Consider the following 123,114-nt stretch of genomic DNA (forward strand, 5'->3'; position numbering starts at 1 on the left):
CGAATTGAATCAAGAAGAAAAATTTTAATTGAAATAGTATCGCTCTATATTTGGTTTGACCAATGATTCTATATTCCATGTCTCTAATTGACATATTAATTGTAGCTGTGAGTAATCTGTATTTCCTCCAGGCTTTCTTCTAAATCCCCTGACTGACAATTCAGTTTGTATTTTTAATCTATCAAAGATCTCAGTAATTGACACGTGATTAGTGGTCAGAGAAATCCAGTCTTGTCCAACATGTCTTCAAGGATCTTACAAGTTTCATGTTATTTAATTAGACGATGGACGCGAATCTGTTGGCTTATTGCTAATTTCTGTAACGATCGTCTCATCTTACATGCTGAAATCCAAGGGCTTAACAATTTAACATATTTGAGCATATTGGAAGGCGTTTAATAAGCATTGGAACTTTTACCATGAATGTATGTCGAGAGCAACTTTCAAGATTGGAAGTTTCTAGCTACCTATCCCATTGCACAATGAATCAAGTTTCATATTACTCCACTCCTACATTATAAAATGGTCAGCATGTGGTCATTATAAGTTATATAACAGTATTACTTTCTTGTTTATATGATATCGATCGACAAGGAGACTTTTAATGAATGTAAATGTTCTTTAATTAAGACCAGCAAGATGCCCGACAGCATGGTTCATCAGATAGCTAAAGGTACACAAATTGCGAGCCTAAAGCGTTTAGACGAGATTCTTCACGAGATCTGAAATATCTTTCGGCTTGAAATATGTAGCAGGTATCAAGAAAGAGTAATCACTAATGTAAATGCAATTGTAGATTGTAAATCCTCACACCATAATTTTCTTGCATATATTAGCCTGTTTTCTTGCGAACTTTTTCAATATCTATCAATATTAAAATTAATCCATTTTTCTTCTTAACACAACACCATTACGTTAATTCTACGTCAATAACTATGTACTGCGGTGAAGGTTGAAGAGCAAGTTGTTTACTGCTTGTACTAATTACGTCATCAGTTTTTGTGCTCTTACGTTAATGCATGAATTCGAGGTTGTACGTATGTTTATATTGATTTATTTGTACTTACCACGCCGTCCATGTTTGCGTTATATTACTGCCTTATAAGGTATGGTTTTACTACGATAAAAGTTCGTCAGAAGGTGAATGGCCAAAGACTGTTTGTATTGTGCAGACAAGGATGACGTAAAATTTAATTCCTTCCAGGTAGGAACTGACCGAATTGGTTGCCGAATAACTTTGGCCTTGAATATGGGTGTGAACAATGAGGTCGGTTGTTTATAATGAAGAGTACAAGATATCAAACTTTCACAATGTGTCTGATGGTATCAGCGATACCACAACAAATTGTTGAAGGTATTTATGATGTGTTCTGCAGTCTGAAAACATTTCTTATTATTGACATCCTGTTATCTCTGGTATTTTGATATGAAATCAAAAATGGTTTTCGCACACGTGCAAGTTAGTTCAGATTGCACGCACCGATAACCTCATTAAAAGGTCATGAACTATTGTGAGTGACAGCATTTTAATTAAAGGAGGAAGTAGAATTACTGGATGCCTTTAGGTTCTAATTAACAGTTTCTGGAAGTTTCCCCTGGTCGTCTGCTCTGGACACTGTCTTCAGATACACGTGTAATTCAATTGATACCAGGACAGTCATTTCATTGTTTTGTCTTTGCACGTGTGTGTCTCACCATCGAGTCAACACTTTGGTTTAATAGGGGTTATTTAAGGACTTTCCGAGTAAGGACGTTTTCTCACAATATATGATGATCTTATCGTCTAAGTTGATAAGAAAGTAATTACTTGATAAAAATCAAAGATTTTCTATTAATTGTGGGCTTCAGAGGGGCAAATCACTTGTTTGAAAATAACTTAAGGTTCAATTCCGTGGTAAAAAAGTATCACAATTTTGGCCAATACATCTTGTTATTGCAACAGAAAATAAGAACAGAGAAATTAATGGCGCATACACGTATTGTACATTAAATGCACTTTAATTGCATAAAACCGAAAGTACGTTAAACTTTTAAATAAATTTTTACCATAAAGTTTATCATAGGGCACTTACGGTTATTATGGTATTTTTGTGTATTTTATTTAAAAACATTGTTGAATTTAGCCTTATTATTATTAGACCTATAAAATGAGAAATCATTTGTAGCGAACATATTGGTAAATAAGTGATATATTTACACAGAAAACAAGTTATTTTATTATCTCCCGTTAACAGATGACTTTCAATATGACAAGAGAATCCAATGTTTTCTTAGTTTGAACTGTATTGTATGGTGCAGATAGGGCTTGAAACACTTAACAATGGTTGATATTCTACTAACCAAGTGGTCATTGTCGAATGTCAACAAGGCTTGAGCTTGATATGTTTGTCCACAATGACAATGGAAGCCATATTTGTTTATTTTCTCTCCTATTTTCTGCTAATATTATCTATTTACAGTGATATGCTTCAGGTTATTTGTAAATGTTATTAAGTGCCTATGTAGTGTACTGTTGATAAGAATTCAAGTTTAATTTTCATCATCTCACCAACTGGTTTTCAGTGCAGTATATTTTATCATCATGCCAAATCCAGTTAATGTCTATAAAGTCATTATAGATGTATGAATATTGTCACTAAATCGATAGGCCAATGTTCACTAATTGTAATCAAATTGTAAATAGTGCTGGTCGATGGATTGGTAGTATCGCAATCGCCATGGAGGTACAGAATCTATATAGCTTTCAGCTTGCACAAGACCATGATCCTTGTTAATTCCAAGACCCCTGTACATTGAAAGCAATTCACCGATACAATTTAAGTAGTTACATCCTTCGGAAGCACATTTAACTGCATGCCAGTAGTGTAACCTACATACAAGTATACCTGTAGCTATACAGAACATAATACCGATGTCATTTGCATGCATAAGGGAGACAATGGTCGTGTTTTTGCTGTAGAATGGCTAGCGCTATCCTACCTATACATGTCATAGAAGTGTCATCAAAGCTGAATGAACGATAAAAGATTAAGAAATGGGTTTATTGATTATTCTGTTCTTATTTCTGGTCGAGACAGTCGTTAACCTTATAGTAATTTACTAGTATTCCTCAGACAATTCCACATGCATGATGGCTCAAATTAACATATATAGGTTAAACTATAAGCTCTTATAACATGGACACATAAGACAGAAATGCAACTGGAAAATTCATCAATTATACTCTAACCACCGAGGAAGTGTTCTTCAAAGGCTTTTCCGTATTAAAAATGACCTTCACAGATAAGGTCAACAACCTCGAAAGTCAATGACAAAAACACATTCTTTGTCACCGACTGACCATGGCGATTGTTTGAAGTGGTCACGGATAAAAAATAGAAAACAATTGTCGAGGTGGACGACAGGTGGCAGTGTGCAGTTATTGTCCCATTATTCACAATTGACAAATTATACATAAACTGGCTTAACTTTTATTGTATTTAATGAACGGACCCGAGGCTCGCTCAAATTATTTTAATCCTCTTTATTTTATTGATGAGTTTGTAAGATAACAAACATGATAATTATGACATCCTCAATGACTTGTAAAAAGTGAAGGATAAACTTTTTTGTTTGATCTCCACATTCTGTCATATTATTAGAAAATATAAGATCTCTTTCCGATAAAATAATTCAAAATATGCTGGATTCTCTTTGTTCTCGAGAGTGTGACTTATAAAATACTATCCAAGGACATGGCTTTTGTATTTTATATGCATGAATAATATGAGTGGAGAAGAAAATGAAATTTGGCAAGATTAAATAGAGAGCAATATTTGACTGATATTAGTCGAGTATTCCCTACAGTCATATTATTTTATATTGGCCACTGAACACATTAATATGAACAATAGTAGCAATAGGAAGTTAATCTGATGATTTGTATGCATGAGTTGACCTCCTCCTCACCACTATAAATCATATACTATAATCATATAGCACACCAGGATACAGTATTTTCTTATTCATCATTCTACTGCAGAATCAATATCATGATGATTTTTACCTTTGACCTAAATCCCCAAACAAATGAAATGGGTGTGATTAAAGTTAGATATAATAAGGATGCTGGATATTCTAATAGACTCCATAATTCTTTAAAGTCAAAAAACGTGTTAATTTTTAATCATGGTGCAAATACAACCGATAGAAGGCTTTCATGTCAACGCCACATTTGCAGGAAGCCTGCATTTGCCCTGCTAATCTGACAGCAATATCCGATCCTTGAAGATTGCAATGAACAACTATGTCTGATCATAGAGATCTGTATCTGACCAGAACAGTTGTACATACTGTTGTGTCCACCAGTCATAAGCTTAACACGTTTTAGATCAAACAACTCGTAAGGGATAATTGTTGAATTTGTTACAGAGCGAGTCGATATTTTATCTTGACCTCTTGTCCAGACGTTGATAAATGAAAAAAAAATGTACTTATTGACCAGAGAGTAAAATAGTAATTATTAAAACAGGTAAAGACAAGATCAATAAATTAATTAACTTCACACAATACTCAGGATGGATTATTGACGACCTTGCATGTGGGTATGGCCAAATGCCTATCCGTATACAGTAAAGCATGCTTTCTAGTACACGACTTGGTCACAACATAATATGGAAAAAGCAATCTGGAACTATGTTTCTAGTACCCTTGTTATCGTTTAATGTTCTTTAATAGCTACACATGCATACAGATTATTGTTCTTATGTCGCCTTTAGTTACAACATTGAAGAACAATGAATGTACAACTTTCAGCACGAACAATTAAAATAATTGGTTTTCGTAAAGAAAATTATTTTAATGCTAATATTCAATCTTGAAGGCTTGTCTAACTGTTGACGAAATTCCCTGTGTGTGTCCCTAATTAAACTCTGTATAACCCTACAAAGGGTCAGGATATAATATAATATTCCAATCGGATTAATATAATGCACAAAGAGTCATGTGAGGACAGGTTTGATTTAGTCCGTGTAACAAAAGAAATAAAATGAAAGGACTCTTTACCACCTGATAGAAATTCATCACATACCAATCAATATCATGATTCAAATAACTAACCTTGACAGAGCAAGGGTTAAGGGGTTAAAGTGAGAAAAGTGGAAAGGATGGGTCGAAATGAGGGGTTTTATCATCTTTAAATAACTTAGATAACAGGATATGCATGCTTCATGCCATATACCTTTCACATACCTAGCTTAACAAGTCTATGATTGTTTGATTCAGAAATTCTGAAAATAAGAGTATTGTGCAATTACAATCACAAATTAATTCAAGGCGATCCGAATCTCTTTCTAGATATTTGATTGTAATAAGCATGTTACTTTACGTCACAATAATATGACCTCTTTATAATCATTCTGTTACTTATTAAAGATAAACAAACAGCACTTTTGAATGTAGGCTACCATATATTTCTGTGCCTTATTATTACATGTAATGCCTTTCTCATGAAAATATTCCAAAAAAACATGTGTTGCATGGTTGTTGATGTTAAAGTTGACATAGGGTTCATAGAAAAATTAATTTCACTCAAATTGTATGTGGTCAATTGAAAATATTCTCTTCTTAGAGGAAGTAAAGGAAATAAGTAGCCTAAAGCTGGTCAAAGAGGAAGAATATAATCATTGGACTAATCACTAATCCAAATTTTACATTTTAAGACCCTTAAAGAAATCTTTCTTGATTTAACAAGATGTTGAGGATTATGTTAGCTATAGCTTGGACCAGATAGGGGTCAGACCCTCATTAAATTGATGTCCAGATGGTGAGTGACCGGTCAAATTTAACCCAAGAGACGCTCAAATTAACATGGCGTCATTTTTTCGCGCCAAAATTATATTACTGACCCAGTTATAAGTTGATGGTAAACAGACAAGAGATAAAAGCCTCGATGAACATTTCGATTATTCTACTTTATAACATCGGTGTGATTTTTGTTAATATTACATGGAAAAAGTCTTGAAAATACAATATTTCTTTTTTGAAAGAGCGATAGTTTGATATTTTTCTAAATATATTCCGATTCATATTAAAGTGTATTTTATTTGAAAGATAATTGAACAAGCCTACATTTGCTAAAAAGATGAGGAAATGAGAATTTTTATGACAAATAAAAGAAGAAGATTTTTCAGATTCTTTATTTAGAAACAATCTTTCGTCAAATTCGAATTAATTATAGGATAGGCCCTAGTTGTATTATGTATTATGGAGATAGGTTAAAGGGAGGTAATAACTTAATAATGCTACAAACCGAAACTACGTAAAAGGTCCACTACTTGCAACGGTTATTAACATCAATAGAACATTTCATTTTCACGCTTTCAAAGGTAAATAAATACAACGCGAAAAATACCACTCCCTTTAAGTTGCCACGATAAGCTTTAAATAATACAGTTAATCAAATATTGTCTGTAACCTTCATTCAATTTATCGGTTATGTGCCTTCCAATAACCACGATAATTAACATAAAAAACATGGATTATCTGGGATGGTTACATGTTCCCACTCACTGACATGGCAAATCATTACATGTAAAAAACAAAACAAAAACAAAACAATACATACTAATAAATAATTCGACCAAACTACCGGAACATTATGTCGAATGACAAGATCTAAGTTCCCAGGTGTCTCTAACTTTCATGGTGCTTAAGGCAAAGGGGCGATTTAAAGCATAGATATGAAAAATGCGCTTGTCATATGGTGCCTTCAGAGACAAGAATAATCTGAAATCTACCTTTACAAAGTTTTGATGTAACGGAAAATCAGCCTCAAGTTTCACAAATTTACCACAAATTCAAGTTGGATGTTTCTTATTTTGCATATAACTTTTCTCAACTTTTAAAAATTTGTATCTTGTAAGTTAATAAATATATTTACAATGATATTAGACAGCAATCCACCTCCTAGGGAAGGCCAACAATTGCTCAAGTAGATTAATAAAGACTTATCAAAAGGTAATGACCCTTGCCGTGAGTTCTTAACTGGTTTGGAGTATAGCTCAGGTTTACCTCTTAGTTCCACATGTTGACAGCAGTTACCTTTGCAAACATTTCATGTTCGAACTCAATGTTAGTTCCAAGTGGCTTACAAGAATACAATATAAGGTGGAGTCTTCAACAGAATCATTTGATACACTCCTTACTAACAGAACCAACAGGTAGTTTGTATATTCGATACCATTGATGGCAACTTTTAACCTTTTATTATAAAGAAAACACAATAGACCTATACATCAATCAAATTCTATGTAACTATTCTAGATGGAATGCTAAGTTGATATATCATAGAATTTTCTTCTTTTAAGCGAGGGATTTTCAACCTTTTACTTTCTATTACCATTTTCAGGATTCTTAATTGCATTTCCCCCTAAAAATTCTCACTATTTCGTGATGTTTTCTTAGGTTTTCCCTCCAATTGTTTCATGGTTACAGCCTGACTGAAAAGACCGACTTTAATTATGATTGTCCAAAACCTTTATGAAAGACGAAAAGGGGCCTCATTACCCCCCAAATATTTCAAAATTACCCCCTTGGGTATAATCAACACCTAGGTTGAAAACCCTATTTTAAGCAAATTATGCTTGATTCCTATTGTTTTCTTATTCTTGAACTAAAAAGTGTAATAAAATTTCAAATAAGTAGTTACTATAACTGCCAAACAAATCTTTAATGTATCTTCTACCGCCAGTTTGCTCTTTCGACAGTACTATAAATATACCGACTATACGACTGATCTGACATCTGACCTTCCGTACATTCATCCGGTTCCGACAGAAACCAACCTCTATAGTTCATTTAATTGGTGATAGGTTCCATGCTTGTAAATATTTGGAACAAAAACCCCATGTATATACATATATCACATACTTTTCAGGATTACTTTGTATTTGTATGAGAAAAATCTTCTACAGAAGACTGTCGGATCACACCGAATACTACCCGTCGTTCTTTGGAGGACGGCCCAGTATTTGCAAATACCAGTAAAAGCACAGGCTACAAACAGTTAAACGGGCCCCCTCACCAGATATTTAACTTTAATCATTCATGACGAATGATACAAGACAAAACAAGACGATCTGAGACTATATTGTCAGACATACCATATAACAAAGTTGTAAATAAAAGCACCTTGATAATGTATCCTTTTGATCAGGCTGAAATAGGACTGGATCCGTGGCATACCTTCTGCCTTTCACAGAGGAAATCACATTGAATCAATCCATACTATTTGTTACAGAAAAATATTCTCTATTAATTAGAGAAAGGTGTTATCAGGAAACTGAAAGCGCCAACTAAGAGTATTGGGTTGTGGGGGGAAATCGATGTCTACCATCTGACATACACAGTTGAGTGAAGACGATGTGGGTATTTTTCTCTGTTCTATTTACAGATTATGGTTACCATCAGATGTTGTTTCTTGCTGCACATATTTTGTGTATTTACTTAAAAAAGATAATCCACTTAAAAATGTGGTGATGTATTCAACAACGTCACTGATATGTACAGGATAGTGTTAAAGATATACAGTGAAACAGAATAACCTGTACGAAAAAAATCCTCCTGACGTTTTCTACTGGACAATTATTTTGAAGAGAACATCTACAATAGCGAACAAAAAACTTTGTTGCTATTTCCATCTTAGTGAGTGTGTGAATCTGCAGTGATTCTTGCTTTTCCTCGTATGTTTTTTTTTATTTAAGCAATATCTACACAAGGTATTATTTTATGAAGTAATAAATTGAGTTATGTATAAGTTGATGAAGCGGGTATCATGTTTCGAGATTTATCACCAAACTCCAGATTCTTCATTTCCTCTCAGACCTTCTCTTATCATAATACTAGAATATTTATACAGGCCTTTACATTTTAAAAATATAAATAACACGGCATGGCCCCTCTTTATCTGCCTCTCAAGTAACCAGTTATCTCATATGATACCCTAGGCACGTGTAGAGCACGCGTCTCCAGGACAGCATGTATGTTTTCTAGACATTTACAGTTAAGGTTTAACGACTATTTTAATGGATATGGACTCAAATATCACGTAATTCGAACATATGCCATAAATTACAGAGGAAATGTAAAGTTTTTAAGTCTACATTTGAAAGGTTATCTAGAATACCATGGTGTGTCATCTGACATGTATTTCTATAATCTTGACATAATCCAGCGTGTACAAAAACACATGATTATATTTTACGCTATTGATTTGAATACATATATGTATTTATATGAATAAGTAGTATAAATTCCACGATGGTTATTGTACTATTGTAAAATTACTTTTAACAAAAATACTCGGACATGCTAGGCCGTGGTCTAATAGAAAATGTATATTTTACGTTGGTAACGGTTTTTTAAATGGAACTGGAAGTTTGGCTGCGTAAGTAACATGAAGTAAACGACAGAAACGGAATGCTAAAGATAGGGTTAAAGCTGCAAAGAGGTGCCGGACCTCGAAAGGTTTCTTGCATGACACAATCTCTTAATCGTCATTCTCTGTCTGATTCTGTGTTATAAACGAAAGATCACAGAAACGAGCAGTACAATAGCAGTATAATAGCAGTAAAATAGTTTTCTTTTTGATTCTTTATTCTTAAGACTAATGTTCTTGTTATGGCTTTTCTGTTTTTAGATGTAGAATTGCCGCATGTGCATTACTCGTAGCTTTGGAAATTGCTGAAAACGTTATGATGAATTAATGAATTAAAAGGTAAAACACGAAAACACGTCTTAAGGCTCTGAATGTCTTAGCTACAACCTGTTCAAGATAATATGGATTAAACTTAATATGATATACAAATTCCACCTTGTTGGCAAGAATCATCATCGAAGTGTAACATGTTACCTATACACAGTTATAGCAATGTAACACGGCAGTAACAAGATATCTATTAATTCCACCGTGTGAACACGTTGATTCATACTGTAAATATTTCTTTCATGTTCTACTGACGGCTGGTAGTGTTTGGTTCATCTCTGCAGATCTTTCACTGAAATCATATACCTGAAAGTATTCATCAAAGTTTTTAACTTTTCTTTTACGGTTATTATAAGCATCATACTTATCATTGAAAACAATTCTAAAAGGATGAACAATGTTGTGACTATGCTTATCAAATAACATGGTAAGTCGGATTCATTTGTGTCAAATGGGCCAGCAACATTACGATGTCGGATCACAAAGTACTGGTATTTACTCAATCTATAGTCGACAATTATCGCAGATTCTGTACCTTATTTAAAACAATGAAATGTAACAACTGAGTACTGGCATTACCCAGTGGACGTCCTGTGGCGAAAAAAGGAACAGTAAAGGGTTAAATGGTTGTATTTGATAGACTGACTGCCACCTACAAGCTAATAATAAAGGTTAACTAAACAGTTTCCAGTACTTAAAGAGTTAATAAAATAAGAAATAATGGTTAGTTAATCTATGTTTATTGGTTCTCTAACCTTTTCTATCCCATATTGACTTTATTACTATCCTTAGTTTATTATTAAACCAAGATTCAGCTCTTGTAAATAGTGGTTCCATCAAACATAACATGGTTCTTTAGTCTGAATTCTATTACATCCTCAAGGCAAGTACAAAACACCGATGTTCATAACCGATGGAGAACCCATGTAGAATTTACTGAAATCGATTAAGTTTTCCAAGTTTATCTAAAAAAAAAAAAACGAACGAAGTAAATGATCTTAACCGACTCGATTTCATCAATTAGGATTAAGAGACCTCATATTACGCAGTTAGCCGCAAAAAAGAAAAAGTTGAGTTGAAATTGCTCAAAACAAAATAAGGTTTCATTATGACGATGTATTGGCCGATTTTGGTCGGTTATTTTCAAGCAAACTTCCTCAATATTATATAACCTGGAAAATTTCACCAGATGATATTACGAAATGAACAAAGAAGTAAGAGATACAACCTCCAGACCACATCTTTTGATATTCACCAGATCTCTATTAAACAGTTTAAACCAGGTGTTAGTTCACCCATATTTTATACATGTGTTTTATGACATAAATGAATATTTAAAGAATGTTGAGTTAAACATCTGTTCTTTGTGTGAATTGAAAATCATCACTCACCAAGCATCCCACACAGGCTTTATAGAAATCAAGTTATGCTACAATGTGAAAAAGAGCATTGCTGTGAAGGCTACTTTCCTGAACAATGGATTTACAAAAATAACATACAATATTTAATCATACTAATCATACAAAGGGGTCGACCTTTTATAGATTCCATGTGCAATGAGAGAGATTTTAACACGAATGCAGCATTAGTCTTTTTCGATCTATCTATCTCACTATTTCTGGCATTGAAATTTCTGATGAACTACCGAGTAGGTTCATATTTCGATCAAACTACAAGATTTAGGGGCAAAGGCGCAATTTTGCAAGCTTCTACTATTCCACAAGTTTTGTAAGAGGACCAACATTTTTAGATTTTAAAAGAAAATCAAATTTTTTTTTAGTTTGTTTTAACCATACTTGAGAATAATACGTATAAATCAAATTAGGGTTTCCTGATAACGTTCATTTTTACAAGTTCGCCATTAATTTTGTCTTTATCATCATCGACAAATCTTTTTTACCAACCTCCTATATTTCTTACAACTCATTAGGGAATACAGTGTCAGAAATGGACCAAAATATCTTCTCTGACTTCAGAGTTTATAAATGCTCTATACGGTAAAAGAGATTATATAAATACGACGAATTTTCGAGATAACAAACATAATGAAATTGTTTCAATGATGCGGATTAATTAAATTTGGTTGATTGTAAAAGATTGTGATCCAAGTATAATGCAAAGTATTACCTTGTTTCACTCTGTACAATTATGCTGCAACGCTGTTCTGCCATAAAAGACATTTTATTAAGTCGTTCTCTCGATCTTAATTTGAATATAGATCTATTAGCACTAATAACATGAAGAAATTCTATCTCGTCAGAAATGTAATTGAAAATGTACTCAGATACAGATGCAGATGCATGTACGACGTGTTCAGGTACAAAGGGTCAAAAAGGTTATCAAGCTCTGATTTAATATTACATGATTAAAATGTGAATGGTAAGGTTGACAAATTCAGACTACGCCTCGCCGGAAATGTTATCGTATGATAACCGTGCTTGATAAACCGGAAGTCTACATACAGAATTACGTACACGTGTAATACATTTCAGGAGTATTAAATCTTATTCATAAAAATAAAATTACATAAAATTAGTTACGTAAAAGTTAACGGTATCATCCCACACAATAAAATTAAAATTAATATGAATAAAATGCTAGGTGAACTGGTCACATTTGCAACTTTAATTATTCGATTCGTTGCATTTGAACATTGTACAAATTAGGACTTCAGCGCATAAGTTATATTATCGTATGAAAAAAATTGGGATATCTTATATTTTGAGGTTAAAAAGAAAAACACCTTTAAGGGTCCTAAATGTCTAATCTGCGACATGTTCAATATCATTGGATTAAACTTAATATGTTTCCACCTTGTTTTAGTCATGAAACTGTTGAATAGAAATATTGGTGGGGTTGGGAATGATCGTCTTTTGTTTTTTATAAAACCCCAAGTATATGTACTTTTCCACAGCGGATTTGAGCTTCAAGTTGAATTACACTGACTCAGTCAAATGAATATCCTACAAGATATCAAATTCTTTTCATCTCGTAGGTTTTTAACGCTTCAAACCACTTCTAAATGATATCTACTAATTATAAAATGATAGTAGATATTAAAAATATGTCTATATATTTGTCTGATATGGTTTATCTAAGGCATTCGAGTGTATGAGTCTGTAGGTCTTATAAATAGGAACTACCTTACTGATTCTGATAACATCCTACCAGAAAATAGAACTTCTGTCAGCACTCACCATATGTAGTCAAATCAAATCTAATCAAAAGGTACAATTCACCATGATTATACTTCAATAGTGAATTCCAATAGACACGATAATCTTGTCTATATCTCTATCGTATCTCTGCAGTAAATCTGCAAATCATATGAAATGGTGTTTTACATTGTAATTTTCTGTTCCCGATTTGACCAATGAAGACTGGAATCACTATTCAGCGTGCAATAAAATTTGCAACAACTTTACCACGAAATCGGCGTTATCTACTCTTATGACTCGCATCACTTTCATGGTAAAAGGGTTTGAAAATTCAAAATATCCTTGCTTGACGTAATGTGCAACAAGGCTGGGAGAAATACCTACAAAATATAGGCAAGTCCGACCTGTTGGAGAAAACATTGCATTATATTAAAGGATCTGTACATTAAATCACTCGATATTGTTACAAATACCACCTTCGTGATATTACATGGAGAATATAGGTATTCATTTAATTAATTTAATTACTGTACAGATTAATAATTAATTTTGTTAAAATTCACACGTCAATATCAGATTGTAGTTTCTCATGGAAATTATATTTAGTATTAAAATAATTAACGTAATGATTTTAATTACCTTTTATCAATTATAACACTTTTACTGTTTATCTTTTAATTCAATCAACACTCTTTATTTAATTGTAACAAGTTCAATCTACATTATTATATATTATATTATGTATTTAAGTATAACACAATTAATGTTGTAGACTTTTTCAAACAGGCAAGTATGAGTTACAAAAATGCAAAAAAAATCAGACAAAGGATAACAATTACACACATACACGCGCCGACGGTATCAAAACTACCAAATCTTTCCGATTCAGAATAGTGCTAAACCAACTAACAAAGGGGATTTCACGTTTCACACTTCAGGTAGGCAGGTAACTATTTGGCATGGAAGCTTCACGATATGGCAGAATCGGTGCACCAGCTAGTAACTATTTATTAGGACCCGAAAGCCAAAGTACACAGATACATAGAAAGAATAGTAGCTAAATGAGAACAATTTAGACAAACAGTAAAGGGACAGAACAGGTTGTTGGTACATTACGTCTCACATGTATTACGTTTGCATGTAGTTAATCATCAGCTTCACAATAGAGCAGAATCGACGTATAGCAAGTTCAAAGTAATAATAGTTGCTGAATGAACGCAAAAACGTTATAGGCACAGAACAGGTTGTAATGTTGGTATATTTATGTTTTGGTGGAAGAAATAAGTATTGGGGATATTTTTATAGGCTGATCTATGTTGTATAGAGTTATAGTTTGTTATTAAAGGGTGTTTCCTGTTGATTACCATAAAGCAGCCCAGAATAGAACCACTATTAAAACTGTTTGACTGCCAACAATAACTCGACCTTTACACTTCCCTCAATCTACAGACTTGTATCTTCTTATGTAATATCTAAATATATTCAACAACTTCAAGTGCAAGATGAGATTTCTTTAACCATCTGTTGTGCGGTTTTTGGATATTTGTAAATACTGGAATCGTAAAAACACAAGGTGTGCCACACACAGGTGACCTTTTTCATAGAGATAAAAACTCACATTATCAAAAAACTTCTCGCCGTCTCTTTTCTGGATAATCGAACAGGACTGTGTATTCTTGAATCTTTGATCAGATTAGTCCGATGTCAACTCCCTCTATTACCTTCAACAACAGTCAGCTCTGGTAGTATTGGACAAGATGCGGTTTCTTTATCAGCCTATTTTTTGTTAGGCAGTGTGTTATTAAGTGTCCCGGACCAACTTTTAAAGGTTTGATGGACTATTTGACGAAATATTTTTGGGTCAAATGGTTGCCGACAAATTATCTTTAAATTGGACTGAGCTTCAACGGATTCACTTCTAACAGAAAGGTCAGATGTCATATTAGAATCAGCTAGATTCGGACTACAATCGGGATACAAGGTATATCATAAGTGGTATATTTTTAAGATATAAGTGTTTAAAAAAGATTAGAATATGTTTATAAGTAACAAAACATTAATCTACAATTACCTTCTATATCTACAATAAATACTTAAATATATCAAACTTTCCTTACACTTTTGACTTTTATCTGCTGTTTTTGTTTTGACTGATTTTTTTTATCAGTAAAATTTGTTGTAATGTTTGCCAACTGTGCTGATATTACTAGTTTATACCTCAACATACAAACCACTGCAACTGTGTTTGACAGCCTCCTTTTGTCAATCTAAGAAAGAAAATTATAAAACCAGGTATCCGTAGGTCTCAAGCCGAGACCCTGTGTCCCGCACCCAGAGATTTCTTGGAAGCTGGAAATCGTTAAGGCGTAAGCTAATGTCGCTGTACTCGGAAAATTCGGTCAGGTCTTGTCAGTCTTCATTAGTCCAAAGAGGTGTGGGAAAATGGGACGTATGGACGTATAACTAACATTTTATTTCATTTTGGTTATCATATCTTAAACCAAAAATATCTTACGTAACTTTTGGTCTTTGATCCGCTTTGACACTGTGTAGATGTTTTGAAAAATAGTCCCAAATTGATGATTTCAGCAAGATATTTTCACATTTTCTGTATCCTAACTTAATTTCTCCTTTGGATCTTTCTAATTTTTTATATGGCTTCTCTTCTGATTGAAATTTTTCTTTTTGCACTTTCTGATCTTTAATGCTCCTTTGCTCTTTCTGATTTTAAAAGAGTTTTATTGAAGAAGATGAAAGAGCAATCTATATGTAGTTGTAAATGTAAAAAATGATTTATAATAAAGATAGTAAAACATTCCACCATATACTTTAATTTAGTCTACATATTTAAAGATAAAAAATACATTTTGATAGTAACCCCACTTATAATATCAAGGGGTATATGAGGAGGTGATAAAATGTTTTATAGATGATAGTCGGAGTCATAAACCATGATTCACGCGTTAATTATATCCAGGTTGCTGCGAATTGCAGATTTATTAATTGACCCACTCTGAATTATCTGCTGTGCCAACAGCAATATGTTGGACTAAACGAGTTTTTCTACCTTTCTGTCTGCATGTAGTTCGTTTAAATTTTGTCAGAGATAACCCATGAATTTAAAGTTCTAAGACATCAACTTTTAGACAGTTTTTGCCGTCATCTTGCCTGAAACTTTTGATTCAATGAATAAAATAAGATTGGAAGTTTTAAGCTGTGTCTGTATTGTAAAGTTTCAAATTAAATCCATTGTTTTTAAACCTATTTGAATTATGGATGAAGGTTAAAGATTGACTCATCTAGTTAAAATAGTGAGAGTTGTAGCATGTCCCTAAATGATGCAGGAGTTCTATAGAACACAGATTTTTAACTGCATGTACCATGTTCCTTAAGTTGAAAGATATATCTTTTGACTTAAGAATGTTAACAATGGATTGCGATGTCGATAAGTACATGTCTGTTTTCTAGTATTAAAGTGATTCGGTTTTATTAATTCGTTAAACTTATGGTACTTGTAGATAAAAAGATGATTTTCTTATATTTTTTTAACCATTTTCAAAATTGAATTAATTTCTATCATGAACTAATACCAATTGACTTAACGTAGATCAATCTGCCTTTGAACTGAAATTCTCAGAAGATGAAACGTTTGAGAACGTTAAGCAGGTATCTTGATTTCTAACTGATACAATACTAAACTTTAACATTGTTATTTTTACTTCATCGTCTCTAAGACAACAGTCTTACCCCTGAAATAAAAATCGTTCGGGGAAACTTTGGACACTTGTAAACTCTTATTTTGTGATAACTGACACACACTATCGTGTTACAATTTGTTGCACCAGCTTTAATTACACTACAGGTAAGGCAATTCAGTAAGTGAGAACAATTTTGCTAAGAAAGGTGAAAATTAGCCTACACATTTTATATTTTGAATTAGCAATGAATCTTGCACAGCCTTTATCACATTATATTCATTTAAGTAAAACAATTGATAGTTTATAAAGTCATACAGTTCTCTTTAAGCTTTTAAATAAGTTGGCACTCTTTGGTAAAAATTTCAACCTACGCCCTCTTGAAATACGTGTATCTATTGAATAACTGGCATCCAATTGAACATTTTAACTCGTAAATAACCTTTCTTTAGACGTGGTAGGTTTAGAAGGTTGGCTTCAGGTTGAAGGTTGCTCTATTACAAATATAGAGGTGAATTATCTTGCCACAATTATTAGACTATAATTCCGATGCCAATTCGATACAATAAATCAGATTACTTGGGATGCATTCAATTCAATTAAAGGTGTGGTTTGTATCAGCAACATGATGTTCACGAATCAGAAGAAGAGACATGGCTGTGTACATTTTCAAAAATGACTTGACTATCTTCAAAGCAAAGGTGTGATTGAATACTGCAACTAAATACTGATATGGAAATACTGCTTGCACCAAATAAATCCCCAATGTCAATTACAGGCTGTTACAAATTATTTGTTGACATAGCCCCCATAATTACGGTAGGTTCTGAACAAGCATGGTACTATGCAACCACTACAGCGTTTATGATGTTCCAAAGAATCAGGGGGTTGTCCGCATCGATTTTCATCCACGTATAGTAATGATAGATGGTCATAATCTGGTCCATCGAATATAGTAAGTAATCAGGTGGTTATCCCATTGCCAACCATCATTGTTAATTACATGGTTAACGGTGGCGTTTCTATGGATCAGGTAGAGGCCGAGTTTGGGCCCCAGAATTGTCAAGGGAGCACCCAGGCAATTCCTTTCCTGCGTATAATGATAAGAATTTTGGACAGTAGTGGGAGGCGGGGGCACAAAAGAAAAGCCGCTGATTTGGTAACAAAACACTCGTTTAGTTGTACGCTTAGAAGTGTCAACATAGATAACATGTATGTTCCCTATACATGTACTTGAAATTCGTAGTATTCGGTTGGTTTATTGACCAGTGTCTTTTAATGTCCATGATTGATATTATATTACACGTTTTATTTTGCATCTTTAGCTTTTTGTGGGAGCAAGTAAAGCGGTGGTATTGTAATGAATGCAAGAGTAAGAGGAGTCCAAAAGGTTAGGTGAGCCTTTCGAGATCAGGTGGTAATCACAACCACTATCTGATAGCTATATGATTCGTACCTTGAAGTTATTTTCAGATCTGTCTATTGTAAACTATTCCCACTCTATGATCTTTCTGATTTATATAAAACATATTTTTATCTTTAACATTTCGTTTTTCTTCACACCTTTTCTTTTCTTAACAGTCTTCCTGTTTCACTGTGAAACTCAATAGCACAAAAACTTGGTAACCTCTAGTTCGGTTCCTGGCTATTTTGGAAGAGAGATAAGGTAAGAACTTAATTCACGGATTTTCATTTGTAAAATGAACTTTTTGTTGACATCTTCAGCTAATATTAGCATAATGTTTATGTTCACGTTTTCATTACTTAACAAATTGCTGTACCAGATTCAGTAGCTATATCGTAAAAATAGTTTTGTAAACTTCACAATGGTTAAAAAGGAGAATGCAAATTTGTAAGATAGAAAAAATAGAACATCATAAGCATATATAGGATTGTTGATAATAAAATATATCCTGTAGGATATAAAGAAGGAATACCGCATACTGTATAATCTGCAATTAATGACAATATTTTTGTAGAAGAGAATTGTCAAGATTACACCTCTAGTTAATGAGTACAGAATAGGTAAATAGATGCCATAGATATAACTCAAATTAGCTGTCATCATCCAGAAAAAAATATATTGTGATATTTCTATTAATTATACAGCAATTAGACATATTCATTATTAACAGTATTCTTGTTTAACCATAGAGAATGGTATTAGAATACCAGCTATGAAGTATATGTATAAAGCTAATGATGATACTTATATCTAAATGACAGTATATATAAGACACGATGCTTGACGAACTGAACTAGTGTGTCAACTATACCACATCTTTCGACAACTTAATCATTTTATGCTGTAAATGGTGAGTAACATTATTTCTTTCACAAAATGTTTATCTCTTACACCATTCGATTACAAATACCATGTTATGAACGCTGGTAAATGTCATGTAGTCTACATAGAGGAAAAGTATCAGGGAAACGACTGTCATGCACATCAATGTGCACATTTTCAGTTCTCCAATGCAGAAGTTGTACAGATCTAATATGTGTGCATGAGTGGCGTGGAAAAGTTTAGTCCAGAAAATGTCCAACGCTCAGCATATTACAGACACTATCCCGAAAACATTTTCTCAAGCATTGAATTGCTCTTCTAAAATATCGAAAAATTTAGCAGCAATATGGGATGGAAAATTCTGAAAACTCTGCAGGATTATTTACATTTATGTCAGTCTCTCTTCTCACCTTAGGTCCTTGGCGGATTAACGAAATTAAAAGCAATGTTTATCAAAGTCTGGAATTTGAAGTCCGTAAGGTAACAATGTTATAAATATAAGTGCACTAATATACATTGCCAGTCTATCTAGGGACCAACAATTCATAATAAAATAATGATTAAATATATGTTATTGGTCTACTGCGAGTTTAACATCTATATGAACTTTAGGAAATGGTAATTCTAATCAATTTGACATGTACAATTTGGTTTGTTCAATATAAAAATCAATGTATTCATTTGTTGATAAAAGATGTGCATGACTTTCAATAAATGATCTTCAGTTAGATATCTATCTGGTGTATTTCAATGAAAGTGATGTTTGAACACGCATACATTTTTGATCATAAAAGCATGATTTGCCTTTACCCTTTGTGCGATTTAGATTGAAGTGGTATCCACAATAGGGCTTTCTTTTACTCCCCTAATCCATGTCTTGTAAGCCACCACGGATAACAACTTTCAAGGTTTGTTCTTTAGATCAGAGTTAAGACACGCTACATGATTTTGGTGGATAGCAAATATATGAATCAAGGAAAGGATTTTCAGTTTAATCTTTATGATATTGTACATGATATTGTGTAAACTCGAGGTCTGTAGATAGAGTCTTTAAGGTTACAATAACAGTTTAGTAATCTGGTAGGCTGTAGATCTAATTCTAGCAAAATATAGTAGACCTGCACATTGCAGGATTTTTACAAGACCAACATGGTTTTATGGTTTGCTGATAGTTACTCTCTCTAAAGACAAAAGACGGGAAAAACATTATGTTACTTTTTAAGTATGGTTCATTGTATAGCGTGATGGACAGATTAGTGAAATTACAGATGTATTGTCGATGCTCTGGATCTATTAGATCTCGAGTTTTATAAATTCACATGATTACACACATAGTCATTTGAAACTTTGAATGACGATGAGTAAAGAGTGAAGAGAATCACAAACTCTATTCGAAGTTTATTGAGGTTTCATTTTGATTACCTACGATGTAAACATAATACCAATTTTCGTAAAAAAAAATCTGGGCTTTGATCTGATCATTATTCTGAAGAAATTGGGTCTATATTTATAATTTTCACGTTTATTGCTATTAGAAGATTTAGATGTAAAAACGATGTAAGTCAGTGATGTAAATAAACGAAGAATTAGGAGGAATCCTCTACCACCTGATAGTAAGAACTGATGGTTGACTCATTGAACGTGAGTGTTTATTACTCTCTTCCAGGAATAGACGGTACCAGTATGTATTTATAGTTCTACGTGTTCAATCTATACTGAACATTGTGAGTAGGTAAACCATTCACTCTGTAACAGGTACTAAAAATACATCGTTAGCCTGTGAACGATCTGTAAAACGACGAACGTACTAAAGTTAAGAGCTGGACTAAGCCTGTGCAGCTGATTTTGCAACAAAGCAACAAAAACGAGATGATATCGATTAAGAGGTAAGCCAACAGTTTATCTGAATTTTGCAATGTTGTGTTAAATAAAATGGAGCATTACATCCCATTTGTTCGAATTGCTCCTTTTGTCTTCTAGGGATTTCGATGTTTCCGATTTCAGACTTTGGATGCACATGTCCCATTACTGGTTACGTATTACATATTTCTATGGTACCACACATACTCTCTTTATTCCGGTACATGTGTACCGATAGCTATCTTGTGTAATAACATGGTAAATGGAGCAATCGTCTGGAAATAAGTTAATACGCCTTTTATAAGTTAATATATTCAATCATAGAAACGTTTTAAGTCGTTACAGTGTATCGTTATTGATGATTTCCGATGTATTAATTATTTACTTGTCTTACAAAGCTTTCTTCTTGATCAGGATAGTCTTCTTTTATCAAAGTAGACTAATGCTGCTATCGCTCATAAGCAAGACCGTCTTCATTAGTTCATGCAGAACGTAAAAGTCAGCATCATTTTGTTGTACTCGAGTGTCATAAATTAAAAACTAAACAAAAAGAAAAATGAATCTATTTCACGAATCAATTACCAATTCCTGTAAAGCAAGCTTTCAGACTAAGTAAGGTTGGGTAGGCCTATACAAATCTGCTGTAATGTGTATATCAGTTAATGTTTGCTTATACTAACACAAATTGTGTTGCATAACGCCATAGGGTTGTGCTAGTTCAAAGATTGTAAATTATAAGTCTTCATTTCCACATTTACTTTGATTCAATCTGAACCAATATAGATATCAGTTGTCAAATTAACTGTCAAAACTGACAAATAAACAAGTGTTCATTTGACAGAATCAACTAACAGCAAGAGATTTGAAAGACTTCAATTCCTCTTTCATCTTCCACTGGATAAACTTGACGATTTACTTGATTGACTTTAGTTGAATTGAAGTCTGGAATTCTTTTTGAAGATATATATTTATTTTAATCTTCTATTTGTCAGCAATGGTAATGATAGATATAGATGTATAGATGTATTGAAGGGACTGTAAAGAGGTTTTTTGTAACTTGTTATATGTATCAGGGACGTCTGAATTAAAAGTTGAATTGTGCAAATCGATGATATTAGTGTCCACAATACACCAAAATGTAAGGTGTAAATATATGTGTATGTATTTATATGGTAGTTAACTTGAATTCGTTTTTTTACTAACCGTTGAGAAGGTGTTTCTAATGTCTTTAGGGAACTTTGCAACGATTTGTCTGGAAGTATCAGAGAATTTGGTATTTTACCAACACGAAGGTGGTGCTAGTCTGTGACGAGCACTGAAATTGGACACAAAGTTACGAAATCTGTTAAAGACTGTTTTGTCATCAGCCTTCTAATGTTTACGGAAACTGAGATTTTGAAATCCATATATACCGTTTAATATTAGAATCAGTTCGTTATTATATCAACAAATTGAGAAGAAACATTATTTTCTGTCAAATTTTAATCTGGGTTTTTAAATGAAATGCTTTAGAATTTGTTATTTTATCAACAGATTGTGTTGTTGACGTTTCATTTACGAAGGTTGGTAGATATTTTCGTCTGACTAAAAAAGCATACAGAAGTTTTGATTTCCTTTTTTTCTTCGTAGAATTATTTCATTAATTTTAGATTCAGAATATATACATTAGTTTGTTGTGAGATATTTTCCTTTCCGAGTGTGCTTTTAAACAATAATTTTCTCGCAATCATTGTATGGTTCAATGTACGTGGGTACTTCCTTGTTTTCAGAATATTTTAAACGTCAGTAACAAGTATTCAGAACAAACATGTGATTAAAGCACTGTTTATGAATATAATCACCAAATTTAAAATCAGCAGTAATGCATCTCTCTTAAACTTCAATGATTCTTGGTATATAGTCCAAGAAAATACAATTGGCACCATTCTGACTAATACTATGTAAGTAAAGTGTAAAATAGACTTGTATAAATAGAATGTGATTGACAGTAAGGCAGGTAGATAATTAAGATAGGTATAGTATTACTAGTAAAATCTAGTCAACTAACTACCTGCTACTAATGTTATTTAAGTATATTATCTGAGATACCATTAGTAATGGTCAATCTGTAAATATTCAGATTGACTCAAATGGTTTCAGATACCTTCAAAGATGGAGGAACTGAATGAATTTGGTTTATAAAGACGCACAGCAATTTGTTGTTGCCAATTTTCAGAGAAGGTTTTTATGTGCAAATATTCAAATACCAGCTCTCCTTGTGATATGTTTCATATCCGAAACGCATGTCGACTGCTATTTGCAATTTTGCTAGTGATTTATGACTGTGTATATTAATGTACATAAGCCTCCACAACTACTGCGTTGAAATTAGTAATGTTGATTACCAGACTATAAATACTATATAACAGCACGTAGTATGATGGTGACTGATATCACCAGCATAGGATTGGTTACACGATGAGAACCGGAAGTCTTTAGATACTCTATCATCAACTATCATTCACATTCTTTGATACAGTGATTGAAGAAGATTTCGGAGAAGCGAACAATAACCAAATGAAATCGGACCGGGCGTTCTCGTGTAAGAGCTATACGATTCCTCAATCTATAACTGAATTCATTCAAGCAGGTCCTGGGGTCTAGCGTGGATAAAACATCATGTGGTTCGGTTGAGACAATAACCGAAAATGTGAAAGTGAAAGATTCCCTGACAGGAGAAGACTTCTGGTTCCGTCTAGGTAAAACTCCTTTCATTCGATATTTTACATCGTCTGTCTTTTTATGCTTCATCAGATACAGAAGAGTCGGGCGTAATCGTCTATAGAAGCGTAGTAATAATGGGTTCAGAGAAAAGGAAATGATTGATTTTGAATTAATAAAACTATGACACAATTCTCTTAATTTTTCAGGACTTTATGACCCTAGTGAAGAAGAGGCATCATAGAATATTGTCTTCTGCATAATATATACATGCATCATTCTAGATTGCTAGCTCTCGTATTCATACAGGAAAACTGTGGTTAAATTTCTCGTTTGAATAAAATCACAAGGGAAATATAATATATAGCAGTAATTTGTATTGGAAGTAATTATTATGTACTAGAATAAGAACACAATTTTATTGGTACGTTGTTTCCATCTAATAGACTTATTGTGTTATTTTATACATACATTAGTCTATGATATACTCTTATCTCCTATTACAATTGACTGTAATTAAGGATGTCTGGATATTTCAACAAGAACTATTACCTCTTGTCTTATTGCACTGTAATAATAAGTAATCTTAACGTTTCTTCACTACTCTCATTTCGTTTCTATAATGTAACAATAGGTAATCTTAACGTCTTTTCGCTGCTAGTAGAAATAATCCTGCATTTTCCTCTCATTTCATTTCTTTAATGTAACGCTAAGTAATCCACAGTCTCTCCAAGATGCAATTTGTAAAAATGTCATGCTATTAATACCTAAACTGCAATAGACACCTTTCTTGTATCACGGATTTGATTAAATTGTACGTTGGAGAATACAGCCAATCAGCATCATCAGCATGAAGACTGTGAACATTATGGTTTACCGGCTGCCTGTCGAGGGCTCTGATAGGCTGTATTCGGAAAAATCCGATCCAATCGCTGCATTTACAAACTGCAATGATACAAGAAAGGTGACTATTACATTCAAGGTATTAGACTGGAGTTACTAATAGCTTGATATTGTGACGATTCTGAATTAAGTAAGTTATCTTTTAACAATCAGTAATCTTCATTCTTTCAAAGGAAATTTTCTTGAAATTACTATAATTAAATCCGTCTACCATACCATACCATCGTGAAGTTCGATCTTTGTGTACTTTAGTGCAGTTTCCCTAGAATGGTTACGATGTCTACATACAAGCATGGTCGTGCAACATTGGCTACAGTGTTTGACTGTAATTAATGTACTTACAATTTGATATTAAACTAGAGCTCAAAATAAAACTAAATTGATATTTGTACGAGAGAAACTAGTTTGTATAGTACATTGTATTAAATGAGTTTTTAATGTTCAGTCTGAAATTAACTATATTCTTATGTATTTAAAGAGCACAATGTCTATAGATAAACCATTAAATTTTCTGCAGTTTTCATTAAATTATAAAAGCATGTTTACATTTTGATGAGTTTGCAGAAATTGTCGACAACTTAAAGTTAAACTATTGAATAAAAATCGATTTTAGCCATGGAAAGTAGATCGGAGATGTTAAAAGGCTAAAAAAGGATGTTATTTTTGTTCTCAATGTTTATTTTATAAGGATAACATTTGAACAATATGAACTTAGATAGATTTTACAACTGAAAGCAAAGACTTCTGTAACCAGATATTGTTAGTAGGGTCTGACCTATAGTTTAGCTTCCAGAGAATCATATCTAAACACCAGGGAAGCTAACTCAGACAATATCAACGAATAATACGAGGGTCAATATATGTCCATGGTTTTCGTAAACAAACGCGTCCACCATAATTCTTATATTTAGAACAATTTCATTTTTGTATATTATCGAATTCGATCTTGTAAAGAGGTTGAAAAACCGGTCAAACTTTCAAGGAATGCATGTGGTCTCTTCCAACCATCCGGAATACGATCCGAAATACATACATGACAATGAAGAATGCATGATGAATAGCGTATCACGAAAGATTAGCGTACTGATGTTATATACATCTACTATAAGTATCAAAAGTATTTTGTGGTTATGTTATTTTAAATACCAATCTATAACAGCTGTACAAGTCTGCCATGTTTTTATATCCTTGCATCTCTACATTTTTTATTTCTTACATATTTCCCCTTTGTACTATCAGGTTTCGCATTGTTTGTTATTTTTAATGTACAGTTCCACGGTTTATTGAGTACGTAAGTTTACATATATCAGATGGTTTAAATTAACTAAACGCTGCTCTGTTTTTACGAAGGTTACTGTCACAGATCTAATGGTAGAGACGCTCTTAAAGAATTTCAATTTGCACTCCTTTTGAGCTTAAGCCAAGTGAGTCCAATTGACTATATTTTATCTGCAAAGTTATTGATCTCTGTTCAAAACTTGTTCGACATTACATTTCAATATATTTCCTTATGATTAATGCAATATTAGTTATTTTTTGCTGCATCCAAAACCTAACCAAGATTTAGCGGTCTCAATGTTTGATGTATAGCTACTTTTCTGTTGATTTTGTTTTTGATGTTGTTGGTGAACAGTTTGTTGTTAAAAAGTTAAATATGTACAGGTATTTAAGTCAGATAACATAACTGGCCTGTACGCTATCAGCAGTATCTCGGACATGTCTGACTGCCCACGTGTTTTTCACCTGTATTAGATCAATATCATCAACTAGGTAAAGAATTTACCTTACCACTTCAATACATGTATACTATATCAATTAAAAACATATTTTCAGGCTAAACGTTACCCTAGGCTATGGCCAATTTCAAAGGTTATTAATTTTCAGAAGGTACTGTTTAAATCGCACGACGTATTTAGACAATATTTTGCTTATGGCATGAGATATATTTTCAAAAAGTCATCCATGCATACTTATTAAAAAATGATCACACGTTTTGACAAAAACCTGATTATAACGAAAATGCTATTAGTGTCAGATATTCCACGAATGAATTCCATTCTTGCCACACGGTAACGGATTGTTCTGGGGATCATGATTTGAGGCCATCTTGAATTTATGCTTGTCAAAATATCATTCTCTTGAAGAAAATATTAAATACAATAGGTTCAAAATCAGATTCTTCCTTGGCTTAACCCATTCATGTTAAGATTTGATATGTGATGATTAAGATTATCTGATACAAGATAGTGTATGTGATAATGATATGGGGTTGTTAGGGTTAATCACTGTAACTTATCATCATCTATTTTCTCTACTCTCATCATGGCTGATAGAAAGTTGATTTGAAAGTTGATTACATATCTATTGGCCATCGAGTGGATTATAGTTTAGTCTTTGATTTTCTACTAGTTTACAGAAGGTTTTTTTTGTTTGCGGACATGAGCTTCAACGGCTGAGTTTGGGGGGTATTCTATTTTCTTGTGTGACCATAGCGTGCATATATATAGCGTGTATATAGTATCCGTTTTCTGTATCCTGGATCATAATACATAGGATAAACATTGGTGTGAACATCACTTAAAGCATGCGTTATGAATTCAACGACATCTCATAATGGCAAACATACACCCAGTCGCTTTACAGTTGTAATAGATTCGAAAATATTACACGGATATGTGGTTCGATATATTTCATGTGAATTTTTGGTGCATTTAATATTTATCTTTGTCACCTCTGTTTTTCAGGTAAACGAGAAGAGATGTTTAAAAAAGCCAAACTTAGTAAAGTTTCTTTCAACAAAGGTAATCTGGATAGCACACTGTGTTGGTTTACATTTGAAACTGACAACCAAATACACATCGTTACATTGTGTTTACAACCGTGATGTAAGGTAAACCGTTCGACAACCACGCATTCAAACAGTTGCTTTTAAAACATCAAGTAGAATATCAGAATGTGCCAGCAAGCAATGATACCTGTGATAAAGGGAAATTAAAGAAGCAGTATGTTAAGTGAGTTAACAGTATCGGTGCTATGTTAAAACGATATGAGGGCTGTATGAACTGTTCAATGTAATATGTAGACGTGTATCTGTGTACTGTTAACCTTTCTCAAGAATGTCTATCATTACTACAAATATTAATACACCTCCAAATCTACCTCTCACCGTCTTTATCACAAAAATGGAACATTATTGGATTTACAAGGTTGGAGTCCGTAGTACGGAATCTGTGATGTAATTGAACGAAGCAAAAATTGACTATTTAGCTAACTGCTGAGTATTGAAAATATTTGGAGTAAAATTATATTGAACCTACTGTGTATGTTTATTCTATTCAACTAGACTATGGTTGGCAATTATTACAAACTGTGCACTATATTTGATAATTGAGTTAGTTAGTTATTTAAATATTAGACTGGGAAATAGAAACAAAGAGCAAAGATTTACGTTCGAATGATAAACTCAACCTCGACGAATGAATAAAACATTCTTCACGATCTACAGAACTGAAAAGACATAAAGAAAAGTAGATCTATGCCAGCTAAGTGTATATTTAACTGTAGTGATATGGTAAATGGATATAAGATATGACATGGTACAGGAATACCACTCAGTGCCTTAATAGGGATATATACACCTAATAAACTGTTAATTATACACGGTAAGACCATTATGAATATAGGCAGCATTTGGTATTTCGCTTGACCTGATTTAAGAACAGATTGTTTGAATTGTCGATTTACCAATTTATATCCTGCACCTTAGTTAATTGAAGTTTTACGTTTTACCAATCAGCTTCTCTCGGGACTAATCGAGCTCCGAACCCTCAGGTGAACGATCCGGTAAGTAACTCTTTGAGGCACCACGGGCGTTACCGTTATAATAACGTAGTAGTGTGATTCGTCCGAGTGTCATTATTCAAAACATCAATAATGCATAGAAAATGACACATGACACGTCTGCCCATTACTGATTGGCTTAGCCAAAAAATTCCCGTTTCTGAGACTAAGGCACTTTTGGTCAAAAAATGACGCATCTGTGACTTTAATATTACTTCCGGTATAAGGACCATGTCATGACCTGTCAGAACTGGATACTAAACAGAATCATAAAAAAGAATTTAACATGAACCTTCTCTAAAAATCGGTTACTCTAAAATCTTTTTATGAAGAACGAAAACGCTGCATTTTAGTACAAAGCTTTGAAGTAGCAGTAAAGTAAGAAAAAACTCGAATCAATCAAATATCAAACTTGTTTTATCAGAAATCTTGGTCGTTAAAACTGTATCATGAAATCTCTGAAAGATAATTAAAAAGAAAACACTTCAACGTCATGTAAACTGGTTATCTTACATCGTTACGTTAGAAATATGTCTTGTTCCAGACACCCCATTTCATCAAAGAACCAAAGTTGCTTGTATTTTGGGTTTCGATACGTATAGATTCGACACATCATAATAATTAAAGAAAATTGATACGTCTGTGTTTGTTGTGTTGTTGGACATGCTTCCGCTATTAAGCTATCACGAACATCGTCTAATACCTTGACTTCATTAGGTTTTTGTTTTGTAACACTGAGGTTTGTTAATGCAGAGATGTATTTTTATTGTAAACGTTACCGAATACAGCCAGATAGAATCTTCGACAGAAAGTCTGTTAACAATAAGCCATGTCGAAGGCACTGATTGGCAGTATTCACTAGCATACAATCCTATCAAATCGCCCCATTCCATGATACAAGAGAAGAGTCCAGTGAAGTCAAGGTGTTAAATGCGGTTCCTAATAGCAGGAGATTGTGAAGATGGTAAGTAAGTAAGGGTTATGTCATTGTCTCGCCTGTCGTTTTCTGATCATAGCAGACATCTGACTTAAGAAATGAAGTGAGTTTTACGTCCTATTTCCCTGCGTCAGTGTTGGTTTATAAAAATGACAATGCCTGCGTATTCGATACGATCTTTCATGGCACAGCTCGAAGCATCATCTCAAAAAGAGTTATCAGAGGCTGGATAAAGTCTGCTGGTTTTGGACTTGTTACTACACTACAGAGGATTTATCGAATTTGCTCAGAATTATGTTGACGCCAGTGATATAAACGTATTTCGAAGCGTCTACACATGTAATATATCACCAATTAATGACCCACTTTAAAACTCACATCAAAGTAATTCAGGTTATAATTTAAAAAGATTTTCAAACATCTGCCACGAAATACCTGCAACATACAAATAACATTATCAAAGAGTTTTCAAGTTTAACACATGTTTAAAGAGGCTTTACAAGTTGTGTGATTGGCTTAAATATCAAGAGGCATTTAAATATAATTCAAAATTTAAAGCATACAAAGATGTCTCTTTATCATTTGGAAACATATAAACGGTCTTTGTTCTGACATGTATGATTCAATAGTGTAAATGTGGAGTGTATTCAACCATTAGGATCTACATCATTTATAATGTGATGTCTTCTTGAGGCGAAAAAGTACGATGTATTCTTAGCTATTAAGAAACAAATGATTGTATCCGTAATCTAATGTCTCTGAAATAGGTCCGTAATAAAACGTAATACTGCAAGTTAGGTTATAGCTGTCTTGGGCTTTATAACTGAACATGCTGTCGTGTATTTCGTCAAGCTCGGAGGTAACATAATTTGGGGTTTGGTAACAAATCTTGTTTCAGAAGGCAATTCTCACCAGATGTATATTTATACTGTAAAGCATCGCATTTTAGGTCTTTTGCTCCAGCTACTTTGTAATATGAATTATACCTATACGCTCATTGATATATGTTATTATTACCTGTATATAACTTCTCTATAATTGATAAGTAGAAGCTATAAATATGTATTATATTATGTGAAAGTTGTACACTACAAGTAGTAGAAAGGTGTAAATTGTTAAATATAAAAAAACATTAATACACTTGTATGAACTTGTTACGTCTATGCACTTGGTGTTTTGTCGCCATTTCAAATGAAGGACATCTGATTATCTTTACTGAGCAAGTGAGTCTATCGTTGATGTACTGTACTAATCATTCAGTATGTCGCAATTTCCATTTTGAGCAGCTATTGTGATGTTTTAGTTTTTTATTCAGAACTCACGTGCTATTCTCAGTCTATCAAGTGCAGAAAAAAGGACGTAAAACTACATTTCACTTGACTTTTACCGCCCGTTACAACAGCACCAACAGAGGTGTAAGAGCAGCAAAATGATATTGCTTATTTGTTTCGATTTATATTGCTATATGAAAATTCCAGTAATTACTTGTATCTTTAACTCATGATATTAATATTTGTATATTTCAGCGGAACAGTTTCTGTGAGAAATACCTAAGAGTGATAAATCGTACGAAACTATTCCCGATACCATCTTTAATAACTGTATGAAGCTAGAAGAACTGTTTTCGTATCTACACCAATCATATGAATTTGAACTTTGAGGTAAAGAATGATAAACTAATTCTGAAATTTTCTCTACTAGATTGTTTATAGTTGTGCATGTGAAAATCTTACTCCACTAAACCAGCTATTCTTCAATATTATAGTATTTTCTGAAAGTGATTGTCCCAGATAGACACAGACATAACCTGATTATGCATGCTCAAAACCTGATTTGAGTTATACAATACCAATGGTCATGAGCGCCGATTTTATACATTGGGCGAAATTTTTTTTGTGATGTGATGATACCCACAAATGTAAAGCTGCATTTTACCCCCGAAAATATTATGTTAAAATATATATCGTCTGACATTGATAGCATCGAAGTACGATAATGAAATTTTTAAATTGAACTTTGCTTTTAATTAAATCAAAAGAATTCGAAATTCAAAATGTCGTACAACCTTTAAATACGTAAGAGATGGAATCAGGAATCTATTACCGGATATATTTTTTCAGTTAAATTGTGTACAGAAGAGATTGGTGAAGCCAGTATCTAAATATCCGTCTGATTACCAGTGCCAATGAATGGAGAATATTCCGTGTAATGTTTATCATTAATCTTTAAACTTTGTTGAACAAATGATAACAAGAGCTTATTTATACTACAGGCTTTCAGCTCCATTAAAATATAACGTACGTTATGTGAAAGATGACATTCTGAGGTAACGATAATATAGAAAATATTTTGATTAGACAAGAGATTTCTTGGTGTTGTGAAAATATGGTTTCGGTGTAACGTTTCAGTTGCTTGTACCTGATGTTCTTACTTCTTGTATTAATTATAGAACACACGTGATTGTTGATAAGAGAATTAAGACTTCCATTTATACGTGAAATTAAATCTTCCATTCATTCGTGAAATACAAGCTTCCAAATTAACCTCATATCATAGTTTCTGATGATATCCCAGTTTCTTATAGGGATTGTAAGGTAGTTTTTCTAACCGTTTATGTGTGTATGGTAAACATGTCTGATTTGCATAAATCCAATTTTCAATCAGACGTCTGTGGATCTTGGAATCCACCAAAAGAGATTTATGACGTCACTATCGCAAAAGCTGTTTATACTAATACTAAAATACGTCAATAAAAGCTTTGTTTAGGTGGAATCACGTAATGATATGATACTTCTACATCGTAGAATGTCATATAAAGGCACGTGAACCATACAATATAGAGCCTTCTTTAATACATAACATTTGTGTGATGATGTATATTTAATGGTCATAAATGCTAATTCATACTAATTTCTTACTGTTTATACTTTTAGATGAACAACAAATAGCATGAGCTGTGATGAAGATAAAGAAAATAATTCTTAACCATTGAAATATTTCCCTAAAGAGAGCATTGTGTTATTTACTTTCAAATACAACACGTCTTGATGTCTTGTGTCAACTCAACCACCAATAAACCTGCATCCAAAATAATCTGAACTAACCTGTAGACAAATATTGCCAACGACAACTGCAAACACACTATCACAAAATGGCGACGGGAACGAAACTTATGAAAGAAATAAACGACCAGTTTCTCATTTGTAAAATTTGTTTTGAACCATACAAAGATCCGAAGACTTTAGTTTGTTTACACACATTTTGTTGTGATTGTATTCAGAAACATACAGAAGCAGAGAATAGCAGACCAAGTCGCTATAATCTGTACAGTAGATATGTTGGATGTCCTTTGTGTCGGAAAAAGACTGAAATTCCATCGGGAGGTATACGAAACCTTCAGGATAATTTTCTAGTTTCTAGTCTGACTGAAGTTATAAATAAACGTGTGTGTACCAAGGTGCCCCCATGTGAAATATGCCATACTATTAGACCAAGATCTAATGAAGCCTGCTCCAAATGTTTAGAATGTAATAAGTTATTGTGTGCTGGTTGTGTGGAATTACACATGACGACTAAAGTCACCCAGAAGCACAGTCTGATTGATATCGAGGGTGAGAAGGATATTGAGTGTAAAGCACATCCCGAGGAGATAGTTCGGTTTTATTGTGAACCATGTGACGCTTGTATCTGTGTGGTTTGTACCTTCCAGGAACATCGCGACCATGAAATATGTTCCTTTAATGAAGGTTTTACTAAATATAAAGAAACGTTAGTAGACTTATTAGACAAGTGTAAACAAAGGTTAGGGGGTGTTTCTGATCGCGTGAAAATTATTGACAAATATGAGTTATTGATGAAAGAAATCCGTGAGCGTATTCGTGATATTGCCATCGATTATATGACACAAGTACGTGCTAAGGAACGTGAACTCATCAAAAAGGTGGATGATCTTTTCGGGCATAATGTGATGGACTTTATTCAGAATAAATCCTGGTTGCAAGAAAATTTAGATAATTTACAAAGTACATGTAACTTGACTGAAATTATCATGAAAGATAAAGGTGTTGAAATGATGTTATTAAAACGTGAACTTCAGGCTAAATTCGCACATCTCCTAGAAACTAAACTACCTGATATTCCAGACAATTTGCCTGAAGACGTACGTTTTATTCCGGGGGATGTGACACTTGGACATATTTCTATCAAAGGTGAAGATGAGGAGTTCGAATCTGAAATTCATAGGGGCAGTGGTGTCACACAATCCACACAGACCGCCAGTAAAGAGGTGTCCAATAGTACCACCAGTATGGACGCTAACATGAACATATCATTAAAATGTGGGGGTAATCAAACAGAGGGTTTAGTGACATCGAATAGAGAAACAAACACAATACGAACTGATTTCCGAGACAGGGGAAGCAACGCGTATGAGGTTGACACAAAAACAAGAGGGACCATGACCCTTAAAAACGACACAAGGACTCAAAAGAATCAAACAGATAAAGTTGTAATGTATGATCAGACTTGTATGACCTCAATACCTCTGACTAACGGGACTAATTCTCTCAGCGCAGCATGTGATACAAATTCCTCTAATAATAGACTAAATAGATGGATTCGTAGTCGAAAAATACAGACAGACATCAGTACTATTGGTAATAATGAGGGTGATAATATTTTTTCTAATGGGTCATTAATGAACGATGAAGTCAGGATTAATGGGCATTCTGAAGACAATAGTCGTAGTGACAGGAGAAGGCGTCGAGATCGTCGCGAGATAAACCGACTAAACCGCTCTACTTCTGAACCTAAGATGGTAGATAAAGAAACCTCTCCCGATAAAATAGTACAAAAAGATCAGTGTATTATGGTGCTACCAAATACTGGTATAATCGAGACGCAAACTCCGATCATTAGCACCACATCTTGTTCGGCTGCTACTGATTATGAGGGACAGCAGCATAAAAGTGTTTCTACTGTCAAAGTTTCGTGTGTTGATTCTGCATCCGGAACGCCTCATGTTACAAGTGAATCTAAAGTAACATGGACAGAATCTACTATGACGACTGAACGTGCAATGTGTACTGTGAATCCTACTCTATTAGAAAACGGAACACTAACAGATTCTGTGAAACAAGAGAGTCATGGCATACAAGTTAGACCAAAGCAACGAACTGTAGCAACGAATATGCGTCCGTGCAAAACATCTACGGGTCAATCTCAAACCGACGTGCCTCTAAGTGACAAACCGGTCGTAAACGGGGTCACAGAGACCATAAAATCCACTAATGTCCGATTTGAAAACGCGTGTGTAGGAACAGACAGTTTAGAAGCCATGGTGAAATCCATGGATCGTTTGAGCTTTCATTGTATGGAATCGAGTACGGAGACATTAGATGTACGTGTATGTGATAAAGAAACAGGAACAAGTCCGATACAAAATGTCGACAAATGGACATTAACCAATAAACCTCAGTATATGGATACTGGTGTATCTCCTCCGACTCCTGCTACGTTTGATGCCAGTGTATCGACAAACGCTATTATCACAATGGAACAAGCCACATACACTGATGTTAAAACGTATCGGGAGACTGGTATAGCGACTGTTATGGTTTCCACTGATACAGAAACAATGACTGAACAAGTGCAGACTACAGAAGCACAAACCAGTGTTGACATACAAACACAGGATGCCAATATATCAACAGATGACATTCAAATGGTGGATGAAATCACGATGGCTGAGCTATGCGTTTGTAAGGAAATCATCGATACACACAACAAAGAGACCCAATGTGGACATTCAAGACTTGGGGATAATTCTATGGGCAATTCTAGTTTAGACACCTCTTTTAGTAATTCTCAGTCTGACATTTTAGAGTGTGTTCGATGTGAACAGTTAATGCACGAGGAAAAGCAATTCATAGACAGTGGAACTATGCCACAAAAGCAAGAGACCCAAGAGGTGGGAACAATGGCATTGTCAATATACGGCAACTCTCCTGATGTGGTCGATGTCGATACCCAAACTAATGTTATTTCCACTAAAGACAAATCAGTCAGTGCTGCCTTTGATCTGGACGAACCTCAAAGTAACCTCAAGGACTACGTTGATGTAGCAACATCTACAGAATCACTGCCTTACATTGGATTATTAAGTGAAATAGACGTTGATGATATTATTGTATTTCCCCAAGCTGATTTTGATCTCGTGTCTGAGTACAGCTCGTCTGACAATGATATCGAAATGGTTGATGACGAAACCTCTACAGACTGGTTGGATGGAATTGAAACAGGAACCCAGACATTCTCTCCACCGGGAACATCAACTCCGGTCACCGACGACCAATTTTTGTTTACCAAAAACATTGGCGTTAATACTCATTCAAAATTAACATTTGAAAAAGAAACGTGTACACCTATCAGACATTTATTTTCTAAAGGAACTATGACTTTTTATGTTTCAAGAACTGATAAGGCAACTAGTACCAGTCAATCAAAATTTATTACCGAAACTGCATCAAAATTTGGCGGTAGAGTACAACGTGAAGCATCGGTCCATAAGGCTCCTGTTTCAGACAAAGTGACAATGACAGCTAAAGCCGAAGTGGTGGACGTATCGGTAGAAACAGACCCAACTCTCCTGGATGGAAAAATTTCAGAATGTATATCAAAACTGAGAAATGTGTCTGATCGACTCAACAGTCCAACAATGAGACTTAGCAGTGACACCGAAGCATTCTTTGGAAAAGGTTTTCATTCGAAAAGACATGGCTCGGACTCATCTGAGCTAACATCATCATTTGTTTTAACTGACAGTTCATCAAGTCTAAATGCGAAAAGCTCACCTGTTGAAAAATCAGAAGAGGAACGCCAAAAACAACTACAGCAACTCCTGGCAGAAACCTCGAGAAAACCAAAGGACAGCAAACCAGGGAACAAGAAAGAATCAAAGACCAAATCAAAAGAACTACTACCACCTCCCGTTATTCTAAAAGAAGACTCAGGAAAACAATCTGAAAATCCAACGACAAAATCTGCTCCAAGAAGTCCTACCCCCATCAAATCTATTCTGAAAACGAGTTCTAAAACTACACCTCAAAGGGAATCTGTCTCTTCGCCGCCAACACCCGTGTTACGACCACGTGGATCTTCTTCTAAAACACCGGAGAAGGTTTTTAAAAATAATGACATTTCTCTTAACAAGAATGATCATGATCCCAGTGTTGGTGAATCAAAGACAAGTGTAAAGCCTTCAGAGAAACCTCAGTCAAGTGAAAAGGATACCCTTCAACCGCCTCTCCATAGTCAGCCAAGTGTGTCACCCGTGTTGATGCGGAAAACTCAACGTAAACCACAGCCAATCACGACACTGAAAGGAAAGAAAACAGAGGATTACAACAGCTATAAATCAAGAAGTCTTCCACGGCAATTTTCCACTGAGAACTCGCCATTGAGTGCCTTAATGATACCAACATCACCTCCAAGTAGATTGCCTTTACTGAGATATAACTCAGCTCCAGGTCGAATAGCTACAGTACCAACTCATACACTACTGAAGAAGGCAGGACACTCCCCTCCGATGAGATCATCTCCGAGCCCCCGTCAAGCTTCACCCAGTAAAATCCCAGTAAGCAATCGTCAAGTTTCACCAGAAAAGCCTGTTTCAGAGATATATTCTAGTAATCAGAAATCCCAGAAACCGCACTCTCGATCACCTCTTCCAGCCATATCAGAGACCAGAACACCGTCGTCTTGTTCAGACTCTTCAGAAGTTTCGTTTCTATCAGTTACATCGGGTGACTCAATGACTCTTTCGCTTACTCCTTCCATAGGCACTATTTCCTCTGGAACAAGTGATAAATATGTTGACCCGGCCACCAACCAAGAAGACTACAAGGCAAGACAGTCTACAGCTTCATCTGATCCAAAGAGTCAACAGAAGAGGGAAAAGACGGGGTTTATGCAGAGGCTCTTCTCTAAAAAGAAGAAAGATATGGAGCAGAAGCCTGAAATTATCCACACAAACGTAAAGTGGACTCCACCACCTAAACCGCCACAAGAACCTCCGAAAGTGCAAATTCCTCCTAAATCGAGACCTTTCGTATATGTTCGCTCTCGAATATTCTCAATTCAACATGATGTTGAGGATGAGAAGAAATATTTGAAAGAAAAGGAAGAAGAAGAAAAGCGCATTAAGGAAGAAGAAAGGTTAAAAGAAGCAGAAAGAAGACGGGAAGAAGAAAAGAAAATAAAAAAGGGCAAAAAGGAAGAGAAAAAATCAAAGACTAAATCAAAAGTAAAGAAAGGGGAGAAGCCTCCGTCTTCACCATTATTACGGCCTGGCAAGAAAACGAGTAAATCGTCAACCCGGGAAACTGACTCTGATTTGTCAGACTGTCAAATGGGAGCTACATCAATAGATAGTGCTGATGTTTTTAAATAACTCGTTGATATTTTGTGGGTTCTCACATTTCGTACTTGTGTTTCTTTATGATAGATTGAAGATATTAAAATATCGAACTGATTTACAAGTATCTGTTGGTATCTTATACCGCAAAATTCTAAATTTTAGACTTGATACCAACATTTTTCCTAATCATGTCAAGATCTGTTGAGAACCTTAAATCTTCACGTATTTCGAACATGGGGCTAAATCTGATCAGTGAATTTTTTTTTTATAGTATAACCAATTGGTTGAACCTCGCCCTATATAATTTCGTAGGTCACATGCTGGTCTTCCCTATTTGATCTATCTTTCGCAGTCCGATGGAAATTTAATTAGCCTAGATGCCATTCGCTCCGAATTTGTCGTAGTATTTTTTTTTCTTTCGGTCGTGAGAATCCACAATAGAAGCTTACAAGGATTTTATATTGTAAAGATTACAAACTTAAATCCCAACGTTATTGATAAGCTTTTTATTTGAAATATTGCTGGGTAACCAATGTTATTTTATATGTATATTTAGTAAAATTAAAACTAATGGATTGTGATATTTTTGTACGAATTGCTGTGATAAAGTCTTTCAATGAACATTATGTCACAAATGCTTATTTTTTCAATATTTTGAGAATTTTATTAGTTCATATTATTGATAAGATAAGATACCTTCTGTGACTATCTTTACAGCAATATGGAAAATTTCGATTAAAAAGTTGGTAATGATATAATGATATGTGTATTGTATTAATATAGCTCGGATTATGAATTAGCATGTATTTGGATTTCTATGAAGAAGTCAACCAGTTCAAGGTCTGAAAATGTTTTAATGATTTTGTTACACTAACAGTATTGTCCTCATCCTTGAATTCTCTTTATGAGCGCGGATGGTGTGACTTTATGAGATCTCATATGAATTTCAGTTGTGACATATTGCAGGACTGGTGACGTCATATATTCCGTACAATTCTATTAGCCTTTCATTCAGAACGTTCCAAAAAGAACCAAAATACAGACGATTATTACTCTTAGCGCAGAAAACTGAAATTGTGCAATGCAATCTGTTTGCTATTGAGGCGCTAGGTTCGAAGGGAGTTAAGGTGTGATATAACAATTAGTACCCATAGATTGCATGCTTACATCATACTGATAAAACTATTATGATGTTTACCCTATATGAGTGATAATATTTATATATTTATGCTAAATTAATCATTGTTGAATTAAAACGGGTAGGAATATTATTTAATAAAACATTTGAAAGTTAACGATGTGATTTGATTTTATTTTAACGAGCCAAGCCGCAAAACAGTATAACAGTTTGGCAATTCATTGGTAACATAATCATTAAAGGGGCATTATGCAGAATTTTCATTATCAAAAACATTATATACTATACCTGAAAATATTTCTAAAGTACGCTGTTTAAATATATGTAGGCTATCTACTTGACCAAACTGAGATGTTTTCAAAGGATGAATTACAAACGTACTAAAAAAGAATACTAATTGTTAATTAAGCAATTGGACCTCGTTTTGGTGTTGGGATTTATAATGGCTCGAAATTATTAGTTGAAACCTTTAGGAGACATAATTAGGTATTTATTTTACTTTTATCCATTTGGTAGTTTTTAACAGCTTCCAAAAAGCGTTAGGTTTAAAGTTAAAACTTATATTACATTTCTCTAAATTTTTGTGTATAGTTTTCACAAATTTGAGCAAAAGAATTTTTTGACCAATAAAAAGATAGCTTGCCAGGCAAGGTAACATACGCCGACTGCAGCTGTCAGAAATGATTAAACAGTCTTTAGTGACTATAGGGTTGCACAATATAGCTAATAGAGTGAAACGTCAAGTCAGACACGATATTTCGGTGAAAAATTATCCGATCATCACGAAAATCGATAGGGATCATCTTCATAATGACATTGACATACAAAATAAAAATCAAAAGAATCTGTAAAGAATTGTAGCCTGTAGAGTGAGCACGAGTTGCACAATATAGCTAATAGAGTAAAACGTCAGGTCAGACACGATATTTCGGTGAAAAATTATCCGATCATCATGAAAATCGATAGATCATCATGAAAATCAATAGGGATCATCTTCATAACGACATAGACATACAAAATAAAAATCAAAAGAATCTGTAAAAAATTGTAGCCTGTAGAGTGAGCACGAGTTGCACAATATAGCTGATAGAGAAAAACGTCAAGTCAGACACGATATTTCGGTGAAAAATTATCCGATCATCACGAAAATCAATAGGGATCATCTTCATAATGACATTGACACACAAAATAAAATCAAAAGAATCCATAAAGAACTGTAGCCTGTAGAGTGAGCACGAGCCAAATGTGAACGGACGGACGGACCGACGGGGTGATTACAATATACGCCCGTCTTACGTGTGGGCGTATAAAAACGGAATGCCCCTTGCAATGCAATATTCTACAATCATGTTAACGACTCATGAAATTCCTGCTCTTCAACAAAGGTAAAATGGGCAAAACATAGGCTGATGAATGGCAGCCTTTAAATACATCTCCGCTGTCAACAATAGCAAAGGTCAGTTACAATTGTATGCCCATCTTAGAAACTTTAATAAAATCTAATAATAAGAATTTGGCTGAAGCCGATGACAAACTTTAACATACATCTAAACCATGTAACTGTAGGAACAAAGAATTAATTCCACTAAAAGGTGAATGCCAAACTAATAATATTATATATAAGGCAGGAGTCACAAACATTGACACAAATGAACGTAAAACATATCTGCTACTGACTGTAAACACTTTTAAACAAAGATTTTACAATCATATGCAGTCGTTTAAACATCAAAAATGTGAAAATAGTACTGGACTTTCAAAACACATTTGGCAACTTAAATTGAAAAATAATAATTACAAAATAACCATGTAGATTGAAGATCGCATAGCGTGAAACTCAGAGTAACAACATGTTTTTTTAGGTCCTATTTTAATATTTCTATATCGCTCCACAACTGATGATTGAGCACTATTTTAACAGTGGTATTTCTATACCGCTCTACAGTTGATGTATTGGACACTATTTTAACAGTGGTATTTCTATACCGCTCTACAGTTGATGTATTGGACACTATTCTAACAGTGGTATTTCTATATCGCTCTACAATTGATGTATTGGACACTATTTTAACAGAGAGAATGTTTTATTACTAGCTGTTTTAGATGAAATAATTTTGGTCTCTGAGGTACACACAACTGGTCTTAATTTGCTTTTAAGGTTTGTCTTCACAAAATAACAGTTTATACAAATACCTTTAACATTTGATAGATTACTAAATCCACGACATGTTGTTGATCTGATTGTAGTTTGATAATTAATTACATGAGGACATTCCATTTTAAGTTTGTCTGATTGATATCAGAGTAGCTCTGTAGATTTTTATCAGGGATCCCTTAACAGAATTCAGAATTTTCAAAATTGTATAAAAGAATATAAATCAGACTGAATTATACCAGTGTCTGGAATCCTATAGTCGTTGTAAAACCTTCTGCATACTAAATCCGAGTCAACATCCACCTTTAGAGATCTTCCATTTTCAAATTTATAAAGTATTAAGTTATTTTCATTTCGTTCGTAGATCCATCCACTCGATACTTGAATATTTTGACTTATATCAATAAAAGATGGTTGAAATGTAGTGTTCGTACAAGGAAGAATTCTTACGACCTGCAAGAAAGTAAATATCTGTATGAACAATCTGTAAAGTATTTTCAGCATTTCATATGTACATAATACTTCAATCATACTAAAGGTTAGGGAAAGAGAAGTTTGTAGGATTTCAAGAACACACCAATGTCCACTAATTAAATAATTAATTTTTATTGATGGAACACAAGAACTTTTTCATCCTATCCAGAATAGTGTTTTAGAGACACTTACAAACTGATGTTATGCTATAATTTAATCTATCTTTATTATATCTAATAAAAAAAATTAAAAATGTTTTTCTCTCAGGAGACTCTAAATTGGCAAATTTAATCATAATACCATCCAGAGGAACTGTAGGCCCTTGTATTCAAAACCACAATCCAATGAACGGCCAAAAATTCACTCTCCTCCCCCAAATGCAATTTTCAATTAGATGATTATTCATGTAATAAAGAATGATAGGCTTAGATATAGCTCTAACTTACTGGTGGTTTTCTGGGAGCATTTCGTTTAGTTGGAATATATTTCTCTAGTATAAACAATGTTGGTCTGCTGCCAACCTTCAAGGTATATATTTTTCTTTTGTCTGAAATGTTAAAAATATAACAGAAATTATATAGATAATATCTCTGCTGAGTGCAACAAAGGGAATTTTCCCCAAGGTTTGCAGGCAATGTCAATTCATGAACATGTCATAGGCTTACTTACTGTTCTATAAATCTGTAAACAAACACATAAACATATAATGTAGTATCGCGGGAGAGAAATAGTGAAAATCATTATCTAAGTAACAAATATTAGGGTACTTACTGGTACCGGTATTTTCTATTAAGTATTTTGGAGTAAAATGTCACGAACATAGTGTTAGTTTCTCCAAATTTAATGAATCTTTCCTGACTGATCTTATAATTTGAAGAATTCTTGACCGCTATTCAGGGTGTTTTTTGGCATTTGGAAGGTGAAAAAAACTCAAACCTGTTTTTTGCACGACTTGTTGTACAACCAACAATACAACAATTATCACCACCCATATGTTATGTTTAAGTTGTATTCAGCCTAATCAATATAATAAAGGAATTTCAATATAACATAATGAAAGTAAATTCACATTATTCACAGAAATTTACATCATGTGATAAAGACACATATGGACAGAAAATGACCCTCTGTAAAATCACATTTCCAAATAATATTTTGTTTCATTTGCTGTCTCGTTTCATCCACCAAAGACAATCTAAAGGTGTGAGCACACGAGCAGTCTTGTTCGGAGACTTTTGTCGTTGATTAGAGTCTTGTCTTGAGTTTCAACGACTGGCACGGGCCACGAGAAGACAAAAATCATCAGTCGGTCGTTTTCGACCTTGTCGATAATCACGTGCGGAGCATGCAATTGAAATCAAAAGGAATCTGATTGGATGATGACGGACTGTCTTGCAGACGATAAAACTATCGGAGACAATTATCACACTTGTTATAATTCCTGTCGGTGGCGCGATAATCTTGTCATGGAAGCACGGGCACACGCGAGATTTTACTCAAGATTCGAGTCGGAGATAACAAAATTCCGACCGAGACCTCTCGTGTGTTCGCACCTTAACAGACAGCACTATTTTGATGTTTCAATTCTTAGAAAAATAATGGGCGAAATGCGATTCTGCGATTGTAAACATTGTGATCGGAAGAAAATGATGTATTAGGTCAACCACAAAAATAGAAATAGAGAAGACGTTAGTCGGCGTTCCAGTTCTATGCGTAGCCATTCTCAATGGTTCTACGCACAGATATCCTATTCCGCATGTCTAAGGTTCTTTGGTTTAGCCAAGCAGGATATAAGTTGAAGGGACCCAACTCTTATAACCAAATCAGGACCAGTTCAGACTACAACAAAACTATCAGTTTAATACAAAGACTGACCTGACAGTATTGACATTGATAAAAAGGTGAAAGTGTTGTTATTTAGGCTAATCATTTTTTTTACTATATTCTTTTTCTAAAATTCACACTTTTGAGTATCTATTGACGTCTTTTGTTCTAACCCAAAAGAAAAATACGAAAATTAGCTGCCAACTTCACATAGTCAAAATGACTAAACGTACCTCTAAAGTAAAAGTTAATTGTAAATAATGGTAAAGAAGGAAGCTCTAAGCCTCAGTAGGGTAAATATCTCACTTCTTTATATCAATCGAATGTAAATAATTTATATTATATTATAAAATCTGTTTTTGTGATATAATACAGTTTACCTGCATTACTTAATATGCATGCGCTTGAAAAACGATATCGGAAGAGTAACACAAGGGAAGTTACTCTGTTATTTTAACTACAGACAACAACTGTTTTATTCTCGTATGTAATACCGCTTGTTTATGAGCAGTTTTTTGTGAGGTTTTTTTCAGTTTATGCTTAGAACACAAGTATTGAAATTGTACCGAGATATTTTTAGATTGATAAAAAATGTACCTGACAAGAGCTACCGGGAACAACTAAAAGAATGGGCACGACATGATTTTAAAGCTAACAAACATCATACAGACGAGGTAAGTCTACAAGTGACCATGGACTTTATAATACATAATCTGTAGCACAAGGGGGGTAGCGGGGGCCGCACACCCCCCCCCCCCCCCTCTCTCTCTCTCTCTCTCTCTCTCTCTCTTGAAGCAAGTTTTTTGGGCAAAAATCTCATAGCTAGGTAAGAGATTCGGGCAATCTCAGATATCTCGCCCCCTTCGGACATAAACCTGGCTCCGCTACTGTGAAGCACTCTCAATTACATAGAAAATGAAATTGTTATTGTCATTCAGATTCTAGATTCTCAATAGTGACTTTTTAGAGAAGGTCTGGCAATATAGGTATGATTTTTATAAAGGTTCTCAAGATTAAAAACTACATAGCTTTGTGGGTATGCCCATTCGTAAATCCTAAATGACATATGTGCTTATATTTCAGATGGCTATAAAGATGTTGTTAACTAAAGGCAAGATGACGTATGACGAAGTTCACCAAGCTATTGACATGTCTAAATGATATGATATCGAATAGGAATTTACAGATTTCAAGCTAAGGAAGCAAATCAAGAATTTGCCACACCAGTTGAGTTTGTAAGATGTGCAAGGACTGTAAATGGAATATATCTATACGTAACTTTGGACTAGGACACGTTTTTTTAGCAAAAGATTGTAATTGTGTCAAAGATTCTTTATCTTGAAAAGGATTGCGGTTTTGTAAAAGATTTGTGATAAAAAAAAAGGATTGTTATGTGATACATTGTTTATTTTGTACAGAAAGAAGAGTTGGTGTATAGGTAAACTAACTGTCGGTCTGAAGAAAAAAATTGATACACCTTTATTCTTTCCAAAACATGCGAGTGTTCATTTTGCCAATCACGAGTCATCGTGCGCTGTGACAAATATCGTCAACATATCTTGTGACCGTCTTCACTGGCTCCAACGAATATGCTGAAAAAGCCATTTTATTTCAGTGCCTGTGCCTGCGTCTATTCCTCTGATTTTTCACTTTCTTTTGTCTGTATTCGCGTTTTCTGGCTTGTGTTTTATTTTGAGAAATTTGATTCTTAAACATCCCTTTTGTATCCTTTTGATTTAAATATTTCTTTTTTGAGCAAACCGAAACATCACAATATTGCCACTTCACTCCCCTTTTGGCAGTGTAACACCAGGGACGTTTCCGACGTTGACCAGACGGATTTCTACAGTAATTATGATCTCCAAGACCGTCTTTATCATCTTTATCAGTACGTCCAGGTTTACTGTTATGTTTATGTGGATACTGAGATGACCATTTCTGACAAGTTGCTCCTTCCATTGTATGATCTAATGATCCTCTATAATCTCGACCATCTTTATATTTTAATGGTAGACATTTTCCTACAATGATATATGATACATTATAACATATGATTACTGAGTTAATCAGTATTATGTTAAAGTGTCAATGTATTGGGGATTTATACATTACGTTATAAAGACAAAGTATTTATAGAAACGCTCTGTGTTATATATGGCAAAGATTCTCTTGCGTGAAACTGAAAGTAGGTGGGTGGAAAGTAAGCGTTCGCTTGCAACAATCAGTCTGTACCATTGCCCTTCCGGATATATCACTTGCCCCTCCGAACGATCAAATCTGGCTTCGGACCTGCAATATTCTCCTTATTAAATTTCCTTTTTCAAAGCGACTAGACAAATCCCTTGTAAATCTGATGATCAAGGGCTATTTCCTTATCAAGAGGGCACCTAACGTTATAACTGAAAGAACGACACCATGACTTAGTGGTATTGGGTACAATTAGGTGCAGATCATCATGTTAGCGAACAATTTGTTCTGAAATGCACAATACTTACGTTTAGCTCGCTTTTCACAAATAAACGAATACATGTAATGAGGTAGTTGAGATACAGAGCCAGTCCATACACCACGCCAAGTAAATTTGTTGGTTTTCATGTCACGACTGAGTGCAATAGAGGTAAAACTCTGCGGATGGTTGGTATCCCAGTTGGTATAAGATACTTTTTTAGCTTTCTGGTTCTCTCCACGATACCATTTAAATGTTCTGTTTATTTTTCTACCACCAGTTCGCCAAATATACACATCTTTGTATTTTTTCAAGCTGTGAGCTTCTATAAATTTCTGTTCTTTAAGACTATTAATACTTAACAGATCTGAATGAAGATCGCTACATTTTTTATGAGCAGCTGAAAATTGCACTTTTGGATGGTCGAAAAATTTGTAACAGTTGGCCTTATGTTTAATCCAACCTTTAGGACAGACTGAAAACAGAAAAGTAGGAGTTATAGATAAAAGAGAACAAATTAAGAGTCAAGACAAAATATTTCGTTAAAGCAGTAACGTTTAGGTTAGGTGGTAGATCAGGTTGAGGCCTAAGAATTGTCAAGGAGGCTTACACGACCATCATTTACGAGCTTAATAATAGGAAATTTGAAAATGAAAAGGGGAAGTTTTTGCGATTTGGTCTGTGGTTCGAAAAATATGTGCTCTTGGAGAGTTCAATCACTTTCTGAGAATTGTGCGATGAGCGTCAACTACTAAACACTCGCCGATCTGAAGTGGCGTCCATATTCACCAATAACTAACACCTAAAATGTTATTTACCCGTAGCTTTAGTATCCTCTTTCTGGTTACACTGATACATTTCTCTAAGTTGAGCAATATCTATTGTACTTAAACCATCTCTCTGACCTATTGTCAACTGTCTCTCTTTTCCTACTCCTATTACCTAGAAAGTACAAAACTGTGTAAATAAACGTACATGATCATTATAACCAATGTTCATATAAATGGAAAGGACACACCGTTTCACCACGTTTCCCTTCACATATTGATATATGGGACCTCTGAATATTCAAAAGGATGTTAATTGTAAGATTACTATATGGCAAGAAAGATATGTACGAAAAGAACACACAGTCCTTCACTATCCTTCAAACAGTTCATGAGAAAAATTAAAAGTAATAACTCCCAGTATCCGTCAGCAAATGGGATTTCATTTGAACATAACAATATAAATGACATGCGACCCCTCGGCGTATTTGGCTTAATAAAAATCCAAGTTGAGTACAATATAAGAAAATTTGTTCAGGCTGATATCAACTTGCCAACTATTAGTACATTTCCAACCATGTGGCTCAATGAAGAAAGACAAGATTCCGTCCCTTACCTGTATTGTAGGTTCACCATTCCTGGTAAAAGCATATTGACTGTAATGCATAATGCTGTTATAATCATAGGGATAGCCTCTCGCTGAGGATATATTTCTATCTATTACTTTAAAATCTAATAAATAACGTGGCGATATATTTTCTTTTATTATCTTGACAAATTTATTTCTATCTGCCCTTGCCTGAAATAAAATAGTAATTTTTTTAAAATTCCTCCTCTTAAATTTGTGTCGATTTCCAGTTACCATGTTATGGCGCCTTTTTTATATTCTGGCCACTGCCAACTTTCATCGGATTTGCTCTGTTGACCTCTAGTGTGTAAGTGTGAATACGTTAATTTGATGGACATGAAATGGTTTGGGACGGCCTACCTGTTCGTGCCATACACCTAAAGCATGTACTGTTTCATGAACAGCAGTACCAAGATGTTCACATCCTCTTCCTATACTGATAACCTGCATACCACCTTGCATACCAACATTAGACCAACATCTGAAGGTAGAGATGAAACCAAAACATGAACATTTCAATGAGAAACTGAGCTGAGAACAGAATATATATGTGGTTTTTTTACGTCAACGTGTTTGATGCACGAATTGATGCTCTGATGTGTCCGCTTATTGAATTTGTTTATTTGAATATGGCTTTGATCGTCAAAAGATGAAAATCAGCCAAGTAATAGACGTTTTTCAAGGTTTGCTGATGAACTTACCCTGGTTCACTTTTATATAAAATGAAATTTTTATGTTTGTTTCTTTTCTTCTGAAATCTGATACAAGTGTGTTGCTGTATATGTTTAAATGCTTTGACTATCCATTTTCTTGATAAGGGACCTGTAAAAGAACAAATTATTATACCAATAACCATGTTCCATAAGCAACGGCACGATGATTATCTACATTCGATGATCATCGTACCGTTGCCTATGGAACACGACCAATAACATTACGGTAAAAGTAATGGGAGAATACTAAGAGCAACCTCTGTTCCATCAACGACGGCACAATTTTATAAGCTTATTCCTTACCGAAAACCCTCAACCACATCATACTCAGCAGCATTATCATCTGGAACAACATCACCATCTTCATCATATACAGCAGCATCGACATCGGTACAACACAGACTGTGTGCTATATCTGATCTTAGTTTCATTGATTTGAACTTACTTATATTTTTATCTATTACATAAGGAACCAATGCCTTCTTCCACAACCTTCTCTTTTTCCTTAAAGTAGCTCGTTTACTACGCCGTTTTGGTTTAGTGTAAGAATCTTTATAAATATATTTTTCTGAAAATCTATCAAGGACAATATCACCCTGAAAAAATACACTGCCACCTGAAACAACCAAACATCCAATTAGTATATTTAGAAAAGTATTTGATTTGCTATCATTGTCGTGTAAATTGCCCTTTCTTCGGTAATTTTCAGAACAGATGAACGATATGTTTTTGCTGATTGACCTTCTTGTGTTTTTTTCAGGTGATCCTGACAAGGAATAATTCAAATTACCTGTTCCTCTTGGTCTGCTAGTATCTCTACCAGTTTCATCTGATTGTTTACATAATGAAGGTGGACAGATTCCTGAAAACAGCAGAAGTACATTTAAAGCTTTGTTCTTTCAAACCTAATACAGATTCATCGACCAGTATTTTCTATCCTAAAAAGGTAGACCACCTTCATATCTTCTGCAATTTTTGAACCAATCAAAGGGTGTATTTCTTATTGTATATTAGCATTTTAATGATAAGTCAGATGAATTTAAATGTTCAGGGGAAAAACTTTTATGACTGTGCACCTTTAATTAAGCCTTCTTATACACTAAATGTGGTGTATTTTGATATTTTAACTCGTTACATACGAGAAGAAAAAATAGGAAAGAGAAGAACGACAAAACAAAAAACAAATGCTATTCTACCAATAGAAACACCCCTATTAAATATGATATTTCAAATACCCATCTATAAATCGGAAATAAGTCATTAAATATGTCATTTTTGATAATTACCTTTCACCAAAAAGAGTAAAAATGCAAAAAATTTGATGTATTTAAATGTCTGATTTCATCGTTAAAATCATACAATTAAACTGCATATTTCAGATATTTGATAATAATTATTTTAATTTTTATGAATATCAAAGTGTGTGTGTATCGTCATGATATAATGCATTCTTTTGTGCACCATTAGATCCATATGAAGTGGGATCGTCAACATTAAAATATGCTGTTTTTTTTCGTTTTTTTTTTCTTTTTAGCTTTTCGTTGCGCTAGCTTACAAGAGCTGTTCCGTTCGTTCCAGGACATCAAGCTAAACACCACACCCAGAAAATAGTTCACGTTCCTTTGTTATTACATTATTCAGTGCCTGCAACTTCGATTGTTGATGTTATTTTTCACAATGCCTATATATCAGTTTACATGGTTGGAATATAAGGTGGAGAGATGACTGACAATTCTCAATATCTGAGCGAGTATCCCTTTAACAAGCCATTCGGTTTCACAAAACCAATAGGTAACAAATTTGCAAGTCTTTCTGAAGAGGGTTATAGACATAACTTCATATGGGTACTGAACTAAATACTGCAGAACAGGCATGGTTATTAGGCTTTGTTGGACTGGAAAGGCCTATAACCCTAGTTATTGATATTTCAACCATACCAGAAGTTGTCCTTGTACTGAAGGTTACGAGCACTGAATTGGTGGCTCATTAACTAGTCAGATTATCTAAAACATCTGTATATATAGTAATTTACCAGATTTATAAACTTTTTAACACGTGTGTTATGGTTGAAATCTAGAGTCAGTACCGATTCCCTGTAGTCAAATAAACTCATTCCTGATATCCCAATTTATAGTTAACCATACACCTTGAGAGTCTTATCAGAGATTACCAGAAACTTATCATAACTGACATACAACTTGCCAATTTTATAATTCATAATATCAATAGGAATGTAAGATTTGCAATGGTAAGCATGAAAAAGGAAGTACTTTAATACAAATGTCTAAGTTGATTTGAACTTTCAATATTTTAGATTTTCAATGATGCCAAAACGATTCGAGAGTACCAACTTCAAGAGCACAGCCCTTGCTCTGATTCGATTCTAATTGATAAACGGAACAACTTGGTCACTTTAAATAACATTCAGTCCTCTTCCCGGGCTGCAAATCATGTGTCTATCATTGATCCATGGCGGATTTGCCGAACGAGGATTTCTGAAAGTATCGAAGACATTATTTCAAATTGGTAACATCGATATAGCCCATTTATCGATAGCAAAACACTTTTAGACAAACAAAACCATCGCTATATGTCGATCTTTAAAGAAAATAATATGATCCTCCTCGTGTATCATCGTTCATGAAGAAAATGTGATAAATTTTGAGGAAGCTTACGTGGTGATAGTTTGAACATTGAATGAATCAGTTTGGTGTTATTATTGTCTTAAGTTTACTTTATTGTATTTTTATGACGCGAGACAAATGACATTAAATGGTATATCTCAGTTTTCAATATCGTGACAAACTTGGTTTTAATGAGTAAATCAACGATATCTATTCCTAATACCTTGCTTATCATGTTTCTTGATTTCGCACTTTCGTAACCATTATTTCATTATTTTTTACTTTATCCTTTTCCCTGATTCGAATAAGCATCTAGAAATGATCACAAATTTTTTGACTTCAGTTGATATTGTCACAAGTAGACATAGTTTTGAACATGGCACTATCTTTAGAACTATTTATCAAAATACACTACAATGCCAACACAACTATTTACATGATTATTAATTGATGTTACCATGAATTTAAGACTTAGCATACATCAAATAGTGACCGGCGTAGATATCAGAGGAGACTGTCAAATATCAAAAAGCCCCCTTATAGTCGAATGTCATTGTTTCGGATATACGACACTTAGATTTGGCGACGATAAAATACCAGAGATATATAGGTAAATAAAGATATTAAATAGTGTTTAATTAAGGTAATGGTCACTTATCATTCTTTTTATAAGTTTATTATATTACTGTAAAGGTTTCTATATAGAAATTGGGTCAGTGTCGTGAGTAGACTAGGTCAAGACAATTTAAACATTTCAAACATTTTAAGATAATGCCTGAATAGTGTTCTGTTTCTCGGTGATGAAAAAAAGAAGTATCCGACGTTATACAGAAAATGTAACTTTATGGCTTCTAAAACATTTACTACTACATTATTATAAACATAATTCCAATACCTTGACTGCAATAGCCACCTTTCTTTTATCAGAATTTGTAAAGGTGGCTGTTGCAGTCAAGATATTTAACGCAATAGCTTGACATTGTGAAGATGTCCCTCATCCTATCCCTAAAAATTTGCATGATACTTTATTTCTCTGTATGATCTCGTTTTCATATCCTAGCAATTAATATTTTTTCAAACACGATTAAATGGCAAAGGTGGTAACATTGTACATAGAAGAAATTCTAAACCAAAAATTTGCCATTTTCTTTCAAATCTGTGGTCGTTGAGTGCACATTGTCAATGCATTCAAGACACATATCAAATAAAAGATGTTTATATAGACCATAATATAAATATACAGAAAGCAATCGTGGTTTATGCCTAATGACGTTGAAAATGTTTAGAGAGGTCGAAATGAAACACAGAGAGCAACTACTAGAACTACATATCATGCAAATGTTTTTTTTCATTTACAGTGTACATAATATCCATCTTTACAATGTCTCAAACATTGTTAAGATGACCGAGATCTGAAACAGATTCATCTGAATTTGAAAAAGTGCTGGTGAATCATATTGATTCAGCCTTTACATTCATTTACTTTTTGCTTCATAGGCTTCTAAAATGATTCATTTTGCATTTGAGATTCAGTTGTGGATAATTGCAAAAGTTGATTCTCCTAAACAATGTAAGACTCTTTAAATATGTACTTACTGCGATTGAGTTGCCAAGGTTCCCAGAATTTAGCCCTTCTTTTATAAACATGCACTTCAATATATGATTGAGATATAATTGGTTGTTCTATTGGATATGAACATATATGTTGAATGTGAACGAGTATAAATAAAATAGAGGTATACAAGTCGTGGATATCCATGATCCTTGACTTGTTGAATGATGTCCAAATACTTATAACTTTATACTAAGTCAGCAAACATTTTAGAGCAAGACCATAACTGAATTAACTCCATTTCAAATTAGCCATCCATTACGACTTCTTTCACTTTCCAAACAAATCTGTTGATAATAGATATATTGATATACAACCTATTCACTTGAGCACCCTTTTCATTTTTTCCACACAATAGATATACACAAATATACACATAAACAGTGCTGAATTTTATCGGCCTTGAGATTTTCAGGCTACTTATTTCTGTGTGACTAACACTGCTGCAAGTTTGAAAGAAACTTCTGAAAGGCAAGAAATTCATTCAATAATTATTGTCACAGCCAAATCCGTTGTAGTGTCAGATAACAATGGTTAAATTGGGTACACAACATTCAATGCATTGGCATCTTGGTTTTGGCTAAAGGTATAACGCTGTGCCTATAGACAGCAAATTGATGTTGAAAACACGCTTTGCTTTTCACAGGAAAAATTATGTTCACCCCAATAGTTATTTAGCTTATTATGCATGTATGGTTTAAGCACAGACTGAAAATTACCTTATTCATGAATTTTGAAAATAATCCACACAAAATCTACCCACTTTTTATCCAACACAATAAGTAAACATCAAGTTTACGTTATAGTAAATGTCTTATAGTAAAAGGTAAATAGACACTTATGTTTCTTGTAGTATACGTTTCTTCTATGAACCTCTATCTACGCCTATGTTCTTATGAGTTTACAAATGTGTAGGTCGATAAAAACACAATTTATCACCGAGCATCAATTTAGCGACAATACTCTAAGTGCTATTTTAGGTAACAAAACCAAAAGTATTTACAATTATTTACTTAAAGATTAATTATGTTCATGGGGTTTTGAACATGAATACGTAAAAATGTGAATGGTAAATGAGCCATAACAGAAGGTGTCTATCACGCAAGAGTTGGGATCGGGGGTAATAAACGTCACACCCACGTCTAATTCTTTCATACATGGTCTAACTTGTTTCAAGCTTTACAATATAGGAAAAATATCAAAATGCATGACATCACTAATCCTGACATTGTTTGTTTATGACATCATTTTGGTTTGAGAGACGACAGCGTGCTACTTTCATGGCAATTAGAAACTGGAGTAGGGTAACTATGAAACTAAAGAATTAGCCAACTTAACAAATTCAACCCGCATAAAATGATTCCATTAGTCATGGGTAATTCAAGATGGAAATGAATAACAATAAAGGTGTCCGCGACACAGTTGATCTTATGGATTATTTGACTCATAGACACAATCAGTGACTGATTAGTCAAATCAGTGAAAAGGAACTCACGATGATGTATGATGTTTTAAAGAGATGAATCATGCCATAAATGTCCAGACTTCTTTTTGTTTAATGTCAAACAAGCACATAATTGTCACCATAATTAGAGTGCGTGTGGTTAGCTTGACCATGATAGTTAAGTTTCTAAATTTTGAATTAATTTTCGACAATGAAATTATTAATTTCTTCAAATTAATTGTTGTCTAGAAAGTTATAAAACCAGTTGTTCTGTTCTGTAAGATTATAAAGACAGTTGTTCTGTTCTGTGAGATTTTAGAGATAGTTGTTCTGTCTAGAAGTAGTTCTGTACTTGGAGCTGTTCTGTTCTAGTATATTGTAAATGTTTTGTTATGGAAGATTATAAAGACATTTGTTGAGTTCTGATTGATTATAAAGTCAGTGATTCGGTTCAATTAAGACAATTAAGAGATTACAGTTATTGTGTTCTTGATGATTATAAAGACAGTTTTTCTGTTCTAAGAGATTATAAATATAGTTGTTCTGTTCTAGTTTATTATCAAGACAGTTGGTCTGTTCTATGAGATTATAAAGACAGTTGTTGTGTTCTTGTTGATTATAAAGACAGTTGCTGTGTTCTGATTGATTATAAAGAGAGTTGTTCTGTTCCTGAAGATTATAAAGACAGTTGTTGTGTTCTGATTGATTATAGAGATAGTTGTTCTGTTGTAGAAGATTATAAAGACAGTTGTTGTTTTCTGATTGATTATAAAGATAGTTGTTCTGTTGTAGAAGATTATAAAGAAAGTTGTTCTGTTCTATGGGATTTCAAATTTTGTCGGCTAGGAAGCAGGATAAGTTTTTTCTAGTCTGTTTTATAGGCCTATGTAGGGTATTTTATAAGATGATCAGTAATTCTTTAACTTTTAGAAAAAGAAAGTCGCCGGTTCTGTATATTGTTAATGCTATATAATTATTCTACAGATTTATACGTTTTATGTTAATAATAAAAACCTTATTCTTTACAAGAAGATATTAAATGATTGGTCTATGGTGACATCTTGTAAACCCCAATAAAGTCCTTGTCATGTCCCATTATAAAATGTCCGCAACGTAAAGAGCCTATACCACAAAAATATGCTACAATAGGTATATACTTTTGACTATGACTACGGAATAATCAGCGGAGGTTGTATTTGAGAAGAATCTGTTCTTAAAAGAGAGTTGCCAAAATTTACAATCAAATCTAATGTTAGTAATTAATCACATGATATCGAAGATTGTTGTCCTTCTTCAGACTTAATTTTCAGAACAGATTAACAAATATTGACTTTATGGGTTCAAACTGGATGTACACTTATACGTATTGTGATCTTAACTTTAATGCTATAAATACTATTTATCCCAAAACAGTTTGTGAGCAAGTATTGTTATACACATATTGTACGATCAAATCCATATATTAAATTCATATGTGGATCAATTCCTTTAAAATCAGTTGCAATAATCTTCCGTGTATATAATAAATATCAAGTATTAACGTCTCGAGTGTTTTTATGACGACTAATAATACTATCACGCAGGTATATGTATCGATACTGATCAAAAGAAGCCGCTTGATATTGTATTCTATTGTAATGAGTTAATCTTTTCAATCGCTCTGATCGATACATTCATTCAGTATCAGGTTACTGTATAACTACACTCTATAATTTGATTCTTTTAAGGAACTCCGAGGATTTATCCTCAGGTCGTTTAGAGGCAATTCCATGAAAAATATATTATTTATAATATTTCTTCTTTTAATTGAGATCAGAAGTTTTGTTCCTCATTGCCTTGAGATTCTGGTTTTTTTTAAATGAAAAGGTGAAAGACAATGGCTTCGATAGGTTATAAATCCAAATTATGAGAAAACAGTCACTTCACAAATCAATTAAAGCAGGGCCCAGCATTACAGTGAAATTGGGAATAAAATTCAATAAAAAGAACGAAAAAATAGCTTTATTGAACTAGATTTTAATATTTTATGCCCCATGTTTTAATACGAGGGTATTCTGTAACAAAACTGAGGCGCCCTGAAAATATACCGGCCCATGTAATGATTACCTATTGTATCTATTATCGCTAATCGTCGAGTATTTTTTTAAAATCAGTCTACGGATCAAATTGGTTTGATAGAATATTTTTATCATAATATTTCATTGGATGGTGTCAATTTGAACAGGACTGTATTTCCTATAACGAATGTGACTGAAGTGCATTGAAATGTGTAGGTGGAATAGCAAGCCGATGTTTCAGACTTCTGTGATCGCTTTTTGAACAGCTGGAATACATATGGGTTGAGGAACTAGTTATTCGGATACCAGTTCAAAATGTATGTGGCCAATGAAAAACCCGAAGAATTAAAAAATCCTGAAAAAGCAGCAAAACCTCTGCGAATTGATCACAGTCGTGTCCATTATGAAAATGGCAGATTGACAGAAATGTTGCATGCAAATTTAACAGAAATATCAGCAAATCAGCACCGTCAACTTATGTCGAGGAACAACGAAATCAAAGAAATTCGTCAAAGTGTGGAAGACTATAAGGCAATAATAAAAACTCAGAAACGGACAAACAAAGGGGTGATGAGGCCACAGACATCTTCGGTTTATCTCAGTAAGAGAAAGAGGACGCCGTCACCGAGTATCAAACGACCAACCCGCAGCTCCGCAGTCACCCCAACTGTTGGCGTAAATGACGAGAGTGATTCGGACGAGAGCACCGTATATGATGACGACCCTTTCAGATATCCAAGAACCAAATCAGCACCAGCAGTCAATCGGAAGAGTTCGGTGGTATCAGCAGTGTCAAACAGTTCTTTCAGATCTACCTCTGTCAAATCGGGCTCAACTGTCTTCCAAACACAGTTAGGAACAGAACCACAATGGCCAACTCCAAACCAAAGCCGGCGTCCAGTATCATTAGGGAATGGGAGCGGGAAACATATGTATAAAGAACCCGAACCACCGTTTGTGCAATTTCAAAATGAATGGGATGAAGGTGATGGATTTAAGATGATTTGTGGTGGGAATCAAACGCTGTCGAGGCGTCAACTGAAACAACTAACCAATGTAGATAGGTTTATACATGATGAGAGAAGAAAACGATACGCAAGATATTACGAAGCGTTGATAAAAAATCGAGATGAAAGAAATCAACTAGATGCTCGCGTGAAAGACTTTATCAAGAGCTTATTGGATAGAAAATGTCCATCGGAATATTCAGCTTGAGCCATTAAAAAAACCTATATATAAACTTGATTTTACTGTCCAACATTTCAGGTGACAAGGTTAATTGTTGAAACGCTGTGTACAATAAAATCAAGGAGTACCGGTATTCCATAATAATTTATCCCGGTTTTATGTGGTCGCTAAAGGGTCAGTTGTTGGCTAATCATGGATATATATTATACGGCCTACTATTTTGCGAATTTCCTGCAGATCCAAACAATTTATATAAAATTTTACTTGTATATATATGATTCTTAGCTTTTTTAAAATACACCTATAATGAAAACGCATTTTGAAAATAAGTGTTGTCCCCTATAACTATCTGACCTGATCAACAATCTAGACCCAGATTAACAGATCTTACCTATCCCCTTGAAATAAGCTTCAGATCAGAGAATCTAACAACGGAATCTAACCTGACTCCAGAACAGCAGGTGAATCCAACCTATAACAAGAGCAACTAAAATCCCCAGAATAACAAGTGAATCCAACTTAGCCCCCGATTTACAAGCGAATCTAACCTAGCCCAAGAACAACTAAAATCCTTGAACAACAAGTGAATCCAACTTAGACCCCGATTTGCAAGTGAATCTAACCTAGTCCAAGATCAACTAAAATCCTCAGAACAACAAGTGAATCCAACCTACACCCCGATTTACAAGTGAATCTAACCTAGCCCAAGAGCAACTAAAATTCTTGAACAACAACGGAATCCAACTCACCCCCGATTTACAAGTGCAGAATTTCGAAAACCTGGCCATAGAACAAGTAAAATTCGCAGAACAACAAGTGAATCCAACCTAGTCCTCGATTTACAAATTTAACCTGACCCCAGAACAAAACGTAAATATAACTAAGACCAAAATAATCAAAAGAATCTATCTGAATAGATATTTTTTTTTACATAAATATCAAATATATATAGCCCAAAGGTAGATAACTTCATTTAAGAACCACAATGAAATATCCAAGGATAAAATCATTTTCATCTGCCTTCGGTTAAAAAAATGGATTTTGTATTCCATTTTATAGCGACACATTTCTCATCTTAAATTTTTGTTCTTAATTAGCATACATTTTTAATCATCGATCATCATTTTACATATTTTCACAAATAAGTTTTACCTCTACTTTTCTGTAACATTGCAGGTTCAACTATTGGAATATGGCTTACAAAGGAATAAAAAGGCAATTGAAAAGCATTTCCGAGATTATCTATCAAAGGACCCGGTCACTACTTCATTATTCAATTTATAACATAATTATTATTAACATTTTATTTGTGGTAGGTTTTGTCTTCTATGTATACATTAGATCAGCGAAATTCCCGAAACTCTTTTAACGTCATCTTCCTCCTTATTGGCTGTCGTCAACTAAATTTTGTCACGTGACGTAAACAGAGGGATTTTCCTCTTTCAGAAAAAAACAGTTTTGGAAGTAATCGGTAAAAGTTTTTATATTACGATAATGTAGGTTTTTATCAAGTTTTAGGAGTGTAAATGGACAGCAAATGGGACCACAAAACACACTTATGTTAACCATTAGCGAAAGAAGATTTTCTTTGAAATGAAATTTCATGAAATTAGACCAGTCTGTGTCCACTGTCACTGACACTGTTGCAGTGTTGAGTTAATGAAATGTCAGTGTTTTTTTTTTAACCTAAATGAACTGACATATAGATCTACACTAACTTTGTATATTCCTTACAGAATTCTTTTGTTAGCATTAAGTCAAACAACAGGAAGTTTATACATTGGTTAGTTTGTTATCAAGTTGAAATATAAGGCCTAACTACTGAATTAAAAATATAAAAATATAAGCTTATAATATTATTGAAACATATCTTATTCCACTGATACAACTTGCTGGCTCTTTCCTAGAATAAGGTCAAATACAAAAGACACAGATCAATGAAAATGTTCTACATATGCCTTTAAATGTAGGCCTACTTCCAAGAAAAATTCACATGACTTTTGTAGGCCTTCTCATTTTTTTTAAAATCTTTTTTTTTTTTTTTTAGGTTAGCCTTAAAAATCTTACAAAGTAGGCGTGTATGAAAGGGTTGTGTAAAAATGGACTGAAGATATAAATTACTGTAGCCTACATAGTGCTATATTATTAAAGGTTAGGTTCGGAGTCAACTAGAATTATCCTTGTTCAAGGTATTTGTTGCTTACTATAACACCAAGATAATTTTAAGTAAGGTCAATTTTAGACAAACACCAATTTTTTCTTAATCTGTAATAAGTAATCATTGGATATTAAAAACATCAGCCTGAAACTGCACAGAAATGTCCAGGTTTTTGCAACTTGTGCAATATATCAATGTTTCTAATTTTCTATTTCAGATTTTGAATGGATAAATCATTGCACATATCTCAGAATAAAATGGCTAAGATCACATATTATAAAACCAGATTATCATTTTTGGATTGAGGAGTTAATTAAACACCATACATAATGATGAACACAAAGGCCTTCATCTTCAGAATCAACGAAAATGGAGAAGGATTAGAAGTGGTTCGTAATGTTTGTTTGGAGCGAAATTGGGTAGAATTTGATGAAGATATACATGATGAATCAGAATGGAATGTTTGGTGGAAATCTGCCCGATTCAGATCTAGTGATTATGACAATCTGATGCCATGGCAACGTTTAAACCATTATCCAAAATCAACGACTATCACCAGAAAAGATTGCCTGGCGAGAAATCTTAAACGTATGAAAGGAGTATATGGTCCTACTGTGTATAATTTTTGCCCAATGTCTTTCAATTTACCAAATGACTACACTAAATTTGTGGCTGAATATTCTAAAATGAAAACTAAAAATGAAGAGAAACATTTATTATGGATTTGTAAACCGATTGATATGTCGCGTGGTCGAGGAATATTTATTTTTAAAGATTTATCAGACTTGCATTATAATAGCAGTGCTGTTGTACAAAAATACATCACGAATCCTATGTTGATATCCGGTTATAAATTTGATTTAAGAATTTATGTAGCTGTGCCTTCTTTTCATCCACTACAAATTTACATACATCAAGAAAGCATTGTGCGATTTAGTACTGATAAATATGATTTAAACAATTTAAATAATGTTTTCTCACATTTAACAAATTCTTCCATCAATAAATTTAGTCCAAACTATATGGCAGCCAAGGAGAGGATTGGGGCTGGATGTAAATGGACGTTAACTCAACTACGCTATTATTTTCATCAGAATCATATCGATGACAGTTTATTGTGGCAGAAGATAATTAATATTATCACATTGACTTTGATAACCCAGTCTCCTCATGTACCAAAAGTTGATAACTGTTCCGAGCTGTATGGATTTGATATCTTAGTGGATGAAAAACAGAAGCCATGGTTGATAGAAGTTAATTTTAGTCCCAGTCTAGTGACAGATTGTCAAACAGATTATCAGGTGAAAAAGCCTGTGGTACATGACTTTATGGAAATGTTGAATTTAAAAGACTCTGATATGGAATGTGGAAAGACAACTACAAAGGTGTCAGGAAAGAGAACTCCATATTTATCGCATAGTTACCGATCTTTAAGTAGAGTAAGTGGTAGTGTTAAGCAATTACCAGAAGTTAAAAGTGCCTCAAAACCAGCTTTACATTCTCCCTTGCCTGCAAGTGATCCACGTCCTATATTTGGGCTTCCATTGGTAACAAGACAACCATCAGAAGATGAAGGCTGTGTATCTTCAGCTGGAGATTCCCCTTTCAATGACTTACTGAGCAAAGAAAAAACTTTTGAAAGAGAAATATCATCTGTTGTAAGACATCCACCAAAGACTCCACTTTCAAGAATGGGACTACGAAAAGTAAACAGTAAAGGCTCATGTATTTCTGATAGTGGTGTATCAAGTTTTTCTAGTCATAGTGACAACCCGAGTGCCATTGTGAGAGAGAATGAAGCAGAATTTAATAATAAGAAAACAAGAGCTGGTTTAGTAAGTGAGAAAAGTGATTTTAGTAACTCTGCAGAAGACACAAATAACTGGAGATTTATGATTCGAAAACAAAACCCATCAAATATTGATACTTTGACAAAGTCTGAAATCGATAAGTCACCAAAGACAAGAAGAAGGGCAGGCCTGCAGTTATCTGTTTCTGACACTCGTCAACTGTCTCCAACACGACAACCTACCCGAACTTACCATAAACGACATTCGTTGCCTAATGTCAAACCATGGTTACAAACATCTAGAAGTCGTCTTATAAATCAACGTCAAGTAGGTCCAAAGGGTCCACAGAAAAAGTATGGTGATTTCTTCTTGACATTCCCTTTCAATGAAGCTACATTACGTGTTAGTCAAACCTCACTTGATGCACGTGTTATTATCAGGGAAATACAAAAACAATTAAAAGATATTTCGCTAACTGGTGGGAGGACTGATAGACTCTGGTATCCAGTTAGATCTGTAGAAAGAGAAGCCAGTTGATAAGTGGTTATCTTAGATCAGTAATGTCTGAAATAATATTTAGCGTTTTTAAGGTAGCTTATATTCCATTTGTGCTAATAATTGATCAGGGTTACTCTTGAAGGTTATAACTGTAAAAAAATATTTCTTTTTATTTGTTACAATGTTACTAGGACTATTATAAGGTGAAATAGATTAATTTTGTCCAAAAAAAATAAAAATTATATTAATTACTATGAAGTGATACTTAATATATGTCATAGATTTCCGGTGATTTCACAGAACGGTGAAGACTTGCTTAAAAGTAAATGGATCAGAATAGTTTTAGTTAATATTCATGTATTTTTTTACTTATTGCAAGGGTTACAAACTGATCACAGAACACTTGAGTAAAAATTAATGATAAATCACTATTTTGCCATTTACGCCTAAGTTATTACATGTAGAAGATATGTTTGCATTTGTCAATGTTTTTTTAATTATTAGAGACAGAATAAGAAATAAGCTTATTGATTATTGTGTTTTCTTTTTCATTAACAAACCCTGATGACAGAATTTACATCCAAAACATCACCAGCGTGTATAGGCCTTGAGCAGAATATCATGTTCCTACCATAGCCTAAATGAAATGGCCGAGTTTTACGTCCCACTTTTCTGGAACAAATTTAGCATATAAAGAAGTTTTAACATGTTTAAACATTGGAAATTTTGACAAGAAGGCCTGCTTTTTTTATTCCCAACTCAAACTGCAGAGATATCTTTCCATAGCATTTAGCTCACAAATTCTATGATGTAGGACGACAGATTACAACTAAATTTTACAAAAGCTCAATATTCATGTAAGTAGGCAATGATATAATAGATAGTCCTAATCTATCATTAAGTACAAATACCGTTGATAAATATAATAAAATTAATGCTGCATTGACATAGAAATGATTAACGCTTCAGTGAGCACACTGTAGTATATGTGGCTAACCAGTGAGGTATTCTACATTCCACTAGCCGATCCGTAATCAATGCATTCTTGTCGAGCAAGGTAACTGAAGATTAAACTGAACAATGTGAGTGTCACACCCTCGCTTATATTGTCTCTATGGTAAATCATTTCCATTATTGATTATTATTTTCTGGTATAGTTATGTATTCTCCTCGCATTATTTAAGCAATATGATGATTTGAAGACTCGATGTGAAGTAGTAAGATAGAAATGCCTGCTTGATTAGCGGATACCGATTACGGCATCATTGGGTCGTTATGAACTCTTTCATTACCTGTAGTCCGAAAAACTGTTCCTTGCATGTCCTTTTGGCTGCATCGGTTTAAAATTGTAGAATTTCCAAAATTTTACTTATCATATACTTACAAGTGTCTGAGGCTTAGACATAGAACTAAGAATCAAATTAGACTTAGGCATAGCTGTTTGGTAGCATTGACACTGGCAATGGAAGACAGCCAAGAACAAAGCAATAGTAGGCCAACTTTAACTTTGTAAGCTTATGGACAGGAATATGGAGGAAATAAAGCAAATTAAGTTCATAATTTTAAAACCTAACATGGCAACCCATGATTTCAAATGTCACAAGGACATTGAACTACTAATGACAATATTTTTGTTTGGAATCAACAGCTGTCTTTATACATTCAATTAGTTTTCTGTTTACAATAACATCTGTATTTTGCAACTTTATTCCCATGTATATAATTGATATAACCAACTATCTTCTTGCTCAAATACAACGCTTTTAATTATTAATCAAATTAAAGGGACATGTTTGTCATCCGTTTGACAAATCATCGGTCTAAAGGGTACCTCAGTACCAGGAGCTGGAATTTTTAGCAAATCTAATCAGAAATTGTGTTCACAGCTCCCCATTGAAATATGAATATAGAATTATCTGCGTTTAAAAGTTAAAATTACAACTCGTCTTTTCTTGATAATCTGCAATATATAGAAAAGACACAAGCTTATATAAGCTTGCTCCATTAATAAATTCAATTTGAAAATTATGGCAAAATAAGTGCAACATTTTATTCATTTGCCTTGACATCTCTGGGTGACTTCAACTAAACCTCTGTTTTCGAGCTAGAATTGATGTAGTTATCTTTAGTGCGCATGCCGAGTGAGGCTCGCAATCGAATTTGATTGAGTTACGGCAATATGGCGAGGCGTTTGACCATATATAGACATTCCATACTACCATTTTTACTCGTGTTGGACTCTCCAAATAGTGAGTGTCGGACCCGAGCTTCTAACTAGGTCAAATATTACGTCACTAGAGACTCAACCCTAGAAAATATTACAGTTCGGTTGTGACTTGAGTATAACTCGGCTCCAATTGAAGTCACCCTCTGATTTCTTTCAACTTGCAATGCCTACACAGCCATAGTTCACACTTTGTTTTAATATTGATGACTTGATTAGGTCAAAACAGAATTTTCAATACAGGACAGAGTAATGGAATAATTTCATAAATTTCATTTGCACATAACATCTAAAAAAAAAAATCAGTTTTCAAATATTTTGACCAACATCTGGATTTTGTTCAGTATAAATATCTGGATTTCTTTCAGTTTTTTAATATAAGCTTATCTCCAAATTAAACAAATATATTAATTTAGTAAATTGATGCGCATACCAGTTGAGCAGATTAAAGTACATAATGTCATACTGTTCTACAAGTTTAAAAACAGATTTTAATAACATATTGATATTGGTGTCTTATTTCACATCTTTAATGAACTATTTTTGCAGGTTGTTATGATATTATATACTAAGTATAAGAGGAAATACAGATGAGTGGCTAACATCCCGTAATATGTTTTTAAACTACATGTTATAATCAAAACACCAGCTGAACACAGAGTGGAGATGTTAGATATTTAGATGTGGAAGAGTCAGATAGCTGTAAGTTGAAAATTGATTATCATTATGTTTAATTAGCTTATGCTGTGAAAAAGAGTTGAAAGAATTTGGCAATTTTGGGGAAAGCTTTGAGTATTCCGTTCTTGATTTAATTATTTAATCTGAATTTTGAAATGCTTTCAGACTGATGTTTTATTTGAATTCTCATGCAACTGATAAAAGCTTTTGTATTTTTGAAGTACAGGGTATTCTGTAGAAGGGTACTTAAAGCATCTAATTATTTCAAAGCAATAGGCTGTAACTTTTAATTGTAACTGTTGTGTTCTGTATTTTCGCATTACATTTCCTGATTTTATTTTTTTGTTGCCATTTCCCTGTTGTAAAATACTCCAAGCTTTGCTGAAATAGTATTAAATAAGTTACTTGTAATTAAAGTGTGCTCACTGTGTCCTATGGACATTGAATGCTGACTTAACTCAATTTATTTTTTTAAATTTATTTTCAGGCATAATGGAAACTTTCAAGTTATATTCTGGCATATTATGTGTGGTTGTTTGTGTTTGTTATTATAATGCTCTGCACTGTGGTTTTGTTTTTGATGATATATCAGCTGTAGTGGACAATAAAGATCTGAGACCACACAGTCCTATTTCTAGATTATTCTGGAATGATTTCTGGGGAACTCCAATGAATCAGGTAAACAATTTTTTTTATCATATTTATAAGAAAATATAGAGCTACTTATTTTTCTACATTTTTGCCCAAAAACGCCAACTGTGTTTGAGAAGAGGTTATAAAAATTGAATATTTAATTGTTAGTATATTTGGTACATGAGCTGGTGGTACCAAGGCATAACTTAATATAGTTTGGGTGAGGTATGGTTTACCCACCTTTAATTTATTTGTCATTGATCTTAATTCTAATTGAGTTGACTAACCTCAAACCATTGTATAGGACTATTTAGATTAAGGATGAATTCTTCTCAGGGATAGAAAGGATTTTCTACAAATTTAGCTAAAAAACAAAAGGTGACATTCTCAGCTCAGGGGTGAGCTGAAATCAGTATAGGGTAGAGACCTCTTTACACCTGTATTGTATGCTCATTGTGACTGTTGACATCCCAGGGTTCACTCCTTGTTGCCATGTCTGCAAAACAACAGAAATTCTTTTTTGGATGCAGACTTGAAATTTTCCAGATTCATTTAAGTTATAGCTGGTAAGTTTTTCTTTTCCATTTTGTTTAACTAATTTGAATAAGATTTAGTTTTAAGATTTGATTTAAGTATTCTGTTACATAAATCATATTTGGAACAAAATAAATTCAATTTGTTGATAACATTTTGTATACTTTGTAAATCGATGAATTTGAAACAAAACTCTTAAATTATTGACTTTGCTCAATAAAAAATCCTTAAATTATTCTAAAGCTTTTCCTTTACATTTTCTTCAATACCTTTACAATTTCTGCTTCTTTTGTATGAAATTGACACTCCATTTGGCCTTTGTTTTATATTTACAGAGTATGGATCAATTGAAAGTCCTTTTTGTAAGGTAGGTGAATTAAATCATTAGTAAAATAATTAGTTGAGGCTTTGATATTACTGAATAGACTTACTAGTAAATTTCTAAATTGATTGTGAAAATGTAACCAATAAAGTAAAATATGAAATAAAATTAAAGCTTTATAAAAGAGCTCCAGTGCTATATTCTTAATGATTATGTACTACTATGTAAGTAATACAATTATAGATATGATAATGTATTTATGTACTACGGTACTATGAAAGTTATAACTGAAATGATAATGTACTACTATGAAAGTGTTATAACTTAAGATATGATAATGTACTACTATAAAAGTGTTATAACTAAAGAAATGATAAGATACTTCAGTACTATGAAAGTAATATTAGAAATGTTAAGGAAATGGAATAATATGATTGGAAGGAAAAATGTATAATAATGAATGAATATAAAGTGTAATAGATGATAAGGATTAAAAAGTAGGAATGATAATGAAGTAACATTGATATGAGAGATAAACTGAATAATATAATTTACTGAATAAATAATGTAATAAATGATATGATAGGACTAAGGCTGAATGAAAGATAATGACTCTGGAGGTTATTTATGAAATAGTTAATTTTATACTTTGTATATTTGTAGATGTGAGAAATCGAAATATGGAATGGTTACAATTACTTTGAAAGGTGGACATGCAGCAATCAAATTGTGAGGAAAAAAAGTCATCACAAGCACTTGCCATATTTATCAAGTGAAATAGTATGGTACCAACATCATAAATATTGTTATTGTGTATATTTTAGAAATAAAAGCCTATGAATTTGTTGTTTTCAATACACCTACATGAAAATGTAGTTACCTGTCTATGCTTCATCCAATTTTTAGTTTACTTACATCAATATGAATTATTCTCAGTTAAAAAAGAGCTAAAACTTTTTGTAAGTGATGTTCTATAGCACAGTCGGTTAGAGCGTTGGCTGCTATGGGTTCTGATCTCGATCGGTGTGTGAAAGTCTTATATTTGGGTAAATGGGTACAGATAATCTGGGAGATGTCAAAGGTTTTGGTAAAGGACCAGCTGTTAGAAAGGATCCTTAACTCTGAACCTAAGTTATTCTATTGTGAAATATAGTTCTTTCTTTCTTTCTTTGTAAGAGATGAAAGTAATTTGACCCCACCCTGATTTGGCATAGGGATTCTTAAAAACACAACATCATGCTTGAAAGGAAAAGCATGTATTGAGGAGTCTAAGGTTGAGGGGACACACTCCTTACAGACTTGTATGTTCATTACGGAAAGGTATAATCAGTTGACAAACCCTGCCACCGAGCAGAATAAGATGATAAAGTGTCTACAATTATTCAAAGGTAAATTTGTGTAGGATAAGCACTTCTAGTGCAATCGGCATTCCACTTGAGCTTGGTAACATTGTATAAGTCATCTGTTCTCATATTGCCTTGCTATATATATATATGTATGGACAGTCTGAGAAAGAATTGGCTAAGGACTGGCTAATAGACATAATACTCATGAATCTAAGCTATTATCCTTAAAGAAATGTTTGGCAATGAAGTTTCTTGTAAATCAAAGTCTTAAAGAATATATGCATGGCTTCAGGCCAAATTTGATTTAGTTTATCATGTACATTAGCCTTTTGATTAGATAAGTCTTCAATTGATGCATAAATACACCCTTGCATACTGTATTGATTACAAAATAAGTACACCTTATGCAGGTGTCTTGGCATCCAGTACATACTTACTTATAAATGATTCCCCTACACCAAAAATCAGTTCAAGACAGAATTGAAGCTGTCTTAATTTTTATTAATCATGTTGTTAATTTAAGTGATTGTTGTGGGCAGTGGCAGCTACAGCCTCCTGTCTGAAAGATGGCAGATTGAATAATTGTCGAGATTCAAAATCCTTGGATACACTTGCCTCCCATGGAGCGTCTGAGAGGAAACATCTTACATTGATTCTCAAAGCTTGACTTTTGCTTAGCTCAATGGTACCTTTATTTTGTTAAACTTTTGTGATTTGATCACACCTTATGATGAAATTGAATGAATTGTAAGATGGATGCAAATTGGATTATGACAGATTTCGTTTGATTTGGAGGCACATATTGTTTATATTTGTAATGCCTGCGCCCCTCACATTAAACACCCTGGAAAAACAGTTCTTTCAGAAAAGATACATCCGTGGATTTTATTTATCATTATCATTATTTGATGTTGTGTCTTGTGTACTTTTAGGAAAGAAGTCATAAATCCTACAGACCACTATGTGTATTAACATTTCGATGGAATTATTTAATACATGAATTAGAGCCTCTTGGATACCATTTAGTTAATGTTTTATTACATGCCCTTACTTCTATTATTTTCATGGTGTAAGTTGAATATGCCTTTCTTTTTACTATATTAAATAGTTAAGTGTCTAAGGAATGCTCAATTCTTGGACTTTCAAATTTGGTCTAAAGTATCTTGACAAGACAAATTTCCATTATATTTTTTTGGAAAAATAGGAGCCTAGCATATACCTTATAAAATGCATTGATATCAGGCCAACCATGAAGTCCTAGTTTTTATGATTATATATGTTTTATCAATTTATTTATAAGCTCAAAATATCAGTAAAGGTTCGGGATTTGTTGAATTTATATTTCAGTATGTGTAAAGAGTTTGTTAAAGAATGGACCAGTTTTCTTGCTGCTTTATTGTTTGCTATACATCCTATACATACTGAAGCTGTGAGTATTAGCCTTTTATATATGATAGCTCTTACTTGAACACAAGTGATTTCTTAGTTTCTATGTAATATGAATCCCTGGACTAATTTAGTTGTGGTGAGATTTTCTCAATAACCTGGTTGGAAGTTCATTATCCTAACAAATGCTTTCCAATGTGCTTTTGCACTGTCATTTATGCAGAAGGGAAAAATTGAATAACATTGAATAAACGTTTAAAGATCTTGAAATGATTTAGTAAAGTAACTGTTTATTACAGGTAACTGGTGTTGTTGGTAGAGCAGAATCATTATCATCTATATTTTTATTGTTGGCTTTCATAACATACAGTAAATCTACAGGCTATAGACAACCCATTAGTAAGTTATTATATATCAGTCTTTATAACATAAAGTAAATCTACAGGCTACAAACAACCCATTAGTTAAGATTTAACAGTAAATCTACAGGCTACAAACAACCCATTAGTTAAGATTTAACAGTAAATCTACAGGCTATAGACAACCCATTAGTAAGTTATTATATATCAGTCTTTATACCATACAGTAAATCTACAGGCTATAGACAACCCATTAGTAAGTTATTATATATCAGTCTTTATAACATAAAGTAAATCTACAGGCTACAAACAACCCATTAGTTAAGATTTAACAGTAAAACTACAGGCTACAAACAACCCATTAGTTAAGATTTAACAGTAAATCTACAGGCTATAGACAACCCATTAGTAAGTTGTTATATGTCAGTCTTTATACCATACAGTAATTCTACAGGCTATAGACAACCCATTAGTAAGTTATTGTATATCAGTCTTTATAACATAAAGTAAATCTACAGGCTACAAACAACCCATTAGTTAAGATTTAACAGTAAATCTACAGGCTATAGACAACCCATTAGTAAGTTATTATATATCAGTCTTTATAACATAAAGTAAATCTACAGGCTACAAACAACCCATTAGTTAAGATTTAACAGTAAATCTACAGGCTACAAACAACCCATTAGTTAAGATTTAACAGTAAATCTACAGGCTAAAGACAACCCATTAGTAAGTTGTTATATGTCAGTCTTTATACCATACAGTAATTCTACAGGCTACAAACAACCTATTAAGATTTAACAGTAAATCTACAGGCTGTAGACAACCCATTAGTAAGTTATTGTATATCAGTCTTTATAACATAAAGTAAATCTACAGGCTATAGACAACCCATTAGTTAGTTATTATATGTCAGTCTTTATAACCTACAGTAATTCTACAAGCTACAAACAACCCATTAGTAAGTTATTATATATCAGTCTTTATACCATACAGTAAATCTACAGGCTATAGACAACCCATTAGTAAGTTATTATATATCAGTCTTTATAACATAAAGTAAATCTACAGGCTATAGACAACCCATTAGTAAGTTATTATATGTCAGTCATTATAACCTACAGTAATTCTACAAGCTACAAACAACCCATTAGTAAGTTATTATATGTTAGTCTTTATACCATACATTAAATCTACAGGCTACAAACAACCTATTAGTTAAGATTTAACAGTAAATCTACAGGCTGTAGACAACCCATTAGTAAGTTATTGTATATCAGTCTTTATAACATAAAGTAAATCTACAGGCTATAGACAACCCATTAGTAAGTTATTATATGTCAGTCATTATAACCTACAGTAATTCTACAAGCTACAAACAACCCATTAGTAAGTTATTATATATCAGTCTTTATACCATACAGTAAATCTACAAACAACCCATTAGTAAGTTATTATATATCAGTCTTTATACCATACAGTAAATCTACAGGCTATAGACAACCCATTAGTAAGTTGATTTATATATCAGTCTTATATTTACCAGTAGTCTTTATTAAATACAGTAACGTGTATATCTACAAACTAAAGACAATGCAATATATTTAACTTAATTATTTATTTCAGTAAAATTTGATTTTACAAATCATGAACTTTGGTTTCAATATTATATCTAAACCAATGTAATCTGTTTTTTTTGTAGAATGGACACCATTGTTTGTAACAGTATTATTAGTAACTGTTGCTATGTTATGTAAAGAACAAGGTATCACTGTAATTGGTATATGTTGTGTATATGAAGTATTTATAGCTCAACGGGTAAATATTTTATTGGATTATTTTATATCTTTAGAAAGACACTGTTACACTTCTATCTCTATTACTTTTTTCTATTGTTTGATAGCTTTATAGAAAAATTATGGAGCACTTCTCTTATAATCTCCTGTTTCGTAAATTCTACCAGTTAACATGGTTCAGCAATCTTGACGCAATGGAGGATGCCCCTAATACACCACAGACCACGTCATTCAAGGACTACATGATCAATACTTGGGTCGACGATAATGCCTTGTTCCGTGCTGGTATATGGAATCACCACACCAACGTTGGTCCACGAAGCAACAATCACCTTGAAGGATGGCATGCGCACCTTAATAAGACTGTTCAGCGAGCCCACCCCAACATCTACAGCCTCGTGAGAGTCCTACAGAAGCTTGAAAAAGCAGAACGTAATACGATTGCGCAGCTAATACACGGTGCACGTCCTCCACCCAGCAAGCGAGTATATGTTGAAATAGACCAGAGAATCCAACGCCTTAAAGATGACTTGTTCATGCACAGAAAGACGCCTCTTCAGTTTTTGGATGCTGCAGGACACTTGCTAACAAAAAAAATGTTACGAACTGATATATAAAAAAGAGTGCTAATATATAATGAAAAGAGTGCTAATATGACCCTTTTTCTACTTGTAGTGTTATTATGTCAATTATGTTATTATTATTATACTGATATATAAATAAAAAAGTGCTATACAACTTTCTGTCTTTTGTCGCCTATAGACAATATTCCATTAAAGTGGACTTGTCCAATTAGAGGTTGGGTAGCTATGATAGCAGGTATCGCTGAAATTCACTAGTGCATGTCTTTCTTTAATTTACACTGTAGGCATTAGTGGATGTAGGCATTAGTGGCCAGAGCCGAAGTAAGTTTAATGAGATTATTAATGTGTATATTTGAGCATTTTATTATTATTTGATTAACTATACTCTTTTTTTTGTATAACTTCAAATTCGAATCTTATTTCTATTTTAGTCCTCAGGATCAGAATTGTTAGATATATGTAAAAGTTTGATTCAAGGTAAACCAGCCTTTCCTGATTGGATGAAAACTTCTATCATTAGAGCTGGTTTTCTGGTATCCAGTACCTTATTATTATTATTTGCTAGAATCAAAGTTATGGGAGCTCAATTACCAGTCTTTACTAAGTAAGTTGAGTATATAATATGATCATTCATGAGATTTTTGCCCTTTTCATCTATAATACAATTTTGCTTGATAAGCAGTATGTAATACATTGTTCTGAAAGTGGACAATACAAAATTTCATCATCCTAAAAACTATGTCAAACATAGCATTTTATTTGTGGAATTTGAGCTTTTAGTAGAAATAGGTAAATGTTTTAAATGAATAATGATAATTACGTTTAATTTAATTCACAAAAAAAGTCATCATATTCTTGTCAATGTATGTTCCAAGTACACCAAGTTCCCTTGAAACTGATAGTTGAAAGATCAAAGTATATGAGAATATATGATTTCCATGTTCTAAATTTTTATTGCAGTTTTGATAATCCTGCCTCCACTGCATCATTTCCTGCTCGTCATTTGACATATAATTATCTCCTGCCAGTCAATTTTTGGCTCCTCCTCTTCCCATCAGAATTATGCTGTGATTGGACAATGGGAACTATACCATTGATAAAAAGCATATCAGATTATCGTAATATATTCACTGTGATATTTTATTCTTGTATGATATTATTTGCCAAATATACACTCAGTGGACAGAGTAGAAGAATACGTGCTGTCATAATAGTAAGTATATTAGTGTCTTATTAAATTTTGGACATAGTCAGTTGTCTGAAGATTGCACAGCCTGAAACTCAATAGGAAATAGGACATAGGCTATTTTCACTTAAATTTTCCCAAGAAGAAGATGGTCTTAAAGGTACTGATCACGTCTTTTGATATGCTATACCCTCTCATGATTATGTTCATATAAAACGGCCAGTTTGTCATCTTAAATCTAAATATATTTACTTTTTTCATTTTAGAGTATAACATTTATGGTGCTTCCATTCATCCCAGCTTCTAATTTATTTTTTCCTGTTGGTTTTGTAGTAGCTGAGAGAATTCTCTACATGCCAAGTATGGGATTCTCAATGCTAGTAGCTATAGGCTTTGAAATCTTGGCTTCCAAAAGGTAACTCGATTGTCTGAAAGTACAATATTTACAGTAATATATTACATAGAACCAGATTAAGAATCCTGGTAGATTATCCTTTTTGACTGTATGTATGTATAAATGTTAACATCTAATGTGCCTTCATCTAAACAGATCTCAGAATATTATTGATATCTATAGTGAGATACCTAGCTTATTAAATGGTTATTATTTTATAGAAAGTCTATCATGTATTGTTTATTGGGAATATTATTAACAACACACAGCATTAAAACATTTGTCAGAAATATAGATTGGTAAGTCAACTTATTTCACATATTTTGAACATTTATATGAATTTTATCACTTCTTAAAGGAAATAATTAGAGGATTATATCATAATGTTTGAATCTACTTGCTAACTAACTTACTACATATTGAACACAATTCTGAATGCATTGTAATATATTATCTATTTCAGGGAGTCAGAATATAGTATATTTCAAGCAGCATTAAAGGTCAATAACAGAAATGCCAAACTATTTAATAATGTCGGCCATGCATTAGAAAAAGTATCAGAATATGAAAGGGCTTTAACCTATTTTCAAAAGGCTGTGAGGTGAGTATATTTTACCAAATTTCTTGTAGTTTTAATTAGTTTTGACAAAGCAATCCAAACCAGTCACAAAATGCAGACATAAAAACAAACAATACTTTAATACAACACATTAGTTGTCTGAAGATTACACTTTGTGGAAGCCTAAAAAATAAAGCACTTCAGTCATTTCAGTATTTTTTATGTGTTTATTTACTAGCTATGTGTTATATGTATTATACATGAAGTTCGTTGGAGGCCTGTGTTCAACATAGTAATATTTGTTTATATTTTTGAATTATATATATATAATGATTATTTGTAGTGTACAACCAGATGATATTGGGGCTCACATCAATGTTGGTAGAACATATAATAATATGAATTTATCTAAAGAAGCTGAACAATCTTATAGAAAAGCTATGGATTTATTTCCACCAATAATTGCAGGTATGTTTGCATGTATCATCTATTCTCTGATTTTTGCTTGGGAGCTGAGTTGGCTAAGTGAGTTAGACGCTTGCTCGCTAACCTGAAGGCTCAGGGTTCCATCCCGGCATAGGTCAAAAAGATTCCTTCAGATTGTTCAACCCGGTTTCCCCCTGTCAGTGATGCAGGTACTGAAATTGAAAAAGCGTCTAGTCGTTCGGATGGGACAATAAACCGAAGCCCTGTGTGCTACAGGCTGTGCACGTTAAAGATTCCTCAACAGTTGGATGTCGAAAAAGAGCAGGCTAATGCCGCTGTCCTGGCAAAATTTCCCTCATTGCCAAATTGTGCAGAAAAGTAGGACATAAAACTCCATTCACTTCATTTCATTTTCTGATTTTTGCTTGAAGAGATCATTGGAGCTTATTGCGCATTCAAAGATTTCTGTTTATACACTCTGTAAGATCTGTGTGGTGCTATATTTTTCAGGGTTTGAATAGTTTGTTATGGTAATATGAATATTTTATTTTAAATAATTTAATTTATAGGAAAATCATATACAGCAAGAATAGCACCAAATCATTTAAATGTGTATCTAAATTTAGCAAGTTTAGTTTCTAAAGATGAATCCAGATTAGAAGAAGCTGATAAGGTTTGATATTTAATGTGTAATTCTTTCCATTCTAAACGAGCAAGTACCTTATATAATAACAGGAAAATATTCACTTTGTGCAGTGTCTGTTTATTGTTTAAAACTCAATAACCATTTGTTCTTAGAAATGTTCTGTAAACTGTTTGTGTACTTATATTTCAGTTATTACGGACAGCTATAAGTATGAGGTCAGACTATATACAGGGCTATATTAATAGAGGAGATGTTCTAGTCAAATTAGGAAGGTAATTAGAAAGTTAATTAATGCTAGATAAATGTTCATTACATATATATCCATAGGATGTCATAATTGCAAGCATGATGTACAGTGAGATGTAGCAACTGTATCTATTATTTTGTATTATAGAAGTGAAGATGCTGTACAAGTATATGAAGATGCATTGAAAATAGAACCAGATAATGCTGATTTATATTATAATGTATGTTAAAATATTCATTGTTTGTATATAATATGTTAAAATATTTGTTGATTTACATAATTATATATGTTCAAATATTATTATTCTTGAAATATTAAGATCTAACATGCATACAAGTGATGATTTCTCAATAAAAAAAAGCAACACACTCTTCTATTTATTTGCTGTTTTGTGTTTTGAATGTTTATTTAAAAAAATAGGTCACAATTTGTTTTTAAATTGAAGTTTGAAAAATATTGGAAGCTACTGGCAGAGCTTGACAAATATTAGAAATGTTTTTTTTTTATATATTGTAGATTGGTGTTGTGTATTTAGAAAAAAAGAAGGTGAAATTGGCTCATAAATATTTTGATTTAGCACTGAAATATAACCCTAACCATCCAGTAAGTCAATCTATATATATATATTGTAAACAATATATTATCAGTCTTATAAACTGAATCTTATAACTTGTATATAATGTTCCATCTTTATCTGACATAACTTCATGAAAAGGACAGCTTATTTAAGTTAAGCTGCCAAAATAATTTCTATACAATTAAAGTGCAAAAATTTGCAAATAATTTATCAAAAATCAAATGACAAATAAAGTAAGAAGTATAAAATAAGAAGAAACATGTATTATATTGAGTAAAATGTATTACAATGAACATGATGAAGTGTTGTAATAAAGAGGCTAACACAACAGTTCTTGTTCTAAGTTTGTACTTTTATGGGTTATATCCTCATTTGATAGCAACCAATACTCTGATAATTTATTTCAACCTAATTAATTCTGTTGACTATTGTTTCAGCAAACATTATTTAACTCAGCCATCTTGTTACAAGAATCTGGTGATCCGAGTTCTAGACCTGAATCTTATAAAAGGTAATGATTATTTTACATTATGATTAATAATATGTGTATTTCATGAACTCTTTGCACCATGGTAACATACGAATGTAATAATTTCTATGGCAAGATAATTTTAAGAATTTATTTTCTGAACAACATATAAATAATAAACCAAACGATTGAAATTTATAATGTTTCTGTAATATGCCTACAGTTTGAGTTTGATGCCCTACGAAGATAAATTTGACTTGATATTTCAAACATCTTACACTGTTCGAACACTCAATACCCAGGTTTAAAACCTACTTATCTTACCTTGTCATGTTCGTCAAGATAACATCCCTATCAGGATAAGTATGAGGAAAGTCAGTTTATTCACTGATATTTTTTCTTACAGATTAGAACAGTTAAAGAAAGTATCACCAAGTGATTCTAAGATATATTTTAATTTAGCCATGTTAGCAATGGATGACAAAAACTTTCCTGAAGCAGAAATTAACTTTAAAAAGGCAATCGAAGTAAGATTACTGTTATGCTTGCTTATATGCTAAAAGTGCATGTGATATTTTTTGTAAGACATTGAGCAAACACTTATAGTTGTAATTCACCAGCCATCTGTAGCATTTTATAGATTATAATCTGACGTTCAGTTCCCCTACAATTCATCAAAAACATACTGTGGAAGTTTAGAATGTTGTCATTTGTTCAGTAAAATATTGTTCATCTAAATTATATTATGACCATTTCAGATAGATGATAAATTCCGAAGTGCTCTATTTAATTTAGCTTTAATGTATAATAATGATGTCGGTCAACCATTAAAAGCTATCCCTTATCTAGAAAAACTTTTACAGGTTAGTTTAGTGATTTTTTAATGCTTTACCTTTCACTCTTAATTCAAGATAACCTTTGACAAATCTGTATTTCCTGTTGGTCTACTTAAAAAGTTTCTAGACCAATATCTAGTTCATGTATTTATTTTATATTTAACAGTATTATCCAGACCATATTAAAGGGAACATATTAATGGGAGATATTAATCTAAATCAGATGAAGAACATTGCAGCAGCAGAAAAGGTAAGATCTGGGTTTATCTTTTGTAGAACAATTTTGACAGTTGCTTTAATGGGCAACTTTTCAGTTTTTATATGTCTACTCATGGGTTAGGAACCAAGATGGTTTGGTGACAGGGCTTTTGTTTTAAGGATTCCTAAAAAACGCTACTTTTTTTGCCTATAGTTTTTTTCTGCCTTGAAAAATTCAGCTTCTACACCTAGGCTCATAAGGAATCACTGAAAAGCTGTCACTCTTGTTATCTAGTTAGCTTTAAAATTGGATGTATTTTTGAATTGCAATTGATCGTTAATAGGTGAATTTTTCTTTACAGAATTTCTTAGATGTTTTGGCATTGGATCCCAACCATGTTCAAGCCATGCATAACCTATGTGTGGTATATGTAGATAAGGGAGACTTATTTTCAGCTGAGAAATGTTTAGTGAAGGCTCATAATCTAGCACCTAAAGAGGAATATATTTTAAAACATTTACAAATTGTCAGAACAAGAATGCAACAATATCAACACTCCCAAAAACAAGCTACAACGAAAAAGAAACCTTAGTTTTAAATTTGGTTGAAGAAAGACAATGATTGATTCTTGATTTCTTGAAACAAACACAAAGTTAGTTTAACTCAGACTTCTTTGAATGTGTGTTTTGAAATTGCAGTTTAAAAATGCTTTGAGCATACATAATAACAGATTGCTTGATGTTGGAGTAGTATTTTGTAGGATATAAGGCGTTGCAGGTACCATGTTATCCAGTTATATTAAAGAAGATATTTCGATTCTAGAGTAAAATGAAATGAATGAGTTTTATGTTCTGCTTTTCTGAACCATGTGCGCTAATGAAGACTGGAAACACCATGCAGGGTACAATGAGGGAAATTTTGCCAGGACAGTGGCATTAGCCGGCTCTTGTTTTTGATTTCCAACTGTTGAGGGATCTTAAACGGGCACACACCCGAACGACTAGATGCTTTTTCCATGTCAGCCCCTCTTACCTGCATCACTTACAGGGGGAAACGATTCTAGAGTAAATCTTATGTCATATCTCAAACAACAACACATTAAAAAACAAAACCATCTTAATAGTAAAGTGAACCTTCTGGTGTTTAATGCTCTACTGCATAGAGGTAGTGAATACAGTGCAGTGTATAAGACTATGTGAATCAAAACTACCATAACAATGTGGGTCATGTTTGTTCTGTCTCTTTAGTTACTTTATATTATTCATATCAGAAGTATTGACTGTTTATTTTTTCATCACCCAATGAATGCAAAAGCTTTTACATCCAAGCATATATACCACGGTGGTCTAATTTGTGGCTTTTAGTACAACTGAATATTTTTTAATCAAATAAACCATAATATTTGTTTAAAATTTGATTTCAAATTGGACTGTGTTATTTCACATTTTAGTATTAGAAATTATACATAATATTGTTATTGTAGATATATTCTAAATTTGTTATTTATATACAATGATCACATTCCATAATATATACTTTGTATTTTTATAGATAGTTTTATTCTAGATCTCATCATTTTATACTGCATATTATTAAATCATATCAATGTCCAACCTTAATGCATTATTATGCTTTGCCAATTTAAGAAAGAATGAAAATTGATTTTGCCCCTCTATCTCTATCTGCATGTTGATCTTTTATGGCTATAGTGCATGTTAGTTGGCAGCTTTAACCACTAGTGTACAGCCTTCACGGGGACACTGTTTTATTTGCACCATTCCAATTTTTTTTTTTTGTCAGATTTCTGTGGATATTGCAATTGCATTAAAACTTGTATAAAGCTATGAGCTACAGGCGTTTGGGACATCATTCCTATTATTACAGACACTACAGAGGACATCTGACTGTTTATGGAATGAAGCAAACAAGAGCCAAAAAGGGCCAAATAAAAAGGCTCTTTGCTAATTCAGAAACTATGCTTTTATTTGTCTGCTTTGATTTAATATTATTTGTACATGTAAGTAAACAGTCCTTTTGACTGGAGATTGTTTTGTCCTTATATTCCATAATGAAAATTGTCTGATCTATGATGTGTCAGTTTTCTTAGACTCAAGGTCATAATAAAAATTTACTGGAATACATTTGTTTCATTTAGTCATACAAACAAGAAAGATGTTCCACAACCAGTGACAGCCAGGATTTCATTTAGGGGGGCCATCTAATCACCAAATGGCATTAATGGGGGCTCTTGGAAAACTTTCTAATTTAGGCAGTGACAGTAGAATAATTTTTTTCATTTTTTCTGCCAACACCACCCTCTTAATATGTGCCACTGTCCACAACTTTGATTTATTTTTAATTTAGACCTTCATTGAGAATGTGTATAAGTTACGTTGCTCCATAAGGCCTATCATATTAGACCGAAACATCTGCCTCTATTGTAGTCTCTGATAGTTTTATATATTGACAGTTGTCAGCTGGTGTAATAATAATAATAATAATCTTATAATAATGCTATACAGAGAATTGTCACCAAAAACAAAACAGGACATGAGACACATACCATTCATACAATATAATACACCCATGGCTAATAAAGGCCTAGTACCCAATAGTACGGTAGGTCCTATAATAATTTGGTAAATATCAGTGTGACCGTTAAAATTGCTATCAGAGGCTGGAATTATGACGGATGTTTCGGACTACTCTTTTATATGGTGTAATTTATTGCTCATGTCCGATTTTAGGCCATAGAACTATCCATAGACTACACATATAGGACTACCTCTTTAAATTTGTTTTAGGCCTTATTTTCAGACTTGTTTACTGCATTCAAGTGACCTAATTTCGTGGTGACCTTAATTCGTGTAATTCCGGAAATGATAAATAATTCACATGTGACCTCGCGTGGCCTCCTCGTTTGCATGTTTTGATAAACATTAGCTATCTTTACAATGTCGACTAGCAGAAGAAGAATGAATCGAGTAGTTTCAAGCAAGGTAAAATGTATTATCATATTTTAACATTAGTCAAAATAAAATGGCGGATTTCAGTTCTAACCAAATACAACAATTTATAATCGGAATAGCAAATGTTGTCGATATAATATATTTCAGTGAACACGCCAACACGGTCACTTGACAAACAAAAGAATTCCATGTCAGCAGGAAAATTCTATGGAAGACAATGAGGGCCATAATCTTAGATTGTTTTAGGCCCTAATGCATTTTAAAGGAGCACCTTCATTATCCGTTCGATCAATCACACCTTAGTTTCAGAAACAGCTATTTAGCTTACATAATCAGTAATAATGTTCACAGCTCATCTTCTAAAGTCGAATGTTAGTGATACAATATAAAAGAAAACACGTAGGTTAAGGAGGAATAGACAGTGAAATTTCTATTTTGAGGTATATTTGAAGGGATTGTGCGATTTTTGTGCTTTTTAGTACTTCTTAAGATTATTAAAGCACAATAAAGACCCAAATCAATCACCGAAAATATTGACTCTATAATAAATTATGAAATGATTACTACAAATTTGAAGAAGCAAATTTTATTTTCATTAAGGATGATTTGAGATGAACAAAAATTCAACAAAACATAAAATTGGAATTATTTGCTAAAACATTTTCGTATAGATAGGTTACATAGACCGTAAGCGAGTCGTAATAGCTGTGACCAACTTGGCTGATACTCCAGTGGCTAAGTTGGCTTAGTGGCTAGACTTCATTTGACTTCAGTTTACTTAAGAACTGCTTCACATTATAAAGTATAATTTAATAAGATGAATTACTTTAGCCTGAAATAAAGGGAGGCAAACATTTTTTTTGGGAATATTAATTTCTAAAATAATTTTGTAAAGTTATGATTATTGAGTCACACCAGGCAGTGTACAATGTAGATTAGATGCTTATGATACCCAGCAGAAGTTTCATACACTAATCAATCGCATAAGTTGATTTCTGATCAGCATTAAGCTGCTCATCCACCTCGGCGGTTAGTCAAATGAACCATGATGGCGGCTTCAAAAGGTCAACAGTGACTGATGGCGGTGGTTTACATGTCTATAGATACAAAATAACATTACAAAATAATATTAGCCTACAATGTATTTATTTATATTTTACAGAATGAGCTCAAACGACAGAAATATAGGTCATACTCTCCTACAATGCTGACGAATGCCTATGTTGATGTAATTGATAAAAAGCTGAATGTGTCTAAGGCAGCCAAGAAGTATTGTGTTCCTATCCAGACATTAAGAGATCGTGTATTAGGCCACATTTCTATTGATAATGTAAAGTCTGGACCACCACCAGTTTTTGACTGTGAGCAGGAGGCTCGACTGGCTGAGCACATCAAAGACATGGCATCATTAGGATATACCTACACCAGGGCTGAAATGATAAATCTGGGAAGCGAGTATGCTGTTCATTTAGGCATAAAGACAAAAGATGATAAGCAGCTGTCAGCGAAATGGTTCTACAACTTCATGACTAGGTGGCCCGAACTAAAGATATGGAAACCAAAAACCATCTCAGAACAAATAGCAAAGGCAACATCAAGAGTATCAATAAACAGGTATTTTGATGAGCTTGGTAAAATTATGGACAAGTATAATCTTAAAGACAAACCAGAGTGCATATACAATGTTGATGAGAAGGTTTTACAATCAAATTATAAACCACCAAATGCTGCTTCAGAAGAATCTGTATCATCAGAAAAAGTACAAACGGCTACTATAATAGGCTGTGGCAATGCCATAGGACAGCAAATCCCACCTTATTTTATTTTCGCTGGTAAGCGTATGAGACAGGAATTACTAAAAGGAGCCACACCGGGTGCAGATGGTGCCATGAGTGAAACAGGATGGTCAAATTCTGATGTATTTCAGTCATACCTTGAAAATCATTTTATTAAATATGTCACTGGTTTGCGGGGCAAACACATTCTTCTTCTGTATGATGGCCATAAAACTCACATTACACCGGATATCATTGATTGGGCAGATGAGAAAAAAGTCATCTTGTATGTCCTGCCTCCTCACACCAGTCATGGTCTACAGCCTATGGATGTTGGTTGCTTTGGACCATTTGCAAGAATTTATATTGCAGAATGTAACAAATTCCAACGCTCTCATTCAGCTGTAATTAACAGAAACAATATGTGCTCCATAGCTTGCAAGTCATACAGTTCTGCACTCTGTCCTTCTAATCTGCAATCTGCCTTTCGAAAGTCTGGTATTTATCCATTAGACAGAGAAGCCATAGACCAAACCTTGTTTACCATCTCCGATACTATTCAAAAACAGGACCAATCTGAAGAGAACTGCAAAGATGAAGAAATCCATGTCACAAATGATGAATCAACTGAACCAGTTAAGATGGAAGATATTAATTCTGAACCAATAAACCAGGAAGATGATAACATTCAGATCTCCTTTGCTGAAGGAATTCCAGAAGATACAAAACTTTCAAAGAAAAAATTACAAAAAAAGCAAAGACAAAATAAAGCAACAAAACGATTGAATAAAAAAAAGGTAATATTCTAAATAAAGGGATTAAACCAAAATCAAATAATAGGCCAGATTCACAGCAACCAGTGCCATCAGGAATGCCCAAAGTGGTTCCCTTTGATGATTCTTCTGAAAATCGTGTTGATATTGCAAGATGTGACAAAGGAGCTACAAGAATGTATCTCCATTATATTCACGTAACTGGGCCAAATGTGAATCTAAATATTGCACTCGTTGGACATATCTGATTTGATCTTTTTTACGCTTCTAGTCACCTGATACGACTATTCATAAAATAATTCTTCATCATTTATAATTGAAAAGTTCATTTCCTGCTCCTGTTATTTTGGATTTAGAGGTTCGTTGGGATTGTTAACACTTGGGTTTTATATTGAAGTTATTTTGATTTAATGGTGCCAGTTAATTATTAGCAGTTGGAAAATTGAGTTGTGAACATTTTTTTTATATAAATTTGAGTAAAGGTTAAAATGTGTTTTTGCTCCACTGGGCTTCCATACAATAGATCTTTTACCACGAAAATAGGTCACGTAGTCCACAGCCATTGCCAATGTTTTATGAATCCCTCGATTTGACCAACATTACATGCCTGAATTTTTATTTTTTTATTGAATATCTGAAGAAACTTTTGAGACTTAAAAATGAATTTGTTTTTGTTTCAAAAATCGGTAATGAATCCTTAGATATGCACAAATATGTTCCACTACGGCACTAGGACCTAGGATACAGAGTAGTGAGTACCGGTACTGTAATTTAAAACATATTACAAATACAATAGGCTAGTTTACTCATAATGAGATAGCTCAGAGATATTCTAATTCTATAAAAGTTATCAAAGAGAACACATATTATTCCCTTTCCATTTTAAATTTCGGGAGGATACCTTCGTTAATGACCAAGTTATTCTAGCGAGTTGCAGGCTAGGCCTATTTACTCCAATTAATTCTTCAAAATTGGGAAATTTTTACCACGCCCATTTTTGTTTTAACGGTCTTAGATTTTTTTTCCAATTTTTGGGGTTCTGATTTCACTTTTTCCAACTGAAGACGAAAACCAATCTACAAGGACAAGAATTTTTATCTTATTTTTTCAATTTGGATTAAGGCAAGGGGCAGCAGCCTTGCAAGTTCTCCATTATTGTCAGATGCAGTTTGTGGCGATTTTAAGACAAGTTATAATTAATTATCCACATAATTTCATCTTAGCAAAGCCTTTCGTTTGCCGACAGGCCGCAGTCATAGACATCTTTCGATTCCAAATTCTTATTTTACGCCATCCTTTTATGCAAGGGGCGTAATTCATAATTTATAAAATGGCGATAAAAATCAAAACACGTGTGTAAAAACTAATATTTTGTTTACAAATCTATATTGTCCGGCGTTAAAAAAGAAATGGATCCCCCACCAAATGACGAGGATGTTGCATCTTCCAGCCGAGAGCCTTTGGATCATATTGAAAACATTGATATCTTTTCTCAGACAACTTTGAAAAGTATATTAGAAGCAACAAAAAGCTCAAATAGCTTACCAACTGGTGATGATTATGATTTTTATTCTACATTTAGTTCTGTAAGAGATGTGTTGGAAATTGAAAGTCAGAGGGTCCTGTCCTTAGTAGATGGCATACTCAACCAACAAAATGTCAAAGGGAAGCTCTCCAGAGCAGGTGACATTGAAGACAAGTTTGACATCTTGACAGAAGCTAATGATCACATTTTAGAAAGAATAGGCACCAACTTGGATGAAGCCTCAGGCATTAAAAGAACTGATACTAACTTAGTGATTTCTTCAATATCTGCAAATCGTGGTCCAATCACAACATCATGGAATAAGAAAAAGGGAAGTCAAGAATCCCCTTCCAGTTTTCGTCTTCTAGCAGCAAAGAACACACCAAGACCACAGTTTAAGTTTAAAGATAAAATTGACAATTCAGAAAATCCATTTGTTCCTAAAATATCATCTAAACCTAATGCCAAATTGTCCTTAGAAGAAAGTATTAAAGTGAAGGACTCAGAAATTGAAGAATTTGTTTCATATTCTCATCCGTATCAATATGAATTAGATCACTTCCAGCCTGCAGATAGTCAGTTACAGACGAAAGAGCCGCAATCTTCAAATTCAATGTCTGACACCCCATTCACTCTGATTGATACTGTGAAAGGATTCGAAAAACTTTTAAAGAAACTGAAACATGTGAAGGAAATAGCCATTGATTTAGAAGCCCATTCATACAGGACTTACCAGGGTATAACTTGTTTAATGCAAATCTCTACTCGTTCTGAAGATTTTATAGTTGATACAATATCATTACGAAGTGAGTTGAACATGCTCAATAAAGTTTTCACAAACCCTGGTGTTCTGAAGGTTTTTCATGGTGGAGATATGGATATAGTTTGGTTGCAAAGAGACTTTGGGTTATATGTTGTGAACATGTTTGACACCGGACAGGCAGCTCGTGTATTAAATTTTGAAAGGTTATCATTAGCCCACCTTCTTAATGTGTACTGCCAAGTTGAAGCCCAAAAGCAATACCAACTTGCTGATTGGAGAATTCGTCCTCTACCAAAGGAATTGATTGAATATGCTCGAACAGACACACATTATTTACTTTACATCTATGATAAATTACGCAATGAACTTCTGGAACATGGAAATGATCAGAAGAATTTGTTGTGTTCGGTTTACGACAGAAGTAAACAAATTTGTTTAAAAACTTACAAGAAACTAGTCCTGAATGATGACACACATTTAGAACTGTATAGAAAAAGTAGGAAAGTGTTTGACAGTCAGCAATTATCTTCTCTAAAACAATTGTACTCATGGAGAGACAACATAGCTCGACAAGAAGATGAAAGTACAGGATATGTTTTACCTAATCATATGTTGTACAGATATCATCTATTTACCAAGGGAGAAACAAGGAATTTTAGCCTGCTGTAATCCTATTCCTCCTATAGTCAGACAATACATCAATGAAATTTATGCCATTATTCAAGATGCTAGAAGTGTACCTGTAGTGAAAAAAGAAAAGAAAGCTGTGACTGAAACCAGCTCTAAAACATCAACATATGGAGATAATACTTCTATCTTCAGTCCTCATGATTTGTCCAAATCTAATTCACTCACATTTTCTTCCATTTTTGATCCTAATCTTGTTGCTAGCTCTGGTTCAATGTTCCAACCAACTGCTTCATTCCTAGTTTCAGCCAACCCAATTATTTCAGCTTTTAGCAAATCGCATGAAATGTCCACCTTATCTAATGCTGCGAAAAAGGCTGCTGAAATAAAAGAAAAGCTGACTCAGCCATTTGATATGTTCCTACCTGGCATTGAGACAAAATGTAAGAATACCTGGCTTCTTAAGCCAAGTACAAATACTACACAAAAAGAGTCTACATCAGCTCCATCTTATGTCCCCCCAGCAAAAAGAAAGAGAGTGACAAATATCAAAGAGCCTTTAATAAACCAAATCCGGGAACAAAAGCGGCAGAAAATAGGGGACAAAACTGCACCCAATAATACTTCTGATACCGGTACACCAATTGCTCCTACCAAACAGAAAAAGAAAGACAAAACAAATTTGACTGATAATTTTAAACCATTTGATTATAAAGCAGCTGACAAATCTATATTTCAATCACAATTTGCCAACAAATTTGACAAGAAGAAGAAATTCAAAAAACGTTGATTTCCTATTATTGGATTGTTTCTTAATTAATGCCCAGATTTCTATATCGCTCTACAATTGATGTATTGAGCACTATTTTAACAGTGAAAATATTTTATTATTGTAATGCTCAAATATAATTATCATATATAGTAATTCAATTAGCTTTGCAAAACATTAAACTTGAGTCAACTAGGGGGATGTGGTGGGTGCTTCAGCAGAGTATATTGAGCCTAAAATTCTAAGATATGGTTGATGTTATTTTGAATGAAACTTTAAATTTGTAGTGTATATTTTACACCTATGTTGGTGCATAATGTTTTGTTAAGAAATAAAGATATGTTATGACTATACCGAGTGGAAATGTTTCATGATTTGAAATCATACAACAAGCTGGAAGTGGTTGGAAAGACTGACATGGCAACAGCATGTAGTTTGATAGTATGAAAAAGACAGATGTGAGCTATTTCACAATGCATAACATTGCCCTCATTAGTCATTTTTCTGCAATTCAAATTTTTATTACTTTCATGACATGAAAAATAAAAGTATATATTTTCAAAGATTTCAATTTTATTATTCACAATAATAATAACAAATCTTAAACAAACAATTGACAATTAATCTAATGTTTCTTTCTAGAACCCTTAACATTTCTATTCTTTCCCTTTACAACTCTCTTCTTGTCATCTCTCTTGTTATCTATATCACCTCCAGCCTTCTTATCTATCTTCTGTTTCTTAAACATTTCTTCTTTATCTATAGGTTTGATAATGGCACCAGCCTGGGTTACTACTTTAGGTTGTATCATTCTATGGAAAGCTTTCTCTGGATTCCATGTATTACCAATAGGTTGACTAATACTCTGTTCAAATTGTTTAATATTCAAAAACTGTCTTGGTAAATCTTTTACCTAATAAATATAAAATAATAACTCTAACCTAATCTTGTTTTAAAATAGTCATCAGTCTATATTTGTCTTGCAATACTTATACGGGTACATGTATAGTTGTATATGTAATACTTTCTAATGCTGGCGGCAGATTAGCCTATTTCGGCCGATCGTGATAATGACAATTTGTTTGTGTGTCCGCTCATGTTGACAAAATATTATATATTTTCTGTCGATTATTTATGCAGGCGATTAAATTAGCTCTTCTGCACCCAGCATAAGAAAGCATAATGTATTTGAAGGCCAAAGACTATAAATCAATGAAATAATGGACAAATACCCTAAAATTCTAACAGTGCTGGTTACAAAGAGGTCTGTTTCCTTTTTGTAAAAACAATAATTATACAATGGAGAGAGTTCCAGAGTTCAGTATTCTGTCAATCTCATTCAAAATAGAACTATCAGATAATACCTGATGCTGTGCCACAGCAGTATCTTTCTTCTCATTCATTATAACATTACCCATTCTAGAATCTCTTCTCTGTGGTGCTTTCTTCTTTATGGTAAATCTAGAATAATAATTATATAGTTCTTTGTAATTATGTTAAATATTACAGATTGTGGAAGCGCCGTAATTTAACTTTGTTAAAAGACTATGATAGGTTTAGTTAGCTTGGCAAGCAAGCTAGATGTGACATTATGTTGAAAATTTACAATGAAGAAGTGATCTACATAATATCCATCAATGTAATCAGAAAATGTCTAGTTGAAGGATTTATATCCCACAGTGAACAAAATGTTTTTGATAAAATGGCATATTTTCATGCCACTGGGCCATAATTCTAATGAACATGATCAAAAAAAGAATTTAGTCAGATCAAAGTAAAGTTGTAGCCTGCAGAAAATAATGAAATATCTTGATTCGCATATTAGTCTGAGTAAATGTTTATACCACATGTGTAATAGCAATGACATTGTAAATAACAATGAAAACCTACTTTTTCTTCTTTTTCTTGCTGACTTGTAAACCCTCACCACCCCAATCTCCCCAGCCAGGTAATACTAGACTGATATCTTTAGGTTTACTCTCATCTATAATATCTTTCTTTTCTAGCGTGAACTCTTCAATAACATCATCATCGGCAAACGCTTCAGCTATAGTCATTCTCTGATCATCATCAACAATATCTTCATCATCTTCATTAGTGACTATTTCACTTGTCTCTTTAATTTTGATGATATCTGGTTGAATTGTAAATAACTTCTTGGGATCAACAGATGCATTCTTATTTTTGTCATTTTCTTTCTTTTTATTGTCCTCTTTTTTGGTTTGAACAGTAACTTTCTCCTCCTCTGACCAATGTCCTTCCATATCTTCCATTGTGGTTTTTCTGGTGGTAGAAATAGACATTGATTCATCATGCATTTCCTTCTTGTCTGTTTCTATCTTCTTGTCTTTCACTGCAGTTTTCTTCAACAGTTTTTTCTCCTTCTTTGACAATTTCTTATTGGTTTTTAGTTTCTCTGTATTTTCTAAAATATTAAACAAGTCTTCAATATCTTGTTTCTCCTCTGTAATATCAGATACCTCGTTTATTTCATTAGATTGTTGATTTGCTTCTTTAGCTATCTTTTTGGGTGTCTTTTTCTTCTTCTTTTTTGAAGAACCAGTAGATTCTTCTTCTTTCATTGATTCAGTCAGTCGTTTTTCTAGCTCTTCATTCTCTGAAGTAACTTCATTCTCTAATTCAGTTTTATTTTCAATACCTTCATTCACATTTGATAAATCAAACACTTCAATCTTATCATGTTTTCGTTTCAGTTTCTTCCGTCGTTGAGCTTCTAATTCCAGCAAATTAGTTTCACTCGTTGAATTTTTAAAAGTTAAAATTTCCTCCTCAGATTCTGAATCTATTAGGTCATCATCATTCACAAGTTTTTGTGTGATTTGTTTTGGCCTGACAAACTCTGATGTTTTAGATGGAGCTTTCATCCAGGGATTTTCACTATCTAGAGTAGCTGATATCATATTAAGTTGTTGATCTTCATCCATACTGATATTACCATCTGATTCATCACTAGATACATACTCTTTCTTTGTTAATTCTTTATTTTTACTTATCATATCTTGTACTGCTTGTCGTGCCTGCAATACAAAGTCAATCATAGAATTATCTAGACCTGCAAATTCAGAATAGAAAATTTACATGGTTGGAGCCTGTTTGTCTATTTTTTTTAAAAGTTCGTCAAGATAGAAACAAATCCATTTGTAATTTTTGAGACATCTTACAGAAGGATATTGGATATATCAGTTAAATTTATTTCGGCAGTCTTCATTTGGGCATAAGAAAACCATTATAGAAGGTTTTTTCCACAAGTTTAATCTAAAGGGTCAAACTTACCACTGGATCATATCTTGCATACATCATTTTCTTTCTAGCAAACTTACTACCACCTCTATGTTTTAAACTCATTCTTTCCTGAAGAAAAATAATATATTTCAAATACAATACAAATAACTGAAGCTACATATAAATGTATTTAGTAGGAAAAATTCAAAAGAATTTTCAACTTGCATGGACACTAGGTGTTTGTTTCTTTCTCAATGCTTAGATCTGTTGCTATCTGACCATGAAATATAGACATAGGATCATCAACTGTATAAAGTATCAATCATATTCTGAATAGTATTGAAATTTTGAGAATAATTTAAATCATCACATGAAAAGTTAATAAATAACTTACTTCAACTCGTGCTTTATCTGCATATTCTATTTTTTCTAAATATTTCTCAGGGTCTGTCTTCTGTAGACTATCTAACTCTTTTTCTTCTTTTTTCATTTTCTCTTTACGCAAGATTTTACGATATCTGAAATAGTTTGCACAAAAAAATTCATGAATTATTATGATTAACATAATCCGCAATAGAGATTGTCATTTGTCAATCTAAAATAAATATACATGTGTATAACCAAATTGTCACTGCCAATAATTTCACAACTCTTTCACATGAATATAACGTAGTTTAAAATTCCAAATTCATTACAATTTTTTGTTAATAATTGAAGATGATTATATGAACATTCTTACCCTTTACTCTTGATTTTTTTCTGTCTTCTAAACCTGGTTTCACTATAAGTCATTAATGCCCTGAATTTCATTAATTCTGCCCTTCTTTCTTTAGCCTGCAAAATAAATTTAAAAATAAGGTCTCAAACTCTTTTGTTGTCTTCAATCTGTTCAAGATTTACATGGTGAACATGGTTGGTTGGTGTATGACAAGTTAACATCAGCTTCCAGTAAACTGATATCACAGATAGTGAAAATTCTATAATTACACAGAAAAGAGATAGATTCAAAGATATTTCACAATAAAATATTACCTCTTCTAAACTCATAGCTTTTAGAGCTCTTTCTTCAGCTTTAGTTAACATTTTAGTTTGACATTCTACATTATCACTACCATGTAATAATAAAGCAATTTCTCTTTCTAATGGTGTACGTGGCTAAAATATGAAGCATTTAATTAGTCACTTAGTATCAATATCATAAAATATATCATATTAATCTCATTAAAATGTTCAATGTTATCAACTATGCATATAGAAATCTATGATACAGTTTCGAAGAATTCTTTTTTAATTTATGTTACCCAATGATACAAAATTACAAGATTTATATCTCATTATTCAATAGCAGCGTATTCGACACATACATAATTTACAGACCAATATTTTGGCTTGAGGAATATATATAAAGTATATAAAGTATGTTAAAATAGAGTTTTACCTGAAACCTTTTAGTCATTTCATCTGATGTTTTTAAACTATAGTTTGGTTGTTGTAGAGGAAAAGTCAACTGTTCAGCTTTTCTATTTTGCTGAATTAAAGGCTGCCATTTTGATACTTCTTCTGTGATTGCTTTATACGCAATTCCTCTGACTAGCTAAAAGGATAAACAAAATACATAAATCATAAGTACCTTGGTAAGAGCATTGGAACCTTGGCATTTGTATAAGTTTAGATACATAGAAGAGATGGTGTTTATTGGTTGCACTGTAAAATCAACTTAAGTCATCTTTACCCATTATTCTTCTTAACTTACTCATGTGTAAATAGATACTATTCACCAAGAAAATTTAATTCAAATGGACTCTCTAATTGAAAGAGCTACAGGATCCTTGAGAATCAAAGCTGCAATCCTTCTGTCTTCCTGTATATATTTCAAACTCATTTGTCAAGTTTTCCTATCATGCAATCCAATCTTCATAATAAATTTTTTTTTTATCAAAATACTTACTCTCTCTTGTTGAGGTTTCTCTAATGGTATATCAGCAATCTTTTCATTTCCTATAGATTTAACTTGTTTCTTTAATTTACCAGCTTGATTTGATGTATTCAATGTACTGATTAGATCACCAATGTTAATTTTAGATCCACCTGAAAATAACATACAGAACTGATATTAAAACTGATGTATTTATTCCAATCTTCTTGAAACAATGCAAATGATGAAAAAGAATGGTATAATACCCAAATGCTCAAATACAATCACATGATGCATAGAAACAGAAATCATTACAATGATGTTCTTTGTTAATAGAATTGAGAAATGCTCAAGACATCAAGGGATAGTTTCTAGATTTTACTAGAGCAGTGGATTGAGATCACAATTGGATATCATTTCCTACCTGTCTTATTGAAACCAAATTCTGAAACATCGGCTGAACCGATAGTTCTTTCTATAACTTTCTTTCTGAAAAATACACACAACTGAATGAAGAAGGTTCCAATTATCAACTATGGTTCAAAGAATATATATATATATATATATAGATATATAGATAATAAACAATATATTATCAGAGAACATTCAGGTCAGATTGAGTGATTTTTGACCAGTTGAATAACCGATTTTAGATTCTTGGCTTAGGTATGTCAATTCTTAAATGTCAAATATGAATTCCATGTTCATGTAATTCCACAATGCAGATATTGTTATATATTCACCATAAAGTCTAAAACAGTAAAAGATATAAACTTACTGATCATTTTGAGTCATGGCCTTGATGGATGCCATCAAACTAGCATGTTTCTCTTCTAAATCATCTTCCTAGAATCAAAAATACTTGATATAATGAAAATTATTACAATTTAGTCTTCAATCCATCAATTGATTGCATTGTATCTGATCCGTGATCTGAACCTTTGGAAAGAAATATGTTTGGTTCATTTTAGAAATCAGGGTTGGAAGAAAACAATCTCTTCTTGTCAGAAGTTAAGCTGATGAATTAAATTTACTCAAACCTCATCTTCACTCATATCACTCCCATCTTCCAAGATTAATTTAGGTTCATACTCTTCTTCTTCATCCAACTCTTCCATTTGGTTTGCCTACAAATATTCAACAGTTTATAACCACTCTGATGCATGCAACAAATTGATGACATTTTTGTATAAATTGTACCAAACAATTGAATTTATTATAGATTAATTGTTGGCACCAGGTTGATCATGCAACAGCTATAAGACTTACGCAAGTCTCATTTATTGTTTAGCAGGCTTAGCTATGTAGGAATTGTGGGGCTTAATTTTTAGTGTTATATTCTGTATTTTCTTGTCTTCTACTGTATGCAGTTTATAATATAAGACATGTCATAACTGAATTATCAACAAGATGAATCATTGTCATGATTGTGAAGACTATGGATTGTGGTTATAATCAAGAGCTAAACCTGACTATATCACAATGGTTAATGAAAGAGACAACTATGTTATTAAACTAAGGATGATGACACCACTTGGAGCTTCCAAAAAGAAACTTTTTGCAACAAGTCACAATTCTGAGTTTACTTTCACTATTTTTAGCCATATCAACTTACCAATATAGATTCCATGATGGAAGTCTATCTCACAGATACAATATCAATTCAAAAGGTTGGGAGAAAACCAGGATAAGTCTTATACAGGCCTGGCCATGAAGGTATTCCACAAAAGTAGGTTAAACAGGCCTTACAGAAGTTTTTGCCTATTACCACGTGAGATTTGTTTTGGAAGACCTTGTAACAATTGTCGTAAAATAAAAAAAAACTTCAACTGACTTATAAATAAATTAATATTTAATAAACATATATTTTATCTCGTAATGTATGTGTCTACGGTATGTTTTCAATAAAGTGCAAATAGAACTCATAATAATAAAACAAACGAATCAAATGTTTGCGACATTATTGTTGATTTTTGTACGGATTGACACCGGAATTATGACCCCGTTACTTGCTCGGGTCATGGAAATGTAAAAATGCTAAAGCATACCAGAAATATCATGGATTTAAAGGAAATTTCATTTTAGATCAATCTTCAAGTTATTCGATTGTCAATAATCCTAGGTCATCACTTACAAAATAATTCATGGCTATCATTGTCAAAGATTCAAGGTCATACCTGTCAATAATTCAATTATTAGGCTTCTCCCGTCATATCGTCAATAATTCAAAGGGCATCATGGTCATTAATTTAAGGTCGTTTCGGTCAATATTCCGAGGCCATCCCTGTCAATAATTAGGGGTTGTCTCTGTTAATAAATTAAGGTCATCCTTGACAATAATTCAAGGCCATCCTTGTCAATATTTCAAATTTGTCTCTGACAAGGATTCAAGGTCATTCATTGGAGGTCATTTTGGTTAATTATTCAAGGTCAATCTTGTCAATAATTTAAGGTCATTTCGGTCAATAATTCAAGATCATTTCGGTCAATTATTCAAGGCCATCCTTGTCAATAATTCGAGGCCATCCTTGTCAATAATTTAAGGTCATTTTGGTCAATAATTCAAGGTCATTTCTGTCAATAATTCAAGGCCATCCCTGTCAATAATTCAAGGCCATCCTTGTCAATAATGTAAGGTCATTTCGGTCAATAATTCAAGGCCATTTCTGTCAATAATTCAAGGCCATCCCTGTCAATAATTCAAGGCCATTCTTGTCAATAATTCAAGGCCATCCCTGTCAATTTGATATTCTAACTGTTTGTATATCATATAAAAATAGGCCTACTGTGTAAAAGTTTTATTGTTAAAAATATAACCAGTATGAGATAAGCACTTGGGAGAAAACATTTAAAAAAGAACATTATTTAAGTATTCATGCTATATAACAGAAAGTAGCTTGTCAACTATTTTGTAATGAACAATAAATAGTAAAAAAAAAAACACTTCTAAAAGCAAATTTTGAGCAAATTTTGAATTATGAACTAGAAAGCAATGTGCATTATGACTAGTAAAATATGATCAAAATTAAAATTATATAAAAATGGTATTATATTAACATGTGATATTTCAACTATATTTGTGAGTTGTGCCAAAATAAATATTTACACATACAACATTAATACATTTTGATATTAAGCCGTTCATTGCTACTTCCACAAAATGATATTCATCAATGGATAATAATGAAAAGAATATCTTCATCAAAATGTTCATTAACGTTGCCAATTAATTAAGTCATAAATATCCATATATTTTGGTCCAGTTAACACCTTAAAAAGTTGCATGCCCTATAGTAAAGCTGTACACAAAAACAAAACAGATCTGTATGTGAAAATCATATAAAAGGTAATTGAACAACATGAATGTGACTATCATCTTCATTTTTCAAGGGTGTAGAAAAATATGATTTATGCTGATAAAATTAATATAAAAAATGTTAAGAAAATATATTTATGCAGTATTTCAAAGGTATCAAAAAAAAAAAAAATATTTATGGATGTCTCCAAGTCCAAGCTGTCTATTTTTTTTTTCAATAACGATCATAGTATATTTAAATTTAACAAGAACTTTTGTGTGTTTATAGTACAATAATTAAAAGTAACTTGCACTTGTTGTTTAAAAGTTAAAAAATAAAACATATACATATACAAAATATTTGACTTAAAGCTCTAAATTGTAAAATACACATCAAAATGATGCTATAATTAATGATTTATAAAACTTGTTGGTCGATGTTACTTAAATATTTTACTCTTGAAACACAATATTATGGTTTATCCTTTATAGAATTGAATGTAACCAGTTTACTTTTAATTGGAATAATGACAAAAAATATGAACAATATAAAGCGAACCTGAAGAAAATGTTCATTCTCAGCAAAACATTGCCTGTACCCTTATCCTTGATTGAAAAAATTTAATCTAATTATATTGATAAAAAATCGTAAAACACATAAGAAAATATAATGAAAAAAATTTGATTGAATTGACCATGACTATTACCCTTTATATAATGAAAAAAATATAAATAAAATTCTGTACAAGCAAAACAATTCCAGTAACCGAAAATCTGGTCCAAAACATGACAAAATTGGGAGCGATAATAGTATAGTAGTAGAAAAATATGAAGCATTTAAGATCAAATTTTGGTATATCATTACCTTTTATATTAAATAATGAAAAAATATGAATCATTGCAGATTGAACACATTACCTTTAAATACTATAAATTATAAAGTAATTTTGATTGATTTAAAAATAGTTATAAAATATATTTGATTGAATGCTATAATATTGAAAAATATATTATTAGAAATATTCTAATTGAATGGTTTAAAAGTTTGAAATACAAACAATAGAAAAATATACTAATACACATTTCTTAAAACATAAAATGCTGAAGTAATTTTAACTTAGTTACACATAAAAATTGAAGTGTATAGGCTTCAAAAAATAATTTCAATATTAAAATATTTGTGACTATTTAGTACATAGTGTTCAAATAATGTACATTTAAATCATTCTGCTTACAAGACTAGATAAGAATCTTACCCGCTTATCTTATGGTATCAATGCTAGTTTTAAGTTTAACAATACTGTGGAAAATGCTGATATCAATTTATGGCTTAAAGCGAAAAGTCTTCCAATCTTGATGTTTAAGTTTTCTAATTCTGTGTAATCAGATAGAAATTAAGATCTATGAAAACTAACCTTTTATTCAGGTTATAATATTGCGTTTTAATTATATATAAATCCAATGCTAGATTTTCATTCTACAAAATGTTTGTACTGAAAACTGAGAAGTAGGTTTTGATGTTGAGAAAAAAGCTTCCTTGGTATTACTTAACATATATATTAATTTTCATTCTCTGATTCCTACGCTTTTTGCCTTCTGTTCCTCTATTATTAATATGGGCCTAATTTTTGTTGTCACCTTCATCGTCTCCTGGATCTTGTAGTGTGAATTTAGATGGAAGAGGCTTTGTAGGTTTATCTAATGGTACCAAAATATCTAGCTGCTCCCTTTAATGTAAAATTCAAAATTATGAATAGATTAAAACAAGATAGTTAGATACAGGCCTTAACAAACTACAATCTGTCGGATTATACAGATTTTTCTGAGTGATGGGACCACTGATTATTGTCGTAATTCGGAATATGCAGAGTTTTTTTTAACTAGCCTAAGAAGGAAATCAATTGGGACTAGAAAATGATGTCGGATTACGCAGAATGTCGGAATACTCAGATGTCGGATATCACAGAGTACACTGTAATTAATTTATCTGTACATAACTTAGAAGTTCTATATCATATTCTATCTTAAACTGAAGCTTCATTATTGCATAGAAGATGTTTGATATATATTTACTTAAGGTATGCTTTAATGATTACTTGACAATACTTAAACCTCAACGCCATCAGAAAGTTATAAGTAAAAGTTTGTAAAAAGAACTCCATCTAAGCTCAGCTATGCTCAGCTACATTGTTTTTGAAATTGCCGTTACCAGTACAATTCTTAATGATTAAATTCTTGAAATTCAAACTACTTACTGCATTCTAGTCAGAATATATTCTTGTTTAGCCATTCTATTTTTAATGGTAATAAGATTGAGTTTATGAGATTCAAGACCATCATGTAGATCTAATATAGTTTTATTCATTTCATTTAATGGTGGAGTTTCCCATTTTACCAATAATTCTTGTGGATTCTTTATATCTTCTCTTTCTAAGTAATGGGTTACTCTAAATCCCTAAAATGTTCCGAATATGAAATATTACAAAAAGATAAACAATATGGTGTTAATAATACAATTCTATAATTTCCATTTATATACTGAATAGGTATAAGAATAATTTCCACCTTAAAAATATAGAGGGTAGAGCATTGAAAAAAGAAAATAGCAGAAATGATCAAAGTTTAGACAGAAATGTAAATTCAAAATTTTGAGCTCCTTTTACATGTGCAAAATTGGAAGATTTTTAAGAATATTTTGAAGATTCAACCAACCTTTCCTATTCTGATACTATTTAACTCTACACGTGCTATGATCCATGCTCGATTTAACTCCAACCCACGCTGTGCATCCCGTTGAACGTGTTGATAAGTATCAGACAACTGAGCTATTAATATGTTTAATAACACTACACAACACGTAAATAGAAATATCACCATTAGTATACAGCCTAGTGCACTGAAAACACATTATTATTATTATTAATCATTATTATTACGTACAATAAATTGTTAAAGTAACAATGGATGATAAAAGGTAGAAAGGAGGCTTAAACATTGAGGAATAGAGACAAGGATGTGATCCATATTAATCACAAAATAGTCCTCAATGTTGGTTAAGGATTATGATGCCCCTTATAATAGAAATTTCTGAAGAAAAATAGCTGAATGTATATGAATCCATAGAAAACTCATCAGAAGTAGATGCCAAATATCCATTATATATTCTGTTTTCAGAAACATAGATACTCATTGTTCTAGAGAACTGTTGCAGTGACTATGGCAGTTCTCTGTAGCCAGGATCTTATAAAATCTTGAGATGACAGTTAAAGAGTCAGGAATGTCAGTTTCAGTGTAGTGAATAGGATTCAGCATTTATTAGAAATATTAATTGGTTAAATTTCACTAAAACATTCTGTGTGGAGATCAAATAGAAACTTACCCATATCCTCTATCACCATAATATTCTGTCACAGGTTCAGCTTCGATTAAAATTCTTATACCAGACAACAGGATCTCCCAGAATGAACTTGTAAAATACAAAATAATTTTAGGGTTTAAATTAAGAATGTATCACATGGAATGGGATGGCTGACTTTAATACCATACATGATATTTTTAACATTCATATATTTTTAGTAAAGCTATTTTTCTTTAAATTTAATAATAATATCTAAACTTTTCTTAATGCATTTTGGATGCTGAGCTAAGTGTTTATGAGCTGCTAATAATACCTAAGGGCCTGAGCTTTAGTGACATGAAACGCTTAGTTTAGAAGACTTGCAACTGAATTTAGTTATTAAAAACCTCACCTAGTTTCAGAGTGAAGCTGTAAGGAATTTTCTCCTCTTAAAGCAAGAACAAATGATCCACTAAAGGCAACCAAAATAACAGTAAACACAGATAGAAACTGTAGGAAATCATGACCAACAATTCTCCATAATATCTGAGCATAGGCACCAGTTTGTCTGTAATAATGAATAATTCCATAACATTCAAATTTTTGTTATTAACCTCAATCTTGCCTCATGTGATCATGTGAAATGATTTTCTTCCTTTCTGTTTTAGCTTATTTCAACCACAAACCCATGACATCAGGGTTGACGGTAGGGTCACAAGGGTGATCATGAGAAAATGAGAGTAAAAAATAATCTAACATTCGCCAACTAACCTTGAAACAGCAGCATATTTAAAGATTCTAATAGTCCATAATAGATAACCTATAGAGAAAACAGCCCACTGTTCTGTATGGTTAGTAAATCGTAGTGGTGCTACAGTTATTAATAAACTAGATGATAACCAATCTAACCAATTAAACTTATCCTTCCAATAGTCTAATTTGTGCCTGAAAATAAAATGGAATTAATACCAAATTATTGCTGAAACTTAATGAAGATAGGTAAAGCTATGAAGTGCACAATGAGACAGATTCTATGGCAATGAAAAAAAAATATCTTTTTGAACAGCAGTCAATGTTATAAACTTGATAATTATTGTGAAATTATAAACAAAAGTATGGGGATTGGGGATTGAATAATTTGGAGCTCAAAACAGCTCAGGTTTACTATACGGTCCATTTTGTACATTTACGATCTAAGACTGCCATTGGTTGGATTTTTGATTGAAATTAATTAGATTAATTAAGTAGATCTTAATATGATATCTGGCAACATAACACAAGTATAAAATTTGTTTTCAAATATAAATATACTCACTTTCTCATTTGGTTTAATTCCAGTATAAATGTTATGACAGCATGTACATACCACCATACTTCAAACACAGCTCGAGCTATTTGTAATGGCCCATGATATTGTGCTGGGTCTACTGTATCAACAGCTACTACAGCAGTAAACGTCATTGCAAACAATGTCAATAAAAATACAGCACAGTTTAATCTAAAAATATATTTCAACATGAAATAGGGAGCTTTTTGATTCAATATTAGAGAAAGACTTTCATCTTGTGATAGATTTCTTCAGATAATTCTCAGCTGGCTAGAATTCAACATCTTAATTTTTTGCTGATTTGCTTAAATTACATAATACAGCTTGTTGATGCATAGTGGCAAATTGGACTTACTGAAATCTGAACCTTGCATATAATTTCCATTTCCTTCTAATCAACAATCGGACTACATCATGAAATACCAGAGTCTGTAAGATAAAAGATCAGTATTCAATTGATTAATAACAGGGCAGTGAAGGAGATGTTGGCCTGAATTACACCTGACAAAGACAGCTGTGATAAATACAATCACTGTTAAGTTGAGTTGTATCATTTGAAGCTATTCTTCTGAATTTAGTCCACAAAAATTTGCATCATAAACCTTTACTGTTATAGATATTTGTCATAGGGTCTACTATAATGAACAAAATACAGACTAAGTAGATATATTATTTACCTTTAAGCCATTCTTAGATATAAGTTGAAGACATGATTTAGAGGAACCATCAAAATCTTCATGTTGTGGTGAATGACCTTTAAGATCAGCCTCTAATACATGGTAATACACCCGAACATTTCCACTATCACCTATATAGTCCATCATACAGTCTAAAACTCCTAGAGCAGTTTTCTGAAATCATAAGTGCAGTATCAATAGGGCACTGCAGAGTCAGGGATGCAACTTTTTGAAAAAAACCAATGCTTATTAAGAATTATTCTAAGGAAGCATTATAAGGCTTCGCAGGTATGTATCCTTAACTTGAACCAAAAACACAATTCATCAACCCACTAGTTCTCAGGCCCCAGCCCCTGCCCCTGGTATCAAAAAGAATGCAAATGTCAATGTCTAAAAATTGAAAAAACATAGATCCATACCAAACAAACATTGATAAAAAAAAATTACATACCTCCATACTAAGATTACTGTCACAATCAAGTAAATCATGAAACTTTAATTCTGAAGGCATGGAACCACTACTTGTATAAAGAGTACGAACTCTGAAATTATCATAAAAATTCTGTAAAGATAATTTACCATACATTAAAAGAAAATTCCACCAAAACTGTGTGTTTTATGATGTCACTATCCGAAATGCCCTTAGACACATAAACAGCTTATCTGACAGTAAAGTCATAAAACACCTGGTCTGACTGAAAATTGGAATAGTGCAAACTGTTACACAGTATTTCAAAGTTTCTTTGGTAAAAACTCTATTTAGAAACATGCAAATTTCAGCAATGTGTAGGTAGAATCTCATTTATCTCTGACAATGCTTCATGCAAATCTTATGTTATTCTTTGGTTACCTTTCCAAGTATATTAAACCAGTATATTAGTATAAACTAATGTAGATCTTATAAATATTCATGTCAATAGCCTTCATTGGAGATTTTCACTCTAACTTAAAATGAATAAGTTTATTTCGACCTCCCAAATTATCTAATTAAACAATTTTTTGACATGTCTTAAAGGCTTATTTTATGGTTGATATAGTTCTTTATAAGTCATTCTACACTTACACTAAATTAGGCATGCTTACTAACAACATGGCTGCAATGCTATCATTTTTATTTTCTAAGGCAATATGGAATGGCATCTTTCCTTCTCTATCCCTTACATGAGGTAAAGCATCATTCTCTAATAATTTACTGCAGACACCTTTAAAATTACGTTTAACAGCATGATGTAATGGTGTTTTCCATTCTGTATCTGCTGTAGAGGGATTAGCACCTTTATGTAATAATGTATTTAAGAACAGTAGAACCTAAAATAAAAAAAAGCTTTCAATCAAAACAATGAAATGGTATCAATAATCCCAAGAAGAAGCATCATTGGACTTGCTTTATGTGTTTTTTCTGTTTATTTAAGCCAAAGAATTTTCGCTCACATGTTAACATGTGATGAGAAATCACTGAAAACACAAAAATTCAATTAGTGTGGTCTGGTTTGGCCATTTACCACCAATACGTCCATTATATATTTAGTTAACATCTTGACACCATTTTCTAAATATCATACAGCTTCTGTTCATATCTTAAAGTTTCAAGTTGGCATATTCACTTCTATGTTACCTTTAATTCTGTTGGTGATTGTGTAACAATATGCAATAAAGCCTGATCTTTCCCTCCTTCTCTCTTCATCAATCTGTCTATAATAACTTCTATTTCTGCCTCCTGCAACCCTAGTAGGTGGGTTTGAGTTTTTTTGGCAACCTGCAAAAAAATATCTTTATTTGTCAATAACTGTATGTAGGTCAACAAAAGATGTGTTTTATATTTATATTCATAGATCCAGGCTTATTTCTTCTTATTGAATTAATATTATATACTTTGTTGCTCTCTTTTTATTACCATTACCCTCGGATCATTACTCAGATGTTAGCTTATACAGTATATCAATGGGCAGTAGATATATTCATTTAGATAAAAGAAATAATCTAACCTCAGCTTGAAAAGCGTCGTCATTTAAATCTTCACCTAATAAAGCTGAACTACTGTTATCATGAAGTATACCAGTGAAACAACTTGATATTGGTACAGTTGATGGGTTTTCTAAACCTAAATTCAAAAAGAAATCATCTGTTACCTGATTTGTAAATGGTGAGAATAAGCTTATATTTAAACACTTAACACTCTTTTGTGTAATTGTACCCCATTATTTTGAATTGTGCATCATGCAGAGGGTCAATTTTTTTTCTGATTTTTATGAATGAATTGATGCAAAAGGAAATCAAATTGTACAGGTCAATCAAATACTTCACCTGAATCAATAGTATCCATCATGACCCCTTCTAATTCCACTGACTTCTTGGGGCGATGTAAGCTTATCTTCTCTGAATTACCCCCTCTCTTGTATTTTTCAGTTCCAGTGCAAGATAAATCCATGATAAAGGATTAGTACCAGCAGAGAGCAAAATAAACTGCAATCAAATTAGATAAGTTGATGCAAGTGCATTGGCTTAGTGTCTGCCATACTGGTACTAGTGCAGCATAGGTTACTTCTTAGGATGTTATTTCATTGCATCTCTTAACTGAAAATCAATGATACAATGAGATGAGTTCAATGTCACATTGCTTTAAATTTAGTGTGGCTGGTGGAAGTATTTAATAAAACTGAAACTGGAGCAACTTGCCACACCCATTTCATTTACCATGAGGAACTGAATTTCATAGGAACAAATAAAACTATACACAAAACTAAAACATATAGTATTCGCAGTAGCCTTAAAAACTCAATGGGGGAGTAACAGATAATCCCACAAAGCTGTCTAGTAGCCAGAAAATAGGCGAATAATTCAATGTTTATTATTAAATCATGTAAATCAACACAGACTTTAACATGGCATACTGTTTGAGGTAACACCGCCTATTCCCAGTCAAAGAAGTAAATAAAAAGAAGTTCAGACTTTCACATGGTTATTCACAATTAACTATCGATAAGCCTATTGCAGTAATGCTTTCATAGTATGACCTAATATAAAGGTCCAGATATGTTTTTCTAAAAAGAGTTGCCACTTGATGAATGCAAAACTTTTACCTGAGACCCTGAGTCAAAACATCAACACCGATCATAGAGTTATAAATAGAATTTATCTTTTATCCTCGAAGTCCCGTTTGAAACTTGTTAATTCGAAATTTCTCAGCTGAGAACGTGGCTAATATTATTTACTTTGTGGTAGAAAATTCGTTAGTTTGACCCTAAGAATATGAAATTAGACTTTATAGACTTTTCTAAAAAATTACAGATTGCTATTGATGATTTTATGTAGACATATTACCAATAGACTTAGCCTAAGTTTCGGACTTTATATATTGTATTTAACGATGTCATACGAATACACAGGTGGCGCTCTACAACAGAAATCCATGATGGCGGACCAAAGCATGAGAGAGTTAGAGCATGCCACTCAAATTGTTTTGGTATGGTAGTCCGATGTCTATTGTTTGATTTAAGACGTTTGGCATGATAAACATCTTTCTGCCCTCGTGTTTGAAAGTCCTCTTTATTATTATTCTCATATATATGCCTAGATCAACCTGATATTGGCACGAATTTCGTCTGACCAGTCTGAGTCAGTCACACTGACACTAGTGACAGTCAGTCAGTGTCAAGTCAGAATGTCTACCTTCAGCTTAACATTATTACAGCAACAGTCTGCACTGTCCCATTCTCAGTGTTTTATTAGAACACCATCACTTACTCAGACTCTGTTATGTAGTCAAACCTATCTTAGTACTATCTGTTAGTGTTAGGACTGTAAAGTAATATAATATGTGATTTTTTCTGACACAGACACTTAGACAGACACAGTGCAGTGTGTGTGACTTTCTGGGTTGAATATACTATGGCACTGTCAAATCAATATTTAACTTTTTAACCCCTTGGTTCTATGCATTTTGGATTTGCAGTGCTGCTTTTGTAGTTTTAGTTTTATGGTGATATTTCACTAAGGTATCAATTTCACAAGTATGTAATTTGGTCTCTAATACTTCTTTTGCTGGTAAGTAACTGGAGTACTGAGGTAGTTCTACAAGACCCATCTACCTGTGGCGGATGGCCAATCGACGGGTCTTGAAGAAACAATTGGGAGTACGGTACCATTTTAATTTTAACACTTCATTTTTCAGGCACCACCTAATGTTGTGACATCTGAACAAAGGCATGCAGCAGAGGCAATTATATTGGCATTCAGGAAAACTAAGCTGCCTTATAATACATGTAGATATATATTGGGTAAGATGGTTTATAAAATTTTCATTGGGATACATAAGATAGACTACAATTATAGAACAGTCCTATCAAAGGTACCGGTATTGTGTCAGTGTTCCAATAACATGTTTCTATATTTTTCTTGTTTTTGAATTTCTTTTGATAAGATATTTTTTGTAACTTTAATAACTCAAAGACCAGTATAGTATTGTTTTTTCTTCAAAATATTATGACCCTCTCTATTCATTTTTCAGAAAATACAAAGAGTGACTATGTTTTGTTCCAAACTGCGACCACTTTAAAAGAAGCAATTATCAGAGAATGGACTTTATTAAGCCCGGAAGATATTGAATCATTAAGATCATTCTTACTTAGATACATAACAAAACATATCAGGTGAGCTTCATATAAATAAATTGAAGTGAAGCTCAATTATTGGTGTGAAACATGCTTCAATAGTTATAATGTCTATCATGCCACATAAAACATAAGATGAGTTCGTTTATTTCATGTTCTAATAAGCAGATTAAAATGTTGGATTTATTTAATTTATTCTAAGATATCATTAATTTGTTTACAGTTTACAGAGTTATGTTCGAGAACAGATACTACAAACAGTAGCTGTTATATTAAAACGTGGTACATTGGACAGTAAGGGTACAGGATGTGATAATATGTTTACTGATGTCACAAGTTTAATTGGTAGTGGTAATGTTACAATGGTAAGCTTACGCTTTTCATTCCTTCATTTATTCTTCTTTATACATTGTGATTGAATGAAAACAGATATTGTAAAAAAATTGTGAACGACATGTATGATGGAAAAATAATTTTATCCCTTTAGACATTGAATGGAAAAAAATTGTTTGTGCGATCGAATTGCTCAAATAATTGATCATTTGTTATTTTGAAATTTGAAATTTTTTATGATGTTTTATTTTTAGCAACTAGTAGCCTGTTCAATGTTAACATCATTATTAAACGAATACTCTAGTTCCAGTAGAACAAGTAATACAGGTTTTACATGGGAATTTCATACAAAGTGTAAACGAGCTTTTGAGGTAAAGTTTTATTTTATTTGTTTATTTATGATTACTTTCTATTGATTTCATTTGATTATTACTTTAGTGCCTTAACACAGTGTTGCATAAAGTCTGTTTTTAATTGACATTCATCATAATTTTCGTTTTTCAAGTACTTAGATTAACTGTTTGTTTTTCAGACAAACAATTTAAAGAAAGTATTTTTATTTTGTCTACAAGTATTGAATGAAATTGATGCTCAGCCCTCACCATTAACTAGAGAAGCTACAGCTGTATTAAATAGAGTATTATCTATAACAGAACAGGTGTTATCATGGGAATTTTCACCCAAATCATGTATCCTTTTTTAATAACTTTTCTTGTTTGAAGGCAGAACAATGTGAAGGAAATCAAAATCATTTTCACCAAACATCATCTTGAGTTCACTTTCACTTTTGTTATATGTCAATGAAAAGAATTCTCATTGAACAGTCTGGTTCTTTCCCAAAATGGTGTCCTTTGACTATAATATGTGAATGCTTTTTTACGCAAGACAAATAACCAAATACTTAACAATAATTGACCTTAACTTACCTTTAGTATTACGAAGACGTGTTGGGTTATTTGAAACTAATAATTATGTTACATTAAAACCTAATGAAGCTTGGAGAGATACATTATTAGACAGAAATATATTACAGTTATTTTTCAAGGTTAATAGTTATTGATTGTTCTATTCAGTTACATTGGAGTAAAAACGTGCAAGTCAAGTCAATTGAAACTTCTCAGTATGCCACAAATTCTGACATATTTTCAATTCCAGCTTGTTTGATTTTTGTTTATTCAAAATAATTGGTGGTACAAGAAAGTTACATACATCTGTAAATATCTTGGCCTTACTATAGTTTAAATTAATGCTTCACAAGTATGATACAACTCATGATATGTACTGATATTTACATGTGACACAAAAAAGTACTTTATATTATTTTTAATAATTATTGCCATTCTTTTATTTTAGATTCATGAAAAAGCCAGATTTAATTCTGAAATGGCCCATCATTCAATTCAATGTATTGGACAACTGGCATCTTTAAATGGTGTAATATTTACTAACGATGAATCCAGAAAACAATATCTACAGTCATTTTTAGATGGTTTTCTTCATTTACTTGGGAGGTAAGAATGCTGATCAATTGGATTGTTAAGAGACTATATGAACTTTTTATGTGTATTGAGGACACTGTGATAGCATTTTCAGTCAGACATCAGTGTTTCTTGTAATTTTGAAAAAAACTAAGCATTTTATGATACTATTTCAACTGATTTTAGCTGATGAATCATCAAACAGAAAATAGAAGCAGCACTTTTAATTTGATCAACTTTTTTGTATTTCAGCATTGAATTACAAGATTTTGAGAATTTAGGAGTAGCCACAATTTTTAAAAATATTTTCATGATGTTCCCAATAAAGATCTTCATGGCTTTACCAGAAACACATTTCCAGGCTTGCGTTGATCACATGACTAGGTTAACATGTCACATGGGAAGACTGGCTGCTTTGGAGGAAGCTGTAAGTATTTGTGATGCTATTATAAAAATATTATATATCTGATTTGTTAACATTATTTTGTTTGATACACTGCGTCGATGACTTTCTACCATTAGCCTACTCATAACTCATCAGTACTAGATATTTGGTGCTTTTTTTTTTTAAATTTGTTAACTGAAAGAAGTGTTACTGCACTATATATTCTATTTCAAGATGAATATGTCATATTTTGACTTTCTGATTCTGACATTGAAATATCATCTAGTTGTTCAATGGGACATGAAAATCAGAAAGGAGTAGGCTTATGCTATTGTTGGAATTTTCCTCTACATTTGTCCAAATTCGTAAGACCTCACAAGAGCAGAAAATTGAGATATTACACTCCTATTTTATTTCATATTTACCACATATTTATAAACAATTCATTCTATATTTCTGTAGCTGCACAAAGATGATTGTATTTATATGGATGGTTATGAGAAGATGTTAGAAACATGGATGCAGTTAACATTAGAGATTAATCAATTACCTGAAGGTTCATTAAAACCTCAAGCTACTGAAGTCTTTCATTCTTATTTACAATGTCATATCAGCCCACCCGAGGGTTTAAGATCTCAGGTAGGTCATGTGTCTTGTTGGTTCAAAATGTGTGAATAGATGTATTACATAGATTATATACATTTTAACAAATTCTTTTGTAAAATGAAATGGTTTTTTCATTGCATGTTTCTTGTTTCTTGTTTCTTCATTGCATTGAGTGAATGTTAGACAAGACCATGCTATGTATTCCACCCATGTAGAACAAAGAGTTTATTTTAGAACAATAATTTGGTGAAAGCTGGAAGGCCTATCAATGGCCTGCCTCACCAAAATCAAGCTGTTCAAAATAAACAAGGTTTTTTTGACACACTCTTTAGATACATACACTTTTTAGAGGTTGGCTTGTAAGACTGTTATTTCTGTATTTGTGTACATGATTGAAAATTGAAATTGTTTAAAGAAGGTTGGACGAGAAATTTCAAGCATGACCCTATTCCTTATGTTGGTTTTACAACAAAACCCTAAAAAAATTACATCAATAAACCTATGGTATTTTATTTATCTTGCAGAATGCCAGTGATTCAGGTATAGATGATGAAGAACTTGGTGAATTAGATGAAGATGATAGAGACAAGTTCTCTGATCAGTTATGTTGTATTGGTGCTCTAGCTAGAATCATACCAGAACATTCCATACCATTATTAGCCAAGTAAGGTTATTTATTATGTTAATGATTTATGATTACATACATAGGTTTTCTTTATGGAATTTTGAATAGATGCTTTCTTGGTTGATATCAATCAGGAGCATTTTGGTTACCTTTTGCATATAGTTCTGTATGATATCATATCTGCAGATCATAGACATTCCAGAGGGTTAACTGATAAAATAACCTTGTATAAATCCATGTAAAGAAAAATGGGTTGCATCTAAAACAGAGAATTATAAAAAAAAAGTGTGAAAGTGTCAAGATTTTGTCTTTCAAGTATTTTATGATTACAGAATTTGAGAATTTAATTATAAGCAATGAAATTTTGATATTGTTGTATTTTAGAGTATTAGAAGAGCGTGTTAGTAGATTACATGGTCAATTACAGAGATTACAGCAACATCGTGATACGTCCGGTACACTCAACGCCTCCTTTGATACCTCAATACTTAATATATTACATGAAGATCTACATTGGTTAGTATTAGTCGCAGGTATGTTTCTTTTTTTTTATATTGGAATATATTCGCTCATATATCTTTTATATAAATGAATTGTTTATTTTGGACAATTTCAAATTACAAACTAAAACCAATATTCCAACTATATCAATTATCATTTGTCTTGAATATATATATGCAAATCGCATACAATACTCATAACTGCTAGAAAAAATCTTTTGCATTCCTTGAAGAAATGAACAGTAGTTAAATTGTTGTGTAATTTTTGTAGCTCATGTACTAACAGAAGAGGCAGAAGGAGAAACACCAATGATACCCTCCAATATAATGCAATATTCTATAACAACTAGTCAGACTATAGATCTACATACAACATTAAAAGTGTTAGCATCTCCCGGTGAAAGAGTAGAAGATATACCTGGTTCTCAATCTACAGATAATGTTGTCAGGTACTCATAAATTATACTGCTAGTTTTACTCTGGCATTGGGTTCAAAAATTCTAGTCAGGAATAGATTTGCTTACATCTTGGGGTTTTCTAGCTTACTTTGAAGAATATAAGCAATGTAGCAGAGTAGTTCTATAGATATTTTTCTGTTTATTGCCTATACTCTTCTATTATAGATGTTTACAATGTCAGGATTTGGTTTCAGACTGTTTATTGTGTTATATTTTTGCATGTGTCCCACTTAGAATGAGAATGTAACTGTATTTATTCTTTAAAAGCGAAATTCAAATAAATTTGATCTACTATTATCTAAAGTGTGTGATTCACTGTAGGTTGATATCAGCTGTATTTAGATTATGTGAAGTAGAAACTAGAGCTGTTAATGCTAAACTGACAGATTGTGTGAGTCCACAAGTTGGTAGTACGTGTATGTGGTTTTTACGGCGATGGGTGTTATCATATTTATTACCAGATGAGAACTATTATTCACAGGTAAATAATATATATTCATACAGTTTATAATTTCTACCAGTATTAAACCAGAGTGTATTCCCTTCTTAATTTCTTCACACATTCCTTCACCTGTAGTATTTACCATATATTTGCGTGTATAGTACGCAGTTTTTTTTTACCTTAAACAAAGCTTGCCAATTTGGGGGTGCACATTATAGACAGTGATTTGTAGTTTTAAAATGGATTGTAAAGAGGTTTCCTGGTGATTTTATTTTTGAGGAGGACACATATTTAGCACTTATCTGATTTACAATAGCATGTCTCAAAAACACAAGCGTATGACATGGTTAAACTATAATGATTGTTGGATTATACTTAAAAGAAAATACAACTGACCTCCAAAGAGTACTACACAGTGCTGTATTTACTCAACTAAGATGGCTGAAACCTCTTAACAATATTTTAAATACCAAATTTAATCCTTGGTCAAACATTTTTACCTATAATTATTCAGTATTTTGGCTTATATTTTTAGCCTGATTCAGATATAATGACAGGATACCAAAGTCATAATAATAATGGCCCTGCTGTGAGTAGTGTGTACAGGTTATTTAATATGTTGCATGAGAAGGTTCCATTGCACAATGTTTACCCACTAAAAACTTTGTCTGGTATTTGTACTCATATTGCTAACAAATTACAACCGTTCACTGTACATATTCATTAACAATAATGTTACAACTATTGATATAATTATTACAACTGATAAATCATAATATAGTTTATATTAGATAATTGTTATGGTTCTGTTCTGTTCTGGGAAAAGGCATCAATGTAAATTCATTCCATAATAAGGTGAAAGCAATTGCTCTGTGTAAATTGGGTATCTGATTAACATTATCACCATTAGTTTTAAGGATTAAAATTTTTAAATCAACATGTTCTTGTCTCATTGGTCTGTTGAGTGAGTGCTATCTAAGAGATTTCAACCAAATATCAATCAAATGAAAATAAAAGTTATTGTGTTTTCAATGTAATATTAGGTTGTTCAGATATCTCTAAAATTGATATTAGATTTCAGTATTTGTTCAATCCATGTTTTGTAGATGAGCATGGCATTACAATCAGCGTTTGGTCGTGATACAGATGGTGCTCAGTGGGTCATAGCATTCCTTATTCAGAAAATTATATCTAATATAACTACATGGAGTTCTGAAGAACAACTTGTAGAAGATTCTTTAAAAGTTTTAGTTGCCTTACTTAAAAATGGTTCAAAGTAAGTAAACTTTGTTGAAGTGAAATGATTTGGTGAGAATATATAAATAGAGCACTCTCATGCTGCACTTGAAAAAAAATGCTCTGTTGGAACCTCTGATAGATATTTATGAAATGAATACAAGAATATCAGGGGTATGTGAGCTCTTTTGTGTGTTATTGTCTGATTAGAAGCAGGAGGAGGGTTGACATTCTGTGAAATTAACTGGTCAATGTTTAGAGAAAATTTGTACCCAGATTTTAAAAACTTTTTTTATTTCAGAGCTGTTTATGTAGTGAAATGTAATTTATTATGGGATCTTGCCAGATTAGAAGCTAATAATGGACCACCTTTATCATTATTATCATCAATTTCTAGAAGATTGTTATTGAAGGCTTTAGTGCTAGCCGGCTCAGCTTTCAAAGACCCTCCAGTAAAAGAAGAGTTTTGGAAAATAGTAAGTCATGGAATATACACGATGACTTTGAATGTTTTGCTCTTGATCATATGTATTTTCAGTTAGATTTCAATTTGTAGAATTTACTCTGAAAGCAAATAGGTAGAAAATGAAAAGTGATATGTTAAAAAGCTGGATATTGTGTGATAGTCATCTATGCATACTTTACACCCCTTAACTTTCAATTGAACTCTTCCATACATGCATATTTTCTATTGAACTGAAAATGTATATGTTTGATTGAAAGCGCTCATTTATAAAATAAGGGGTATTTTGTTGTACTTTTTATTAAAGGTATGAAGGTATATATAATTGTGTATGATTGATTCATTCCAGATATTACAGTCTATACAAGAAAGATTTTATGGTTTAATATGTGGAGAAAACTTTGTGAAAACTTTCCATAATGTAGAAGTTCAAGAGAGTGTGTGTTGTTTATTAGAATCATTATTAGGTATTGCTCAAGGTACACGAGTGGACAATATGGAGAGATTATTTTTATATTTAAGTCCATTTTTAGCTGAAAGTGTTAAATTAATAGGTAAGTACATGTATATTCTAAAATTCTTTGCTACAAAAACAAAAATCAAACTAACAACTTAATACTTCATTAGATTTGATAAGTTTCTTTGTTGGGCTATGACATGGAATCGTGTCCAAATTTGTTCAAATTAGTATTATAGTCTTGTTCTATAAATGTTCAGAAATTGTTTTCTAAGACCAAAACATTTTGTTGAATTTCCGTAACTAATAAGTTATTGTTTTAATTTTAGAGGTTTACCACAATTATGAATCTATTATATCATTGATATTAGAATTATACTCAGAAGTTGTTCAGAGACATTTATGTTATCTAGGAGAGGTGAGAAATTTAAACAGTTTTGTCAGAAATTAACTGTCCGAATTTTATCTTTACTGCGAATATGAACAAATCTCGGATATCATAGGTGTTGGAGAACTTATAAATTCTGTTTATTTAGCAAAGTCATCACCTGAAATCAATTTTTATCAATGATTGTTTAGGTGATTTGAATTTGAAATCTAAGACTTAAAATAGGAAAATCATTCATTAATTGACCAAACAATGTCTTTAATTTCAGTCAAACTGTAAGAAATTATATGATTTATGTCTATCAGCAATACAAATGTACTCTAAACATAATACAGGTAATTATTTTACATTATTGTATTATAATAAAAATACAAGGGAATATATTATGGTACAACACACTTCTTTAATAAGCACAAAGTGTCTTATACCTTAATATATTCCCTTTTTTTTATATATATTTGCTCTCTGCTTCTAAATGTTGTTCAAATCTTATTATTACATTATATACTTTACATATATACATTACTTATATACTTTTACATAATATACATTATATTCATTACATATATACATTATATTCATTACATATATACATTATATTCATTACATATATATATTATATTCATTACATATATATTATATTCATTACATATATACATTACTTTCAAATATGTAACTTTGATTACTGGTACACTAATGTTTAACATTTGTGCTGAGTGCTAAAGTTTATTTTTCAGCAATCTGGTGCATGTTATTAAATTGTCACTGAATGTTAAAATTAAAGATGATTATAATAATAAGAACAAATGTTAGAGATATAGTAAATTTTTCTGTATTGTAGGTAAAAGAATAGTAGATGCTAGTGAAGATGAAGAAACTAAATATAGAGATATTTTAACTGTCATGGAATTATTAACTAATTTACTCTCTAAAGACTTCATAGATTTTGGACCAGGTAAATTTAGACATATCTGCTTCATTATACCAGTATAGGTTAAAGTTCACTATGATGAATGACCCCAATATTATTATGGCTTTAGACAGTCATCTTTGAAAAGGTTTTAAACTTCTTATCATATGACGATTTGGTATGCTTGAGACACACAAAAGTTTTTTTGTCACCCACACAAGATTATTGCATTGCCAACACCGATTTGATATTTGTTGATTGTTTTATTCATGTGCCCACACTCACGACAAGACATAATGTCATCATCCAATCAGGGTCGTTCTATTTTTATTTTATCATGTGATATATATTATGTCACATGACACATTACATCACAAACTGGCGACTGGAGATGATCTGGTTCCTTGCGAATAGCTGGCTTGTGAACTCTTTGACTACACTCTAGTCTTAGACAAAATCTGCAACCAAACTGTTTGTGTGCCCCAAGCATTCAAAATTGAATGTGTGAAAATTCCTTAATAGTTTTTATCCCCTGTGTTAAAAAGGAATTTTTGTAAGACTATTATTTCAGGAAAGGAAAATAATAAAATAATTCTATATTAAAGCTGAAGAAACACCGTCTAATAGTCAAGTGGAAGGGGCAGATGTTGTGATGTATGGTTTAAACATTGTTATACCTATCATGTCATTAGAGCTTTTAAAGGTATGTGCAGTATAGATATATTAAACTAAAACTTACAATGCAATATTAATCAGCAACAAAGTTGTCGAGGACCTGATTAAAGGCTAAACGTATAAGAGAGATCAAACATTTCAAAGGAGCTCTTTTCCATCAAACAAGCAAGGTACAATTTGTATTTTTTATCATTTCAAATATGTACATGATCTCTGAGTATATCATTTATATTTTTCAGTTTCCAACACTGTGCTCACAGTATTTTAAACTATTAACCTTTTTAAGTGACGTGCATCCAGAGAAATTTACAACGTTACCAGAGAATTTATTTAAATCTTTAGTCACCTCAATAGAACATGGTCTCACAGCGTATCCTTTCAAATATTTTTATATTATTCCAAACTGGATGTGAAAAAAATACATAGAAGAAGGGCAGGTAGCTAATTGATATACCTACATATGTGTATTAGAAATATTTGTTTCAAGCTTTTTCCTTAACTCATATGTATAGTTTTGGTTCTGATATTACAAAGATGTGCCTTGAAATTATTACCTCCCTTGCCAGTCATGTGTTCGACTCAAATTTTACTGGTTCAACTCTCCATACAGCAATGTCACATTTTCTAAAGGTGATTATTTATTTAAATCTCAAGATACTCATTAGAATGAGTATACATTTACAATAAAACAATTAATTGGGTCATAGTGCTAACGTTCATCAGGCCCTGCTCAAAAACTGCAATTTAAATTCAACAGAAAAGTCATATATTGCTCTCAAGTGATAAGTCGAATGGTTGAAGGACTATATCTCTGTTTTATTTTAAAGGGACATGATAGGTGGGCCATTTTCAGGGCAGGATTTGGATCTTGATATATGTAAATAGTCTTCAAAAGTACTAGAAATGTACAAAAATCGCATAATTTCTTTAAAAATACATGTACCTTAAACTAGGAAATCACTTTCTATGTCTATATGTGTCTGTTTTATATAATATGGCAATATTTTAAGAAAACAGGAGTAATTCTGGACACACATGGATTTAAAGGCTCAAATTTCGACAGTGAGCTATGAACACTATTACTGATTGGCTTAGTTTAAAAAAAAAATTGCATTTCTGAGACTAAGAAACAATTGGTCAAAGAGAAGGCAAAGCTGTCACTTTAATGTTTGAAAATATTTCAGATAGTATTTCATATGTTATTACTAGAAAGTTTTGATATGGATTTGATAGAAACTGCCAGTACAGCTTTATTCTGTTTAATATGTTGTCATCAGGTAAATGATATTTCCTTATTGTATATCTTATATAAAGAGTATATTTTAGATTGGATATTGATGAAACCTGGCACACACCTGACATTAATACTGTATATCAATTTTTCCTTTATTTCAATATACCATAATAAGACAATATTGCAAAAATTTTGGAAATGTAGTCCAATATGCATGTTAATAAGATCTTGGAAATTAAACTGCTTTGATTTTTGGTTTTATAGGTATAAGCCTGCACTTGGAGCAAAAAATTGTCTAATGATTAAATCCCCTACAGTTTTGATTGGATTTTGATGAAACTCTTTATACAAATGTTGAGAAAATTGAATTAGGTGTCACTATTTGTTTTAATTTTTATGTTAAAACTCTTATCATTTCATAACATTGTGTTATGTAATAACATTATTTATATTGACAAACAAGAAGTAGAATCAATTTAACTAGCACTTTCTGACCCTGAGTTATTGACCTCTAAAACACTAATTACTTTAATTTTTCACATACATTGTGTTAATTGCTTCCTTATACTTTTATAATGGAGGGATTCATCTAAAATCAATAAAACTCTTTTCTATTGATAAAAACTCTTCAACTATTATCAGTACAAACTACTAATAATTATATTTTTATTTTATAAGCTTAGAACATCAAATGCTTGTCTTAATTTATTTTTACTTAATATGGCTTAATTGTTATTCATTTAGATACAAAAAGTATTTTATCAATAGATTCAACTCTTGGAGATAAGTGATCAAATGATCAATAATATTTTATTACTGTTCTCAATGTCACTTGAATAGACACATTATCTATTGGTGCTCGTGATTTGGTGTCTTGAAATTTGGCTTAGCCCACATGGTGCAGAAAAGTAGGACGTAAAACTCCATTTATTTCATTTGAAATTTGAACCCAGATTGAAATGATCGCATCACATCACATTAAAAAGACCTGTATAATTGTTGTGCTTCTGTTTTCACCATTCAAGCCAAACTATTTGCATTAAAGTGTTGTCATAATCTGGTTTAATACTTTGTGAACAACAGATTTTCCATAACATAACATTGCTGCTGTGTTAATAGCTAATAAAATAAAAATAATTCTTACTTACTGAGATAGAATAATAGTTTCTCTCTGTTTTTATACGCCCACATTATAATGTGGTCGTATATTGTCATCGTCCGTCCGTCCACAATTGGCTTGTGAACACAATAGAGGCTACAGTTTCTATCTGATTTTAATTAAATTTGGTGTGATCATTTATATTCATGAGATCTTAGTCAAGTTCAAATTTGAAGATTTTTCGATGAACGGTTTCTGAGTTATTGTCCTTTACTAAGGAAAAACACGTCAAAATGTGTTTGTGAACACAATAGAGACTACAGTTTTATCTGATTTTAATTGAATTTGATGTGATCATTTATATTGATGAGATCTTGGACAAGTTCAAATTTGATGAACTTTCAATGAACAGTTTTTGAGTTATTGCCCTCGACTTAGGAAAAATATGTTAAAATTTTTTGTACAAATTAGATTTTTGTTACGATTTGACACAGATTGGTGACCGCCTTTGATAAACTCAAAATTTATCAGGGAAGTGTGTGTATCTTGGTAGGCAACCACTTGTGAATTACTGTTTTTGCACAAGTTGATTTTATTCTGGATTGAACTTCCATCTGTGATGATATTATAATTTCTCATAATGTTTGAGAATTATGAAACAGTTAGTTCTAGTTACTGTATATGTTTAAATGTAAAAAACCATTAAATTATTATCTAGTATTAAGAGACAATGTTGATGCCTGTATGTTGATATAATGAATGTTATATTGTTATTATTACAGGATCAATATAAAGAATTAGTTAATCAATTATTACAGAGTCAGTTAGAAGATCAGTATAAACAACGTTTACTAGTGGCCTTTAATAACCTGACACCATCCACATTAACTATGACTATCAATCGACAGAGTAAAATAGCCTTTATGCATAATTTTGACCAGTTTTTGGTGAATGTTCGAGGATTTCTCTGTGTTAAATAAATATATATATATTTTGATATTACTTTACCAACTTCTCTCTAATTTGCCTTAGTCTTTTTGATGATTTTATTGTTTTTTTGGTAAAGAACTCCACAGTATATTCTAGTCACAAGTTAAGAGATTAAGTTTGGTATTAATTATAAATGTAATACAATTTGGTTAATGGTTTCAATTGCTCCAGGGTATGTTGTACTCTTAAGTACTAGAGTAATTTGATTGGATTGTTTGCTAGCAAAGAAGGCCAATCAGAGGCCTCGACAGTTTGTGAACTTAAAACGTTTATGTTTACAGACCTTCTTTGAAGGGCTCTTATTGACTGTATTTGCCAGCGTACAATATAATCAAATCGCTGTATTCCATAATAAAAGAAAGGGGACTGTTACATTCAAGGTATAAGGACGAAGTTCGTTATAGCTTGATATTGTGAAGATGATCTGCGTTAGGCTAATCCATATTCTGGCATAATAAAACACCAATGGAAAAAATAATGTTTGTGCTTATATTTTTGACTGGTTTAAAATATTTTCAAATTTTGATTAAGTGCTTCTCTATGTGCTAACCTAAATCTCTGCAAGAAGATGAAGTTCATTTTCAACACCTTTTCATGATTAAGTAGGTCACAAATCATGCCAATGCCAAAGACCCATCAACTTGCCATTTGTTCATCATTTCATCATTGTTTATTTCACTTATTTCCTCATTCATTCAGTAATTATTGAATGTATCTACCTTTTATGTTTTATGTTTCTGAGATTAGTTAAATCTCTTTTTTGAAGGCGAGATTAGCCAAGCTTTTTGTTTCTAACTATTCACTTATTTTATACAGTTAGTTGAAGACTTTTAAAAATTAGATTTTATTTGTGCACTTAATAAATTGATATTAGAAATTTACAAAAAGAAAAAAAGGATTGCACATTGATTTTTATAGCAAAAATAAATATGACACAATTGACTAACAATTTTTCGTGGAATCTTACAGGAAAAAATATCATAAAAAGATAAACATTGTTTGCAACTAATAACCTTAAAATCTCAAAAAGTGAATTTGACACTGAATTCGGCTATAATGAACTACATGATATGCACCAAATTGAAAATTTTCAAATATTTATATCTCCACCATAAGGTGTGCCATGACAGACTTAAGACTGGTAATGATCACCATCACTGTATATATACTACACCTTAAAGAAAATACCAAGCCTTATTCTATAGTCTTACTACAAGGAATCAAGGTATTATAAACTCTTCGTATTTTAGCTTTGTAATACCTTGATATTGAGAAGATGACAGCAAAGTGAATTTTTATCTAGCAAAGAGTAATAGAGCACGTCCTGCTTTTTGCACAAAAAATTGTCTATTTACATATAATTTGGCGAGAGTGTGCAAATAGACCTTTAAATATAGATCCCATATCTTGAGACAGTACTAGTTCTTACCTATATGCAGGATACTTGATAGGAAATGCCTGTCTGTCATATTGTAAGATTGAGATGTAGTCTTAGCATTTTCTTTAAATCATATTTATTATCGATCATTTTAATGGTATTTTTATATTCTCTCTAATTACTATTATGTATATATATATTTATATGTACATTATGAAGAAATGTAAATTATTTTTGTATTTTTTCTCTGCCTTATATCCAGTGCCATGTCGCGAAAAATTATACATACTGTAACAATAACATATTCGAGTGCATGTTCATAAAGTCAATATGATGTAAACTTATACATAGAATTGGAGATACAAGATATGATTATCAAAGAAAATTGTGATTAGCTGAGGAAATAAATATAAAAACCTTCAAGATTTAGTTCTTAATTAATTTATAATGTGGAAGAAAAAGAAAATATTTGAAACAGATATATACATGATGGATCTATGAGTGATGAAAATGAATATTTAAAATGTTTTTTCAAATGGACGACCTTTCGTCAACTCTATAAGTTGATACATGGTCTAGCCGTCTTTCTGGTACACGATATTCACAACAAGTCAATATTCTCTTGGGTATTATTTCTTTACAGGCGTCTCGAAATTTTTTGATCCGAACAGCGTAAATAATTGGATTTGTAGCACTTTTCAAGTAACCAAGACACAGAAATATTGTCAATGTTAAAGAATTCGGATCTTTTGAAAACGTTCTGAATAAACATAAAGATATAAACGGTGTCCAACACAACACGAGAACAATGGACAAAACAAAGATGGTTTTATATGCCCTGGTTTTAAAACTCATGTCAACATGAACACGATTTTTAAACGCAGGAAAACAGTCTTTACTAGACCTAGATACGCTTATTGAAGGCCGGGAGATACCAATAGCACTTGATCTCCTTGAGACGCAGTTTTCAAGATCTTGGAATCTATTGGCATTAGTTGTAAAATCTGGTGAATGTCTATTTGATAAGAAACTTCCGTTTCCTATCCCAGGATGTTGCTGAACACGCATCCCATTTTTACGAACAATATGGACGATTAATGTGAAGGCAGATAGCATTAACAGTACAGGCACATAGAAGGTTAATATAGTAAAAAAACAAACGTAAAATACGTTGGAGAAACTAAAAGATGTTTTTAAAGCGCACATTATAAAATCGTCTTCAAAAGCATAATCGGTCCACCCAAATAGTGGAGGCAATGTTACGACAGCACAGAGACTCCATATTATCAACAAGGTTTTACGAGAACGTTTTAAATTCAATTTTTCTTTTCTTTTGGCAATAATAAGATATCGGTCGCCACTAATGGCAAGCAAGACAAGAACTCCAACGCTGATGAAGTAAGTTTGTAAAAACCCTAATATTCCACAAAATATCTCCGTCAGCAGCCATCTTCTAGTTATTAAAGTAACTAATGAAAATGGCATAATTAATACAGATAACAAAATATCTGATAGGGCAATATGGGCTAATAACAAATTAATTGCCGAACGCATAGATGGTTTACGATACACTAAGTAACAAACGACCATATTGCCACATATACTAATTGTCATGGTAACAATAATAACAATGCCTAGGAATATGCGGAGAAACAATGGAATGCTATCAGTATGATCCTCATTAATTATTGAAATGGTGGCAGAGTCGTTCACCATCTACTTTGTTAATTTCTTTCACATCCAATATTTAATCAGTAACCTGCTAAATAAAATAAAAATGGTGGTTAGCTTATGAACCTAATGGCAATATCGATACTATAAGATAAATAAGAACCCTATTCTATTGGCTCCTCTACCATATCGACTGGTTAAACCAAGTCCTGTGGCCCCCACTCCATGATTCTCAGAATAATAAAATCAAAATTTAACAAAAAATGTACCAAAGTTAGTATTTAAAAGGTTAACACACAATATAAATGTTAATCTTCTATAAACATGCATTATATCACATGACACTCTTTCCTTACATTTTAGCAACGTTTCAATTTAAATACAGGGATCTTTATAAAAACAAAACAATAACACTAGAATACAATCAAATCAATCGATCATTTGCTATCTTGTCTTATTGGTCAAAACGAATTGAATACACTTAAACAAACGGACCTTAAAGGGATTGTTCAGAGATTTTCAGGGACACTGAACTTATGCATTACGCTATTCTTATTGCGATGTAGATTCCATTGGTCCACTACCACTTTGAATTGACGTAGCTTTAGCAGAGGCCCTTTTTAGGTATCATAAGCAGTTTTTGACATAATGACTTATGTTTCGTATTTATAAGCAAATCTATAATTTCACAGACAGCCGATGGGAAATTAGAAACAATGCAAAGAGCTATAAGTACCCCGATACAATAAGATAGAAAACCTGTTTACAATCCCTTTAATAGCAACAATCCATGTACACATCACAATAATGTAACAAGTTGAATATTGTTGGCCTTACCTACATAAAACTTCATAAGTATGTAGTCCAACGATATCTGTCGATAGCTCTTTACGACATTACTATACCTCAGTTAATTGGTTGTTTGGTAGATGGCAGGTTATCGTCCACTTCAAGCAGAAGCTGATATCACAGATTGTCCACACTTTAAAACGACCTTCGCTCTGTACGGAAAGAACGGTTCCATCAAGAATTAGAATGTCAGAATTCAATGATTACAATGTATTAAAACCATCACGACACGGAAACCACTACATTAATACTCATGGATAGTAAAAATCCAATATTTCACGATAATAATATTACAGTGACTGCTTGTTATGTCATTAGTGCCTATATAGGACGAATCCTTATTGTTATTAAACTTTTATGAGAACAATAGTTGATTAAAAACAATTTAAAGGCCTAGGTGTACTGAAGAACAGTATGATATTTACTATACTTGCAGTTTTCTGTTATTTCATACCATCTATTACATTTACGATTAAAACAATTCACTTTGAAACAATATCCAAGAAGGTTAGCTAATCTAGAGGACTTAAGAAATAACCAGATGGGATCTATTGTAAGATTTATCAGAGATTAGATAAGCGCTTCTCTTTTAAACCAACATAATGTTTGGAGACTAATCAATTAAAAGTTTGCTGTCGGTTTTATCTAAATTGACATGATAGTAGGTCGCTTGGTAACATTTCAGAAAATACTTCGATGATTCTAACTCTTGGCAAGACAAGGCCTTAAGTCCGGGTTAGTTTTTGCGAGAATAGGATTAAATTTTGTTCTCTTCCCTGTACCTAAGTTAGAAAAATCAACAGTGACCTTTATCATGTAACTTGCGGCATGTGAAAGAAGTTGAGACCTAGCACATCATCACACTTGCCGCCAGAAACCTCAGTTGCTCTTGTTCAACTTTCCCATCTTATCGCCGACCTAAGTGGTCTGAAATCTGGTAGTCAGTCAGTTTCTCGATGTGAGCGTTACAATCTGAATGCTCTTTACATTAGGATCAGCAGTGAGCAGTCGAGTCTTCTAAAGGTTTGTACCTATAGTATACAACGCTCTCCATATATAAGGCTCTTGTGTCCATTAAGTAGATCAGTCAATCTCAGGGTAATTTCTTGTGTAAATTGTAAAGTGGAAATATCAATAATAATGATACAGTGTAAAAAGTTGCCTGGATAGAAATAATAAATTACTGAGATAAAGTATATAATTATCCAAAAGATTTTCTATTGACATTAGCTTTTCATCTTAATGAACATTATAGATCAACATTTTTTTAAACAAACACTTTTTAATGACCATCCTTCGCATATCCTCATTTCTGAATGTGTGTGACTGAGACTATAATAGCTTGTAACATCTTTGTTTCGCTTTTGGCTTTGTTTTGTTGTATGTTATGTTATACACATACATGTTTTTCAACAGTGTGTACATTTTGCATTGACATTGAAGAACCGTAGCCCAAAAGCAAGTTCAGAATACATTTATTATTTATGATAAATTAATTACAAAAATAACAATGCTTGTATTTATCATAACATTTATTATATATTAGAAAGATAACAAATTAATTAACAAGTTTAGTACAGTTATATATCGGATGTCCCAAAGTTCCACGGGTAATATCTCAGCTGTTGGTAAACTGATCTCTTTCAAAATTCTCAGAGATATATTTCAATATTGTCATTGTCCAACCTTAATAAATGAAAGTCATCGAGGGTTAGAATTTTGAAAAAGAAATCCGTCTATCAACAGCTGAGATACTACCTTTTGAACTTTGGGACACCCGATATGTTATATATAAATAAATATTGTAACAAAATAAATATATAACAGAAATAATTGATAAATAATTTCAGTGGGACTTATGAATTTCAATTTAAGAAAAAATATCAGTAATCAACTTTTGATTTCATCAAATAATTATATTATCAAAAATATATTCATACAAATTATATAATTTGATGGATTGAATGGATTTCCCAAAATAATAAGCTAATAATAACAAACATAGTCAGACTGGCCTCCAACAGCCCTATGATAACAAACGCTTTCTTCAAAACATGTTTTTTACCTAGAAAAATATGATAGTGGAATACATTCTAAACACATAGCACTTATTAATACTTCAATTATTTATGCTTGAAAAAACCAAAAAATGGATTTAAGATAGTGATCCAGTTATTAAACAAAAGGATTTCAATCAAACACGGGTTTTACCACCATCATAGTGACCTCGGCACCATCATAGTGACCTTAGTTGATGCTGAGAACATTTTTCAATACCATTTCAATTTCAAGTATTTTGTTTCTGTAAAATGCTGATAATTTCTACTTCCAACAGTTTAATTAATTATTAATTTCAATTTACATAATAACACAATTACCCATTATACTTTATTTTTTCTACCAGCTGGTAATGAGAATAATTAGATAAGTATATCTCTATAAGTTTGATCACACTTGAAGTCTTACATAGCTAGGTTATACTGTTAATTAACTATATTTGATAATAACTTTATCAATAACTTACTCAATATCAGATCCTTGTTGAAGCTCTCATAAAAAATTTTTCACAATTTTTGTCTTAAATGCAACTATTTTATTACTCATAGGAGGACAGTGAATACTGAAACCATCCAATAAATAGAGAACGTAGTACTGAGAATATTCAAATAGAACATACAGTACTGAGAACATTCAACAAATAGAACATCCAGTACTGAGAACATTCAACATATAGAACATCCAGTACTGAGAACATTCAACATATAGAACATCCAGTATTAAGAACATTCAACATATAGAACATCCAGTACTGATAACATTCAACATATAGAACATCCAGTACTGAGAACATTAGAACATCCAGTACTGAGAACA

At 32.6% G+C, this 123,114-nt stretch overlaps 13 protein-coding genes across 13 annotated transcripts; 8 read left to right on the plus strand and 5 right to left on the minus strand.

Moving 5' to 3' along the window:
* Window positions 1-32,273: 32,273 nt before the first annotated feature.
* On the plus strand, window positions 32,274-32,846 carry LOTGIDRAFT_106854 (hypothetical protein; the record flags this gene model as incomplete). Its single annotated transcript, XM_009062073.1, has 1 exon — window positions 32,274-32,846. A coding segment is annotated over one exon (573 nt), but the record flags the coding sequence as incomplete, so codon positions are not given.
* A 10,529-nt stretch (window positions 32,847-43,375) lies between these two features.
* LOTGIDRAFT_210328 (hypothetical protein) lies at window positions 43,376-44,843 on the plus strand. The gene is made up of 3 exons (XM_009062074.1): window positions 43,376-43,422; window positions 43,663-43,803; window positions 44,213-44,843. The coding sequence occupies exons 1-3, from the start codon at window positions 43,390-43,392 to the stop codon at window positions 44,288-44,290; spliced, it is 252 nt and encodes an 83-aa protein (XP_009060322.1). The 5' UTR covers window positions 43,376-43,389; the 3' UTR covers window positions 44,291-44,843.
* Window positions 44,844-44,884: 41 nt separating this feature from the next.
* LOTGIDRAFT_59723 (hypothetical protein) lies at window positions 44,885-45,124 on the minus strand (the record flags this gene model as incomplete). Its single annotated transcript, XM_009061684.1, has 1 exon — window positions 44,885-45,124. A coding segment is annotated over one exon (240 nt), but the record flags the coding sequence as incomplete, so codon positions are not given.
* A 1,261-nt stretch (window positions 45,125-46,385) lies between these two features.
* LOTGIDRAFT_106125 (hypothetical protein) lies at window positions 46,386-47,826 on the minus strand (the record flags this gene model as incomplete). The annotated part of the gene is made up of 4 exons (XM_009062075.1): window positions 46,386-46,517; window positions 46,959-47,141; window positions 47,331-47,451; window positions 47,672-47,826. The coding sequence occupies 4 exons, from the start codon at window positions 47,824-47,826 to the stop codon at window positions 46,386-46,388; spliced, it is 591 nt and encodes a 196-aa protein (XP_009060323.1).
* A 6,121-nt stretch (window positions 47,827-53,947) lies between these two features.
* On the plus strand, window positions 53,948-54,232 carry LOTGIDRAFT_105992 (hypothetical protein; the record flags this gene model as incomplete). Its single annotated transcript, XM_009062076.1, has 1 exon — window positions 53,948-54,232. A coding segment is annotated over one exon (285 nt), but the record flags the coding sequence as incomplete, so codon positions are not given.
* Window positions 54,233-55,735: 1,503 nt separating this feature from the next.
* Window positions 55,736-56,635, plus strand: LOTGIDRAFT_154394 (hypothetical protein; the record flags this gene model as incomplete). The annotated part of the gene is made up of 1 exon (XM_009062077.1): window positions 55,736-56,635. One exon carries the CDS (start codon window positions 55,736-55,738, stop codon window positions 56,633-56,635), a length of 900 nt encoding a protein of 299 aa, XP_009060325.1.
* A 2,463-nt stretch (window positions 56,636-59,098) lies between these two features.
* Window positions 59,099-60,124, plus strand: LOTGIDRAFT_106043 (hypothetical protein; the record flags this gene model as incomplete). Its single annotated transcript, XM_009062078.1, has 1 exon — window positions 59,099-60,124. A coding segment is annotated over one exon (1,026 nt), but the record flags the coding sequence as incomplete, so codon positions are not given.
* A 4,324-nt stretch (window positions 60,125-64,448) lies between these two features.
* LOTGIDRAFT_210330 (hypothetical protein) lies at window positions 64,449-77,050 on the plus strand (the record flags this gene model as incomplete). The annotated part of the gene is made up of 20 exons (XM_009062079.1): window positions 64,449-64,634; window positions 67,724-67,860; window positions 68,139-68,220; window positions 68,477-68,576; window positions 70,242-70,357; window positions 71,351-71,523; window positions 71,880-72,132; window positions 72,372-72,520; window positions 72,721-72,798; window positions 72,963-73,100; window positions 73,402-73,526; window positions 74,054-74,157; window positions 74,320-74,402; window positions 74,525-74,597; window positions 74,894-74,980; window positions 75,392-75,465; window positions 75,830-75,950; window positions 76,182-76,286; window positions 76,426-76,509; window positions 76,820-77,050. 20 exons carry the CDS (start codon window positions 64,449-64,451, stop codon window positions 77,048-77,050), a joined length of 2,499 nt encoding a protein of 832 aa, XP_009060327.1.
* Window positions 77,051-79,044: 1,994 nt separating this feature from the next.
* LOTGIDRAFT_229168 (hypothetical protein) lies at window positions 79,045-82,464 on the plus strand (the record flags this gene model as incomplete). Its single annotated transcript, XM_009062080.1, has 2 exons — window positions 79,045-79,077; window positions 80,590-82,464. 2 exons carry the CDS (start codon window positions 79,045-79,047, stop codon window positions 82,009-82,011), a joined length of 1,455 nt encoding a protein of 484 aa, XP_009060328.1. The 3' UTR covers window positions 82,012-82,464.
* Window positions 82,465-84,690: 2,226 nt separating this feature from the next.
* Window positions 84,691-92,589, minus strand: LOTGIDRAFT_183349 (hypothetical protein). The gene is made up of 12 exons (XM_009062081.1): window positions 92,433-92,589; window positions 91,858-91,944; window positions 91,596-91,663; window positions 91,242-91,306; window positions 90,851-90,990; window positions 90,341-90,496; window positions 89,935-90,057; window positions 89,642-89,736; window positions 89,297-89,420; window positions 88,957-89,031; window positions 87,894-87,980; window positions 84,691-86,572 (listed from the first exon to the last, which is right to left on the minus strand). The coding sequence occupies exons 1-12, from the start codon at window positions 92,445-92,447 to the stop codon at window positions 86,285-86,287; spliced, it is 1,323 nt and encodes a 440-aa protein (XP_009060329.1). The 5' UTR covers window positions 92,448-92,589; the 3' UTR covers window positions 84,691-86,284.
* Window positions 92,590-95,733: 3,144 nt separating this feature from the next.
* LOTGIDRAFT_229171 (hypothetical protein) lies at window positions 95,734-101,881 on the minus strand (the record flags this gene model as incomplete). Its single annotated transcript, XM_009062082.1, has 14 exons — window positions 95,734-95,839; window positions 96,368-96,567; window positions 96,825-97,008; window positions 97,492-97,578; window positions 97,862-98,017; window positions 98,221-98,394; window positions 98,765-98,947; window positions 99,132-99,205; window positions 99,454-99,627; window positions 99,905-99,995; window positions 100,517-100,761; window positions 101,069-101,209; window positions 101,439-101,554; window positions 101,758-101,881. 14 exons carry the CDS (start codon window positions 101,879-101,881, stop codon window positions 95,734-95,736), a joined length of 2,055 nt encoding a protein of 684 aa, XP_009060330.1.
* A 1,734-nt stretch (window positions 101,882-103,615) lies between these two features.
* Window positions 103,616-116,332, plus strand: LOTGIDRAFT_106479 (hypothetical protein; the record flags this gene model as incomplete). The annotated part of the gene is made up of 24 exons (XM_009062083.1): window positions 103,616-103,730; window positions 103,961-104,102; window positions 104,287-104,428; window positions 104,651-104,767; window positions 104,929-105,085; window positions 105,329-105,441; window positions 105,750-105,907; window positions 106,127-106,301; window positions 106,722-106,909; window positions 107,398-107,529; window positions 107,875-108,023; window positions 108,262-108,439; window positions 108,770-108,929; window positions 109,997-110,166; window positions 110,428-110,602; window positions 110,939-111,143; window positions 111,376-111,464; window positions 111,703-111,769; window positions 112,276-112,389; window positions 112,950-113,047; window positions 113,259-113,389; window positions 113,532-113,649; window positions 114,204-114,296; window positions 116,135-116,332. Coding segments are annotated over 24 exons (3,384 nt in total), but the record flags the coding sequence as incomplete, so codon positions are not given.
* Window positions 116,333-118,251: 1,919 nt separating this feature from the next.
* LOTGIDRAFT_105958 (hypothetical protein) lies at window positions 118,252-119,436 on the minus strand (the record flags this gene model as incomplete). The annotated part of the gene is made up of 2 exons (XM_009062084.1): window positions 118,252-118,613; window positions 118,752-119,436. 2 exons carry the CDS (start codon window positions 119,434-119,436, stop codon window positions 118,252-118,254), a joined length of 1,047 nt encoding a protein of 348 aa, XP_009060332.1.
* Window positions 119,437-123,114: the final 3,678 nt, after the last annotated feature.

The sequence above is a fragment of the Lottia gigantea genome, assembly GCF_000327385.1.
Source record: "Lottia gigantea unplaced genomic scaffold LOTGIsca_5, whole genome shotgun sequence".
Taxonomy (NCBI): domain Eukaryota; kingdom Metazoa; phylum Mollusca; class Gastropoda; family Lottiidae; genus Lottia; species Lottia gigantea.

Excerpts from the sequence above, each read along its gene's own strand:
- LOTGIDRAFT_210328 (XM_009062074.1), top strand. The coding sequence starts at position 43,390 with ATGGTAAAGAAGGAAGCTCTAAGCCTCAGTAGG. Across the intron at positions 43,423-43,662 it reads AAGCTCTAAGCCTCAGTAGG|TTTATGCTTAGAACACAAGT; the intron begins GTAAATATCTCA and ends GGTTTTTTTCAG. Across the intron at positions 43,804-44,212 it reads ACAAACATCATACAGACGAG|ATGGCTATAAAGATGTTGTT; the intron begins GTAAGTCTACAA and ends CTTATATTTCAG.
- LOTGIDRAFT_183349 (XM_009062081.1), bottom strand. Across the intron at positions 90,497-90,850 it reads AGAAACCTCAACAAGAGAGA|CTAGTCAGAGGAATTGCGTA; the intron begins GTAAGTATTTTG and ends TTATCCTTTTAG. Across the intron at positions 86,573-87,893 it reads ATTGGTCAGAGGAGGAGAAA|GTAAAAGATTTACCAAGACA; the intron begins GTTACTGTTCAA and ends TATATTTATTAG.